Raw genomic sequence first — 144,179 nt, 5'->3', positions numbered from 1 at the left:
TATTAAAAGTCCTCATGTTCTTTCCTAATATCATTTCTGTGTCTCAGGATAGCACCCAGTTTACCATATTATATTTAGTTATTATGTACCTTTAGTTTCCTCTTGGTTGTGACAGTTTCCCAGTCTCCCCCTATTTCTGATGGCTTTGACCATTTTGAGGACTACTAGTCAGATATTTTGTAGACTGTCTCTCAGGTGGGGTTGATTTGACGGTTTTCTTATAATTAGATTGGGGTAATGTTTGGGGAGGTAAACTGCAGAAGTAGAGTATCATTCCCATCACAGCCCATCAAGGAACCTACCATCCACATGACTCATCAGTGTTGATATTATCCTTGATAACCTGGCTGAGGTCGTGTTTGTCAGATTTCTTCACTACAAAGTGATTCTTTTTCTTGCTTTCCATCCTATACTCACAAGCCTGCTCTTAAAGGTTAAGACTAATTAATGAAATTCCAGAGACTGGCCTTAAAAACAAAGTCTTTACAGTTAACAAAAGTGGTCTTAGAAAAGAGTGGGAGAGATGTGAACTTCCGACTCACGAAGGTGGCATGGAAAAATCTGATTGGGAAAAGCTTAAAATTGACAAGCCTCACAGGAATGTGGATTTTGTGTTCCTGTACAATACAGAGACATGCGAATATCTGTCACTTTCCAATTGGCCCTGCTTTTTGTGAATGTACATTTGTCCTTGAACATATAATGTGCAAATACTGTAACACATCACAGTGATAACATAAGAATCAAATGCAGAGATTAACAAAGGACTATGAAAATACTGGAGGAAAGAGCAATTTCAACCAGACAACTCGAGAACACCTTCATGGAGGGTATGACATGTGAGTATGGTTTTCAGAGACAGGGAAGCCTGAAGGAACATCATTTGCATGAACATGGAAAAGGAAAGGACAGGGCATAGGACATGGGGAGTTCTAATGGGTGAAGGCACAGGCTGGGGGGAACTTTTGCACAAGGCTAAAGAGTTTGAACTTCATTCTATGAGCATAGGTGTGGGGGACGTTGACTTTTTGGGGTAAGGAAAGTAATATGATAATGTGTGAGAAAAAAAACTGACAACTGTCTAGGGGAAATTGGAAGGATAAGAACTTAGAGGGAAAAGGAGTTACAAGACTTATGAAAGGGTATAAATGAGAGGAGGTGATGTTGTAAATAGAGAAGAGTGGGAAAATGTTAGGAGCAGTATAGATAGGATTTGGATCAATATCATAGCTAACAGTAGCAGAGACTGACAGGATACTTACTAAACCCACCTCCTCTTCCTTCCTGGGCTCATAGCTGGACCCCATTCCCCCACCTCTTTTAAATCAGCTGGTGTCATGTGCCTGAGTCCCAGATGAACAGAACGTTATAGATGAAAGTCATATATGGCACTTTCAGGCCTATCTCACTCTCTCTTCTCCCTTCCCCATCAGACTGGAATGGAGAGAATGCCCAAGTCCACCCTGAGAGCCATGCATTGAAGACAGTATAACCATAGGACAGATGGAGTTGTGCTTCCTGAATCACTGCTTTGAGAAGAATTAGCCAACCTGCTAGACCTTGAGACAAGTGAGAAGTAAACTGCCTTCCTGTTGAGCCATTGCATGCTTGGGTCTATTTGCAATCACAGCATAGCTTGGACTCCCCTAGCCAGATTAGAAGTTGGTACCCCCATAATAGAAAACTAAAGCCTGTGATACTGGCTGTGTGGGAAGAGATATTGGAGCCAGACAGGCTGAGGCGTATTGTTTTGCTATGGCAAAATATTTGATAAAATTATTGCCTGAGTCACTGTGCAGGGGATCGGGGTGGACCTGGGTGAACCTTCACAGTCTGAATGTACCAGTGGCTCCCAAAGCCTTGATTTAAGGGGCTAAAGTCCAGTCATTGTGTTGGAATGAGGCCTGAACAGCATGCGTATACTACTTTTACATCAGACGTTGAAAATGCCAATTGTCTTTCTCCAAGAATGGGAATTGGAAGGTGACAGAATTAGGAGGGCCTAAAGCTCCCCCCAAGAAAGCCCTCTTCTCCGCACAAAGCTAACCTCAAAAATGCCTCACCCGGACCTTGCCTTCAAGGGCAACTTGTCCATGAGCTGAGAGGAGGTAGATCTGGCTCTGAGGCCCAGGGCCTGGGGGTGCTGAAAGAGAAAAATAATCCTGCTTCTAACATTCCATAGGTTTGGGGGACCCAGAGATGCCTTTCATTCTAGATGTATGCACTGCTCTCTTTGTGGTCCTAGAAGAATTAAGTCAGAGGGATGGGTGGAGACATTGAGGCCTGGAGACACAAAGTAACCTATTTAAGGTCAGGGAGCTGCTTCTCCATTTTACTTTTTATTTATTTATTTATTTATTTATTTGTCTTTTTTTGCTATTTCTTGGGCCGCTCATGCGGCACATGGAGGTTCCCAGGCTAGGGGTCCAATCGGAGATGCAGCCACCGGCCTACACCAGAGCCACAGCAACGCGGGATCCAAGCCGCGTCTGCAACCTACACCACAGCTCACGGCAACGCTGGATCGTTAGCCCACTGAGCAAGGGCAGGGACTGAACCCGCAACCTCATGGTTCCTAGTCGGATTTGTTAACCACTGCGCCACGACGGGAACTCCTGCTTCTCCATTTTAAATGGGTTGCCAGCATGATGCAGCAAATTAGAAGCAGAGTCTAGACATACCTAGAGCTCATGAAATCTAAGAGGAGAGCTTAAATGGACATGATGGTACCTACACCATGGACAATCTGATCCAACTCTCACTTACATATGGGAACATGGAGATCCAAACAGAGAAAGAGAGCCCACTCTCCACAGTAGTTACCGTGTGCCTGACACCCTTCAGAAAGCTTTCCATGTATTAACTCCTTTCATCCCTACAACTGTACTACAAGGTAAGTATTATCATCTCCATTCTGCAGATGGACAACAACAGACACAGAGTGGACAAGTAACTTCAGAGAAGGCAAGCAACTTACCTAAAGGCACATGTCTTGACAAAGCCAGGATTCAAATCCATGCAGTCTGGCTGTGGAAGCCACGCTTGCAGCCACGGTGCTATATCCACTCTGAACTAGTGAGCATCTGCTGGTTCTGTACTTCCAGACGGCTCGCTGAAGCCTTCTTACTCACATGCACTATCTTCCTGCTGCCTGCTGGGCAGAGCTCCAGATCCACATGCACTGATCTGCACAGACAGCACGCCATGGTCAGGCCAGCCTCGTCTCTCCACCCCTCCCACACTGGATGCCTCAGCCCACCTCAACCCTGCCACCCCTGCCCTTTCCCCATCTGCGAGCAGCTCTGTGGAAGAGTGGGGAGCACGTCCTCAAGAGTCAGAGTTCTGGTTCTGCAATTTACTGTCTCCAGAATCACCTTAGGCAAGTATAAAATAGTATCTACCTACTAGGATGATCCTGAGGATTCAATGAAATAATGTAGATGAAATGTTTAACATAATGGCTGGCACCTAAGAAGCACTTTGACAGCAAGAAAACCTTATTGATGTGAAACTTGGGTTCCCAGCTTCAAACATCTCATAGATGACTATTCATACCCATAAGTGGCATGGCATTCTGATTTAGAGTATGGGAAAATAGTCAGTAAATAGCCACAGGCGCCAGCAATGGTCAGTAAACCCTTGCAGTGGAAGCTGCACTGAGTTCAGCCTTGAAGGTGGAATTGACTCATTCACACGGAAATGAGTGGGTAAAGTATGGACAAGTTAAAAGCAAGATGCACACAGTATTTTTTGGTGGTGACTTTTGTTTGGTTAATATAGGCACCACCCAGGGGGCTGGTGGGAGACAGCATTTGAAAAGGTAGCTTTGGGAAGGATTATAAGGGTGTTGAAATCCAGGTGAGGGAATATGTGATTTCTCCCTCTCTCCTTCCCTTTCTAACAACTAATGACAACGACAACAGCAAAGACAAAAACCTCTCAGAGGAAAACAGCCCAGGTACTAATCTGTGCTCTCAGATTAAAATTTAGAGCCTGAATCTCAGCATCCCACATGTTGATGAGGGAGGCTGTGGCCACACAGAAGGGTTCTGGCAAGCGTGTTCCTCTTAACAACAAAGATCCCTGGGGGCTGCATGCCCTCAGGATGAATCACAGCAATTTGCAGCTTTGCATTGTTGGAGACATTTCAGTTCCATTAGCTACTCAGTGCTCAAAGAGTTCTGCCCTCATCTGGTCCAAGATTAAGACAAAAGACTCACCGGGACTGAAAGAGGTGTAGGCTGGGTATGCACCAGCAAGAGCCTCAGAGGCCAGGACAAAGTGTGCATGAAGGCCAGCAGGTCCCCAAGTCTTGAGTCAGGCGAAGAGCCTTTTTCTAAGGTATTTTGATCTCTGTTGAACTGCCTTCTCTAAAATCTTCAGGTTACTTTCTGTGTGTAGCTTTTCTTCCCTGAGTTCAGCTTTATTCTTTGACTAGCAGTTATTCACCATAAATTTGTCATTTTGTTTCATCAGTGTCACTTATAAATTGTCACATCAACTATTACATTATTATAACTGACAGTGTAAACAAAGAATTCTCTAAGATTGGTCTGATCAGAGCATTGCTGAATTTGCAAAAGCTTATTGAAATGTACCTCACATAAAAAAAGAGTGTACAAATTATAAGCATACAATTTGATACAATCCATCATTATAAGCAACAGGACATTTTTAGCACCCCTGAAGCCAAGCCCAAACCTCAGGTCCCCTTCCCCAAACTACTGCCTCCCTATTTAATTATTACACAGACTCCTAAAGCTATAGTAAAATTTTGCTTGTTTTTGATCTTACATAAGTGGAATAATACAGCATATATTCTTTTGTGTTGGATTTCTGTGCTCAAAATATTTGTGAGGTTTGTTCGTGTTGTATTTTTCCATAGGTTTTTTCCATCATAATTGCCGAAGAGTATTTCACTGAGTGAGGATACCGCCACTTCTATTATGAATGGACCTTTGGGCTGCTTCCAGTTTGGCGATATTTCAAATAACGCTGCAATGAACTTTCTTGTAAAAGTCTTTGTACACATATGCTTGCACTTCTGTTGGGTATGTGCCTAGGAGTGGAGTTGCTGGTTACAAGATAGGTGTCTGTTTCAGTTTGTATTTCCTTGATTACTAACAAGGTTAAGCACCTTTTGTAGCTGTATCAGCCATTCGGATAGCCTCTTCTGTAAAGAAAATACAAGGAATTATCTATATTACTGACTGACTTGTACAGAGTTTTTCACGTATTTTGTCAATTGTGTGTGTTACAACTATCTTCTAATCTGTGGCTTACTTCTTCACTCCTGGAATTTGATACACAAAAGTTCTTAATTTAATGTAGTCCACTTTATCAATATTTCTTTATGCTATTTGTATCACTCAATATTTTTCTCTATCTTCACATCATGAAGATATTTTTTATCTTATAGAAACTTCACATTTAGAGCTACCATCAATTGAAAACTGACTTTTATGTATGTGTTCACATAATAATTAAGTTTCTTTTCTTTTTCCCATGCAGTTACCCAATAGACACACCATTGATTGAACTATCCTTTCACCACTGCTTTTCAAGATCAAGTTGTAAAAGCCAGTGTCCAAATATGTGGGTCTGTTTGAGGACTTTTTTCTTAGTCTACTTTTACACCAATATCACACTACCTTAATTACTATAACATTATAATAAATATTCATATCTAGTGTATAAGTTATTTGGCCTGATTGTTTCATAGTAGCAATTTTTATTTCCATATATTCCACATATATTTTAGAAGGCAGCTCATGAGTTTTATTTTAAAAAAACTACTGTACTTCTTATCAGGATTATAAATCATAGAGTTTGTTTTACAGGGTTTTTCAATCCATAAACATGGGTTGTTCCTCTACGTATAAAGGTCCTCATTAATTTCTCTCAATATTGTGTTATTTTCCGTGCAGAGTTCTTACATGGTTTTTTTTTTTTTTTGTCTCTGCTATTTCTTTGGGCCGATCCTGCGGCATATGGAGGTTCCCAGGCTAGGGGTCCAATCGGAGCTGTAGCCACCGGCCTACGCCAGAGCCACAGCAACGCGGCATCCAAGCCGCATCTGCGACCTACACCACAGCTCACGGCAACGCTGGATCGTTAACCCACTGAGCAAGGGCAGGGACTGAACCCGCAACCTCATGGTTCCTAGTCGGATTCGTTAACCACTGCGCCACAATGGGAACTCCCTCTTACACGTATTTCATAAGATTTATTCATAGACGTTTGGTATTTTGTTGCTATATAAACGGTATCTGCTTAAAATTTTTCTTTTTAAATTGTTACTGCTGCAATTGATTTTGTATCTTGACCTTGTATCCAGAAACTTTGTCGAACATTATTTCTGATAATTTAATTGTAAATTATTAATTTTTTCTGCATGTAACACTATTTGTAAGCAATAAAAATATTAGTTTTTACTTTACATTCATTATGTCTTTTGTTTATTTTCTGTTCTTGTTGCACTTGCTAGAATTTTCCATAAAATGCTACACAAAAGAGGTGATACTGGCCCTATTTGTACTATCCCTAGCCTCAGATAGAAAGCTTTCAACATCTTACCTTTCAGTATGCTGTTGATTTTTTAGCTAGCCCTTACAAAACTAAGGAAATTCTTCTCTATTTCTAGTTTTAAGAAGTGTTTTTCCTTATGAAAAGATACTGAATTAAATCTTTTTTCATCTAGTGAGAGGTTCAAAAAATTTATAACTTAGTGTCAATACAGTGATTACACTGCATATTTTTTCCAATGCTGAGCTAGTTTTGCTTTCCTAGAAAATTTCCAACTTGATTTTGATGAATTGCACTTTTTATATAGTGCTGGATTGAGGTTGTCAAAATTTTCTTTAGGGTATTTACACCTATGTTCATGAGTAACATTGGCCTATGATTTTTGATAACAAGTTTATGGTATCAAGTTGATTGGCAAGAATCGTTTATCTTACCTTCTTGTTAATTTTGTAGTATCTGTTGAGTTTAAGCAAACGGCCCTTCTAGTACACAGCACAATGTCTATCAGCTGGTAGCATTCAAAAAATTACTTGAGGAATGAATGAATACATTGGAGAGAAGCAGAAACACAGGAAGTCACATCGACCAGATGCTACTCACTGTCCTGTTAAGCTCGAAAGCACAAAGTTTAAGACGATCTTCAGACATGCCAGGAGCCTGTATCTCTGAGGACTTAGCCAGTGGTTTTCAAGCCTATCAAACTCAGTACCATCATGTAAAATATATATTTGCGGAGTTCCCACTAGTTAACAAATCCGACTAGGAACCCTGAGGTTGTGGGATCAATCCCTGGCCTTGCCCAGGGAGTTAAGGATCCGGCACTGCCGTGAGCTGTGGTGTAAGTTGCAGATGCAGCTCCGATCTGGCGTAGCTGTGGCTCTGGCATAGGCCAGAGGCTTCGGCTCTGATTAGACCCCTAGCCTGGGAACCTCCATATGCCGCAGATGCGGCCCTAGAAAAAGACAAAAAATAAATAAATAAAATATATATTTGCAACTTCCCCTTTGGTATTTTGAAAAGAAACTCACAGATAGTCTAAATTTTTAGAAAATCATACAATATCCTCTTGAATAGAAAATCAATAATGAAAAGTAATTTATAATAAAAGAAATGTTTCAGGCATGACTAGAGACATGAAGAAAGTGGCAGGTGCTTGCTCCTAGTTATAATGAGTAAACGTGGATGTATGAGAAGTAAGACAATACTCAAATAATATTTACTGTTGACACTTTCCCTTTATTCTGAATATTTTGAGATAAAGCCTAAATGGGCATGTTCATGTATCTGTATAAGCAGAACTAATATGAATGTGATAGCTACAAATACAATCTGATACAGGTGTGTTGTGTTGTTGTCTCAGATACCAGAAACACTGTTGTTGACGATGAAATATTTCAAAGTGGTGAACAATTCTTGGTAAAGTTCTGAAACAAACAAAGTGCAATCTTCTCTTGATTTACACCAGAGTTGCATTCCTGGAAAATTTAGTACATGTTACAAAACCATACAAAACATCCTTTTAAATATATGTGAAATGGAGTTAGGTGCTAGGCTCTGGTGACCACAGAGATTTTTACCTACATTTAGTTCCAATGGGGCATCTGTAACTTGTGTGGGACTGTCTCCCTCATTGTAGGAAGATTTGTGGGCTTAGAGGATTTGTTCCTTACCCAGTATATCCTAAGGGCACCACCCCCAGTTACTCCAATAATCAATTCCCCTACCACCAACAAATTTTTCGACAACCCTCCTCCCCCTAGGAAGCATCCGCATCCTTGGTGAGAACCTGTACCTTGTTCCTCTTAAGTAGAGCTGCCTCCTTTACCCCCACTCTCTCCCAAACTCTGTGAAAGCACCACACAGACACTGGAGGGTACAGCAAGCCCCTTAGAAGAATTCCAAACTTGCACCATGAAAACCTCTTTATATTTATTATTATTATTGAAACTTCTTAGCATCTTTCCAAAAGGATGTTTTGGTGAATGGCAAAGAGGGGTGAAAAAATCTGGTAGGGTGAAGAGTGATAGGAAATCAGGCAGGCAGAAGGAAATTGGGGGTCAACCTAGTACCCAAAACACCCCCCGCCCGCCCCGCCGAGGGCTTATGTATTTGCTTAAAGGGAGAGGTAACCTGATCGATCCCACAATTCCACTGTCTATGAGATAAAAACAAGGTAAGAACTTGGACTCTGGAGCTGGATTACTTAAATTCAACTTGGCTCCACTCTTTCTAGCTTTGGGACCGTAAGTATCACCTTGTGCTTGCCTACAAACAGGATAATAATAATGGCACCTAGGAGAGCTACCACGTGGTCCACTGGGAAGATGAGATAAGCCAATGTTCATAAAGTACTTAAAACAATACATGGTAGCTAGTTGTACATGTTCTATAAGCATTTGCCAAGCAAACAAGCAGAAACAGTTGCTCAGAGAAAACACAGCTGCTTCTAGCAGTTTCTCTCACTGAATGACATGGCATTGAATTACCTAGTTTGGATGCTCAAGGGAAATGCAACATTCATCAGTCTCAACAGGAAACTGTAGCCAGCAAGTGGAAATCTGGTGGCTGAACTCATGCAGCTAAGTTCCTGGAGGATCTGGGTCCCTAGCTCTGCCTGCTGCTGTTTCCAATAGTTCACTGCAGAGCTGGCCTAGGGAGGGCAGGCAGAGAGTGGGCCTATGACCTCTGCACCCAGTGTATCCGTAGGTTCCAAACTCCGCCTTCCCCAACTATCCTCTTACTCTCCACACTCCTGTTTCTCCCTAACTACAGATAGCAAAGAATGAAACACATCAAGAGTGAGTGATCCATAAACTCTAACACTCAAGGAACATACAAATTCAAAGTGAATTTCCTCTGAATTGATTTCTAACTTTGGGTAGAAGGAGGATTGATAGGTAGAGGGTAAAGCTTTTGACAAGAATTTAAAATGGGGTTTCTCTTGTGGCTCAGTGGTTAAGGATCTGGTGCTGTCACTGCAGCAGCTTGCTCAATCCCTGGCCTGGGAACGTCTACATGCTTTGAGCATGGCTAAAAACAAAACCAACCAACCAAACAAACAAAAATAACAAGAACAACCAAAAAAAACTTTTTTTTCTAATGAATCTGTCCAAACTGGCAAAGTTCCACCACTTTCTAGCAAGACTGCACGGAAAGTTACTAAAGAGTCTCCAAGCCTTCTTTTCCTTCTCTGTAGCATGAGGATGAAAGTCACTGCTCATGGGGTGGCCATGAAGATTAAATGAAACAAAGTGCCTAGCACCATGCCTGGCACAGAGTCAGGAGCAAATTAATATTATCAGGCATTAGCAACCTACCATTAAGAGAGAGGTTTTTCCTTCACTCTCCAAAGGAAGGAGGCCACATGTTATTCCACCCCAGAAAGATACTATTTTTAGTGTCTTCTTCTTCTTCCATGAACACAGTTATCTAGTGGAGGGGAAGGGGGGGAATCTAGAAAGAAAGAACCTAAAAGCCCAGATGCTCTTGGACCATAAGGAACAGTGCAAGGCACCATGGAGGTGGCGGTGAACCCAACTCAACCACTCCACTCACTGTAGCAAAGTCCTGACTATATTTCCTTCCCTCTCTGACCCTCAGATAGATATTCGCTCATTGCCCAGAATATATACACACCAGGGCTTGCCATCATAAAGTGCCAGTTACAAAATGAGGAACTTGAAAAACTGTACAAGAAATCTAGAAAGGCAGGGAGTCAGGGGTGACTTTCCTGCTGGTGACAGTTGAGAGAGAGACAGCCAGCAGGGCTTTGCAAAACAGATGCTTATAAACACATCCACTTCCTCTTACAAGGAACATTATAAAAGTCTACAGTTTAGTCATAATGAGAAATATTGGAAAACTTAAAAAAAAAGTTTAACAAGTTCAATAACTCAATAGGTCTGCTCTTCTCAAACCTGTCATTGGACTGAAATGACATGCCATATTGTAGATTTTAATTTTCAAAGGGACTTTGACCTGTTTGCATGTGGGTGGAGAAAATGCCTTCTTTGACAGCTGCTGGGAGTTGCAGGCTCTCTGCACACTCAAAGGTGTGGGTGGCCAGACGTCTGTTCCCCGGGAAGCAAGGGGCATCCCCCATGTGCCAGCTATGAGTATTTCATGCAACACCCTCTCCTGTGTTAGGAAACTCTTTTCCCCTTCTGGATTCTTGCCACAAAACAGGAATCTCTGCCCCCTTTGGGGCGGTTAGAGTTAACTCTCCCCCATCCTGCTCCCTCTCCTTCACTTTTTCCCAGGGGAGGGAAAGACCTTTTTGGTGAGGCTGGAGAAGGTTCCTGAAGCATGGACTCACTTTGTTAGGCTGACTTCGTGCTGGTTGGAAAAAATTTTTGCTGCTTCTGCTTTCCTGTGGGAAGAACAGTTGGATCCCAGCCCCTGGCCTCAGGGGACGTGCCTCTCTTTCTCCAGAATCCATGGGTGTAAGCGAGACTGCCCACTCTCGAGTGTCTGTGTTGTAGCCCCAGTTCTGCCCACATGCAGGTCCAGACTCGGTCAAGGTTGTTCCACTTTGAAGGTCATTTGGTCACAGGTCCAGTTTAAGTGCTCCAACATGACCACCAATAAAGCTACTATTTTCATCTCTGACTGTATGTATGATTATTTTTTAAATTGTTCCAGAACCAGGTAAGTCCTACTACCCAGAAAACCTGGAAGGGGCCTTGAAAGTGATATGGCTCATGCCTCTTATTATGCAGGTAAAAAGCCAAGAACTGAATGCTCTCCTGCCAGTTTACCCTCCCAGACCCTATTTAGGCTGGCAGCATAATGCAGTGTGTTGCCCAAGACTGCTGGGTCCCCCGGCCCAGCCCTGCTGCTTTCAGCATGGCCTGAGCGCTACGGAGCTGGAAGAGCCTCCCCTGCATCGGATCTCACTATGTCTCTACTTTGTTTAAGCAGACCCCTTGCCTCAAATTGTTCTGTGCTTGTTTTTTTTCACTCACTCAGAAGCCCCTTCAGTCTTCCTTCTCCTGGCCCCACTCTCACACCTTTGCTTCACTGGGGCATTATCACCAGGACCTCGGGATGTGTCCCTGCTCTGGATCTGACCCCCTGTGGACCGAAACCTACATGTAGGTCTCCTGCCACCCCCTGCGGGGCACACTTTCTGCCCACCCCAGGTGGGTACTCACTGTGAATTATATAGTTGGACTTCTCTTAATAGCGGACTCTATTAAGTAGCACAATAGTTTTATCTCATCGTGTGATTCAAAAGATGGTTGCTAGGGAAACCACAGGAATATGCTTAATTTGTAAATCCTATAATTGCCCTAAATTAGAGTAATTCATGCTCTTGCTTCAGATGCATTTGGACTGAGCTGGCTGGGATGCAGGTGAGGAGGAGAGAATGATCACATGTTGGCATCCGTGGCACTCTCTTTGCACTCCTGGTAGTGTTTTTTCCATCACTTTGCCAAAAAAGCTACAGGGGTTAGAGAGGAAGCCAGAGGGAACACCATGGTGTCCTTCTAGTGGACACAGAAAGCTAGAAAGCCAAATAGGGCAGTCCTCTCTCCTTATGAGTTCAGGTGGTCATGGAAGAGGGAGCAGGGGGCAACACCAGTTGTGATGAGAGAGAGAAAAGAATTAAAATGCATTCAGAACCCTAACATTGTGGGGAGGGTTGGTTTTGTCTGTTTGTTGGGTTTTGGGGGGGGTTTGCTTTTGAGGGCTGCACCTGAGGCATATGGAGGTTCCCTGGCTATGGGTTTAATCAGAGCTACAGCTGCCAGCCTACACCACAGCCACAGCCACACGGGATCCAAGCCGCATCTGTGACCTGCACACGACGCCAGATCCTTAACTCACTGAGCAGGGTCAGGGATTGAACCCACATCCTTATGGATGCTAGTTGGGTTTGTTACTACTGAGTCACAACTGGAACTCGAGAACCCTAACACTGTAATTCATGGAGGGCAGCTAACTCTGATCGAGGAGAATTAAGCTACTTGGAACGTTCATAATCAGCAAAGAACGAGGGTTGTCTAGATGTGAGAGTATGGTGTCTGATTCGGAAATGGGCCTGCATCATCTCTGTCAAACCTTTTCTTGGTCCACACCCGTATTCAGAGGGTCACCCACACATTGCTCTTGCACATTTCCAATGATGAGGAACTCACTCCTCCCCAAGGCAGCTCATTTTGTTTTTAAACAGCCCTGACTGTTAGGACATCTGCCTTAATATTAAATCAAAAATGGGGTGCAGGAGGGTGGCACGTTCCCTGATTGATTCAGTCGACTGGCGACATTCCCAGAGGCTTGTTCATAAGCTGAGACGCATCCTTCCCTGTCATCTACACTCATCACCAGTAAGACACACTGGCTCTGGAGCCCCACGCTACCACACACTTGGGAACTCCTACCTTCAGAGGGAGAGGAGCAGTGGTAGGGAAAAAACAGAATGTTCCTTGATGCAGAGCTTGATTAAGAACAAAGAAAACAGCCTCTGTCTCTCAGGGCCCGGCGATGTTTACCTCATTGCAATGAAAAACCAAAATTAAAGCCCAGACCCTGCTACCCAGTGTAAATGTCATCTGAAACTCTTCTTTACACAATATCAGGAGCAGTATAGGATGACTCAGTGTTTCAGATGCTGCTAAGTCCAGGGGGAATCATTGTGCCCTCTTTTGGAAACACCATAGTTCCGAGAATGTGGCTGAACGTCCCATTAGTTCGTGGCAGCCGTGTCCCAGTGGTGACTCGTGCTGGCGTCTACAATCAGTGAGAGACCCCAAGCTGCTTCTCCTTTGTTGGCATCACATCACCTGGCCCCACCCCAGCTCAACTGAGACCTCGGCTGTCCAGAGCTCCTTCTAACTCCTTGTCTGCCTCTGCTCCTGCTCTCCAGTTTCTGAGTTCACCTTCAGCATTTTAAAATTCAGGATCGCAGGGGTTGCAGCCTCCTGTCTCTGGCCCTTTGGCACCTCTCCTGGTCTTTAAGTTCCCAGGAGGTCACTGCCTGTGGATAACTGATCTCATTGGCATGGTCCTGTTCTCCTCAGCTCAAATTTATCCTGGCCATGTGCTTAATGAAGTTAAATGTCTAATCTGCTCTTATCAAAGTCAGATCTCTCTTTCCAATTCCTTCACAGAAAAGTTGGAGGAAAGGCAGCAGCTGAGGGGTATGGCTCTTTCTCTGATCTGCTGACGCATCATGATTAGTTTATCTGATAAGAGATTACCCATGTGAGAAGTAACAGTTTAGGATTTGGGAAAGGATTTCCAACCTGAGTGCTTAGATTTTGCATAGCCCCTTCTCATTGTTTAGCACTGCTTGTTTTTGTGCTGCTTAATTGTTTTAACAAAGAGTTACCAGATCAATAGAAATGGACATATTTGTTAAATTCCCATTCAGTTTGGCCACTCTTATGGAAGATCTAGTTTTCTGTGTCACAAAGCCATAACCAAGGACTGCCTCACTGGAGAGAAAGAATCCAGGAAGAAATAAATGGTCATGAGTGGCAGCTTTGCAAATTTCAAACTATGAAACGATGGCAGACATCACTGCCAAAGGGGACCTGTGCTCTCCAGGAATCCCAAAGCCCAGACAAGAAAGGATCCTAGTTTTCCCTCTGAATTACGCTCAAGAATTACTAGGAAATTGGCTCCTGTGTAAAACGGGAAAATGCAGAAAGGACATACTTATTAGAATGTGGGGGAGTTCCCTCTGTGGTGCAACTAGTTAAACATCTGGCATTGTCTGGAGAGGCTCGGGTCACTGCTGAGGCTTGGCCTTCAATCCCAGGCCCAGGAACTTCCATACTCGTAGCTCTGTGGTAACCAAACCAATATCCATGAGGACTCAGATTCAATCCCTGGCCTTGCTCAGTGGGTTGAGGATCTGGCATTGCCTTGAGGTGGTGTAGTAGGTAGCAGACGCGGCTCGGATCCTGCGTTGCTGTGGTATAGGCAAGAGCTACAGCTCTGATTCGACCCTTACCTTGGGAACTTACATATGCTGTGGGTGTGGCCCTAAAAAGGAAAAAAAAAAGGAGAATGTGGGGGTTGTTCCTTAGGGCAAGGAGTTGGAATATGCCTGACTTAGGAAACAGGGATGGGAAGGCAGGACTGGGTTCTGAGGCCACATCTACACACCTTAAGTCAGCCAGATGAGCAAAGATATTCAGGAGGAAAGAGGGGAACATGTCCTTATATAAATAGTGTATGTTAGTATGTGTTTACAAAGGGGTCTTAAACGGAGATAATAGTGCTTTTTATGTCCCAGGATTGTCTTGAGGACCAAATGAGGTCATGGAGAATAAGAGAAATGCCCACCACTGTCTCCCTTCCTCCTCTAAAGCAGTGTATGCACCTCTCCCACCCTGCCCTTGGTGGTCTATGGTCTACACAACCCCTCCCCCCCCAACTCCCTTCTCTCCTGTGGTTGATCAGAATAAGGTGAGTAATTACATCAAAGAGAAGTGAATTGGCCTCAAAGAAATGCATCATCATGCCAGACTGAGTCACGTGGAACATCTTCCTCTTTTGAGATTTTTTTCCTGGGAACTGAATTTTTAAGTTCATTTAATTTTGATTAAATTGAAATAGCCACAAGGAATGTGTGGCAACCATATTGAACAATAGAGGTTTATAGATTTTTTTTCTCTGGAGAGGGTAAGACAGAAATCAAAGAGCTGAAAAAACTGAGTTTTTTTTTTATTGTGGGAGAAATTCACATACCAAAGATGCCGTGGATTCAGAGAGAGGGCAAAGAAACATAAAGAAATGTTATGGCCTGAAGGTATTCCAACACAGACTGGGAGGTAGAGATGATTCTGAAGTCCAGATAATGTCTGTCCTAACCGTCTACACCAAAATCCCCTGTGAGCAGAATCCGGTAGTCAAGTGTCTGTTACAAAGCACTTCTGGCACTACGAAGAGCTAGATGCTATGGAGTCCCACTCCTATAAAAGGAATACAACCTGATAAAACAGACCTTTTATTTTATTCCCAGGCTTGCGAGAAGTGATATATGACTCTTCCATGCCCACACTCACCCTTTTCCAAAGATCTGAACTCACAGTGATAAGTATGGGTGAAAGGCAGGGCTGTCCGGCCTGCAAATGCCAATATGAAAGCAAAATCAAAGCTAAGTAACCAGATGAAGAGATTAAGTCTGCGGTTCTAGTGGTGGGGAGGTGTAAAGTTTTCCTAAGTGGGTAATACCCTCTGGCTCTCAGCAAATGCAAATGCAATTCTGCTCTGGAGAAAAGCTTCTTCAGAGTTTCTAGGATTTCCACAGATTAAGATCAACAAAATATAAGCTCTTAATAAAGTTGAACCAAAAACATAAGAATGCAAAACACTTTGAGCCAGAGGCAGAACAAAAAATGTATGTCAGATGTAGATCTTCAAGGACTTTAACTATTAGAATAACCATATATAAATGTGAAATAACTATGTATGGAATCCTTAAAGGAGTAGAATATGAAGTCACAGAAATAGAATGCAATGGGAAGACCATCAAAAAAGAAACGGTAGATTTGAAAAAAATTCAATATAATATTTAGAACAAAAGATATTATTATCAAATAAAACCCAGGGGATAGGTTAAAAAGAAGAAGAGAGAATTAGTGGAGTGGAAGATAGAGTTGGATAAATAAAACAGAATACATCCCAGGGAGATTATAAATGAGAAAGAAGGATTAATAAATAATGATTATAGGTTTCAGGCCAATATAGCAAATTGAGCACGTTATCTAATTTTACTCCCTTCTCAAAACCTATTATTTTAAAAAGGTTATATGGGCCCACAAGAATGTGCAGAGTATATTTTAAAAAAATTAAAGCAACAAACTTTTGGAAAAAGGAAGGCAGGTGAAGAAGTGACACATGACTTATTAGAACTTAGAAAGCTAAATCCTAAGTGGGTGGTGAGGAAATCACTGAAATTAACCCAATCTTAATGGTAAAACAAACACAGGGAAAATAGAAGGGAGGACATAAGACAGAAAAGAGCATATCATAGGTAACAGATACAATAGAGAGGAACTGCCAAACCAAAAGTTCTTTGAAAAGACTATTAAAAATGGATTAATCTCTGGTAAGATTGAGAAGAAAAAAACAGACAATACGAATACATATAAATGAAGGGACATATCTACACATAGGCAAAATTTTAAAAGTGGTAATAGAATACTATATGCCTATACATTAAAAGAAATGAAAAAATTCTTAAAATATATTGCTTCTGAAAGTAATTGAAGAAGAAATGGAAAATCTAAATAGCATGATTCAATAAACTGCAAGAGTAGTCCGAACTCTTTCTGCAGAGAAAAGGCTCAGATGGTTTTATTAGCAAATGATTATCTCATTATATGGAAGAGCAAATGTTCAAGAAGAGCCAAGACATTTTGAAGACAAATAGGATGAAGGAATTTGTTTTATTGGATTGCGAGGCTTACTCAAAGGCTGAAGTAATTGAAACAGTATGGTTTTGAGGTCAGGAAAGTCAAACAGATGAATGGAGCAGACTAGGGAAATAGGTCTACATACATCCTATGTGAAGTTGCTAAAGACAGTGACATTGTGGTGAATCACTCCATAAATGGTGTTGAGGTCACTGGTACCTACACAAGACCATTTGAAAAATGATTCCAATTGTCAGACACAAAAATTAATTCTTGATGGATTAATATTTTAAATGTGGGAAACAAAGCTTTGAAACTTTTAAAAGAAAATTTGAATATCTTTATAATCTTGGGATTTATTAAAAGGATTTCTTTAAAAAGATGCAAACACTACCAACCAAAAAAGAAAATATTCATAAAACAACTACATTCATATTCTCAAAAGACACCGTAAAGAAAAGGAAAATACCAAGACAATTGTAAGAAAGACAGCTGATAAAGAATTAATATTTGGATTCTATGTTTTTAATTCTACAAATCAGGACAACCTCAAAATAGGAACAGGATACAAAAAAGCATTTTGTAGAAGAGGAAGCACAAATAAACATGAAATTATGTTTAATCTCATTAGTAAGCAGGGTAATGAAAACTAAAACCAATGAGATACCATTTTACACACACTAGATTGAGGAATTAAGATAATAGCAAGTGTTTATGAGAATGTGGTTTAATGGGAACTTTTACATACTGCTAGTAGCAGTGAAATTTGTATAATCACTTTGCAAAACAATTTGGTACTATATAGTGAAGAAGGAAATATGCTAACTATGACCCCTCGATTCCATTCTAAATGTACACCTGGAGAGACTCTTGCACTTATGCACGTGTGCACCAGGAGGCGTGTGTGAGAACTCAAAACTGAATGAACTACAGACTCTTGCACATGTGCACTGGAAGAAGGGTACAAGAATGTGAAAACGAATGAACTACAGCTATATGTATGAACTCAAATGAATCTCACAAACACAAGCTTTAAATTTTAAAAATAATGTAGCTCACCTAGGGCGGGATCTTTTCCTAATATTCCAAAACAAGCAAGATGAAACAATATATTCTTTAAACATCACAAGAATGTGGTAAAATATGAAAAGAAGGCAAAAGAACAGTAAACAACCAAATTCAGACATGTAAAGACCTGCAGTAAATACTGTGTTGTGGGGAAGGAGTTCAGGGAAGATCAAAACCTACTGATAAGAGTTGAATTTTCAAGTTATTGGGGTTTTATTATTTCAGATTCTATATTACATATACATTTTTGTATATGTAAAATACTTGTATGAAAAATGATTCTAATTCTTAGATACAAAAATTAATTCTTGATGGATTAATATTTTAAATGTGGGAAACAAAGTTTTGAAACTTTTAAAAGAAAATTTGAATATCTTTATAATCTTGGGATTTATTAAAAGGATTTCTTAAAAAAGATGCAAACACTACCAACCGAAAAAGAAAACATTCATAAAACAACTACATTCATATTCTCAAAAGACACTATAAAGAAAAGGAAAATACCAAGACAACTGTAAGAAAGATAACTGAGAAGGAATTAATATTCAGATTTCATGTTTTTGTATATGTCATATTTGTATGATCAAGCATGACACAAAGAATTTAAAGCTTCTAGAAGAACAGTAAAAGTTAAAACAATAAAATTTATTTATTGGCTGTTCTCTATTGTCAGCGACTAATGCAAGGGGCCCAGGAATTTGAGTTCTGTTTCTAGAGATCACAGTGCCTGCCTTTGAAGCTCACATCTGGTTGGGAGCCATGGAGCCTCCCAGCATCACATCATAGAGGCAAAGGTCCCAGCTGCAGTCCCCAGCCTCGATCAAAGGCTGCTGAGCAGGAAACCCCTGTGCTTCTCCCCTGGGTCCTCTGTCTAGTTTCCTCCAAGAATGAGTTTAGTCTACTCGCTGTAGCATGGCCACCCAGCAAGGAGAGGCCAAGGTTCATCTGGTAATTGTCAAGTAGGTGAACCCAGTGGTGAGTCACCACTTAGCATGAGAAGGTCGTGTGTGGATGTGGGTCCAGACTAGGGCAGCGTGAAGCCACAGTGGGACCACCAAGGGGGCCTTGGAAGTCAGGGCCAGCCAGAAGCCCACGCCTCTGTGCTCAGGAGTGCCCAGCCCAGAGGCCAGACAGAGGGGTTACAGACCAAAGCCAGGGACCTCACATCCTTCTCTTTCACTTAAGCTGGAATGAGCTTTTGGAGACCAGATATGAAATCCCATCACTTGGCTCATGACCTCCTCAATTCAGAAACCTAGAGAATGATAAAGCCTGGGGGAGAAGGACCACTTGTGTGAGTGGGAGAAACTGAGAAAGTGGTGAGGAGTGGGCAACCTGCCAGCTAACTCTTGCTGTGCCTCTCCCCAGCCACATGTCCCTGGACAAGTTGCTGTGCCCAGTATTCTATAAAGAGAGGGGCTTAGTTCTCATCTGGGGGTGATTCAACCTTCCTAAGGGGGCCTATGAAACACACAGGAGAAAGTTCCTGTTTGTCACAGTGGCTGGAGAAGCAAAAGGCCAGTGGGGACCATGGGGACACACACAGGCTCCACAATCCTGAAACCCTCTCCATCTTTCTGTATTTCCAACATAGGTGACATTCGCTCCTGCCGAGCTAGAAACTGTGGGACTCCGTGAACCAAGTCTCTGCCTAGTTTCCTCAGGACAGAGGCAGCTGGTCCTAACTTCAGGATCTTCAGGGCTGCAGATGCTCTGTCTTCACTCCTTTCCTACTGGGGAGCTGAGTGGTCCTCGCAGTAAGATTTGGTTGAATTTGGTTGAAGTGGACAGTTACAGACCACTTGCTGGCTGGTCTGTCAGCCCAGGAGTAGAAAATCGGTTTGCTCCAGTTCTAGCTGCATTCTGCTGCACAGGGCTCTGTGGTCCTGTGCAAAGCTGAGCAGCGCCCTCCCTGGGCACACTGAGAATGTGCATGACTGGCTGCTCTGAGAAAACACCTTGCCCTGAGGAGAAACCACCCTACAGCTGGCGCTTAAGGGGATCAGACCACAGCCAGCTCCTGCAGGTGCTTTTGTGAACACTGGCTGGAGAAGGTGGACCCATGCCAGGATGCATAGCTTGATAAAGAGTGAGAACTGGGTTTCAGTGCTCACCTCCTTCCCTGGCCAGGTACTCTTGTGCAGTGCACAACCCTGCAACTGTACCTAGTGGCCCAAACTCTCTTGTTCCCTATCAATCTGGTGAACCATCCTTGGCTTCACTCAAAAGAAGCCTATCTTCCTATGACTGCCTCATGGCTGCCTGAATCAGATTCTAGTTCTAAAGAGATGGGTTCTGGTGTCCACCATCCACGGCCTGACATTTCTATACTCTGCTTCTAAATTGCTTTTCTATCCACTACATATCAGATTTTCTTTTAGGAAGGCTACTCTAATCATTGTCTCCCAAATAATGCTTGTGAAATTTCATCTTCATACACTTTTCCTTTATCCTGCTCTGTTATCCAGCTACTTGAAGACTCAGCATATGCTCCCTTCTCTGAGAAACTATCATAGACGACCTTAGCTCAGGAATCACTGAAAAGCACCCACTCTGCTTCCCACTGGCCACTGGCGACACAGCTCATGTATGGAGAGCCCAGCTCCCTAAGAAATTCATAAGTTTCTTGAAGGTAGGAACCTATTGAGGAGACCTGGCCCCCTGCTCCTCTACTTAAGAACCTTGCTGGAAGGTATTATGCTTAGTGAAATAAGTCAAACCGAAAAAGACAAATATTATATGTTTTCACTTATATGTGGACTCTAAAAACATGAAACAAATATAACAAAAGAGAAGCTGACTCACAGATATAGACTAAACTAGTGGTTACCAGTGGGAAGAGGGATGGAAGGAGGGGTGAGTTGGGAGTAGGAGATTAAGAGGCACACACACCACTATGTATAAAGTAAGCTACAAGGATGACTAGTATAGCACAGGGAATATAGCCAATATTTTATAATAACAAAATAGAGGATAATCTATAAAAATACTGAATCATTCTGTCATACACCCGAAACTGTAATATTGCGAGTCAACTATACTTCAATAAAAAATAAATTGAATAAGCAAATAAATAAGAATCTCGCTGAGCAGTTGCCATGGTAACAAATAGCTTCTCCTATTCTCTAGGATCAAAACAAACAAACAAACAAACCACTGAAAAGCAAGGAATTTGGCTCCCTGCCCGGATTGGTAATGAGAACCTCAGGTCAAGATTGAAGCCGCATCAGTGAACCTGGTTTACTAAGTTGCCCATGAGCTTGGCCTGAACTACTCTGGTCCCATCTCCAAAACACTGTTTCCCTTTGGAGATTCTGGTCTGCCTGTAGCCCACACCCCTGAGCACAGAGCAGGAAGCACCCTCTGCATGGTGCTCAGAGACCACGTGGGCTGAAGCAAGCTCCCGTAACAAGAAAAGCAGCCGTGCCTCGTAGGTGGAGCCCTCACCTATGTGCTGGCTGAGTAAGATTTATGAGTTTAAGGAAAGGATGCTTTGAATGGTTTTCAAAATCTTTGGTGAGCTGGCAGCAATCTCAGACCAGTGGAAAACTCAAACCCACCACCCTGGCACAGCAAATGTTTCAGAAAATGCCTGGAAAGGGGCATCTTGGCTGCCTTTCCCTAGGAAGGTCATCATCTACAACGTGGGACTAAGCCCCTCTGCGATCCAGGTGCAGTTCTAGGTTCTGGACACACAGCCATGAGCGAAAGAGATGGAATTCTCTGCCCTCAGGAGCTCCCATCCCAGTTCGGGAGCCCCGCCTCCTTTGCACATGACACAAGCCCTTCAGCAGGTGTTAAGGCTGTGACAGGGAGGTGTCAGGAGCCCTTGGGGTAGGAACACAGCACACACCTCACCTCTCGGGAATAGCACCTCACACCCCACTGCTCAGAGTGTGGTCTGTGGACCAACAGCATCAGCACCATCTGGGAGACTGAGGGATATGCAAGACTCTCAGGCTCTGCCTGAGACGGTCTGTGTCAGAATCTGCACCTTCCTAAGCTCCCAGTGAACCATGAAGGTTTGGGAAGCACTGTGGCAGAAAACCCCGTCCCACATGGAAAAGAGTAGATTGTCCAAGTGGTTTGAGAAAGAGCCTACCTGTTCCTCCCTCGCAGACCCAGAAAGCCGGTGCACGAACGATGCCGAAGTCCTCAGAAAAGAAACGTGCTTAAAATGCCACTGCTCCTCAAACTTACTTGACAGCCCAATGACTCGGCACCTGTAAATATTGGATGGAACTACTGTCCTGCGAAACACACCATAGGAAAAACGGCACTGGCTCCCTGGCAGTCACAGATTCAACTTACTTAGTTTAAACAGTTACAGATGGAAGGAGCCCACAGTGCAAGACCCAACAGCTTTGCTGAGGCACAAATCTGAATCATGCCCACTGCCCGGCTGAGGCTCTGGGCAGAGGTCTCAGCTCTGAGGGAGTGTTTGGTGGGAGCTGGGGTTTAGGATTCAGGGGACTGCTCTTGCGTGTGGCTAGGCTGGTCTCTGCTTATGGCTGAGTCTGTGGCAAAGCTCATGGGGAAATAAAACACTGCATCTCAATGAACACCGACCACCACTCAAGAGATAAAACTTTGAGATAATTTAAATGGCTGGTTAATGTGCCATGTGAGATTACACCCAGGAAACACTGCCTTCTGGGTGGAACATGTCATTTGGAGGAACCCAGGAACCAATATATGCATTCCTTATTTGTCATGAAGGGAACTGGAAAAGGTCCTGGGCTACATATACTTCACAAGAGTCAAGAATCCATGGTGATGAAGATGCTAACAGCTGACGTTTATGGCGTTTGACATGCCAAGCACAGTCCAAACTCACATTTCCTTAAAACAATGCACTGAAATAAGCCGTGTGAATCCCTTTACACACGAGGAAACTGAGGCTCAGAGCCAGCTCCTCCCTTCGATCTCTTTTATGCTGAATGTGACTTCTGAGATCTAAGTGACAGGACCAAACTGACCAGAGGATGAAGTGGTCCCTGGGCACTTCCATCCCCCCCGCCACCTTCCCCCAAGAGTTGAGCGCCTTGCCCAGAGCACCAGCTCAGCACCAGGCGTGACTCACTTTGTGCTTCAGCAAAACTAGTTATCACTCGATGGCCTCATATCACGCTTTGGTCTCTTTCCTATTGGAATAGTGTAAACCAAGAAAGGAGTGTCTCCTTTGGGAGAAAGCCTCTCCTGTCCCAAATTTGGGGATGCTCCTTCAGGTGTGCAGCAGCCCTAAGTGAGAGGGTGCAGATGGGAGTGGGCTCAGTGATGGGCTGGGGCTGGCAGGGGATGCCTGATCTGCCTGAGATCCTACCTTTTGAACATGCCTGGGGAAGTGTTGATGCTGCTGGGCTGCTCCAGAAGGCAGGGCACTGTGCTGGACTGCAGGTTGGTCTAAACTGGCTTTTGGAAGGTCTGGACTCTGTCTGTTCTGGCGCCCCTGCTGCTGTGTGGCCCCTGGCAGGTCTCCTCCCCCAGCCCCTTAGTCCCTTCTCCTTAGAGTTCAGGATAATGACATGTCTCCAGCCCCACAAAAAGCTGCTGAGTTTCTCACCGAGTGTGACAGTCCTTGCACCTCCAGGGTCAACTCACTAACTGCTTCTCACGAGGTCTTTTCCAGGGCTCCCTCTGGTGTGTGGCTGCTCCAGGCTGGCAGATCTGAATCACGTGAAAGCTGGCCCAATCACCCCTCTCTCGGAGATGGAGACATGCAGATCTGCTGCTTGCAATCACAGGACAGACCCCAAAGATGAGGATAAAACCCCTCTTTGTGTTCAGACAAAACCCAGGGATAAATCATCCTTGCTTCTCGGGGTGACGCTTAGAAGTCCCTGGAAACTGGAGGTCAGTCTCCCCAGGTTTTCCTCACTTAGGGATATAGTATAGGGTGGTGGTGCTGGAGTCATCCAAGCACAGTCTTGAGAGTTGGCTGTGTGACCCAGGACAAATGACTTGACCTCTCTGAGCTCCAGCTTGCTCATCTGCAAGTGGTGTGGCATGAATAAAGTACCTCTGTCATGGGGCTGCTGTGAGGTGCTGGCATGCCATCTGTGCCTCCTAAGGAGTAGCTCTGGAGTTCTCGTTGTGGCTCAGTGGTTAAGGAATCCAACTAGGAACCATGAGGTTGCAGGTTCCATCCCTGCCCTTGCTCAGTGGGTTAACGATCCGGCGTTGCCGTGAGCTGTGGTGTAGGTCGCAGACACAGCTCAGATCCCGCATTGCTGTGGCTCTGGCGTAGGCCGGAGGCTACAGCTCCGATTGGACCCCTAGCCTGGGAACCTCCATATGCCGCAGGAGTGGCCCAAGAAATGGCAAAAAGACAAAAAATAAAAATAAAAAAAAGAGTAGCTCTCATTAATGTTATTTAGACACTGGCTACAAGAGTAGATTCTGGATAGGCAATAACGGAATACTTTTTAAATCTGCCTTTTAAAAACATCAACATTTCTTTTTTTCTTTTTCTTTTTTTTTTTTTTTTTTGCTATTTCTTGGGCCGCTCCCGCAGCATATGGAGGTTCCCAGGCTAGGGGTCCAATCGGAGCTGTAGCCACCGGCCTACGCCAGAGCCACAGCAATGTGGGATCCGAGCTGTGTCTGCGACCTACACCACAGCTCACGGCAATGCCGGATCCTTAACCACTGAGCAAGGGCAGGGATCAAACCCGCAACCTCATGGTTCCTAGTCAGATTTGTTAACCACTGCACCACGATGGGAACTCCAAAAAACATCAACACATTTCTAAAGACATTTTTTAAAAAATTAAAAAATATGTTCTCACCCTATAAAGTTGACATTTTATATGAAGTTGGGTATACATGATAAAGAATAATAATAACAAGTAGAAATCTAGGGCTTATAAAATCTGAGGACTCCCTCACTCCCTGTGCCCCACTGCTCTCCACCCTCCCCCTCCCAGCAGCCGTGGCTGGCATTTTAGCAGCCCTCCCTGGAGACCTTTCTTCAGTAGATGTCAGCTCTCCCTGGAGCTGACCTGAAGCCCTATTGCTCTATGCTGTCCCTTTGCCCCAGAGATCTAACCTGAGCAAGGAAGAAGTTTCCATTTCGTCGTTAGCTCCCAGGTTGCCTGGAGAAGCAGAACTCACTGGGACCTCAAGCAAAAGCCTAGAATAGCAGGTCAGAGATTCCACCCCTCCAGGGGGCTTCCTTGACCCTCCCATCTGAGGGTCAGCGTGGGGGAGGGGGAGAACAGGGACAACACATCAGGACCCTACTGTGAGCACGCACACACCACGTATTCATCTTCCCACAACTGTATGGAGTGAGGGACTGCCTCAAGGCCACACAGAAGATGGGTGAGTGGCTCAGCCAAACCAGCAGGTTGGTATTTGCCTTTCCAGCTAAGAGTGCCAATGTCTACACAGTATTTAGGACAGGGAGAAAAGCATATCTGCTAGAAATGCCAGTAAAGGCAAGTATGGAGTGGTTAAGAACAGACTCTAGAGCCAAAATGAGTTAAATTTAGCTCAGGTATTTCCCAGCGGTGTGACTTCAAGAAAAATCATTTAACCTCCCTGTGCATGAGTTTCTTCAGTTTTAAAATGATGGAAATAATCATACTTACCTCTTAGGGATGATTTGAGGATTAAAATGAGTTCATCAATATCAAGCAATTAAAATGCTACCTACCTACATAGCAGGGACTCTATAAATGTTAGACATTATAAATGTTGTTGAATTAAATCCCATGAAGGTATGAATACATATATGTTTTGGTTACTTGTCTGTTTTAGAACAGTGCCTGGTACTTAAAAGGTGCTCCATACATATCTTGGGAGTAAATAAATACTATTAGAATCAGGTAAAACTTTTTGTAATGCAGACATTACTTATTGTGACCAGCAGAGGGCAGCAAATAGCTATGAGTGACATTAATTCTGGGCAGAATTAAATGTTAATTCTGAAGGCTAACAGGACTGTCCCCTCCTGAGCCAGCCGATGGGTGGAAAAGTTGCTATTGCACCTGTATGAATGGTCCCTACCCCTCCCACTTACCTTTGTGCAGGTTAGGATGATTGGTAGAAATTCCAACTCTCGACAAACCTTGGTTTGATTATTTTTTTCTCACTGGGCCAATTTTCAATTTCTTTGCTCCCTTCCTTCCTCCTTCTTTCTCTCCCTCCATTCCTCTTTCAATCCTTTCTTTCTTTCTCTCCTTTTTCTATAATTAGCTCTCTCTCACACACACACACTCCCGTGCATCAAGCTAGTATACTGTACACATTCTCAAATTTTATCTGTACAACTGTATCTTGCATTCCAAACCATGAAGTCTCCAATCAATTAACTCTGCAAAATATGGCATAATTAAAAAAAATCTGATTTGATAAACTAGACCTGGGGAAGTACTGTAATTTGGCCAAGGACACACTGCAATTGGTTGCATAGCTGGAGCTCTGTCCATCCCACCAGGTCCTCACTCACCTCCCCTTCCACCCAAAAGGGGCTCCCCTTTTTCGATCCAATCAATGCGGCCAGCAGCTTCCAGCCAGAGCTGCTGTTCCCCTAGGCTTTGGCACAGAGGAGCTATTTCCCAGGGCATCCCCCTGGGAGGTCCAGGTACAGGGGACAGTCAACAACCACTGCCTACGTGTTCCTCAGCAAACTCAGCCCCTCCCCACAGCTCTCACGCTTCCTCTATGATACAGTGTAAGTCCATCCTCCCCAGATGACAGGGTCCACACTGGCAAAGTCGACGGTGAGCCCTGGGAGTGTGCTCTTTCTCAACGGCAGCTTCTGGTGGGCCTGGAACGGTTCCCACACATCAGCCTCATGTGCACACTCTCGCCAGGGTCTCAGCTCAGGGATGGCTCAGGGATGGCTCATGGCCATGGCCTCCTCAGTTTGCTTCAGAGTGTCTTTCCCAATTATTATTATTTTTTTACAAAAAAACTTATTTGGAAAAAAGCAACTAGATTCCTACTGAAAAACAACTTCCATGTGAATTGATGAATTAAAGAAAAAAAACTTAAAAGGAAAATTTAGAAAACTAGGAAAAAATATGGTTGACCTCTTCTATTATCTTAAATTAAATTACAGTAAAGGTAGAACATATGAAGGAAAAGATTTACAAGTGGCCAAGCAACATCAAAAACAAAATTAAAAGCAAGTAACAGCCAGTTTCCTCAAGCTGACCCTGGTTCCAGGTAGCTGACAGCTCAGGGGTGACCCATGTAGCAACTGAGGGCAGGTGCTGGCCAAGCGCCCTCCTGGCTCAGAGGCTGCCCCTCACTCTTCTTCACCATAGTGGGAGGCAGAGAAGCCTACAGTGGTTACCTTGCTGAGCTTTTCCTCTTCTCATCTCAGTTCCTTGCCTCCTCTCAGTGTCTCCTGACGGCCTTCTGAACCTGTGCACAAATCCTTGTCTCAGAAGCTGCCATTAGGGGCACTCCATTAAGACACAGAAACACGATTTAAAACTCCTACCCATTTTTAGAAACAACTCCTTTGGTGAAGCATTTCACAAACAAAGTCTTTTTTATTTTTTAGGGCCACCCCCTTGGCATATGGAAGTTCTCTGGCTAGGGGTCCCCTGGGAGCTGCAGCTGCTGGCCACAGCCACGACCACAGCAGATCCCAGCCTCATCTGGGACCTACACCACAGCACATGGGATCCTTAAGCTGCTGAGCGAGGCTAGAGATCAAGCTCGCGTCCTCAAGGACGCTAGTGGGATTCATTACCGCTAAGCCACGACAGGAACGCCCAAGCGAAGCAAGTCTTTCAAGCAGATTCTCAGTTCCTTTGCCTCTTGAATGTGCTGCCCATGCAGTTTCCATCCGGTCAGCGCGGGAGGAGTGCTGGCCCAGCACTTGCAGTAGGAAGCTCCCCAGTGTTGGCCACTCCTCGCTGCGTCCCTGGACTGTTAAGAGTTCATCATGGGAGTGAAGACCATGCCGACCGTGGCTCATCCAGATGGAAAGAACTGTTTGCTATAGAGACACCTGAGGGAGCACAGAGCCTTGTAGGAACTCCGAAGAACAAGAGAAGGATCGCAGGGGCTTCGGCATCAATCAATGCACGGGGTCTATTTACGCTAGCACCGCCCAGGGTTCCATGCCAGCACATCTGCCCACAGCGCATCTGCATCAAGTGCCTTGCATTGCTATAAGATGTCCTTAACACATAGCCTCCTTCATGGCTCTTAGAATGAGGGCTGGTGAGGTCTTCAGAGATCACCTAGTTCAAGGGGGAGGGGTGCATACAGCTTCCCTGAGGGTCCCAGAGCAAAGTTATATTCAGAGCAATGGCAAGAACTCACTAAAAAGCAAAATTATCAAGGAGCAACCACAAATCCCCCCATTTCAAGGTCTGACTTTGTCCTAAGAATTTCTCAGTGATGGTTGTCATCCTTCTTTTGGCCAGAAGAGGGCAGACATTTGCCATCGATGGAAGTGGAGAGCAGGCAGGTATTTTTTTTAGGCTGGAAAACATCTCCCAAGAAGGTCATTCTGCTCTAATGAGAGCTGCAGCTCAAAACAAAATTCTTGACTCTTCTGCTACAAATGGGCTACTGAAAAGACAGTGAGGTTTGGAGACTGAAGATCTTAGTTTCAACTTTGTCATTTCACCTGTGAACCTCACTCTTTATTACATAGACACTATGTGACCATGAAGAGGTGATATTAAAGGAAAAATATGTAAATTATTAAGCTCCATTGTACAAAGCACACACACATGAAAAAAGTTTAACACTGGTGAGCATGTGTATGTGTCTGTGTGTGTGTCTGTAGATAAAGCCAGACAAAGGAGAGGTCCAGGCCAAAGAAGGAAATTCTCCAGCTGTTGAAACCAACCCATTTTTGCACTTAGAAAGGACTTCCTTTTTTTTTTTTTAAATTTCGAACTGTGCTTATTTTAAAAGTTAAAGATGTGATTTACCTACTGAATCTGTGTTTGGGAAAAGTGAAATTCACAGGAACACTTGTAAGTATTTCAACAACTTAGTTGAAAAATACTGCTGAATACAAACAAAGGTATTAGTGATACAGGCATATCTTGGAGATACCGCGGGTTTGGTTCCAGACCACTGTGCTGAGGTGAAGACCACAATAAAGAAGTCACATGAATTTTTTTGGTTTTCCAATGCATATAAAAGTTATGTTTACACTCTACTATAGTCTATTCAGTATGCAATAGAATCATGCATAAAAAAAAAGCAATGGGAGTTCCCGTCGTGGCTCAGTGGTTAAGGAATCCAACTAGGAACCATGAGGTTGCAGGTTCCATCCCTGGCCTTGCTCAGTGGGTTAAGGATCCGGCGTTGCCGTGAGCTGTGGTGTAGGTTGCAGACGTGGCTCAGATCCCGCATTGCTGTGGCTCTGGTGTAGGCCAGCGGCTACAGCTCCGATTGGACCCCTAGCCTGGGAACCTCCATATGCCGCAGGAGCGGCCCAAGAAATGGCAAAAAAGACAAAAAATAAAATAAAATCAAATAAAAGCAATGTACATATCTTAACGTAAAAATACTTTAGCCCTAAAAAATGCTAACTATCTGACAACAGAGGCTTGCCACAAACCTTCAATTTGTAAAAAATGCACTGTCTGCAAAGTGCAATAAAACTATGTATGCCTGTATTGATTTTTTAAAACTCTATAAGTATTTTAGTGGTTACAATGTTCATAAGAAGTAAAAAAGTCAGAAGTGGATAAATTTTCAAATCTAGTGCCATTTTCTCAGTAGGTCAAGCCCTAGTAGAAGAAATACTATTTTCACACTAATCGTGCCAGCTGGAGCAGTGCCACAATCTGGGGACCATATTCTGGAACAATGAGGACCCAGAATGCAGTTAACAGGCAAGCAGGTATGAGGCAAGGGTCTGAAAACCACGTCTGGAGCAGGGCCTGAGGAACCAAGACACAAACCTGGAGGAGAGCAGTCCTGGATGGGACAGGACCTGTGGAAGGACGTGCAGCAGAACAAAAAAGGCCAAATTGAAAAACAGGTCTGGTCTCAATACCGAAGGGTCTTCTCAACAACTGAAGCTAAGTGCATGGTCACGGAGTCAGAAAGTTCTGGAGACTGGAGACCGGGGCACCCTTCTGATGTCAGGAGAAAAGAAAGGTGTTGTTGAAGCAATTTCAGAAACCAAGTCATCCCTAAGGACAACAAAGAGGGATGGACGAGTGCAAGCATATCGAGGAGAACGGTTCCCGTAGCACCAAAGGATACAGGGAGTAAGGCACAGGCTCGTGACAGACAGTCACGTTGCACCCACATGGTGAGCCTCATCAGCTCCACTAAATATCCTGATGCTGAATGGCAGTGAGAGGAGCAATGTCTGATTGAAATCAAGGGAAGAATGTCTGTTTCCATCCCAGTCGGAGAGCCTGGGTTCAGCTGAGGTGTATTCATCCGCTCACTCACCCACCCTCCGCAGCTGAACTCCCACGCCATGCTAAACACTCATGAGGGAGCCATGTACATTTTCTTTGGAGGTACACTGATGATCCCTCAGGCTTCTTCAGGGTTGAGATATTATTTCCTTCAAGGGATCCCTTGTCCAATATAAAACTGTCTGCTTCCTCTTTCAGTCACCATGGTTAGACAACAATAGCAAGGGAGGCCATGCCTGGAGTGAAGAAGACACAAGACGTGGTACACGTTTCGTTGTAAGCGATTGCAAGGGGATACTGTCATCCACTGAGGCTCCCCAGTGTGACCCCTCAGCCTCTCAGAGCTTGATTAACTTGAAAGAGTTGACAATACAGAGTTTCTAGAACTGCCAAGATGAGGATGAGAGACCCAAGACCAACCTCCCTTCTGACATTTCTTATAGACCTTCTCAAAGTACCTGCTGGGACTCCAGGGGAGTGACTTCCAAAGGCTTCACCAGCTCACAGGAATCAGAAGTGAAGCATTATCTCCGTTCTGAGAAAGGATCAGAACTCCCTAGAGGTCATGAGAGAAACCACTTATTTCATTGTTATGGATATATTCTTCCCCTAAGGGGAGAATGTAGGAATAATACATAGTGATTTACCAATGGGTTAATCAATATAAAACTAGTTTTTTTTTTTTTATTAGAACTAGCAATTGTATTTTACCTGTTTGTTGAATAAAATGTAAATTTATTGTTTAAAAAGCAGATTGTTGGGAATTTTATACTTCTCTTCTATAATATTTTTTCAAAGCTACTTGAAAAAATATTTTAAGATAATTGGTAAACTGGTATACATGACCAATAATTAATTTTCTCTAGGTTGATGGTCCTTAATAAAGGCTGTTTCTCACCTCTTGAAGGGTTTCTTGAACTTTCCAACACACTGAAAATGGTTGTGTTCAACCTGCATTGTTGAAAGTGGAAATTTCTTCAGCAGAACTCCAAACTCATTTTGTGTTCATGGAGAAGACAGAATACACAGAGGAGCAGGTGGCAACTGAGCTCCTTTGGGCCTCAAGTTTCTCCTCCAACATCCACCAGTAATTTCTTTCCTGTCTCTGGATGAAAGTGACCTCTCACTCTTTGCAAACAAACTCATCAGCTTGTGACGTTGATCCCAAGTCTCTGACCTTCCTTGGTGCTTCTGTAACCTCATCGTTTTCTTGACTTCATGGCTGGCTCTCACTCCTCACGTTTACAGACTCAATCCATTTCTCTCCCCAGACTGAAAACACAAGTCTTCTCTCTACTGGTTCCTCCTGGAGCCACCATCCTACCTGCTTCCCTTCCAGCATGACTACTCACTGCCTGTGTTCTAACCTCTAATTTCTGCCTTTGCCCTGAGGTCCCACATTTCCAAAGCATGAAACCCAACAGGCTATATTCAGTCTTTAAATGCTGTTAATTCCCTCAGGTTATCTAACTTTTTTCTCCATGAGTCTGCTTCCTTCTTTGGCTTCTTTGACACCTCACATCCTGTGGGTCATCACCTAATTTTCTTCCTCTCACATCTCGAATGTGGCCATGCTTGGTTCACTACTCACAGTTATCTTCCTTGACACTTTGATGCTCTGCTGAGCTGAACTTCTCATTCTTTTTTTTTGTCTTTTTGCTATTTCTTGGACCGCTCCCGCGGCATATGGAGGTTCCCAGGCTAGGGGTCTAATCGGAGCTGTAGCTACCAGCCTACGCCAGAGCCACAGCAACGCGGGATCCGAGCCTCGTCTGTGACCTACACCACAGCTCACGGCAACGCTGGATCGTTAACCCACTGAGCAAGGGCAGGGACTGAACCCGCAACCTCATGGTTCCTAGTCGGATTCGTTAACCACTGCGCCACGACGGCAACTCCTGAACTTCTCATTCTTAATGATGATGGCTGCAAAGCCTCCTGCTATGACTGGTCTGCTTCTCCTCTTGTTTCTAGTTGTTAGCTTGTCAACTCCCCCAGAAGATGGCTTTTAAAACCCAGCCCAGGCAAATCCCAACTCCTCATTTTGCCCAGTATAGTTCCTCTTCTCTGATTGTGTGCCTAGCTCAAAATGGATTCTCCATTTCTTTAGAAACTGACCCTGATCCACAGAGTAAGCCACTAGCAGCCATTTGACTTGGCTTCTTGATCACAGTTGATTGACACAGGACAGCCACTTGTGTGAGACTGAGCCACTCAAGCACCTTCTCTCGGTTTTGAAGAAAGAGAGAAACAAAGACTAGTCAATGGTACTGTTCTAGGGGAAAGGTCCATGAACTCCCTGTGCTGGGTGCACTCAGAAAATTCTAGTCAAGTCCCTCTTTGAGCTAAGCTTGCTAGACTTGGCTTCTAGCACTTAGAGTCCTTTAGGTAATAAACTCACTGACATGTCCCCTCCAGGAACCCCTAATTCTGTTAAGGGCCCTATCTATTCCCTCATCTAGGAGGGCTTGAAATTTGACTCTGCTCTTGCTTTTCAAGAGATGCACATTCATAATGCTCAAACTTTTCCAGTTTTATCTCCAGAATAAATTCCCTCTTCTCCATGTTCTCTACCACTTCCCTGGTCCCAGCCTTTGTGATGTCTTTGCTGGGTTTGTTCAGGCTTTCTGTTGCTCCAGCAATAATTATGGTCACCTTACTTCTCTGCCTAAAACCCTAGGCTAAGTCTGATAGCTCTTCCCATAGCATTATGGACCTTTCTCATTCTGGCTCACAGATGCATGGAGCTCATCGTCTGCTAGTTCCACTCCTTCTGTGTGCCAGTAAGGCCTGATGACCAGCCTTACACAAACATTCTCCAGTCTTCATTTCTTCTGTGGTTTCTCTACTGCTGTTCTTTTGTCCTTTGTCCTTGGCAAAATCTTACTTCCTTAAGGCCTATCTCAGGCCCTTTCCCCATCTCCTTAGGAGAAAGTCTCCCTGCATCCTCTGGGGCAGGAGATCACTTGTCGTGTTCTAGGTTCATCTTCCCTTTCAGATGGTGAGGCATGGGCTACATTTAATTCCCAACACCATAGTGGTCCATCTGAAGTGCACTGGATCATATGCCATCAAATGTTTATGAAGGCAGGTAAAGGCCTGAGAAAACAGTCAAAGCCAAAGTATTTCCTCCCATCACTGTTTACCATGGTTTTAGCCAAAATCAGGGAAAAGGAAGTTTGGAGAAGGGGTGCTGAGTAGGCGAATTAAACGGACTATGTCCCAAACCTCTAGGCATCAATGTCTGAAAAACAGGACACTCACAAAATTGGTTTTAGACTCCAGAAAGAACACATTTACATAGTTTTAGAGTTTAAAATGCATTTCCATATACATTAACTGATTTAATTTGCACTGCCACCCCGTGAAGCAGTTAAAGTTTACGAAGGCCAGTTTGTAGGTTAAGGACCAGCCAAGTCAGGTGCCTCAACAAGGTCATGCTACATAATGAAAGTCAGAACCCTGCTAGGAAACCCCGCCTTCCAACCTCAGATTCGGTATCCTTTTTGCTATACCCTGTTGCCTCTCAAATGGCTGAGTTAAAATACAATGAAACAGGCTATTTGGGAATAGATGGGGGGTGTTTGTCATCTACTTCTAAATGATGTATCACTCCCTCCCACTTCCCGCCGAGCATGCCAGCCTAAGGAGGTTGACCACCCAATGCAGAAAATGCTACCCTATTTCCAGAAATAGATACCACCCCCAAACACTTTGACTTGATGCAAAATACTTTAATTTTTCATAAAGCTATTTCCTTTCCACCCCAAAGATGCAACATGGAGAAGAATCTGCATTCACGTGTCCTGGTTGAGCAGGAGGACGACGTGTGCGTATACATATAGGCATATACATACAGGTTTATTTAAATGATCGCATCTACACTTTCAGAGGCTGTTTGAAGCATCTGATGGAAAGAAAACACATTTTAAGCAAGGGGTTAAAAAAGCTTTTCAGACCCAAAGGCCATTTAATACAATAAATCCTACTTGGGTAGTTTAGCAAACATTTTTTAAAAACCCACATCCAACAGACTGGTTAGTATTGGATATACAGATTTGGTTTCAAAGCTGAAATGCCCCTGGTGTAACAGAACCTTCTCATGAAATTCAATTACTTTATATTATGTCATAAAAATAGGGATACAACTTAAATATTAACTCAATAGGCTACTTGGTGATATAAATAGGGAAAAAAAAAAAAGTGGTCATGTCATGGACTAGGAGTGAGAAGACTATGACACCAGCCCATCTTGGACTGCAGAGGATGTTACATTCTATGCTAGAATCTAAAATAGGAAAAAGAAATTGTCAAATATTCCACTCCATATAGACCCCATCTGGCCCAAACCATCCCCCAAGGAGCGCACCCCCAACACATGAGGTTTACTAACCACCTGCTACAGATGTTACTATGTCACTAATTAACAATGATCACCAAAAAATGTGTCATACCAGAGGTTTTGTTATCATACACATTAGTGGCTATAGGGCTCTTCCTCCGAGAGCGACCGTCAGAAGGCAAGCTGACAAACGTCCATGCCGCTGGTCCAAGAAACCACAGCTCAGAGACGGAGCATTTGTTTGCACATGGAGCTCTCTGGCACGCTCCCCACTCTAGTGAGAGGGGCCAGGGCATGGGGGACAGTCCCAGCCGGGTGCTGCAGCCTTCTACTCCTGGGCCTCCTTGCGGGTCAACTTGTAGATCTCGGTGGGTCCGTCCACGTGGGTGATGGTGGTGGTGAGCTGGAGTTCCTCCCCACTGTGGACACCCAGATCGCCTGAAACAGGGTTTTTGGTGTTAGATGTGATCCAGGAGGAAGTGGAAAGCTGGGGTTCATTTCAGCAACGATACCAGCCCTCTTTCACATTCTGAGCTTAAGGAAAAAACCAGGACACACACACCTACAACTAGGACTGACTCCCACCCTTTGCACTTGGACTTGGCAATCATTTCTTATCATTTTGGTCTCCCAGAGAAGAGATTTTAATGATAGATGAGTGAAGATACTGCTTATTTTATTCATAGTAATTATTAACATTTAATGAGAGCTTACTTTGTGCCTGATGCTAGTCTCGATGCTTAATGCAGGATCATTGAAATTTGTCAAATGCTTCCTCTGCATCTACTGAGATGGTCCTGTCGTTTTTGCTGTATTTAATCCTCACAAGAGCCCTCTGAGGCAGGCACTCTCGTCACACCAGCTTTATGGGTGAGGAAGCTGGGAGGGAGGTCAGGAAGGGGAGCAGACACACGATAAAGCCTGGAACTTGGCCAAGGAAGGAAGGTCTGACTCCAAGGCCGTGTATACACTTGCTGTTAATAATTTACAAAGCAGCTATACCATGTGAAGGCAAATAAGATCTATCTATATTTACCAACAGATTTGGATAGCGTACTTCATGGAAGGCCGTTAGGAGCAACTAGGGGTTTTCTCCTCCAGGAAAAAAGTAACAGAAATGTGCTCTGAATTTCCTGCAGCCCCAGGATTCCACACAACACCAGTGTTTTGGGGTCATGCCGGGTAGACAAAGGCATCCCTCTGCTGAAAGAGAATAACGTGTCCTCTTCTAAGCTAGCGGGAGAAAATAAGTTTCTGTATTAAACCCTTAAAGTCTGCTGCCTGGCATAAGGCATTTAAGTGAGTATATAACTGGCAAAGGGAAAATGAAAAACACCAGGACCCAATGGTGTTCAGTCAGACTGTGTGTGGGGTGCACGTGTAGAGACATATCTGCAGAGAGGATAGATATGCTGGAGCTGGAGAACAAAAGGTTAAGGTTATAACTGGGACTGTTATATTGTGCACATATGAATTCATAGTTTCTGGCGCTGAAATGTTCCCTAGTTCAAAGCATGGAATTGAATACACAAGCACTGTTTTCAGTTGGGAATCCAGACCATGACTTAGAAGAAAGCACTGGTCCTACCCTTAGGACCAATATCTTGTCACAAGTTTAGGAACTGCTGGGCATCAATGACTCTGATGGCTTAAGGACCCTAGGGGTCACCCCACTCTCTGGCCCTGCAGGCTCCTTGGCCGGTGCCCTTCATGTGTGCCATGTGGTAGTAGTTTTTCACTGTAGATCCTCGGCAGCTGTGTGACTGAGTTGGTCTTATGAAATGCTGGAATTGTGGCTCTCCACCCAGGAGGATCCTTAGCCCTAGTAGGGCCATTAGCTGTTACAGAGACCACTAATGGCAATTTGCAACTGTCCAAGCAAGCGTCCAATCTACAGGACAAGGAGCAGAGCAGGTAAAAAAGGGGTATCAGCCCAGCCTCCAATACTTTCAGCCCTTGGGCCAGGGCATAGCCAATAAGGTGGAAAGGCTGTTGAAAGAGGTCACTGGGGTAGAGTTGCCTGGGCCATGCAGAACCAGTACTACACAATGAGCAAGTTTTCCCAGGTCACTAACTTGAATACCTCCCGCTGCAACTCCTGGCCCACTTCTCAGTCAACAACAGGCATAAGCCTCCAATGTCTTTTTTTCCTTTGGTCTTTTTAGGGCTGCACCTGTGGTATATGGAAGTTTCCAGGCTAGGGGTCAAATAGGAGCTGCAGCTGCAGACCTACACCACAGCCACAGCAAGGCAGGATCCAAGCCACATCTGTGACTCACGGCAACCCTAGATCCTTAATCCCTCGAGCAAGGCCCGAGATGGAACCCTTGTCCTCATGGATACTAGTTGGGTTTGTTACCACTGAGCCACATTGGGAACTCTAGGCCCCCAATGCCTTGCTCAAAGCTAGTTCTGGAATGGCATGTTTGAGTGAGCCACAAAACTTCAATGCCCATTTCATGATCTGCATATCTGAGAGTCATCAAAATTTCAAAGAGAGTCCTGGTCACCCCAGTGGAACCACTAGCACCTCCAAGTGTTTAACCTAAGGCATCCCTTTTATCAAAGACTTCTTAGAAAGAGAGACTAGGTTGTAATTCTTCCCAGGCTTTGAACCAAAGATGCTAATTATTTATACTGAAAATGTGATTCCAATTACCAGGTCCTGGAAAATCTGTATGTCCCTACAGATCACATCATAAGAGAAAGAGACACAATTACTTGGGCTTTTTTATTTTAATAAGTGCCTAAATTATAGTGCTTATCAGATGTCTGACTCCATTCTAAACACTTTACAAATATTACTGTATTTAATTCTCATTACCTGCCCTTTGATAGAGGCACTATTTCATCATTCCCTTCCTTTGAAGAAGACACTGAGGCACAGAGAGGTCAAGTAACTTTCCCAGGACCCAAGCTGATAAATAGTGATGTGACAGTGAACTCAGAGCCATGAGGCTCCAGAATCTAGGCTCCTCAGCCTTAGGCTATGCTGACTCTGTATATATTCAAATTTCCAACAGCCATTGAGAACACCAGTGAAGTATAAGTTCCCATGCAACATATTATTATAAACATATGCATACAATAATTTGTATAAATGGTCAGCACATTAATTTTGCTTTTGTATCTGATGAAAGGGAATTTACAGAACACAACATCAGTGTACTGATAGTAAGGAGAGCTATTATTTATCAGTATTTACCACACGCACTCTTAGGGGCTTAGCATGCCCTGTATTTCCTAATAAGATGTAAAGACAGCAAGGCTCAAAGAGGCAATGAATTTCTCGAACGTGGCCAGACTTGCTCTCAGCAGAGCTGGAATGAAGACTCAGATCAATGGGACTCTGGCTAGCAAAAATCTGTGATTCATGTGTGGTTTTAGTGTACCACGAAGGCCAACATTTTCCCTTAGGGAACGGATGGGAATATGGCAGTGACACACAGGAGTGGGGATCCCGCCATTTGTCTCCAAACTCCACAGCCTCCCTCCCCTGCCAAGGTCTCACTCCATCTGTTACTCTCCCTCTCTCAGCTCCTGCTGCTCAGTGCAAACATGCTCAAAGTCTCTTCCCATCCAAGACCAAAAAAAAAAAAAAAAAAACCCTTCTGAAAATGTGATGTATTTCTTATTGGGGGAGGGGAAGAATAAATGGAAAAGAATAAATTATGAAAGGAAAAGAAGGGAATTCTTCACTTTGCATTAAGTCTCTTTCCCTGGTTATGATGTCGCTACATCTCAGCTCATCAACAATAAGATGAAGGCTTGTTTCTAACCATTGCGAAATGAGACCAATCTCTGGCATTGGATTTCATCTCGAAGTACTATCAATGAACCCATATCTATGGTATTGCATCCACACATAAGTAGCTGCTGCTTGATTTGAACTGCCTGGAATGAATGCTGGGGACCCAGAAAGCTACATAAACTACACTACAATGATAGAAGGATAAGCACAGCTTCCTAAGACTGGCAGCATTTTCATGACAATTGTTTGTGTATCTGTGGTTACTTTGGTAAAAAGAAGGGAAACTTCTAATTTAATTTCAAGGTGGTTTCGCAGAATTTAAGAGAGACCCATGGTCTTCTAATATCAATAAGGACTACCTAATTCTGTCCTCACAGCCACTAAGGCAAATTAACACCTCATTACCCAGATGTGAAGCCAGAACGCTCTCCCACCATGAGCTCATATTTACGTCTTGCGGTCATACACAGTATATACGGAGCCAGGATTCCAAACCATCTGTGTCTACCTCCAAAGCATACGTTCTTTCTAGAGCACTCCTGACTTTTCTGTGGGACTTTTTTTTCCAATCCCACAACAAACTTATTCCTATTTACCTTCAAAGCTCAGCTCAAATGATAACTCTCTGGAAGGATGTCCCTGGTTCATGGCAAAATGAGAAAATCCAGGAGAGTGTAGGGTTTGTAAAGCTAAATTATTCCCATGCCAAGGACTCTTGTTTACTACAAGATCATATATATATATATATATATATATATACACATAACATAGATATAATCATATCTAGATAATATCTCTATATATTATATAGATATTATGTAGATAATATCTATATATATTATATAAATATATCCTTTCTATATTACGGGTGTTAAATAGTGAATGGCAGGTTTTGAAAATCTCAAAAAAAATTTTTTAAAGAATGTGAATCACTAGCATAGTATCTGGTAGGTAGTAAATGCTCATTAAAATAGCTAACAAGACTTCCTGGTATGGGCCTATCCAGCTTCTCCCTGCTCTGCTCTGCATGGCTCTGTCTAGTCCAGTATGCCAGCACTGGTGTTCCCCACAGGGGTTTAGGAACAAACACCCAGCTAGAAAGTAGGTGTGCTTTGGGATTCCTTCTCGGGGATAAGGCAGAGGGGCCTTGGTGGGACAGGGTTCAGGAATCCTGGGTCCGGCTATCTCTCAATCCCTTTCAAATATCAAGGTGGTTTATCCCAGGCTTGAAGTGACCCATTTCCCATCTACCTCCAAAGTACCTCTGGACACTCTATGCCAGGCATCCCTAAGGCGGGAACACAATAAAGCCTAGACACTCTGTGTGAAATCTTAAGTGTCACGGCCTGAATTGTACCCCCTCCCCAATTCATCCACTGAAATCCTAATTCCCAATACCTCAGAATGTGACTGTACTTGGACACAGAGTCTTTAAAGAGCTGACAAAGTTCAAGTGACGTCATCAGGATGAACCCTCAACCCACAGGACCAGGATCCTTAAGAGACAAGGAGATTAGGATACAGACACACACAGAGGGAAGACCATGTGAAGACGCAGGCTGTAAGACCCACGACAGCATCTGAGTCCAGCCCTGCGGGTAAGACCGACTCCATCCCTGTTCACAGACATGAAGGGGAGGCCAGGTTAGCCATGGGTGGGTGCATGTCACCAAGCACACACGCAGGGAAAAATGGCAATTAAAGGCTGCTACTGCCAAGGCCTGGGGCCTCAAACCAAACACTGACTGAGGCAACAAAAGCCAAAGCCACCCTTCCTGGGAAACAAGCAGCAGGAGACACAGAAACCTCTAGAAGCAAAACCGAACCAAGCTACCAGGACTCAGGGTTGCTGCTGTGGCTTCTAGCAGAAGAGGTGTGTGCCAGACGGAAGACAAATAGAAATAGAAAAGAGCCTGTTGGCAATTAGAGTGTCTCCTGTCGCCATTGTCACAGTCATCCAGTCAGGAATTCCATGTCTCACTTTTTTTCTAAAACCTTCTGACAAGAATTTTACAGATGAAATAACACAAAAATGAAAGCTAGTGTCAGGAATTGTCCGATTTCCAAAGCAGCTCCAACATTTTTCCCCCCGTGAACTGGTGACCGAGGGGGTCGGGATGGTGGGTCATGTGTGCAGGGCGTCAGTGATGCTGTGCCCCTGGGAGATGAAACCTCCGCTCTGTGCTGCTGTTCATTTCTGCCTGGGAAGACACTCAGAATGATTCACAGACTGGCTATGGAAACAGGTAAAGAGTACAGCTTTAATGAGAAGGCAGCAGGAGGAGGACAGAAAACGCAAATGGTGCTTGAAAGAGAGTCTAAAGTATCTTTGCTAAATTAAAAAAAAAAAGGCATACGTATGTCACATATATGTATACATGTGTGTACATGTGTGAACATACATATAAAATGTATCTAAACATGCACAGACATACATTTTTATATATACACACATTGATAGTCTCATACATACCTAGTCACTGATTTGAATGTGATTTGCACTAACACTGCAGCTTTGGTGGATTAACCAACAGTTAGGAACCCAGAGTGCCACACCCCTGGGATACCATCAGGTGCTGACAAGCTGAAAACATTCTGGCTTAGACCTTCTAGCTGGAGCCATCCTGCCACGTCCCACGTTTCAGGAGGCAGAGGAGGCTGCTGTGTTTCCCGGACCAGGTTTCTAGCTCTGGGAGAGCAAGGGCTGTGTGTGTGTCACTCCATCCTCTCAAACCCAGCACAGGCCTAAGCACTGAGGCACTCACCAACTCATTTCTAAGGGTCATTTTCCGAGCCCCAGAATACAAGACAAAGAGAAACACGTGAGAGAAGATGCTCTTTGGAAACTGACCCTCTCTTGGACATGCTGCCCCCTTTGTTCCCCTTCTGTCCATTCCTTAGGAGAAGCAAAAGGGAGAAGCAAAAGACTACTCTCTCTGCTCTCATCTCCTTCCTCCTCACCCCCTCAATGCCTCTTGGCATTTCCTTCCACCTCCCAAAGCAACGCTCCTCAATGGTGCTTTCTCTTTCCTTAGCCCCTTGGTCTCTGTTGCATCAGAAACTGCTTGCCAAGTTCCTGGAAATGAGCTTTTTCCAGAGGTTCATCCAGGATCCCGCTCATGAAGGCAAGAAGCACCGCACACCTGGGATTCATTCTCCATAGCAAGAGATCCAAATTCTTGGCTCTGGACCCTAAAGGCTAGAGGGAGGAGGGAGTCCAAGCCCTTTAACAATAAAAACTCTCCACACACACACACAAAAGGAAAAGGACCATGGGAAGCCTGGGGGAGGAGGAGAAATGCCATCCAGAGACTCGAAAGAATGTAAAAATACAATGTATGTCTATGAGAAGTTCATTTTCTAGGTTCCCATGTAATATTCCAAATTAGCTCTTTCCAAGGAGCTTCCAAATCTTGGCAAACGCTCCATAATTCCTAGGATACACTGTGTGGTCTGGCAGTGGGTGAAGAGATGGAAGAGAGCAGAAAAGGAAAATGATCAGAGAACCCAACTCAGAAGAGCCCCTTCCAGATGCACCAGGATGCAGCACCACCCAGGGAAGTGAAGGGCACGACATGCTGCCAGGAGCTCTCGGGCTGCCGCAAAGTCACAGCAGGTCATGTCACCACCACAGGACTGCTAAATTGCCTGACTGTCGTGTTTATGATCAGAACAGGGTCCCCAAAGTATCTGCCTGCTAAACTGCTTGACAAATGTTTTCCAACAGGGGCCCTAATGGCCTTTGGAGCAGGATAGTTCATTACTACGAGGGACTGTTTTGCTCATTGCAGGACATTTAGCATCCTTAGGATCTGGCCCTAGAGGCCAGTGGCACATCCCATTCAGCAATGACAATCCAGAACAACCACGGACATGTCCAAACACCTCTTGGCAAGGGATTTGGGGGATATGACCTCCTGTTGAGAACAGCTTTTATGCTTTCTGTGAAATTACAGATGAAGCTGTCTTTGACAACAACAAAATCTGATAGGGAACAAATCAAGTGCTGTTCTCAATTGCAAGGTCTGAAGCCTAGGAGGATGGCTGTTGGCCTGGGTGAGAAGTCCTAATGGGAGCTGCCTGACACCTGGCTTGCAGCTCAAGCATCCAGCCCCACAGGGTGGCGGACAGTCATCCTGCTTCTGCAGGCGTGGCCACAGCTCTGAAAGGGCTAGGCTTGGGCAAATTCTCACCAGTGTTTGGAAACCCCTTGCGTGAGACAGAATCACCCCCTGGGCTGCCAACTTTATGACGGGAGGTACACTTCCACCCCTTCCTTGCCAATAGGAATAAAGAGAACCAGAGAATTTCACAGTCCCAAAAGACTTTAAGAGATTACTTACAGGTGGGAGAAGTGGTACAGGGAGAGGTGAAGTAGTTTGCCAACAGTCACCCAACAAAAACAAGCAGAACAGTTTAGGTACATAAAATGTTGTAGCGCACAGTCAGTACTCAGTAACCATTACCCACTGGGGTTATCATTCCAACATGGCAGGAGTCCAGTATTTGCTTTAGTTCCTGGAAGGCAGGAACTCCACCTCCTAAGTTCGGGCTTAATACTCCCAAGGCAAGGACAGATCCATATGGTTTCTGTCAAAGTCCAACTGGATGGACATGAAATGAAATCAAGATTCTTGTTCACAAGCCCAGAATCCCTTCCTGCTGGCATTACAGAGGGCCACTGTTTGAAAGACCACATGCTCCCATTTCCATGCATATGGTAAAACAAGGAGTGCTAGCAGTAGAAGGGGAGGTTACCTAGCTCACAAGCTTTCTAGAAGGGACATCAATCAAACCAAGAGTTGGGCAGGTGGGTAGGTAAGCCAGTCTTTATTCTTGCCCAGAACCCACAGCCAGAGATGGACCTAATACTGAGTGTGACAGGGAGGAAGAGAGGCCTAGTATCTAGGACACTTTTGTGCAGAAGAAGCAGGTGTAGTGTTGGGGTCAGATGGAAGCTGAAACTATTCTGCTACCCTTGACCCTCAGCACAGATGCCCTCCTCTCCCTGCCCCATCTCTCATGTCATCATGCCTCTCTTTTTATCCCGGACTCAAGATCACTGGCCCATGTGTGAAGTATGAAAGCTAATTTAGAACTCTTATTTCTAAAGCATTAATCCAGTCAACATTTTCAGAGCACCTTTAAGAATCAATCCTTGCCCTGAAGGATTTTGAGATCCAGCAGGAGAGAGAAGACACAAGCAAACTCATCTACTACACCTACACAGAGAGCATCACATGAAAAGTGGAATCATGTTCCCGCAGGCTGTTCTTTAGAACAGGTTCCAAAAGATACCCTGCCTGGAAAAAGGGTTCCAGGGCCAAATGCTCTAATAATTTTGAAGTGCTGTTAATCCACCCACCCATCTTAAAAGACATGCAGTACAAATTAATGTGCTAAAGGCATTACGATATTTTGTAATGAAAACATATTACTCCTGATTAAAACCCCAATGATTCTCAAACTTATTTGATTATTAAAACCTACCCATGACGACAATATTCTACTGAATGTAAGTTGCCAGACTCTGATTGGGGTGATCAGGAAGGGGTCTGAAGAAGGAGGAAACATTGTTTATGGGCCCCAAATTTGAGCAGAGTTTTATCAGGCCCTGATGGAGGCAGGATATGAATGCATACACTCAGCACACATTTGCTGAGCACTTCATATGAGCAAGGCTAACCCTTGGTGCCATGCAGACATGCAGGCCTTAAAGACCTGGTTTCTGCTCCAAAGCAGACAGAAGAGCACTGGCTCTGATTTGACAGAGAACATCTTATGTTTAAGGAACATCGGGCACACGGCTAGGGCAAAGCAGGTGTGAAAAAGAGTAGAAAGAGTAAGGGTGGAGCCAAACATTGTAGGACTAATTATGCACAGGAAAAGGCGTTATCAGTTGAGCTGTGTACCAGGCAACCTCTTCCATGTCACCAGCACTGGTCCAGGCTTATGTTCATTTTCCCCTGCCATGACTGGTAGAGAAACGCCAGCCAAGTCCCTCCCTTCTCCGGGCCTGTTTCCTCATCTATAAAATGACTGGACTGGCTAAGTTCTCCAAGGTTCCTTGCGGCATCAGCACCAAAAACAGCACATACTGGCACTTAAGAGAAGAAGGCTATGGGCACCGGAAAATAGCTACTGGCTGGATGTGTCAGCAGGCTTGCAGGAAAATGAGCAGGGGAAACATGAAGTTAGCTCCACCTTAACTCTCAGGGCCCAGCCCTCATCCCCCAATATCTCAGACTGTGCTTCTCAATAATGAGAAGAATAAATGTGGCGCCCTTTCCAAGAGTCAATCTTGTTCAACAAGTTGAGGAAAGCAAATTTAATTTTTGTACTAAGGCTGGGACATGTCATGGACTGGAATGCAATATTCCCAATTATTTTAAAGATTAAAAGAAAAAAAGGCATTCTCATCGTGGCTCAGTGGAAACAAATCTGACTAGTATCCATGAGGACGCAGGTTTGATCCCTGATCTCGCTCAGTGGGTTAAGGATCTGGTGTTGCCATGAGCTGTGGTGTAGGTTGCAGATGCAACTCGGATCCCCCATTGCTGTGGCATAGGCCCATGGCTACAGCTCCGATTTGACCCCTAGCCTGGGAACCTCTGTATGTCTCTGGTGCATCCCTAAAAAGACAAAAAAGAAAAAAGAAAATGAGGGCTTCCAGAAGTATCTGCCCCATGCTGGCTTTTTGTCTTATAGCTCCAGAGTCCCTGGGGTTGCTCGTTCACACTTGGAGAGACTGTCTGACTGGGGAACCCAGAACCTTTCCTATCTAAGTCTTGCGGAGACAGAAGCCTACTTATGCTGAGTACAACTATGCCAAAGAGACTGGAACTCACCGTTGGACTGGTCCTCCCCATAGTTCTTGTGGGATGGTGCATACAAGAACATCAGAGCAAACACATACAGGTTCCACATCCCATAGATGCCTGTGAAAAAGGCACTGTTCACTTGGACCGTAACACCGCCCCACTTCCAATGGCCTTCAGTCACCTACGGAAAAAGGAATGACATTCAGTTGGAACCCAGAAGAAACACAATTCCCAGCCTCGGAACCAACTAACACAAATACCAAGTCTCTTCTATACATGGGAAAGTGAAGGGCCAGGTAAGACTTCATTTTTTTAATCTGAATCATATACCATGAATTCAGGTTAACAGAGGGCTTACTACATGTCAGGCTCAAAGACAGCTGTTCTCATCTTGGCTGCACATCAGCAATATCTGGGGAGCACCTCCTCCTAAAACAGCCACACGTCATTATCCCTAGCATAATGAAACTGCATTTGAGTCTAGCACTTATACACAATGACAGTTCTCCTCTGCTATCTGTCTCCCCAGCTACACGCAAATTCCCTGCAGGCAGAGACCAGTTCTGGTTTGTTTACTGCCATATCTTCAGCACCCAGTGCACTGAAGGGTTAATTAAATAAACTTCTGCATTCTTGGAGGGAGTGGTTTTCCTGGGTTGGGCAGTGTGGAGAGGCAGAGAGAGACAGGCTTGAGGTCAGAGACCCAGATTCCAATCCAGGCTCCACCACTCATTTTCTGTTTAACATAAGAGATGTAAGATTGGAGTTCCCATCGTGGCGCAGTGGTTAACGAATCCGACTAGGAACCATGAGGTTGCGGGTTCGATCCCTGCCCTTGCTCAGTGGGTTAAGGATCCGGCGTTGCCGTGAGCTGCGGTGTGGGTTGCAGGCACGGCTCGGATCCCTCATTGCTGTGGCTCTGGGGTAGGCCGGTGGCTATAGCTCCGATAAACCCTTAGCCTGGGAACCTCCATATGCTGCAGGAGTGGCTCAAGAAAAGGCAAAAAGACAAAAAAAAAAAAAGAGAGATGTAAGATTAAGATTTGAAACTTCAGTTTGTTTAAGTGCAAAACAAAAACTTGCAGGGTTACTGAGCTGAAGGAGGTGAAAATGTTCTAGAAATATCCTGGCATACAGCAAACACTCAATAAATCTTATTTTATGTCACTCTATGTACGTCACTCACAGTAATTATGAAGGTTTCATAGGCTTTACAATTCAGCAAGATGTTCTGAGGCTGCCTTTGTCTATGTTAATGACTTGGTCATAGTTTTAAGGGCGGTCTGAGGACATATGGATTACACTAAGGACTGTCGAAAGAAATGTAGAGCAGAGGGACTAATAATCTGTGCCAGCTCTGAGATCAATGAAATGATTTTGACCACTTCTGCTTGCTGCAGGAAATCTTAAATGGGAATAAAAGAAAGTATTGGACAGAGGTTCCTGTTACAGCTTAATGAGGATGGGTTACACGAACCATCTCCAGGAACCCCTCCTGCTAGGAGCTAAAGTATCTCTAAATGTTAATGATTTTAACAAGCAAGTTGACTTCACCCCCTGCTTAAGAGGCAGTACGTCTACATTCATTTCTATATAACCTATGACCCCCAGGGACCCCAGGCAGAATAAAGCTATAAGCATAGGTATTTCCTTCTATGAGACCTACAGTGTCAGTTAACCAGGTTATTTATTTTGGAAAATAATTCAATTTATAGGACATGCTCAGGATTGGGGTTTTTTTTGGGGGGTGGGGGTGGGAAAGGGTTTCATAACTATTAATGATTTTAGAACAATGTACCAGCATTCAACTATTAATGATTTTACAACAACGTACCAGCATTCATCCTACTAGTTAGGATTTAGTAGTTAGAAATGTCTCCAAATGTCACTCTTGTTTTAAGTACAGAAGGTCCCAACTTTATAAAAATTACAATATTCAGAGCACACTTAAGATGATTTTTAACGCACATAATGGAAGGGGAAAAAAAGCCTCAGGATAGTCTCTGGAGACACATGTACCTGCTGTCATAACAAAGAGACCTCTACTTCATGTGATCAAGGAGAGGAGGCTAGGCTAGAGGACCTAAAGGTCATGTGAAGTAGGGCGGTTCTTCCTTTCTCTGCTCTATTAAGGCCGTGGGCCCCTCAGCTAGGGGAAGGGCCTGAAAGAGTCTCCTTCCTGTGATATTAGCTGGAGATACGCAGTATTTAACAACTTTGCTGAAATTGATTCTTGCTGGGATTGGCATGACTGATCCATCCAAGGCAACAGCCCCCTGCACTCCTGGTACACAATGGCACTCTACAGAGGGATGTTTATTGAATCAACATGAGCAAAGGACAGGGATGTGCTGGAATGCCCGTACCAATACATGGATGTAGACGGGGGGGATAGAAAAAGTCACTTTTAGGAAATACCTGACTGAGAAGTAAAAAGGAGATATTGTAGTCCAGAGTAAACCATACTAATTACGCTTGAAAGTAAGAGGAACAGTCAATGGGTAATAAGCATAATTTCATTTAAATAGTGCTCTCTACTGTCTTCCACACTGACACTCCAATCGGTCACACGGATATTAACAGAGCTAAGATTTTTAGAAATGATAGCAAGGATGAGAGTTAACATTTATTCAATACTAATGATGTGTCAGGCACTAGACTAAGAATTTTGCACGGCGGATATTATTTAGTCTTAATAACAACTCTATGAAGTAGGCAGATAATATCTCCACTGTACTCATGGGTAAACTCTGACACAGAGTATCCTGCCCAAGACTGCTCAGCCAGGAAGCTGTGGCTCTGACTCCAAAAGGAGGTATTCCTTATCATCATGCAACACAAGAGTAGGTCTATTATCTTAAACAGGATGCCCTCTCAAGTTAGCATATAAGGCAACTAGTAGGTTAAATTTCCTTTGAAATCCACTTAATTGACCAGAATCGCATTACTTATACAGTATAAATTATACACACACACACAGGTTTGTACATTCAAATCTGTATAGCAATATATATGCACTATACTATCCCAGACATAGAGGTATTTGGTACCTAGTAAACTGGCTCTACATGCAAAATATAATTTTACAGTAGAACCGCTGAAACGAGATGCTTATTCTATGAGGGACATACTGGAGCAGGACTGGCTGAGGAAAGGGGAGATTCATGCCCCTATCTCATGTCTGCTGTGAGACACATGTGCTTATTTAGAATGGAGTTGCAGAATTACCCACACTATTTAATCTGAAATCTCTCAATGCATTATTTCCTGCTGAGGGCAGAGTTGCATTTGCATCCACGGACTGTATACATAATGTCACTCTGCTGTCTGGAGACCCCATTGTGCTTTCCCCTCTCCTCTCAATTATTCATGCCTGAGACACCCTGAGCGCTGAGTACATTCTCACCAATATGTACCACAATGAGCAGTCTCAACAGAACAGGCCTTGTAAATCCAAAAGCTTATTAACGACAAGGCAAAGAGGTGACAGTCACCCCCTTCTAACTTTCAGAAAGAAAAATCAGGTAGCCCCAACAAAAAAAAAAAGAAAGAAAGAAAAGAAAATCATCTCCCCTCAGCCTAAAGTTTTATTTCTAAAAGTCTCTGTTTTTCCTGATTTCACATTTGAACAATATACTTTTGTGTGAAACCACCCAATTATGCCCCTGTAGCCAAGTGAAGGTCAAATCCCTTTACACCCAGTAGTCTTGACAACCAACATTCCACTTCACAACAAGATTTCCAAATCCCAGACACAGGCTCTCTTACTGGAAACATTTCCTCTGTAAGTAACAGAAGGAAGTGATCACACATTTAAAAAAGGGGGGGGGGCGCTGGGGACAGGCTCTCTGGGAGTTTGCTGCATGTGGCTTGACCTAAATGTCAGGCACCTGGAGTCCCCTTAGCGAAGGTCAATGACCTTCTCTCCTGTGTTGCACTTCTGTTCCCTACTGCCTGCCACCTCTAAATGGAATGCCTCTTTCTCTTCCAGAGGGAAGGGGCTAAAATACCAGGCTGTGATGTGCCATCGCTCCGTTGCTATGACTGAGGCCATCAAAATGGCAGGCATTAAAAGACTGCACCTCAGTACCCAGCTACAAAGCCTCAAGGTCACTGCATTCCACAGCTTCCGCCGGCCTTTCATTCCTGGCCTCAGAGCTTCAATATCCCGGCGAGATCCCCTCGCATTATATTTCATGGGGCTTAAATGCAAGCTCTCCCAGCAAGCCTGCGAGTATAATGGGAGTTTTAATACATTCCTTTTACCTAAGGCTGGGATCTATTTCAAAAAGTTACCCAATAGGTTTTCTTTCAGATGAGCTCATTGCTGAGACATTCCAAAATGACATTAAAAAAAAAATAAATCCTCTGATGACTGTATTAATACAGTACCTGGGACACCGAGAGTTATGCCTGAAAACGTCTTAGATATCTATAAATAAACCTTGAAAAAAAAAATAACCCAGCAGGAGGAATGTAAGGAGCTAATGGAATCCAAAAGACCTCATTGCTACCCCCTTAGAGTTGAAATCCACTCTGGGCTGACTGTCGCAGCAGATATAAAAAGCCAGCCACAAGCTGGAGCCGTGTTAGAAAATATTGGGGCAGTGGAATATTGATCTTTTTCTCCAAAGAAAAGCCACAAACTCGGAGACTTGGAACACTGGGCTCCTTTGCTTCAAAACGATGCACTAATTAAACATATACAAGATTAAATTCGGGCAACATGTAGCCACCTTACAGATCAATCAAAAGTCCCTTTTGACTTCTGGGTCAGACACAAGAGAGTAAGTGGGGTGGGGCTGCAGGGAACAGCTTCAGCTTTCCCGAGTGACAGAAATATGCATTAGGAGCAAAGGTGCCCCTTCTTTGTGCCTCCCTGAGAACTGCCTTTTATTCCTCAGCCCATCTTCCTTGAGGTACCATCCTCCAAGGATTGTGTCCTGTTCTCTCAGCCTCTCAGACCTGGCTGTGTGAAGTGTCACAGTGCGTTACTGAGGGGCTGGAAGACTGGGAAGCATGTTGGTCACATGAGGAAATCAGCCAAGGGACAAGTCTGGTCTCAGGCCCCCTTGTAGAGCCTCAGCTGGTTGAATAAAAAACTCATTCAGAATTTGAAATATTTTTACTGCCCTTGGAGTGGAAGGTGAAGCTTCCAAGGTTTTATAAACAAACAGTCTGAGTCAAACACAGCACTGTTGTAGGCCAGAGCAGGGCGGTGAGCAGAACTGAGATATGTATGTATGTTTATTTTATTTTTTCTACTCACTTCAGCTTTCAGCAGCAGCAGCATTAACCCTGCCCAGTGGATGTAGACAACAGGGCTCTAGGGGTAAGAGGCACCCTTGGGTGTCCTTGGATAGAATTCAAGGAGGCTATGAACCAGAGTAGGAAAAAAATATCCCTTTATTTTCACCAACCTCTAACTAAAAGTTACCATTTCTCTCAATAATGAATACAGAAAACCTATCTCCATAATATTAGTACTACCTGTCATTTTGTCACCAATATAAACCATATTTTCATATCAATTATATTTATATATCTGAAATCTCTACAGTATGTGTAATTGTAAAAGATATATGAATTTATCAATGTATCTATATGATTGCCTTAGAAATCAGAAGTATTTGGAGTTCCTATCATGGCTCTGCAGAAACAAATCTGACTAGCACCCTTGAGGATACAGGTTTGATCCCTGGCCTCGCTCAGTGGGTTAAGGATCTGCTGTTGCCATAAGTTGTGGTATAGGTCGTGGACACGGCTCAGATCTGATGTTGCTGTGGCTGTGGCGTAGGACAGCAGCTATAGCTCCAATCTGACCCCTAGCCCCTAGCCTGGGAACCTCCATGTCCTGCACCCTAAAAAAGAAAAAAGAAAGAAAGAAAGAACGAAAGAAATCAGAAGTATTTTGTTTTGCTCATTTAAAAACATTCAAAGAAGAGCCTCACGGCCATCACCTAAGGTTGCCTAAGGGGTCCAGGACACAAAAAAGCTTAGGAACCCTTCTCCTAAAAAGAAGCTTGCTCTCAGAACAGGGTAAGTCTGATCCTAAGGCTCTATCTGCACTACTAATATTCTCAATTTTAACAAAGTATAGGGATGAAAGAGCAGTTGGCAAAAAAAATCAAAAGGACTGGATTCTGGTCCCTAACCTACCGGATGTCTTTGGCACAACATTCACCCTTGATGCTATTCATAAAAGCACAGCTATTCATGCTCACAGCATGCCCAGGCACTCTGCAAATCACTTTGCAAGCATTACTTCATATGATCTTTACAGCCACTTCTTCAGGTGGTTCTATTATTATATCCATTTCACAGATAAGAAAATTAAACCTTCGAACTGTTACGTAATCCATCCACAGTCCCACCCAGCTGGAAACAGCATAAATGGGAAATGTCTCTAAGGCCCTAAGATTTCATATTCTAGCAATGCAATTCTAGGATAACAATTCCTATCCTACTTATCCATATGATTTTTGTGAAGTTCAAACAAATGATAAATATATAATACATGTGATTTAAACAGGACTTCCATTTTGTAAAACAAGTTACCAATATTTAAAAATTATTATCATTACTATTACTATTACTGAGATTTTCAGGTATTGCACAGCTGTGAGTTTTGGAAATAACCAGCAGAAAGGTACAGCTCTATCAAGAGGACTTCTGAATTACGTTTCCTGTTTAAGTGGTACTGTATTATTACAAAGAATGGCTGATGGATTGTAAAATGATCCATTTTATATAAGGATCAAATCAAATTAATACTTGCTTGTTGGTGTTCTGCTACCGGGCTTAAAAAGTTTATTCTCTGAAGAAAACGAAACAAGTTCCCTTCAATCTAGCTGCAGACTTTTAATTTATTTAGCTACTTTTTCCTCCCATGAGTCTGTACTGAAAGGAAAATTCAGTCTGATAACAAATACCAGATTAAAGAAGCCTTAAAAAAAAAAAAAAAACCCAAAAAACAAAAGGCCCGATTCACTGCCCAGCAAAATAGCCTCTCTGCTCCTTTCTCAGTAGCTCTATAGAATTTTCTGTGCAAAGTGGAGGCAACTTTTCAGGGACATTCTCATCCTGACCTCTCAGGGTCCACTTACCTGACTAACAATGAAGAAGATGACAGTCATGGCAGCACAGGCCAAGGTGATAAGCATGAGAAACTTGAACCTGAAAATTAGCCCCTATCAGGAAAGAGAGAAAGACCAGTTTAACATTTTACCAGCGACCACCGATCCTTTTCTCAATATAAACATCTATAAAAAGCTAATTTTAAGGAAATCTGTAAAGCCAAATCCCTAGGAGTGATGGGAAAATAATTTCACGGAGTAACATTTCTCCTGCAGAGGTGACTGTGGCTGAAAAATTTATTGGACCAAATAGTTCCTGGGTTCTTATCTTTCTTGAAACAGTGATACCAGAGCCTGGGAAATTATATTCACAGCACGTCTTGAGGCTGCTAATTTCCCTGCTAAGCTGGTTATGCTTCTCTGCAAGAGTTCAAAGTTACCAAATCCAAGTTTTCTGCGGCTGTAATAAAATTCTGCTCCAGTGAACAAAAAGAAATGTGCATATTAATCAACATGAAGTGGATTTGGTTGGGTTTTTTCACGTGTCACTCCAGCTCTAAACACAGGCAAAGCTTCTGCAAGTGCCCACTGTTTCCTGAGAGAAGGATTTGAGGAACCTGTTTTTCAGGGAAGGGTGTCTCTTATTCAGGTGCTTTTATTTCCACTGCATATAAAAATCCTGTGGTTCTGCAGTTTCCGTTTCTCTTTGCACAGAGGAATCAGGCCCATGTCTCCAAGATAGTCACTTAGGCATGAGCCCAAGAGAGCCTTGAAAAATTAAGAAGGTGTTGTCCGATTTAGGGATTTGAGGCTGTCAGGCATTCCTCTTGAATATGGACACGATCTACAAACACAGATTACTGGACTGTGTGTGAGCACCTGCTGCATGTCGTAGGGGAAATGTGGCCTGTTGAAGTCTAGAAGTCAGGTCACCTGGGCTGAACCCCAATCTTAAGGCTGATTCTCAGCAAGGGAACCCTGGGAGCAAGCCAAATTCCAAAGCTACCAGAGTCAGATCTCCCATCTAGTATGGACCCACATTCCACAAAGCTGAAGAACTTGCTGAACAAGTTTACTCCTTACTGGGCATAGAAAGATATTTGTTATCACAGAAAACTCCAAGATCTAGATAAGCCAAAAAGCTAGATGCCACTCTGGGTAGGATTTAGCTTCTTATTTTGCCCAGAGATCCTACATCACATGAGAATCTCTCATTGTGTGATTGAAATAAAGGCTTCCAATCTCCAGGCGTGTGTATGCCTGTCTTCACGTTAAGCAGGAGACTGTGAATACCGGTTCCTGAATGAGCCAAGAGATGTGCTTACCTCATAGTGCAGTCGCCGGACTTTGCTCATGGCTGGCAGGCTGGACTGCTTCCCGCTGATGTTCCGAAACACCTGAAAGACCATGAAGCACAGAAACAGGAAGTAGAGGCAGAGGCAGATCCCAGCCACGATGATGAAGGCCATCTGATGGTGTTCAGTCAAGGAAATGGCAGGCTAGCCAAAAACTCAAGCACTGCTCCCCAGGTCTGTGGCCAATACGCTTTGTCTCCAAATACGTAAGGAATTTTCAGGGGGATAAAATGTTAAAACCTGGCATTCTAATATCAACAATAGAGGTTTTCTGACACAGAGGTAGCAGTGAGGAATGTTCCAAATTGCTTTTAAGCCAAGTAAGAAGAAGAATGAGGTCTTGCTTGTTAGAAATGCAGACTCTAGGGTCTGAGGTAGACCTACTAAATCAGAATCTGCCTTTTAACAAGGTCCCAAGGAAAGTAATGTGCACAGGAAAATTGAAAAGCACTAAAAGCTTGGATATTGGTTCTAAGTACTGATCAGATGGAAAGCTGCATTAAAATCACCTCAAGAGTTAAAAAAGACAGGTGCCCATGTCTCACCACAGATACATAGAAACAGGTTTTCCAAGGGCTAGGAAACCAAGTATAATCATATTTGGGAACCACTGGGCTAATCCTTGGGTTTTTATAAGGAGATTGAGATTCCGTGGAATCTGGAGGGGATAGGGTGGGGGTTGGGTGCAGTACCAGCAGCAGCCACTGCTGCAAGGGATGCTGGGAATGAGACTGAAGGTCTTGAAGTACAAGCATGGATGAAGTTGAGTCTGCAGTCTTCTGTCACAGAAAAATCTTGTCTAATGGAATGGGGGGAGTACAGAAGGAAACATGGCCAAGGTGGGAGTTAAGGGTGGGGGCAATATGTTCTGAGGCTGATCTTTAAAGCTTAATCTGAGAACCATCAAGGCTTGGGGTAGAGTGAGCTGGTCTGGGAGGCAGGTGACCAGACTCCAACTCCTTTCTGCTCCAACGCTACCTCAAGTTGCATATTTTAAAAAAATTTACTGGAGTTCCCGTCGTGGCACAGTGGTTAACGAATCCGACTAGGAACCATGAGGTTGCGGGTTCGGTCCCTGCCCTTGCTCAGTGGGTTAATGATCCGGCGTTGCCGTGAGCTGTGGTGTAGGTTGCAGACGCGGCTCGGATCCCACGTTGCTGTGGCTCTGGTGTAGGCCAGTAGCTACAGCTCCGATTGGACCCCTAGCCTGGGAACCTCCATATGCCGCGGGAGCGGCCCAAGAAATAGCAAAAAGACAAAAAAAAAATTTACTAAGTGGGAACTCAGCATTTATACTACCTTCACTCATATAGTTAATGCAGTTTCTCCTTCTTTCCTAAGACCAAGAGTGACCTTGAGTGAAGGGAACAGAGTTATTTGCTGCAGGACTTGACATTAATTTGTCTCCTTGGACCTCCATTACATCCATAAAATGAAAGCTTGAAGTAGACCTAACAGTATAAATATTCCCTGTGTTGTGCAGTTAACATTTTTTGGTTGGGGGGCGGGGGATGGAGGAAATGGGGAACTCTCTCATCTTTAAAACAATGATACCATTGCTCTAGTTTGCTCACAAAGTTCTTGTGATACTAAGAAGCCAATATAAATATCACAGACGGACAAAGCATGTTTATCAGCATACGACCATATATTATCCATCAAGAAAGAGTAAAACTCAAGCCTTTTTCCCCTCTCCAGGGGATAGTCTTTTTCTCCTGAAGCACTTAACATATTATTGAGAAAGATAAAATATTTAAATCCAGCATCCTAAAAGGGATAAGCTAAGACTGTCACTTCTGCATCATGAAGATGACTCAGACAGTTTATGCCAACCAACCAGAAGCCTCAGCGACTCCTCTGGAACTAATCATCTTAGCCTTATCTCCACTCAGTCTTGGAAATGAATAGCAGCAGCCTGGAATGCCAGCACACCAAGGTCACTGTAAGAAGTCTGGCACATAGACGACTTCAGAAACAGGGTCTCCCACAAGGGCCCAGAGATGAACCTCTGTGGCTCCAGGCAAAAGCCAGGCATGCTTCAGTCTGCAGTAAACAAGTGTATAAACAGTTAATTTAGACAGGCAGCCGTAGGACTGTAGGACCAGCGACTCTGATCCCTCTGCATCGGGGGATGCTGCGACCTCCTCGTTTTGCCTGTTCTCACCCGGGCTTGAAAGCAAGCATTAATTCTTCCCATTATTTGATTTAATTGTACTGTTATCATTGTTTTGAAGATCAAAGCCCTGGCTGAGCACATATGGAGAGCATCAGCGGGACTTAGAAAATGATCTTGGGGACTAGGCGGCTATGGGAGAACTCTGAGTGCATCAAGGAAGGATACAGCCAGCTCTGTTCCAACATCTGTAGTCCAGATACTGTAGAAGGGATTGGTGAGTTGAACCCCTCTACAAAAAGAAACAAGATGGAAAGGCAAGACACAATTAATACAGAGGGAAAGGAGAACTCTCCTTTTAACGTACTCTCAGCTTTTCAGCCCCAGGAGTTGGGGCTGCATTTAGACTAAATCACAGAGGACTTAAAGAACATAAGGAATATGATCAGCTCAAATATTCTGCATCTAAAAAGAGTTCTGTCTTTGATTTAAGCCCACTCCTTATCTGAGGATGTGACCATGTCCAATGCTTTCATCCTACAGGCTCCTGACCACCCCTCTCCTTTTAAAATACTTTTTCTGTAAGAGCTAGGAATGGACACAAGTGACATGCATTTCAGCCCAGAGTCCCACAGTGCCCATGCTCACCTCTCACACATGTCAAATATGAAGAGGCAGAAAGAGCCAACAGCAATTGGTCCAACTTGCTTCCAATACCCTGCTATGTGATTCCGCTCATGTTGATCCTGAGCAAAAAACAAGTTGAGAAATGAGATAAAGATGCAATTCTATAGGTGGATTGGTCATTCAAAGAATCCTTGTTGACCACCTGCTGTGCTTCAAAGCATCACGCTAGACTCTAGCATACCAGAAAGTGAGATCACAACCTCTGTCCCTAAGAATCTCACTTTTGTTAGTCCATCCATAAGGGCTCTCATAGTCATAGGAACAGGACGCTCCAGGAACACAAAGAAAGGCCTTGTACCTGTTGGGGAAGAAGAAATTTTCCTCTACTCTTCTAGGTTCTTGCTGGTCTAAGAATTAAACTGACCTGAGACATTAACAGATAAAAATCACATAAAAGTCTAATAACGTGTATATATGAGAGAGACCCAGGAAAAATGTCACTTGCCCAAGTGGCCAAAACCCTCACCTTAAATACCATCTTCCCCTGAAGACAAAGAGGGTGTTGGGGTAGTGGTTTGGGACTTCAATTCACATGCAGATGGAAAAGCAAATGTTTGGTAAATAAATGTTTGCTGGGCCCTGCAGACACAATGGGACCTGAGAGTAAACAGACCTTTTAGGCCCTGCCTAGAGTCTTCCCCACCACGCCCAGCCCAGATGCTTTGCAGATTATCTCTGGCGGTAACTCTAGTCAGGGAACAGGCTATCAAAATTCTCTTCCAGCGGTTGGGGGAAGGTCAAAGTTTCTTTTGGACCTTGATGTTTTCAGCTAGAAATAATTCACATGCCGAAGAGATATTTTGGTGTTGAAAAGCAAATTTTGCTCCCCTACATACCTTACGTGGTGGAAGTTCTGTGGTCCATGAAAAAACACATTCAGAATTAAATTCCTATGTGACTTATCACTTGTGCTTGTTAAGGTGGGGTGGGGAGGTTCCCAGAGGACAAAATGAAGATTCAAAAGCATTAAAATATGTCAAATGTAAAAGGTCTCTTATGGTCAGGAAAAGATTTAAATTCTATCTTTATTAAAAACAAGAACAGTTCCTTTTTTTTTTTTTCCCCTCCTTTCTTTTTAGGGCTGCACCCGTGGCATATGGAAGTTCCCAGGCTAGGGGCAGAATCGGAGCTGCAGCTGCTGGCCTACACCAAAGCCACGGCAATGCCAGATTCTTAACCCACTGAAGGAGGCCAGGGATCAAACCTGCATCCTTGTAGATACTAGTCGGGGTTTTTTTTTGTTTTTTTTTTGTTTTTTTTTTTTTTTTGTCTTTCTGCCATTTCTTGGGCCACTCCCGTCGCATATGGAGGTTCCCAGGCTAGGGGTCTAATTGGAGCTGTAGCTGCTGGCCTACACCAGAGCTACAGCAACTCGGGATCCGAGCCACGTCTGCGACCTACACCACAGCTCACGGCAACGCCAGATCCTTAACCCACTGAGCAAGGCCAGGGATCGAACCTGCAACCTCATGGTTCCTAGTCAGATTCGTTAACCACTGTGCCACGACAGGAACTCCACTAGTCGGGTTTTTAACCTGCTGAGCCACAACAGGAAATCCAGTGGCTCTTGTTAGCTGTAAAAAGATGCTGAGACAGTAAATGAAGGAATGTAGAGTGAGAAAACAGGGAAAGGAAAAAGACATGCCGTCGTATCCAGCAGGCTGGACAACCCCCAGCCGCCACCCAGCTGGCTGTCCTGCTGCTGTCCCCAAATCCCCTCCACTCCCAGAGTCCCTGCTGCCAGGATCTCATTTTTAGTGCATCTGCAGGAGGACCCCTCATGCCCACCCCAGAAGCAAGGAAAAAGCCTCTCTCTCCTCTCACTGCTCTCCTGGAAGGGCTGCAAGGCTTCAGAAGCAATGATCAAACCACCATGGAATTTTAAAAGTAGTCCGCTCTCCTATGAAGCCCATGTGCCTGCCACAAGGACCAAGCTCCAGCTGGCATTTCATCTTAGCCACAACATGATGACTGCACCATTCTTATTTTTATCTATGGTATCTTCAATCCCTCGTGAAATATGATTTGGTGTCTGTGCAAACTGAGACCAGGGAAGTCAGCATGTCAGGGTAATAAGGGTTACTAGGCCACCTGGACAAACTGCCAGCTGGAAAGAGCCAGGCCCACATTCTCTGATGGTTACTTTGGTCCTGGAGACAAGCAGGGAGCCGAAGCCAAAGAGCAAGAAAGAGTGATGATCACTAACATTTGTGCATTTCCTTTCTGCTAAATACTTATCCATGTTATCTCATTTAAACCTCATGAGAAACCTATACATTAGACTTTAAAACCCATTTTACAAATGAGGAACCTGAGATTCAGAGCAGTTAAGTCACTTGCCAGCTAGTGTACAGTGGTGATGCAGGAATCTGAACCAAGAGTCTGATTCCAGGGCTCTTGAACTCACTCCTGCCACCACTAGTTCATTCTGCCTCACCCAGGGGGCTCTCACCATCATGTGCTCGCCACAGAAGATGATCCAGAAGGAGAGAAGCATCGCGTAGAAGATGCCCTGTCGGATGTCGCCGAACAACAGCATCCAGGTCCAGTCAAACCCAATGGAAAACCATTCCACCGGGATATTGATAAAAGTCATGGAGATCCCAAGGGCAAAGATGACTCTGATGGTGAGAAAATATCAGGAAAACAAGTTTATTCATCTGCGAGGCAGAACATTTCCGATTCAGAATCGAAAAACCCAGGTTGGGGAACTGAGATATTTTATACTGAGAATGAAGCCATATGATCAGTTTCTTTGCTCTCCTAATGAGTTTTTACACAGAAATGCAAAATGTCTTCTTTCACTGGCACCACTGCAGAGTAAAGGAGCGTTGCATTAATCTTTCTACACAGTAATTGGACCTAACCTATTGAATGCTCTTAACTTTATTTTGGTGCCACCTTAGATCAAAAGCTTCCTACAGGGTCTTCACTCTCCCTTGCCTTCGTAAACAGATCTCATTGAATATAATTACCCTCTCTTACCTATTCAGCTTATCATTAACCTGATCACTAGGAACGTTTATCATTATGATATCCTTAGCAACTATGAATTATATAAGCATATTTGGTTTCAATAATACATGACTCCAAATAATATGAAATACAAATTATTTTAGCTGCTTGTTTGGGTTTGCTTTTCCCCTGCGAATTGCCACATCTCTATCAAAATAGCATTCATGTCATAACTGATTTATGCATACTTTCATTCACACCCATGATCTATTTATTAAGCCACAAGTTATGTACCAGGTTTTTGGGGTTTTTTTTTGGGGGGGGGGGTTGTTTTGTCTTTTTAGGGCCACACCCACAGCATACAGAGGTTCCCAGGCTAGGGATCAAATCGGAGCTGTAGCCGCCAGCCGACACCAGAGCCACAGCAATTCAGGATCCAAACCGTGTCTGTGACCTATATACCACAGCTCACAGAAATGCCAGACCCTTAACCCACTGAGCGAGGTCAGGGATCGAACCTGCATCCTCATGAATGCTAGTTGGGTTCGTTAACTGCTGAGCCACGATGGGAACTCCTGTACAGGTATTTTGTTAGGGCCGCAAATACCTAAATGAATAGGACCAGTTCTTTCCTTAGTGGAGATATATGTAGTACCTGAGCCAGATAAAGTGTGATAAGTGATATGACAGAGCTATGTATGCACAGGCTGCTACCAGGACTTCTAACCTTGAGAGAGACAGAAATTGAGCTCAGTTGTGAGTCAGGGTTAGGAAGGTGGAAGGGCATTTCTAAGCCAAGGGAAGAGCCTGGAAGGAGGCACAGAAGCCTGGAACAGCCTGAAGCCTTTGGGGATCTGTGCGTGACAGGAAATGACAGGACATGACGTCAGAGAAATTTAAAAAAAAAAGGCTGAGTTGATGAAGAAGCTTGCCTAGATCAATAAAGAATTTGAAATTTATCTTGAAAGGACTGAGGATCTTGGAGTTCCTGTCATGGCACAGTGGAAAAGAATCCGATGAGGAACCTTGAGGTTGCAAGTTCGATCCCTGGCCTCGCTCAGCGGGTTGAGGATCCGGCGTTGCCGTGAGCTGTGGTGTAGGCTGCAGACATGGCTCGGATCTGGCGTTGCTATGTCTCTGGTGTAGGCCAGCAGCTACAGCTCCGATTCGACCCCTGGCCTGGGAACCTCCATATGCTGCTGGTGCAGTCCTAAAAGGACAAAAGACAAAAAAAAAAAAAGAAAAGAAAAGAAAAGAAAAAAGAAAGGACTGAGGATCTAATAAGAAAGTTAACAATGGAGTGCCATCATTCCTTCATTCAACTAGTTCATATTTATTGAGCTCCTGCGCTGTGCCAATTACTATTCTAGGTGCTGGGGATTCAGTAGTAAACAAAGTAAGTGAGGATCCTGCTCCAGGAATGCTTGCATTCAGATGGGTAGAGGAGAGGGGTATGGGAGGAATGATAATAAATAGAGAACAACTATTATGAAGAAGTGTAATAAAGCAAGGTAGGAGAATGGAGAGCAATGGGGTGCAATTTAAATAAGGTATGCTGGAAAAACCCTCTAGCACAGAAAATACATAAGACCCTGAAGGAAATGAGGCATTGAGCCACAAAGATACCCAGGAAGGAGCATTTCAGGTAAAGAGAAGAGTAAGTGCAACAGCCCTACAGTGAGCACATGCTGGGCATGTCTGAGTACCATCAAGGTGGATGGGGGGAGGGTGTGGAGAGAGTAAGAGATAAAATTAGAGGGGGGAGGATCCATATCCAAGGGTTTATAGGCCAGGTCAAGGGAAATAAAAGGCCAATAGAGAGCTCTGAGCAGAGGAGTGCCGTGATGTGATTTCTACTTAAAAGAGAAGAGTCGAGCTGCCGTGTGAACAGACTGTAGGGAGGAAAATGATGGAAGCAAGGAGAGCAGTTAAGAGGCTGCTTCAAACAATCCAAGTGAGAAATGAGAAATCATGATGAATTAGATTAGGGTGGCAGGAACAGAAATGGTGAGATCTCCTGGGTGTTGGAAGAGGGGTGTGAAAAAAAGAAAAGTAAAGGATGTCTCCTACATGTCTAGCCTGAGCGGCTGAAAGGACGGAGTTGCCATTTCCTAAGATGAGGATGCCCGGAAGAGGGGCAAGGTGAAAGTCAAGGAAAGAAGTGTTCTTCATATGTGTTACATTTTTGTGTAAGTGAAGAGGTTAAGTAAACAGGTGGAATATTTGGGTCTAGAGGTGGGAGAAGCTGAAGGTGACCATGTAAATGAAGAGTCATCAGACCATGGATGATTTTTAAGACCCCAAGCCCCAGATGAGATCACCTGGGAAAGAAGCATAGTTAATACAGAGAAAGGGTCCAAAGTTTATGAGGTTGGAAACAGCCATGGAGACTAAGTGATGATCAGCAAAGGAGGAGAATAACCATGAGGAGAGTGGAGGAAGCTCTATGAAGAAAAAGAGAGTGATCAATTATGCCAAATGCTAATGATGAATCAAGAAAAGAGAGGGTTGAGAAATGAGCATTGGCATTGCAAGGTGCAAGTCATTGGTGATCCTGTCAAGAGCTCTTTGTTGTTGTTGTTATTATAAAGAGGAGCAGAAAAATGGTATGGTGGCTTTAGGGGGAAGTATAAAGGGTTCTGACTACGAATGGGAGATGGTAGAGTGTATAATCCAGCAGAAAGGAAAACGTCAACAATGTGGAAGAGAAAGGGGATATGCCTACAAGAACACCATCCTTCTGGAGGTAAGCGGGGTTGGGATTGGTTGGAAGCAAGGCAGTTCATCCCTTGTAACAGAGAAAAATATACGATTCAGAGCATGAAACTAAAGGGCAAAGATAGAACAGAGAGCCGGAAATGTGAGAGCAGTGGAACCTTTAGGATTTCATAAGAATGTGCATGTGAAAGCTGAAGGGGAAAAAAAAAAGGAGTCCAGGATGATTCCTGGTCAAATCACCACCAGCTCAAGAAACACCCTGACCACTTGAATAGACTCAAAAGCAGGTGCATGGCAGGCAAGTCAGAGGACGCCAGCATTCTTAAGAGGGCTCCAAAATCAGCTCTTACTTTTCCAGAAGCACTGGGGGTCGAGACATCATGGTGATCCTCCTCCAGTACCACACCATAATGATGAAGATGCTGGGCGTAAGGAAGGTCTTCATGGCGAACCACACCTTGGTGAAGCCTCCATTCTGGTGAATTCCCTAGATAGAGACCAATCATCATTTTGAAGGACAATATATCTTAGTGGTATTTTCTACCAGCAGATGCATTCTGGGGAAGGCTAAGTGGAGACTCTTTTTTTTTTTGGGGGGGGGGGTGCACTTTCAAGATCAACATTCAGCATTCATAGCATGTAGTATTCTCATACTCCCCCAGACCCCTCCTCAGGCACGGTAGAAATATAAATTACAAGGCATAAAAATAGACTCACTTTATCCTAAGGGAATGATTAAGAAGATGATCAAAGATTTTTCCGTAAGGTTTTCATGGAAAAATTAGAGCGATATTAGATGCCCAAAATGTAGGCACTGGTAAAACGTGTTAAGGTAAATCCATGCTGCAGGATGCTAAGTTGTATTGCAAAGTATATTTATGCTATATTCACAACACACCATTAATTTTAAAAAGAAAGGAACAAAAGAGTCAGTTGAGTCTGAGCTCCTTTTCTCGGTAAGAGAAGGATTATACATGTATATACGTACAGAAAAAAATCTGGAAGAGGAGGCTGAAAACACCTTAAGGTGGTTACTTCTCTAGGTTATAGGCTATTACAGGTAACTTTTATGTTCTACTATGTGTTTACTTGTGCTTCTAATTTTCTATAATAAATATGTGGGTTTTTTAAGATTTGAAAAAACCTAAATGAGATTTTAAAAGCCAAAAAAAGAGACAAAATGGAAAGAACCTAAACCACCACTGCCTCCTTTCACATTTCTGCTTGCAAGGTGAAATATGTTTAAAAAAAAAAATTTACTTTCATCTTGGGAGTTATGCATTATACAATCATGATCATTATAATAAAATCTCAATGAACACAATAACTGCATTTCTTTCCATTTCTACAAATTTCTCACACAATTTATGCTTTTAGCCATCGTGGGTTTGTCTAACTTATTACAGATGAAAGGACTGAGACATGGAATGCCAGGAGTGAAACGGAGCTCCTTTGCAGCACACATGCTCACCACCAGTGTGCTCTCACATCACAGGCTACCTGGATCAATCAGAGTCACTCACCACCAACCGAATATCTTTTATCTCTCCAATCCCAACGTTGATTTTCTTCTTCTCATTCACAGGCAGTCGAATGTTTAGAAGGTAATACTTATGAGCCACAGACCCGATTTCCATGAAGGGAAGGACATCGCATTCATAGTAACGGCCTTCATGCTCTGGGGTCTGGAAGAAAAATGGTGAGTTTAAGGCAGGGTCACTACTTCCCATAGCCTCTGTCTGAATTGTCTTGCCTTTGCCTCATATCTCTAATTCTAAAAAGCTAATGCTTAAAGCTATACCTCAGAGGTACAGATAATAGGGTCCGCTGGAGGCATGGTATCTACCACCTGCTTCCCCCCACCCCCCCAAAAAAATCCCAGCCACATTTGAGGTAGAACCAGAAATTTTAAGTAATAAGTAGAAATGTCTTCTATTTCAACACCTTTCTCAGCTCTTCTCAGATCCTGGCTAGCGCAGTGCATCAGACTAACCTGGTCTACGGGGGATACAAGGACTTTATTTGCAGCATATCACTGGAGACCTTTAAGGCTCTGTTTCCTCCTTAAACATTCAAGAGGAAGCCCTTGCTGAAGGTCATCACATTCTTGGATGATGGCTAATTATTTGCATGGTTTTGGCCTGCAAGAGAAGCTACAAGAATCTGGAAATATCTTCCAGAAGAAAAGAAGAAGAAGAAGAAGAAACCCAAGGAGCCCTCAGAACTTGGGAAAGACACAAAGGGATGAAGGGGAGTATTAGTTTGCTAGAGATGACTACTTGGAATTTCCTGCCTCTAAATCTTTCTAACTGCCCAAGAGCCAAGACAGAAGAAGGGAAAATAAATTAAATAGATAAAAATTTAGCCCCGTCTCTAGGAAAGCCTCTTGGACTTCCTGCCAAGCAATTTAAGGGATACTGGCCAGCACATGGCAGTGGGAGATTGGCGAGTTGGGGCACAGCTTGCTTTGAAAACCAAATTCTGCTCTGTCTCCCCAGGATGCATGGCTCTGTGTCCCGATCAAGGGGTGGAGTAGGCAGGTAAGTCTGGGCAAATAGAGGACCCAGATTTAGAAGCTGGGGACACCTTCCTGGTAAAACAGGCGAATGTTTGCCTTCACTGCAGCGTTTGTACCCAAGCTTCGATTTTGCTTGGTACTGCCTGATGAAGTGATGGGGTAACCGAAGTTGGCATTTCTAAGCCTGAATTCTCGGGGCCTCTGTAATTTTTTGTAAATCTTCAGAGTAAAAAGTCCTGTGGGGAAATAAGAAGGAGGATAACAAGAAGTATGCTTCTTCTGTGATTCTGGGGGGCTCTTTATTGGACAGTCAGAACTTACGGTGCAATAAACAGAACTTTGTATGGGAAAATCACTAATCAATCATGATAATTTTTCACCCTCTAAGGTCTAGAGGGTGCTTATCAAAACTACCAGCTGATTAGACATAGCATGTGAGATTTTTTAAATTCCTCTGTAGAAAGAATCTTTCTTTTCCAAAGCTCAGCTGCAGGCTGGATAAGTTTTCCTGTATATGTCTGCCTGTCTCTCCTCTCTGCTCCTTTCCCTTATACTTACAAATCAAGGCTAGTATTAGGACACTGCAGGAAGCACTGAAAATATAGCACAGGCTCTAATTCAGTCCTCAGCTGAAGCTGCACTGAGGAGGCTGGTTACCCTCTGTGGTAACAGCAAGACAGGGGTTTTCTGATGTGTTTCCAGTCAGGGTCTTTATTTATAGAGATTGAGAGTGTGAAGGAAACAAAACTGATTTAGTCTAATGCTACTGAGTGATTCCGTGTCTCACCCAAGATCTCAAAAGTCGTGGCAGGACTGGGTTGAGGACATGGGCCTTCTCAGAGCCCAGCCTCCAGCTCTGATGGGGAAGAGGACACAGGACAGCAGCAGGAAGAAAGGAACGCTGTTGCCTCAGACGTGCCTGAAGGCAGGCATTGTGCTGTGATAAAGAAGGCACTGAACTTCAAGACAGGAGGCTCAAATTGCAGCCCCGACCCTACCCCTTGGGTATGTTGGGAAGGTTGTCTACCTGGTTTGGCCTCACTTTCTTCCTAAGTAAAGCAAGAAAGTTTAATTATATGCTCGCTGAGGTTCCTTCTAATGCCCTGTCCACTCCCTTGTCCCTGTGCGGAGGGTAATTTAGACAAATTTACCTAAGTCCAACAAATTAGAGATCCTGGCCCAGCCTACCTGTCTCAGAGACAAATTCACTGTATCCTGTTGGGGACTTCTTCTTAAGCACTGAGGTTCTGACTCAGCTAGTATTTAGGGTACTTAGGAAGAAAGATTTCCTCCCCCTCCACCCCTTCTCACTCTTCCTCCCTCCCTTTCCCCCATCACCCTCAGCCCTCCCCCAATTCCAGCACGAGACTGGGTAATTAGGACAAATTACAGCAGGTGGCAACTTGACTTTTTTTTTTAAACTTCACATTCCACCAGGGACTAAAAAGCTTTAAAGCAATTTCTCATTTAATCTTCAGACTCAAGTCTAAATTTCACTGCAATCAAAAAGCATAGATTTGATGATTCATTTCCTTCACACTTTTCAAGGTTTAATATCTTTCTTGAAAGGGATCAACACATCCTAAAGATAATTAAGCAACTGTCATTAAGAAGCAGTCTCAGGCTTCTTAATGACCCCCCCCCCAACTCTGCTTCTCAGTGCCCTCTAAATGAAAAAGTAGGGTAAGAAATAACTTTCCCCCTTTCTGAAGATGAAATTCCATGTCCCAAAGCTTCATACCCTTTAGCTTAGCTATACAACCAGTCTTACCTCTAAAATACGCAATCAACTTGCAGCAACAGCTAGAAATGTTTTAATTAATTTTCTCTGCTGCATACAAAGATCTGGAAATATTAGATATGCCTCTCTTCTGCTGCCTCCGGTTTCTCTCCACCATTAATTTTTACCTAAAGATAGCGCCTAAGAGCCCTCTGAAAACAGTTCCTGAAGGCTTTTGGAATGGGTGGGGGCACCCTATATTTGACCATACAGTAAAGGCTTTACTAAAGTGACTCTCAAGAGAAGGATTTGAAATCCTGTTAAAAGAGATTCCTTGGTCCTAGACTCTGAGATACTGATTCATAGGTTCTGCATTTCCTATAAGCTACCAGGTGATGCTGATGCTGTTATCCTTAGGCCACACTTTCTGCAGCTCTGGCCTAGGGAACCCCAGGAGGAAGACTCAAACACCAGGTGCCCCAGAAGGCACTTATGTGTAGGGTGTATGGTTTGCCCATGGGAATTTCGGTGTATACCTTATATCCTAGTGCCCATCTGGTAAAACATGTCCTAGACTAGATTTTAAGTGATAAGGTCACCCTACTCATGTTTATTTTCTCATCTAGCCCTTATAAAGATTCTCAAGGCAGATGTTATTACTCCAGTTTGCACAGAAGAAGCTGAAGGTTAGACAGATAAAAAGCAAGCATGCCTGAGGTCATGCAGTCAATAAGCGGTACAGCCTAGAACTGAAGCCAAGCATGTTTTGCTCCAAATCCAGGACTTTGTAACTAATGTTAATGAGTCTGCTGGCCCCATTTCACTCCTCTTCAGGGCAGGATGAACAGGTCGGGTGCATGATACTAAGAGGCATAAATCTGCCATTCTTACCATTTCACAGGGAGCCCTAACTTTGTAGTTATGGACAAAAGTGAAGTTAGGAAAGGCCAACAGTAGGAGGGGAGAGGAACTAAATCAATATACAGAGTAGGTACTACAAAGTAGCCCAAATCCTTCAGAAGCATCTGATCTGAAGATGTCAAGTGACACATGACATAATCAAGAATGTGCCTCAGGAGTTCCTGTCGTGGCTTAGTGGTTAATGAATCTGACTAGCATCCATGAGGACACAGGTTCAATCCCTGGCCTTGCTCAGTGGGTTAAGGATCTGGCGTTGCCATGAGCTGTGGTGTCGGCTACAGACATGGCTTGGATCCTGAGTTGCTGTGGCTCTGGCATAGGCTGGTGGCTAGGAACCTCCACATGCTGCAAATACGACTCTAAAAAGCAAACAAACAAACAAACAAACAAACAAACAAACAAACCAAAAAAAAGAATGTGCCTCAGTGTAGTTTGGTCTCCATGTAAAGAAAACAAGACAACAGAAGGGACATCAGAGATGACCTAGTTGATGGCGCTCCTATCAACATCCTTGAGGAATGTAACCATGAGTAACAGTAACCATGGCTCCATCTCACCTTCGCAGACACTTTCAAGGGATGGGGAGCAAAATCCTGGGGAGGCATTGTGAGGACAGCACTTGGCATTTGAAAGGGGCCCTCCACTAATTCTGATTTGGTCCATGTACCATCAAATACTACTATCCTCCAAGGGTCACTGCGACCATCTCTACATTTTAATTTCTGAAGAGTCTAAGGCTCTTGTCCAAGAGAAACTATCTCCCTACTCTCAATGCTGGAGTGACTATCCTCCCATCAGTGGTTGAATGAGTCCTCCTGGAAGGACCAGAGAAGAGAGAGTCCTAAATATATGTAAGAGGACTGAGTGGTTGCAAAGGAAACTGGATTTCTTCCTCGGGTCCTCTTTTTGCCTGTGGTGTTTATTACCTGGGATTGTTGATCTTCACACCTGCATATTGACTTTGGCAACAGAGATGCCAAAGAAACAGAGAAGCAGACACATGCAATGATCCAATATGAACACATGTGCAACCTCAAATTCACTTAGCAACATTCTCCAAACACTTTTAGCAGATAATCAAAGAATCAAGGGTTTATTTTTATGGAGGTATTTCAGAGAAACAACTACATCACTTCAAACAGAAGTGAGGTAGCTCTTCCCTTCCTTCTTCTGTTCTTCCCTTCTTTGAAGGGACATGAAATATCTACAATGCCCTCCTCTAGGACAAAGAACAATGACTACTAACCTTTGTGTATCTTACATACTAAGAAGCAAGGGATGTGTCTGCAACTTGTAAAGCAAATCTTCCCACCTATCTGGAAACCAAATAAAAGCCTCTCAACTTAGTCATCAAGGTACTTTACCTTGGGGGAGGTGAAGGTACATTTGAGTTTCCGGGGCACTCTCTCATGGGCCATTTCAGTCCATTCAGCAACCATATCATCACGGTAAGCCAGGGAAACATCCATGGAAACTTCTGCATTTTCTCCTGCAAAAGAAAGGATGTACAATTCAGAAGTGGCTTCTGGGAGGATGCTTTGGAAACAGTTCAAAAATTCTTATAAGCTCTGCCATGGAAAGCAGCAAGACAAAAGAGATGTATCCTATCAAACTCCAAACCTGAAGACTTAAAAGTCATAGAATGAATGTCTATGTTGGATGCTAGACCCTTTCTCATAACCAACTACTCTGCCAAGAAGTCAAAGAGCTTCCGCTTAAACTCCTCTGGAGACGCGGGTCAAACGGTCTGATACTGACTCACAGTCAGCACTCATCCCGTAACGTGCATCACTGGCCCTATATCTGCCTGTAGGAGTCACATGGCAGATGAGGTCCTTTCCTTTTCCACAAAGCGCCTTACATACTTCAAACCTACATTTCATCTGCCTGTGTTTCCTCTCCTCTCTGATAAAAATGAGCAAGTTCTTTAGCCACCCTTCAGGACACACTCTAGTCTGAAAGCATCCTTTTTAAAATTACCCCCTAAGAAGTTCTCAAACACAGGCTCTGCTGCTTCTCTAAAACTCAAAACCCCTTCTTCATAGTGTGGACAAAGTTAATAAGAGGTGAAAGGCTTTTCTCACCTAAAGACTAATACACAGGCAGGAATATAATAAGTACATAGCTGAGCAATGAATATCACATAGACTTCCACACTGATGAGGACCATGAGTAGAACCCATTAAGGAGATTAGATTAATAAAAATTGCACCTATCCATTTAGTCTGTCTTATACTCTTTGAGCAAGTTCAAGAACAGAAGCGCCTTCATGGAGGGAGAAAAGATCAACTACATTTCCAAAATAACCATGATGAGCCAGTGCCCACAGGGGTTGTGAGACTAGGTTCAGTTCTAAGCTCTGGAACCTGAACACTAGGTCACGAGGGAAAACAGATAAGAATAACTGCTGTATGGAAAATTAGGGCTTTTCTACCCACTGGCCCAGTGTGGCTTGGAGACAATTTGATGGTGTGTTGAATCCCTGGTTCTCTGAGGAAGCTAGTAAGAGAAGGAGAGAAGAAATTTGAAGCCATTCTGATACAGACGAAACCCTCAGGGAACATCAGTGCCTGCTCTTTTATTAATGCTATTTAAATTCTAAGTCACTAATAATGAACCATCAGAAAAAGAATGTAAGGAGCTCCTGCTATGGTGCAGCAGGTTAAGGATCCAGCATTGCCACAGCTGTGGCACAGGTAACAGATGCAGCTTGGATTAGATCCCTGGCCCAGGAACTTCCATATGCAGGTGTACCTAAAAGCAGAGAGTGAGAGGAGAGAAGAGAGAGAGAGAGGGAGAGGAAGTTAAAAAAAGAAAAGAAAAAGGAGTTCCCATCGTGGCTCAGTGGTTAACAAATGTGACTAGGAACAATGAGGTTGCAGGTTTGATCCCTGGCATCGCTCAGTGGGTTGAGGATCCAGCGTTGCCGTGAGCTGTGGTGTAGGTTGCAGACACGGCTTGGATCCCATGTTGCTGTGGCTCTGGTGAAGGCTGGAGGCTGCAGCTCCGATTGGACCCCTAGCCTGGGAACCTCCATTTGCCACGGGAGTGGCCCTAGAAAAGGCAACAAGACCTCCCCCCCCAAAAAAAAAGAAAAGAAAAAAAGAAAGAAAGAAAGAAAGAAAGAAAAGAAAAGAAAAAGAAAAAACCCACTTAAAATCAAAAAGAATAAAATACCTAGGAATAAACTTAACCACAAAGATGAAAGGCCTATACTCTGCACACTGTAAAACACTGATGAAATTCCAGGATTTCCCACTGTGGCTCAGCAGTAACAAACCCAACTAGTATCCATGGGGATTTGGGTTTGATTTGGGTTTGGGGTACAGCCCTGAAAAAGACAAAAGACAAAAAGAAGAAGAAGAAGAAGAAGAAAAAGAATTCAGCATTGCCACTGCTGTGGCTCAGGTGTGATCCCAGGACTGGGAACTTTTGCATGCCATGGGCGCAGCCAAAAAAAAATTATTTTTAATTCAAGCATTGATGAAGGAAACTGAAGATGATACAAAGAAATGGAAATATCTACTGTGCTCTCAGATTGGAAGAATTAATATTGTTAAAATACTACCCAAAGCAATTTACGTATTTAATGCAATCCCTATCAAAATACCCATGAATTCTAAAATTTTTATGGAACTACAAAAGACCCCACCAAACTCTCAAAACGATCTTGAGAAAAAAGAATAAAGCTGGAGGTTTCAACCCTCCCAGACTTCAAACCATACTACAGAGCTACAGTAATCAAAGCAGCATGGTATTGGCACAAAAACAGACACATGGATCAATGGAACAGAATGGAACAGACACATAGATCAACAGAACACACCTGTGATTAACTAATATACAACAAAGGAGGTAAGAATATACAGTGGAAAAAAAAATAGTCTCTTCATTAAATGGTTCTAGGAAAACTGGACAGCCACATGTAAAACGAGATTACAACATTTCCTCGTACCATATACAAAAATAAATTCAAAATGGATTTAAAGAACAAAATGTAGGACATGACAACATAAAGAAGACAATAAAGGCCGAAAACTCTTTGATATAAATCATAGCAATACTTCTTTGGATCTAATTTCTAAGATGAAAGAAATAAAAGCAAAAATAAGCAATTAAGATGTAGTTAAACTTAAAAGCTTTTACATAGCAAAAGAAACCAACAACAAAACAAAAAGACAACCTCCAGAACAGAAGAAATATTGCAAATGATGCAACTGACCTGGGATTAATATCCAAAATACACAAACAGCTCATACTACCCAATTATCTTTCTTTTTATTTATTTATTTATTTATTTTCTTTTCTAGGGCCGCACCCGTGGCACATGGAGGTTCCCAGGCTAGGGGTATAATCAGAGCTACAGCTGCCGGCCTATGCCAGAGCCTCAGCAACATGGGATCCAAGCCAAGTCTGCAACCTACACCACAGCTCACAGCAACACCAGATCCTTAACCCACTGAGTGAGGCCAGGGATCAAACCTGCAACCTCATGGTCTTAGTCGGATTCGTTAACCACTGAGCCATGATGGGAACAACTCCACATACTACTCAATATCAACAAAACAAACAATCCAATCAAAAAATAGGCAGAACACCTGAATAGACATCTTTCCAAAGAAGACATACAATAGTCACATGAAAAGATGCTCGATATATGTCATTATTAGAGAAATGCAAGTTAAATCACAATGAGATATTACCTCACATCTGTCAGGATGGCTATCATCAAAAAGTCTGCAAGTAACAAACATTGGCAAGGACGTACAGAAAAAAGAAGCCTTGCACACTGCTGGTGAGAAGGTAAATTGATGTAGTCATTATGGAAAACAGTATGGAGGTTCCTTGAAAAACTAAAAATAGAACTACCATACGATCCAGCAGTATGAGTCCTAAATATATATACAAAAAAATGAAAGCATAATTTGAAAAGCTATGCGGACTGCAATGCTCAGAGCAGCACTATTTTCAATAGCCAAGATATGCAAGCAACCCATGTCCATCAATAGAGAAATGGATAAAGATGTGGTTTAAATACACACACACACACACACACACACACACACAGGAATATTACTCAGCCATAAGAAGAGTGAAATTCTACCACTTGCAGCAATGTGAATGGACCTAGAAATTATTATGCTTAGTGAAATAAGTCAGAGAAAGACAAATATTGTATAATATCACTTATATGCGGAATCTAAAAAATAATATGAAGGTATATAATAAAACAAAAACAGGCTCATAGATATAGAAAACAAACTAGTGGTTACCTGTGTTAAGAGGGAAGCAGAAAGGGGCATGTGAGGGATATAAGATTAAGAGATACAAACTACTACGTATAAAATAGCAAGGATATATTATAGCACACACAAGATTATAGCCATTATCTTATAATAACTGTTAATGAGTATAATCTGTAAAATAAACCTTGAATCTCTATGTTATTCATCTGAAAATATTATAGTATTATGTATCAACTATATACTTCAATGAAAAAATAACTAAATATAATAAATCCTCAAACATGGTGAAATACCCACTTGTGTTTTTCTGGTGTCACAAAACTACACACATACACAAACACACATAAGATAAAATAAAATAAAATAAAATGAAATAAAATAAAGGAGTTCCCATTGTGGTTTTTGGGTTAAGGACCCAACAGTATCCATGACAATGAGGGTTTGATCCCTGGCCTCGCTCAGTGGGTTAAGGATCTGGTGTTGCTGCAAGCTTCGGCATAGGTTGCAAATGTGTCTTGGATCCAGTACTGATGTGGCTGTGCCATAAGCCTGAAGTGATTCAAACCCTAGCCCAGGAACTTCCATATGCCTCAGGTGTGGCCATTAAAAAAAAAGAAAACGTACGGGAAAAAATGGTAGCGATGTGAGCAAACCACACATTGCAACAGTTTTTTAAAGATGAAAAAATAGATGAAGTAGATTTCCTGAAAGCCATGAAATGGGCACAGCCTCAACTCCACAGAAGGAATATTCTGGAAAGATAAGCCATGTCCAATAGACCCCTCCAGGCCACTCAGAACTGGAAAGTACCAGGTGTTACATAAGACAGGAGAGGCAAGATTCTGACAGAAGGATAGCAAGGTCAAAGTCTGTACACAATCACTGGACCCCCAGTTCTCATCCATCTTCCCGACACACACAGTCCAAGAGGAGACCCCGGACTTGAGGACACCAGCCTGTGCAGAGACCCTGGGCTGAGAGTGGGGAATAGTAGAATGTGTACAAGAAACTGGGATTCCTGGCTTGGGATTCTCTGTCCTCTTGGTTAGGAGCCAGAATGGCTACAACTGCTCTCTACTTGGAAGCCTCAGAGGTCCAAAGAAAGAAATGGCCAGAGCTCCCATCTATGAGCTGAATATTAGGCATCAAGGCACCTCCTTTTCATTTCTAACACTGGGATTTAAGAATCAGGACTTTCAACTCTGTCAAAAGGTCATTTTCAGAACCACAGAACTCAAGAGCACAAATTCAAACGATGTAAAGGAAGTTATCAGTTCACACAGTGCACTCCTGGGAGGGCAGGGTTCAGAGCAGCCCTGGCCTTAGACAGAGCAGGAGCGGCCCTGAATCTGGCCCCACACTTTTAGAGGGTCACTCTCTGTCTGGTCCTTCTGCAGCTGTTCTCATCCTCTCCGGACAACAAGACCCTGAAGTGAAGGGGGCATGCCCACCGCGAACTTAACCCCTCCCCCAATTTCTAGAACGTGACCCAGAAACTCAAGACCCCAAGTACATACCCAGGCAACTCGGAGCCTACTTCCACACCCTGGGGTGGACACCCTCCCAAGATCTGGCCTCTCAAAGGAAACCACGCAACCACTTATGCACCCTTGGGCTCAGGAGTGGTCAAAAGTCTGCTCCTACAGGAGGCTACAGAGATTGAGCTTGGAGGTTGGGGTGTCAACACATAAACACACTCTTTCCATGGGATGGAACCAGGGATGGGAAGAAAAGGCATCTAGAAGCCCACATTCCCTGATCAGTCATATTTGGGGCACAGAATGCCAAGGAGTCCAAGAATCCTACATTCAAACCATTCAAACCTAGATTTCCAGTTCATTAGGAAGGTAAATTGCAACTGGATGGTAGAACTTGTTGGGCTTAACAACTTTTGGCCTGATTTATCACTTTAAAATATGTAGATATCTGGCAGCCTTCATAGGTACTCTGTCCTGGGCTCCACAAATGTTCAGTGTGGGCCCAGCACAGAACAGGTGCCTCAGGGAGAGAGAGGCCAGACAGACTCCCTTTCTGGTCTGCTCCCGGCTTTAAGAGTTATTGCCACCTGTTGGGAATCCCCAAACTGTTTTAAACTATGCTATTAAAAACAAACACAAATTTTAAACACCGTTTTCATGTACAATTACTCTGTATTAGGCCCTTGTGACTTCTGTGCTTCCATTTAAATGACCTCATTAAACAACTCTATAAAGTGGGCACAGACGTTTCCTTTTGATTAGTGAGTCAACTGAGGTCTTCAGATATGAAGTGACTTGCCTGAAATCATACGGTTGTTGATAACATGAGAGAGAGAGAGACGTTTTTTAAAAACTGCCTTAAAAGACAATCTTTTTGTGTGTGTGTGCTGCTTAAAGAAAACTGGCTAGTTTTGATAAAAGAAGCCCCTCACACTAGTCACAAAATATGAATAGGTACGTTTCAATTTGGAGGTTTTTTGTTGTTGTTTTTTTGGTTTGGGGTGGGTGTTTTTCTTCTTTGCTTTTTCGGGATGCACCTGTGGCATAGAGACATTCCCAAGCCAGGGGTCGAATCAGAGCTGTAGCTGCCAGCCACAGCCACTTGAACAGGTACATTTTTAATAAAATAGAGGCTCCTTGTGAATAGTGTCCCCATCCTATGAAAAAGGGGTGAGGTATATATTAGTTATATAAGGTACACAAGAATACACAGTGAATAAATGGCAGAGCTGGGACTTAAACTTGAGTCTGGATCAGCCCAGACCCCATCATCTTCTACTACCTTTGTTGTTAGAAACAATTAGAAAGAAAAGCAACAGTTGAAGCAAGCACACTGCATGCAGGGGCCACTCGATTCTGACCAAACACAACTTTCTGCAGGAGAGAAACATGAAATGTTTCTGGGAGGCCACAAGCATGGCTCACAATACATCTGCAATTCTCCAACTCCAGCTTTAAGGGAAAAAAGTGCTGAAACCTACATAGCACCCTTCCAGAAAACTGGAGAAGTGTGATGGCTGGAAGCATGGGGCTGGAAGACTGGGACGCCTAGGTTCATGCCATGTTTCTGCCCCTTACTAGGTGTGTGGGCAGGGACAGGGAGCGAGCCTCCGTTACTGGGGGTAGCTGCCTTCAGCTCCAGCCATCATGAGGCAGTACAGGTTGTCTTACCAGACCTGCTGCTTTTTCAGGAGAAGCCATAAATTCAGATGCTTATATAATAACTCTCAATTTTTAAACATCAAAAACCAATTCCCTAAAAACAAAGGGAAACAAAAATCTCTGAGCAGGTCAGCTAATAAAATATCAGGCAAGCTGCATTACTTCGGGGGGGAGGGGAAGGGGCACTTTTCATACTGTCCCCACACCATCATCCTCTTCTTTCCATTCTACCATCAGGCAAAGTTCTGTCTAAACCTTTCTATTATTGTTTGAGACCTTTATCACAGGTTCTGCCTAATCCTCACACATCACCTCCTTACTTCCTATGCCATCTGGAGCAGGTGTTATCATTCCTGTTTGTGAGGTGGAGAAGCCAAGACTCAGATAGCTTCATGGCCAGAAACATCAGACTCAAGCTTAGAACCTCATGGCCTTTAGTCTGAGAGAAACCACAGGAGAATGGCCAGGTCAAGTGGTCCTCTAGCCTTCTCTCACTGGACTCTGATCTCACTCCCAACCCTACCTTCTGCCCTGATGGACACTCAGGCTCCTTACCCTGTTGAAACAGGACTTGCCTCCTGGGACTTTGTGATCATTAAATTAGTTACTACCCCAAAAATTCTTAGAACCGTGCAGAACGCATGAAGGGCTAGCTGTCGTTTTTATCATTTTATTCGGGAAGTGAAAGTAGGTCTTACACCTACTTTTAATTCAAAATAATTATCAGGAGTTCTGTTGTGATAATTCTGTGACTCAGCGGTTAAGGAACCCGACTAGCATCCATGAGGACGAGGGTTCAATCCCTGGCCTCACTCAGTGGGTTAAGGATCCAGCATTGCCGTGAGCTGTGGCACAGGCTGGCGGCTACAGTTCCGATTCAACCCTCGCCTGGGAATTTCCACATGCTATGGGTGTGGCCCTAAAAAGAAAAAATAATAATAATTATCACGTTTCAGGGACATGGAACCTCCCACTATGATCCTATATTCAAACCTAGAGCACAACATTCAGAAAAAGGAAAAGTATGAAGCAGAGGAACCTAGCAAAGCTGTGACACTGGCCTCCAGAATCACTTTCTCTTCTGCTGCCAATGGACTCAGAAACATAGTTCAGCTTTAATGACGAGGTTGCATGTAATAAAACACCGGTCTCATGACTCCTGGGATACTGTGTGGGCAATACTCCCCTCCCCACCCCCTCCCACAGAGATAATGAAACTGAAGCATCCAATTTGAACCCTTTGGGAGAATGGCAGGAAGGCCAAGGCTACCTCTGGCACCTAAAGAACCTTCCCTATAAAAAAAAAAAAAAAAAAAAAGGACGCTGGTTATTCCAGTTCCATGGGATAAACTTGTAAGGTATCTGCATAGGGCATTTATAGGTTTGAAATGCATGATTTTCCACACCTAAACCAGACCAGCAGCTTTGCTCTCCTTTGGGCTGTCCAAGCCTCACATTTCTCAAGTGGCTCTGGAGACACATTTTGGTTGTGTGGAAAATCTATTCAGAATACTGGGAAGGGAGAGGAGGAAAGGCACTGTGGTACGTTACACTTAATATTTCCATCCTGTTACGGGGGTGGTACTCTGACAAGGGAAACCTGAGCTCCAGGGTTCTGCAGGAGCAAACCCAGACTGCAGAGGATCCTTATAGGTGGAAAGATCTGCACCTTTCCATATTGGGAAGCATCAGCCAATCAAACCCCTAAGAAGCATCTGAGTTAAACTGCCTTGCCCGTCATGAGAAAAGTGCCAATCAGTTTTCCAAAGGCAAGTGGAAAACCAGAGGGGTGAGCAAGTACTTTGCATAAGCCAAAACAGGTGAGGGCGGGGGGGAGGGAGGGCAACAAATAGCTACAAAACAGTCTGAGAACTCCAAGAAATCTAGGGTAGAGTGGCCCCTGGAGGGAGGCGGTGGAGTGATGAGAGATGGGGCTCCCTTGAGGACATCATCAGAATGCGTCTCACTTACACTTTTGGAAACAGGTATTTGCCTGCCAGGAGAGTACAGAGACCTGGGGCCCAACATATCTGCTTTCAAATTCTCCCTTTATATCTTCCTAGTTAAATGACCTTGAGTCTCAGTTTCCACCTCTGTAAGACAGAAACAGTGGGATTTACTTCCCAAGACTGCTGACAGGACCACTTGCCATATAGGCATTTAAAAATACCCTTTCCCTTTCCATCTAAGTCCCAAGATGGCTAGGTTATATCATTGATCAATTAACTGGTAACAAAGGAGGGCGAGTTACCTTAAGAGGAAATAAAGAATCATTTTATGGTTGTCAAAAGCTTTTCAGTTCCCAGAGAAATCTTAAGATCCCTGAGCTCTTGCTCTGGGAAAAAATTAAAGAGATTTCAAAATGCTCATATGTATACCCACATTACATAGAGGAGCTGCCAGTCACCAGGTTTGTTTGGGTAACCTCAGAAGGAGGCCGCACAGACCAGCCTCCTCCCAGCCTCCTGCAGACATATAATCTGGGGTTATTTATGCCAGCGTGCCTTCCTCGATTAAAAACTCCCTGACCTGGCTTGTATTTTCTTGACGCTTTCAATTAAGGAAATAACAAAACCAACCCTGTCCTATACCCATGTTTAGGTCTGGCAAAAAATGGACTCAGCTAATTATAAATTTGGTCCTGGCTGTTTTCTTAAGAATGCCCTACAGGCCTGGGGTAAGCAGTTGTAAAATGAATGAGTACAATTATTTCCACAAACCATCCCAACAGTTTGGTTCACATCACCTCTCTCATTTTTCCCTCATCACGTTGAGCACTTGCATTGCAGAGAAATACTTTCCAGGTGTCAGAAGTCATTTTTCAAAGCATCATCAGGATGGACCCTCACTATATTCTGAAGCAGTATCTCCTAATTAAAGTGAGCTATCTATGAGACAACATTAGAACATGGGGAAACTTATCTCACATCAGGCCCTTTGCAAAATGATCTCTTCTCAGTTAGAAAACATCCACTTACCCTACAGCATCCTATTGAACTACATCAAGGCTACATATCTGGAAGAGTAGCTAGGGCATCAAATATTTTGTAAACAAATGAATCTTTAGGACCACAGAATGCAGAAAAAATATATCCTAGTATTTACTCAGTTGGAGAGTAGCTCTTTCCCCTTCTAACACATCTGCTCATGGGACACCAGCCACCTTCTCAAGTTCAGATTTCCTTCCCAAGTTTCAAATCTGTATGCCTACTTCCCACTGGATGGCTCTATTTCCATGGTTCAGAAAAGAAAGCCAAACTGCCATAATTGGTCAATTCTCATAGCTCATCAAGTCTTGCAAATTCACGCTCTACCCCCCCTTCCTCACCACCACTCTCCTTGCTCAAGGCCATCATCACCTCAGGTCTAGACAATTTGAACACATGCCCCATGCTTGTTTCCCATCCTGTAGCCAGAAGATGGTTTCTGAAATACTTTCAATGTCTTTACATCATCCTAGTGCTGAAACTCCTTAAATAGCATAAAAGACTAAGATCTGGCTCCTGGTTAGCAACCTGGGTCTCACCTCAAGAACTCTTCCTGACTCCTGGTCACCTTAACTGGTCACCCTGAATGTAGCCCACCATCCCACCTCCAGCCTTGGAGATGGGTAAGAGTTCAGGTTCTGGAGAGAGACAGCCTGGGATCACGGCCACCTTGGCCACTTGGTGCCTGTGCAATGGTAGGCAAGCCACTGAACTTCTCTGTATATGAAAGGGGGAGAGCAGAATGACCATCTCCTATGGTTATGAGAATTAAATGAGGTAACGTGAATTACTGAGCACAGCCCTGGCATACAACAAGCACTCAGTAAGTAAATGTTGGCTGCTTTTTGAAGGCTACTACTCAAAGCTACCTTACGACATTCAGGGTCCCTGCTAGCACACCAATTTCCCATCCATGCCCCCTTTGAAGGGTGGAATTCACAAAAGGGCTTCTTTTCCTTGAGGCTATAGACAATACTCTGCAGATAGATCTTGGCACCCCTACTTGTATCAGGATAATGTCTGCTCATCTTCTAGATTCATTCCTACCTTCCCTCACCCACTAGAACTGATGAAGTGTCCCTTCTCTTGCTCCCAGAGTACCCTGTGTGTCCAGCACTATAACACTTAACCTCCTGCAGTTCAACTACCTGACTACTTACTTGTATCTTTCTCTACCCCGCAACCCCACACCCCTTAGTCTGAGAAGTTCCTGAAAGCCAGGGACTGCCTTAGTTTTGTTCACAGCTGTATCATCTATAGCTTCACAAAATATTCATTAAATACTTGCCAAATTAATGAATGAACACCATTCTTCTTTCTCCAAATATTCTGACAATCCAAAATTCCCTGTGCCTCTCTATCACCTCTATACCACATATGTGTGGTCTACAGTTTACTCTATGTTAGTGGCATTCACTTTATTTTCCCCACTGCCTGCTTTCCTTCTCCTACCCCCACACATCTCAAAAAAAAAAAAAAAAAAAAAGATGTTCCTCAAAGTTGGCCCAAACATCTCAAGGAACAACATGCCTGTTCCCCAGGACTGGGTGGAAGGGAAGTGAATTGGAAGGGAGCACTGACTCCTTCCTCCTTCTCCATCTGAACTATAATATTGGGTTGCACTAGCATTCTACTTGAGCGGGCTAGTAGGGAGAAGGGAGATAGGATGTAACCACAAGGGCTAGAAACCAAATTGTTCTCTGACCTGTTCTAGAGTTTAAGGTTTAAGTAAAGCCATTAAAAAAGTGGGCCTTTGAGGTCTCTATCATGCCTGTCCAAGTCTATAGGAATAAGAGAATAGATGGAACCAATGGCAAGAGATTCCAGAGAAGAAAAACTGTGCAGCACTCATTTGCATAGAACACATGAGGTCTCTGGTAATCTACTCAAGCATACTTTTCCAGAATGGAAGAGAAGCCCATTAGGAACTGATAAGTCATAGCAGCTGGTGCCATCACCAAGGCAGAATAATATACGTCAGAAAACCTGTAAAGCTAGATGGACCATCCAATCCATTCTTTTCCTCTACCAAATATTTTTAAGTATCTACTAGTTTCTACACACAATGGTGGGGATAAAAAAAGACATACAAGGCAAAATCATTGCCGTCAATGGCTCACAGCAAGGTGGAGAAGTAAAACATATGCACACCTAAGTATAATCCAATGTGGGTAGTACTGTATTAGAAATAAAGTACATATACATTCAGTCCTCTGTACCCATGGATGCAGAACCTGCAGATATGGAGGGCTGATTGTACTAAACCATTTTATACATAGGACTTGGGCCTCTGTGAATTTTTATATTGACATGGGTCCCGGAACCAATCCCCCAGGGATCTGGAAGGACAAGTGTAGTTAGTACAAAGATGTCAAGAGTGCTAGGTAGGGGGACAAGAAATGCAATATAGAGTACGTGATCTTCTGGATTACCTCATCTAGGAGAGATGATGTTAAACTGTGAACCACCAGATGAGTAAGCGGTCACTAGGCAAGGAGGTAGGAGAAGGAATTACAGGACGAGGGAGCTGCATGCTTAAAGAGTCATGGAAGCACAAAATAGCATAGTACAGTAATCTACTAATTCAGTGGCAGGGAATGGGAGGTAGAGTGGAAAAAAAAGTCAAGGCTGGAGAGGAGGAAGGATCTGATGACAAGAGAAGAAACATGCTCTGAATGAATGCTGCAGCGTTTTAGGATGTTTAAGCAAAGAGATCCGGCAGCTGTATGAAAGGCAGACTGGGATGTTATGGGGAGTAGAGAGAACAGAAGAAACTGAGGCCCACTACATTTAATACAGTTCTCACCATGTCTAAGATTATTTTAATCACATAGGAAGTATCACCAGAAGGACCTTCCCTGTTTTCCAAGGAATTTGAACTCAACAATGAACCAATCTTTTCTTAACAAGGCTAGAGAAATCAGAAGCATCCAAGCTGGCAAGTGTTAAAACACTGGAAAACAGATGTGGCAACAGCTCTTTCCTATTTGACCATAATCAACATATACGCAGAGTGAAAACAAACTTGACAGCCAAGGGAGGGAAACACACAGTGGGCTTCTTTGCTTTCTCCCCAGGATTCCATCCTTGCAAAGAGCATTTAGAATAGCTGATGTGATGGTTACAAAAATCTACCTGCCTCTCTCTGAATGCAATTAGAGAAGAGAGCTTCCTTCACACTGGCTCCAAAAATAGACGATGGCGGAGTTCACAAACTGACAGCTGCATTCTCATACAGTAACCAGGAGAGAGGAGGGATGGCTAATTTAACTTAACTTCCAAAACAAACAGTGCAGAAGAAGTACAAGATAAAGAGAAAACACAAAGGTCACGTCCTCAAAGGGCTGGAAGAGGAATGGGGTCACTCTGTGGCAGTTTATTAGTCCTCCTCAAATCCTGATGAAACCGGTGAAATATTTTGCCCAGATCTGCCCACAGTCCTTCAGACAAAAGCTCTGGCAGATGAAGCTGCGGAAGGAATCCCAGCAAGATTGGCAAGAGAGCCAGGATTTGTTCTCTTAACTCCTTCCTCTATAACCTGGATTCCTAAAGGCTAAGAAAGTCACTACATTTTCTAGATAAGAGAAATGAGCTCTTCCCTACCCCCACCCCACCCCCTTCACCATGATTAAATTACACTATGACCAGCCTGGGGCAGGGGAAAGAAAAAAAAAAAAAAAGTTATCCAGGAAACAAATATGGGTCATTAAGGGGGAGAAACCAGGTGTCTGAAAGGAGTAAAGCATTTCGGTTTTCCTCTCCTCAGTCCTAAGACCTTTTCGTTTTCTTCCATAGTCTTCCCAGCCCAAGGCTTCCAAGGGAAAAAGGGAAGCAGATTCTCTCTGAGGCTCCCCACCCCCCAGACCTGCACTGGCTCTCAGGGCGGCTGCCAGCCAGCTAAATGTCAGATCACTGCACCCCGCATTCCCATGCCACACTACCTCCATCGCCCCGGTGACTAAGCTGTTTCAACAGCTGTGTTATTGCTGGAGTCAGGCCAGTGTTATTCACACGGAGTATTTGTTTCGTGCGGCTTCTGTGGGGAATTCTTACACTCAGGATTTGGGGTTCTATTTGCAGACCAGGTCCGCCCCTCGATCAATCGGTGAGGATATTCCCTGAGCTCTGCTGCAGTGCAATGGTGTTGGGCTACCGATCACTCAGGCTTCCGGGAGATGGACAGCCAGACTCCTAACACCACAGAGGGGGTGGAGAAGGCGTGTATGTCTCTGACACAGAGAGAAGGAAGCATAATAGAAAACCAGAATCCTTGACGGGCCCTGGAAGACCTCTACTGCCCCTCCCTCAAGAGAAGCCACCAGGACTAGCTTTCTGCTCGTCCTCTCCAGCCATTTCCCTCCATTTTTCCTTGAAAGACTCTCCCCTTTCAGGTAATGCTTGCACCCCTCTGCCTCTGTTGGTCTCTCCACAAACTTGCCTCTGATCAACACTAAGCCTGGGCAGCGCTCGCCTGTGCTCCTCCCTCAGGCCCTGGCCTTCCCTTCTCTCATCACCTTGCTTGCCATCATCTCTGCTCATCACTCCTGAACAGGTCCAAGCGGGACCTGTTTAATCCTCTCCCACCCCCGACACCTCAGCACGGCAGACACTTCTGTACCAACTAATCACAAATGCAATGAGGGCAAAGCATTGCATTTGTGGCCTTTGATACCTGTGGACCAATTTCCACTCTTAGTCCATTCTAGGCTGCTCCACCCAAGGGCCTTCGTAGCCTGCTCTCCCTCCTAGGTTCTCACCCACAGCAATTGGGCTATGTTTTCTGATATTAAAGAGATCATAGAAATGAGTTTTCTTATAAAGAAGGTCTTGCAGTTTAAAAAGAAATAAAACAAGGATTCTCAACAGCTCACATGTTTGAGTACATGCAGACATTTTCAGTTGCATGTAGGTGCCGGCCAAGTATAAATGATCTTCTCAAGCTCAAAATGAGGAAACAGAGGCACGTGGTCTAAGTGTTAGTGTGGGAGGGAGGTGAACTATGCATCGGGTTTGCCTGGCTCCACCATTCCAGTCCTTCCCTATTATGGCAGGAGTTGGGAGACAAGACCTGTTTCTTGCTCTAGGAAAGCCACTAATTAGCTGTACAATTGGAGTAAGTCACTTTACACACTGTATTCTTTCATTAAATACTAAAGTTGAACATAGAATGACTAAGGTCCTTCAAGTGCTAACATCTCATGAAGGTACAGAACTGAAACACCACCAGTTGCTTAACTGCCTTCTACCTTTGAGGCACTGTGGTTAAAAAACAAACAGTAAAATAATTCCTGCCCTCAGGGCACTTTTAATGGCGTTTGAGTGATCGCGGATTAAAAACTTGAGTTTGACTAACCTAAGAATTAAACAGAAACAAATACAAAAATACAGAGTACGTGACAGTCCTCCAGAAAAAAACATACCGTAACTATAAAAGGACAAAAGTGGATTTCAACAATGGTGTCTCTCCCTCTCCCCACCCCCCACCCCCCAAAAAAATCATCTTTGTGCTGCTGGCAGGAAAAGCCAGCTACCAGAAGGGATCCCGTCTGTTTCATGGGAAAGCTTTGTTTCCAACAAGTTTCGTAAAGGAAAAAGTAGGCTAGAACAAGCTTTTTATTTCCAACCCACCTTTTCTTCATTCCCATGAATGAGGAGGGGATAAGAATGACAGCAGGCAGCCAGGGAAAAAAATAATATGGCTGGTGGGTCTTGACCTCTTGGATTCCTGCCGACAGAGACGCCCGAGAGGCAACATTTAATTGTGAAAAAACCAGCCTTGCTCGCCTCTTATCTTTTTCCTCTGTGACTTAAAACCCACAATTACTGGCAACCCCTAGATTCCGAGTCACTCAGCTGGAGGTGGCAGCAATGGCTGTGTCTGTAACTGAAAAGCAAAAGGGGAGTTAGATTTTACCTGCCTCGGCAGCGAGCCTTGTACGAACACAGCCCTAACCCAGCTTCTCCCATTAAAAAGTTCACAGATGCCCTCCTGTCGGGAAGACCACCATGCGAGAAGTCCAGATGGAAAGAAAAGAAATTTGATTTCCAGCTGCTGTATAATTCAAAGGACAAGCTATGAGTCTCAAATCCTGAATTCCACATTTCATTTCAGCACTAAATATGTGATTTTCAATTCTGTTTCTTAAGGATCAAACTCCAAATTTCTTAGCCTGGTCCTCAAGGCAACTCACCCACAGGCCCCTCTATCTTTCAGGGGCTTATCCTCTCTCTCCAGTGTGGAATTCTTCCAGCAAATGAGATTACTGTCCTTTGCATACAACAAACTGTTATTTCACAGTATTTCATGGCGGGAAAACATGGGTCTTAGTCCTGCCTTTCTCAGCTGTAAACCAGATGACCTTGGGGAAGTCACTTAACTTCTACAATCTCAGTTCGCAGAACTCCAAGAAAGCTATCTCTCATGTGCCTCTGCTCCCATCTGGAATTACTACTCTACTGACCAACATTTTAGTTTACATGTTAATATGTTTACAGTCATATACGATTAAATCATGTCTGTGGACATGTTCTCGTAAAGATGCTGAGAATTTCCTACGTCGTCTATTTTAGGGTGTTCTCCAGGGGCCTACGTGGTGATCAACATGCAATTTGTCACTCAGGGGGTCTAATTATACCATGAAGTCGGAACTCTTACCTTGAGATTCATAAACCTCTGAATTCCACAGATTCCTAACTGCAAGTCTTCAGGTGACATATGTACACAAAATATCTGAATGGAGCCTATGCACATCTTCCCCCCAAGGTCAGGGTCCTTGATCCAAAGTTAAGGACCACTGTCCCGAAGTAATGAGCAACCTGTGGTTGTTTTGCACACTTGGCCCTGCTGTCTCCCTTTCTAGACTACTACATTCTCTCCAGAACTCACATGTCTTCTCTCTGCTTAAGTCCAAGAATAATAACTCGCTTTTCTTGTGTATTTACTATGTACACTTACTGTACAAAAGCCTCAGATGTATTATTCTAGTTTCATCCTTAAAACAATTCTATAAGAGTGCTATGCTATTATTTCTATTTTACAGACTAAAAAACTGAAGCACAAGGAAGTTCAGAAACTTACGAAAGGTGTCATATAATTTATAAGTGACAGGTCGGGGAAGCAGCCCAAACACTCCAGCTTCCCAGAACAAAATAAGACTGCTCTTGGATTGTTTCTTTGCCACCAGATAGTAGTAGACAGTCACAAATTCCAGTATCTCCTTTAAGACTCCATCCTTCAAGACTCAATCAAAAATCCATTTTCGCAGTGAGTTAATCATTTCTCTATCTATGTTCATGGAATACTCTGAACACTTAGCACTGAACACATTGGTGTAATTTTTTTGTTTCTTTTCCCTCTGAAGTAGCTGATGAGCTCCTAACTAATTCTTCTGAGTACATCTCAAGTATGTACCGTGTCTGGGGCTGTACTAAGTAGGAGGACACAAAGATGAACAAGATACAGTCTCTGCTCTCAAAATTTAGCCTTGCAGGAGAGAAGTAAACAAAGAAAGCACATGAGGGTTTTTTTTTTTTTATCTTTATGAAAGATAAGGACTTATCTAATCTTTGTACCTTAACTCCTGAGTAAAATATTCCAGCACATGGTAGAAGTCCAATAAATGACCACTGACTGAATGCAGTCCTCAGAATCCGCACTGTTAAATTAAAAGATCTGGGAACCCTCCTGCACTGTTGGTGGAATGTCAAGTGGTACAGCCACTATGGAGAACAGTTTGGAGATACCTTAGAAATCTATACATAGAACTTCCATATGACCCCGCAATCCCACTCTTGGGCATCTATCCGGACAAAACTCTCCTTAAAAGAGACACGTGCACCCGCATGTTCACTGCAGCACTATTCACAATAGCCAAGACATGGAAACAACCCAAATGTCCATCGACAGATGATTGGATTCGGAAGAGGTGGTATATATACACTATGGAATACTACTCAGCCATAAAAAAGAATGACATAATGCCATTTGCAGCAACATGGATGGAGCTAGAGAATCTCATACTGAGTGAAATGAGCCAGAAAGATAAAGACAAATACCATATGATATCACTTATAACTGGAATCTAATATCCAGCACAAATGAATATCTCCTTAGAAAAGAAAATCATGGACTTGGAGAAGAGACTTGTGGCTGCCTGATGGGAGGGGGAGGGAGTGGGAGGGATCGGGAGCTTGGGCTTATCAGACACAACTTAGAATAGATTTACAAGGAGATCCTGCTGAATAGCATTGAGAACTTTGTCTAGATACTCATGTTGCAACAGAAGAAAGGCTGGGGGAAAAATGTAATTGTAATGTATACATGTAAGGATAACCTGACCCCCTTGCTGTACAGTGGGAAAATAAAAATAAAAAATTAAAAATTTAAAAAAAAAAACTGTTAAAACACTAAAAAAAAAAAAAAAAAAGATCTACCATCCCTTTATGAAAAGTCTTTGAGGCTATTCAGATACTGACTCACCTAAAAACTGCTTCCTGTGTTGGTGTCTATGATACATTTTTTAATGTCAGACTAAAAATACACTTCCAGTACACCAACTCTGTCTGCCTACCCAAGAATGAGAAATGAACACAAGGTAACACACAGCAAAATAAAAGACAAGAAAACTCACTCCTTTCAACACTAAGTTCACCCACTAACAAGGGAGCACCCATCCCCACTGAATAGCATCTTCTAAAATGGTTCACACTTTGAAGTTACTGATTCACAAAGCCAAAGGGATACTCATGAGATTTTTATAGAGCCAAAGAACCTTGAGTGAGTCATGGACTCTCAGCAGAAGAGATGTAGAATAGGTGGGACCTTAGGGCCATCTCGTATAACTTCCACTCAGATGAGAAGCTACTCCAGAGCACTACGGTCAGACTCACGCCATTGACTCAATGGGATCAATGCACTGGAGCCTCAAGATCACTTCCTTTTTTTTTTTTTTTTGTCTTTTTGCCATTTCTTGGGCCGTTCCTGCGGCATATGGAGGTTCCCAGGCTAGGGGTCGAATCAGAGCTGTAGCCACCCGCCTACGCCAGAGCCACAGCAATGCGGGATCCGAGCCGCGTCTGCGACCTACACCACAGCTCACAGCAACACCGGATCCTTAACCCACTGAGCAAGGCCAGGGATAGAACCCGCAACCTCATGGTTCCTGGTCGGATTTGTTAGCCACTGCGCCATGACAGGAACTCCAAGATCACTTTCATTTATAAACCCCTCTATTCTGCAGCTAGGAGACTTTGAACCAACCATTTAATTTCTCTTATCCTCAGTTTCTTCTTGTTGATAAGGGAGAATTGTTGAAATGATTGGATGAAATAAAAATAAAGCTGACTTAATCAGAGATGATTTGGTTGCAAGTAACAGGTCTTTACCCACACTAGCTTAAGCAGAAATTAGCTGGAAGGATACAAGGGTATCTCAAGAAACTCAGCAGGGTGGTGTGGTGAAGGCCCACACTCTGAGGGAGGGGAGATCGACAAATTCTACAAGAAAGTATGAGGCCAAAGCAAATGGCTAGCAACACAGATAATCACCAGCATCTTTAGTACAAAACTACGTAAAGAAATCACCACCCAATTCAAGTTACCGCTGTGGTTAAAGTTACGATTTCCCATCAGCCAGCTTCTGCTTGATTACTACCAGTGACAGGCTGCTCACTACTTGAAGAGACAGCCTTTTCATTGCTAAACAACTCCAAGTATTAAAACTCTTTTCTATGTGACAGCAATTTTTTTAAAGATTGTAATTCCAATCTTACTCTAACCCTTACCTTTAAAGAACACAGAATCTTGCTTGTTAAGTCAGGGCTGGGCTTTCTTTCCTTTGTGGTCATAATATGAACAACCAATAAGGCAGGAAAGAGATTCACTGGACAATTACTTTAGGAAACAACCTAAACCAGAACAATTAAAAAACCAGAATCTCTTCTTCCTTTAAAGAATTACTACTACCCGTCTTATGAACATCATTAGCACTAACTTACTAGAGCAAAAAAGGAACTGGAACCATTTCTAACGTCAGCGTGTAGATGTTGAGGGAAGTGGTTTTTTCCACTGTAAAATCCCTGGCACTTTTGCAAGTAGGATTCTGCTTTCCTTAACAGAAGATTTTCCTTCCCCCATCTAACTTTCTTTTGCTTTGAAAAGCATCATCCAGAAAATAATTTCACCTCATATTTTCTTAGATTACCCAAAATAAAGGTATGATTCCCCATAAAACAACCTCACATTAGCTATGTGATGACTGACTGGCGTTTAAATACTGACAAAAATACCCAAAGTTAGAAGAGGAGGTAAAAGCACACAAACACCTTATGTATACTGTGGGGCACCATCACGGAATCTGCTGCTGCTGGTGGCTTTGCTGTTCACATTTTTCATTGATGTCACGAGGCTTTTATTTTAGTAACCAGGATATACTTGTTATGGATGCAAAGAGAATCTCCTCATTTATATTCTAAACTCAGAGCAGGAAATGAGACACGTGGGTGATCTGCAGCTGTGGCACTATAAACAGGACCAGCCTACCTCCTAGTCTAGATTCTAGACTGCACTACATTTCCTGAACTTGGGAGATTTAAAAAAAAAAAAGAAAGAAAGAAAGAAAGAAAGAAAAGAAAATACACTGTTTTAGAAAGACCAATGCAACTTCTGTCCAAGAATCTTAAAGGCCACTGGTAGAAGGCTCACTGACCTGTACACAGTAGATACTTGTTGCTAAGTACCATCTACCGGCCTACATGGTTGATATACAACCAGGAGATCCTGTTCTGTCTCCAGCCAGCTGTGCTACAGTGGGCAGGTAGTGGAAGGTTTCTTCATCTGGTAAATCAAAGGACTAGTCCTTCAATATTTTGGGGCCAAGCATCCATTTGAAAACCTGACAAAAGCCACAAACACTCTTTCTTCCAAAATGCATATAAATATGAGTAAAATTTCACACATTATCAGGGGTTCACGTGGCCCTTGACCTCTATCCACAGACTTCTGGTTGAAGATTATTAGACCAGCGGCACTCGAACCTTTTTTCCAGTGTTCAAAGTGTGCAATCACACAGTTGATGTTTACTAACAATTACTGAAAATGATTCAACCCCATAGATGAGTGTTTTGCTAAGACTAGATCCAACATGATCTGCTTCCCAGTGTTAAATTCATTGGGAATGACTGGAAGGAAGTGGGAGAGACTGGTTATAGCAAATGATAAACATTAATAAAAAATCTTGGGAAGGTTTTGAAAGAACCCAACTCTGTTTCTCAACTGGGGTTTTTTCACTTGGAAATACATAACACAAAACCACCCAGTCAGATACAGGATCCAGACACTTTTACAGCGATGCTGTCCAAGTCACAGGCTTATACCCATCACACCCAAATAAAACAAAGCCCGAGGTTCCCACACTTCTGCCAATATAAACATGTTCACAATGCTTAATTCCAAAGCTGTGCCTGAAGATTCCCTCAAAAAGGAAAGATAATCCATGAATGAGAATAAACAAATACTATGTCCCTAATCGTCACTATCCTGAGTTAATCAACGAAATATACTCTTCTCCCATGATTTTAGTTTCTTTCTAGTTCAAGTCAGTAGGTAAGGCTGAATCATACTGGTAAATTCTAGGTTCTAGGCTTGGTTTGAAGGGGAAACATGACTCCATGAGAGAAGACTGGCCATGGAAATCCATCTCAAACACTGACAATCTCCCTACCTTTGCCCCCCATCCTCAAATCCCATTCCATTTAAGTCTCATGGATCTTTTTGGTGTGCTTTGAGCTTTTATAACTTATCTTTTTTGAGGGGGGAGAGGAAAAATTTGAACTTATAATTATTTCTGCTCACACTAACTCTGAAGTGGGTAAAGAAATTTGAAATTAAATTTTAATTGTAGATTAATGTCACCAAATTTTTTAAGGTTACCTTTCAAATTTCTTTACCTGCCTCAGAGTCAATGTACAACGGAGCATGACAATGGGAGAACAAAGTATGTATACATGTATGTGTAACTGCGTCTCCGTACTGTACAGTGGGAAAAAAAATTGTGTTGGGGAAATAACAATTTAAAAAAAGAAATATTTGTTATAAATAGAGACTCTAACATGGTCATGAATTAAAGAAGGTCTTTTTTAGGGGAGGTGGGAAATGGGGTTGGAAGGTAAAATTAGATTTCTTCTCAGGTACTTGCTTCAATAGATTTTGATAAAAAGGATTATCTGATGAAACATAGAATTCCAGTTATGTGAATACCACACCACCAAAGGTCTGTTCCATCACAGCAGTTGTAATTTTTTGGTGCATAGAATCCTCTGCCCCCTTAAACTTTCTTTGTGGACTCTTCCCAACAGGTATCTGAAAATACAGAATAAGAACCCCAACAATAAGATCATAGAAGGATTTTCTTTCTCCCTTCTATAAACTCGCCCTTAATCATTTTAGATAATGTGACAGTTTAATTTTTACAGTCAATAGACCATTCCTTTATTCTAATTGTGGTCTTGTGCTATCTACCTAATATTCTATAATAGATACACAAATGAAAGAGCACAATCATTTCATAAAAACTAGGCAATTTTCTCCCAGGACACTCAGCCATCTAACTTGAAAGCTGACTGGGTAATAATATCCTGCTAATTATTTTTTTGACTACAAATGTTTTCTGTTTGAAAGGAAAAAAATCACTTGTCAGTTCTAGAAAAAATTCCATCATGTCATGTAGTCATTTGCAAAAATGAAACAAGTAAGATTTAATGCTCAATTGAAGGGCAAGGACTCAAGGCAAAACATAATGACTTTATTACCTAAGAACAGAATAAATACCCTGGCTTTCCCCACCTCACAGCATTTATCAGTTATTTCTTCAGCCTAAGGGTTTCTTGGATCTCTGGAAATCCTAGATATACTGCTCAAGACAGATCAATCCATATTGAGGCTTTCTGACAATGAATCTCAGTGCTTCTATTTCAACGGCCTGTAGATTTGAAAGCTGTGTAGAAACATGTCAAAAAAAAAAACCCTTCTTTGATCTCTGCTCCCAAGTTCCTCAAAAGCAGCCCCATGGAGTCTGAGGTTATGCTAAGTATGTGACTTGCAGTTGTAATCAGCAGAGTGACATTCCATTACAAGTGGGTACCAGTTTAGCCAATCCAAATCTGTGTTTTACAAATACATATGTAAATCGAGTGATTGATAAAGCATTTTTAAAACAATGATGCACATCCACTCTAGAGGATTTTTTCAAATAACAGAATTTGCTTGTTATAGAACAATCTAAGCCCAACGCATGGTAAGTATCCCAGTGATTAATCATCTAGACACCAGCCATTTAGGGTGACTTTTTTCTGATATTTTTTAGTCTACTCAAACTCCCTCCATTTTCTAAGACTTTAGAGCAAAAACTGAAATCCTCTGTTCCCTTCAGCTCTATAGAAGTACCACATTTGTGCCCTCACAAACATGTTAATTCCATGCCTCTGAAATGTTTGGGTAAAAGTCAGCACTGACCCAAACAGACTTCAAAAGACAGAATTTTATACAGTCACCCCCCATTACCCACAGTGAATGGATTCCAGGATAACCCCCAACCCTCAACCCCTGGCAGATACCTACATCTATGGATGCTCAAGTTGTTTATACAAAACACCATAGTACAGTAGGCCCTCAGCATCCGGGGATGAGACATGGAGAGCCACCTGGAATTGGTATTTACTGACAGATCAGGTTTCCAAGCATCTAGATGCTATAGATTCTATAGATTCTCTTCAACTGGCTTCCCCTCCCCAGATCTTCCAGAATATTTTTTTTAAACTATCACCATTTACAAGTTGAACTGGCTCCTGCTTTTTATACTTATCACTGAATGATAATTTTAAGTTTTAAAAAATGTTCATTCTTAAAAAGTAAAAAGTAAGGATTCTGTTTAAAATTGTTTTTTCAAGTGTGGATTTACTTTTTTTGCATAATAAACATGGGAATGTCTTCTTTCCTTCAACAATCAAATAAAATATACACATTCTCTAAACACTTTCATTACTATTAGTTACCCATTCCCTCCCACTCCCTGAAAGGCATCAGTCTAATGAAATCTTGGATTTGATGAAACAATGACCAGTTTATAGTTTCTGAGGGAGTATCAAGATCTCAAGTTCTAGTGATATCATCTTAAATCAAAAGTTTAAAAGGAATAAACATTTGGTACCAAATGACTAAATGCCATTTAAAATATACAGTCCTTAGATTATTTTATCTGCTCAAATACCCTTCAAAGATATGTGAAAACTCTGAACATATACATATTGAAAATCCTAACTTTACATCATAATCCAAATGTGAAATCTCTTATTATTTGAAATCTGAAACTCATTTCAATAGACTGTCCATGAAAAACAGGACTACTCGACTTTTCCATTTGCAGTAATATTGCTAGAGCCATAAACAGAGTCATCCACATGTAATAGGTTCTTGCTCACCACACTCCCAACCTTTTTTCTTCTGCCCATATATTTCTATCATAAACAATGATAAAATATAAAAAGTGGAAGGCAGTTGCACATACTTTTAATACAAGGATCAAAGGAAAACCTAGACTTACTGTGTCTTATAAATATTATTATAATTATGTATGTATGTATGCATGTATGTCTATATCAAAGATATACCATCCCTCTTTAATCAGTGCCTTTTTTAGTGTCCAAAAGCAAAGGTAAAGAGAAAAAAAACTTAAGGAAAAGTTTTCTCATAAACCCAACATGTAACATTTTCATATTACTGTCCCAGCCCCTACCTAGTGGTACTTCACACACAAAAAAATATTTTCATCTGGCTTTTCTTGATGGCGCTATGGTTTCAGTTATCTTATATATTTATTGAAGGAACTCTTAGTTGTCTATCTTGCTAATTTTTCAGTGCACCCCTATTAAGTGCAGATCCTCGCCTCACAAGAAATTAAAGGAGGTTTAAGATAAGAATATTTAGTCCACTCTTTTTCTAGTTGAAGGTAAAATATATTTTGGAAACTGAAGATGTACTTGGGAAAAAAGAACATAAAACAAAGCCACATTTCATTTACGTATGGAGATGTTTTGGTTAAAGTCTCACTAACATAGGCATGTTTGATGTTTAAAATTAATATTTGCTAGGAAGTAATTCATCTGTGAGGTTATTACAATATGGAATAGGTTCTGATCACTAATTAAGATAGGAAGGTGTGGAATTCCCCACACATCCAATAATTCTGATGCCAGCAGGGTGTCGTATAATTCAACTCAATTCTGACACTATCTACCCAGAGATAGCATCAGAGTCCACAGGTTAAAAGCTCAGTCCCTCAAAACTGCCCTCCACTTTCAGCTGTCATTCACAAGCCCAGATTGTTTTCCTGCACTCCTGACCCACCAGCTACAAATTGGGCATTCACAGGATTCCCTCCTTAGACTTTAGATGCCAGCCACCAAGTCCAGGTTGCTACCTGTACTTCCAACCTAGTAGCTCTAAATCAGAGGGTCCCATGATCCCCTCCTCAGGTTTGATTAATTGGCTAAAATAGCTCACAGAACTCGAAACATTTATTTACTCATTAGATTATAGGTTTATTACAAAAGATATTAGAGTAGATACAAACCAACAGCCAGACACACAGGGCAAGGCCCCTAATAAATAAGCTTCTGCCCTCATGGAATATGGGGTCCAGCATGGTGCCATGTAGAAGTATTCTGATCCCCCAACCTGGAAGTTCTGCTTTAGGGTTCTTGTGGAGGCTTCATTATATAGGCTTAATTGATCAAGTCATTGGCCACTGGTGATTGATTCAATCTTTAGCCCCTCTCCCCTCCCCTCCATTCATGGTTGGTTCCCCTGACAACCCATCCCCAACCTTAAGTGCTTTCTAAAAGTCACTTCATTAACACCAACCCAGTTGTGGTAGAAAGGGGCTTGTTATGAATAATAAGACACCCTTTTCACCTCTATGGCTTTGAAGTTTTCAGGAATTAAGGACAAGAGACTAATATTAAAAGATGCTCAGAGTTCCCTAGCAGCCTAGCAGTTAAGGATCCAGCCTGGGAACTTGGGCATGCCAAGGGCACAGCAAAACAAAACAAAACAAACAAACAAAACAAACCAAAAACCAGAAATGCTGCTATTGCTCTTATCTATCAGGAGAGTCCAAGGATGTTGGATGCTGTAGATGGGGAACAAATAAGTACGAGAAATATATATTTGGTCATCTCAATGACCAAATATATATTTCTTGTAGACCTCAGTCAAGTTATTTCTTAATTTCTGTTTTGGAAAACTCAAGACTTGAGTTTAAAATAATTTATTTGGGAGTTCCCGTCATGCCCCAGTGGCTAACGAATCCGACTAGGAACCATGAGGTTGCGGTTTTGATCCCTGGGTCTGCTCAGTGGGTTAAGGCTCTGGCGTTACCGTGAGCTGTGGTGTAGGTTGCAGACGAGGCTCGGATCCTGCATTGCTGTGGCTCTGGTGTAGGCCGGCGGCTACAGCTCTGATTCAACCCCTAGCCTGGGAACCTCCGTATGTCGCAGGAGCGGCCCAAGAAATGGCAAAAAGACAAAAAAATAATAATAATAATTTTATTTACAGTAGTGAAACTAAAAAGTGAATATTGAATGTTCAAATGGATTTCAAATTAGTTTGAAGAATTCTAAAATAGTCAATCCATTTATAATGAACCAGTAAAAACCAAAGTAGCAAATGAATTTGAGTTTCTTCACATTACTAGGACATTTTCTCTAAAAACTTTCAATCATAACAACATTCACTAAATAAACTTAAGAATCTTTTTTCTAAGATTTTTGTAGTACAATTTAATTTTAGAAAATTATCATTAGCTTCTAAAATTTCACATGAACTCAATTGAGGTTCTAAATTATTTTACTAAATGATTCTGACACCAAGTTCCAAAACTACATTACAAGGCCAACAACCTTCAGCAATGCAAAAGGCAGAAAGGCAAGATAAGTCAACACTTTCCTTACAACTTGAAAAGAGAGCACCACTTCGAATAATTACCCAAGTGTTCGACGATACTCTAAACGACAGCCCATCACAATACCATCGGATGCTTGAAAATAGAGACTTAGTACTCTTAGTCAATTCTAAAATCTGAATCTCCATTTAATCAAGGAAGATACTATTAATAATAATAATAATATTATATAATAATAAAAATAAAGATAATAAGATATGAGCAACTAGGACAAAGATGAGTTTGAATGTCAGTGTTACTGATCATTGAAATGTAATTTTAATAACAAAAATCTTATTTTGGAGTTGGGGGAAGCACCTCAATCCACTGCTTTATGTTCCTTTTTTGGTAGAAGAATGACACAATCCAAGAAACAGTTTCATCCACAGCTTCCTACAGGCAAAGGTGTAGGTTACACACATATGAGCACAATGCACAACCTGCACACTGACTGCTCACAATCTAGAAAGACGTCACAGTAACGATTCAACCGTGCAGACTGCAGGGCTGGTCATATAGCCCTTACCAGGCCAGTAACAAACAACAGTCATTCAAGGAAGGATCAATTACCTTCCATGGGAAAAGGGGGTGGGAAATAATATGGAAAATAGCTGGGAAGGATCCAGGGGCATGTGACAAGTGGGATATCTTGAAGGGTGAATAGGTTTTCAAAGAGAAGTCTTTTGTGCTTTTGTAGGAAGGAGGTCATCAGGAAAGGAAGTGGTAAGTAGGTTCAATATAAGCAAAGGTGCACAGGGAGAATTACTCCTGTTTGAGGATGCAGAGAATATGTGCAGGTTAGCAATGAAAGATAAGAATGGAGAGGACTCGGAGTTCCCATCTTGGCACAGCGGAAATGAATACGACTAGGAACCATGAGGTTGCAGGTTCAACCCCTGGCCTCGCTCAGAGGGTTAAGGATTTGGCGTGGCCATGGGCTGTGGTGTAGGTTGCAGGTGTGGCTCAGATTGGGCGTTGCTGTGGCTCTGGCATAGGCCAGTGGCAACAGTTCCATTAGACCCTAGCCGGGGAACCTCCATATGCCACGGATGCAGCCCTCAAAAGACAAAAAGACAAAAAGAAAGAATGAAGAGGACTCTAACACCCAGCCTTATTTGTTAGTCATTAAAGGTATTCTGAGTAGGAGAATGAGAAGATTAAAGCTGTGCTTTTTAATGTAAAGACCAATCAATCCCACTAATCTAGGTATTGAAGAATTGAAAAGAAGGGCTAAATTTCAGAAATGAAGTTGAAAGGATAATTATAATAGTTACTCTTTAGTTTTGAATTTTTTTTAGCAGCACTTATTACGTTCTAATGGCATTACATAGACTAATTTATTCCTTAAAGTAATTAGGAAATTATTTTTCATATTTTACATTGAGGAAACCATGGCTCAGAGAGATTCTATAAGACCTACCTCTAGGAACTGGTAGAAAGATAAAATGGGTTAATTTAGATGGAGCACTCAGAAAGTGCCCAGTAAGTAGAAAACAGTCAGTAATTGGCACTAGTCATACTACTATTTTACTGCTATGACAACTGTCTTGGAAGAGCCTAAAGAGAGGAATTTCCCAAGTTAAGAGCGGGATGGGGAGAGTGCACTTACTGATTTGGTTGTTCAGCTTGAATGCAATGTCCAGCTGCAGGATAAACAGCATGAACTGGAACCAGGGACTCATCTCCATGGCGGGGAGGGGAATGTGGACGGAAAACACAATGTCATTGGCTTCGATTTCTCTTGGAATCGCTTCCTCGATGTCTCGGATCTTGTCACACTGGTTGGGTCCCCAAGGCATTAGCCATTTGGTCTTGTGGTGGTTTTTACGGACATCCACACATTTCACTGACATGTAGGACACTGCCGTTGTGGGTCCTGGAGCTGAAAAAAGAACAGCTTTGTTTTAGAAGAATCATCCACTCAAGTTCCTATTTCTGGCTAACATCCTTCCCACTACTGTCTTCTCTCCATTTTTCACACTGCCTTCTGTAACAGGATCAGTGATACCAAGAGATCTCCTAAATCAGGGTGAGGATCCTTCAGTGACCTTCAGAGGTGTCCTAAACCATCCCTAAGAGCCTTCCCATTGTTTTCAACCACTGTTGCTTGTTGAAAGAATACATTCGTAGGCAGTTTTTTTCAGTTAATGCCTAACTCCAAAAAATGTCACAAAAATCAACTATGCTTCAGTTTCCACCTGCCTAGGGCTTCATACAACACAGTGCCTGAAGTTAGAAGACCTGGGTCTGAAGGCTGGTTGAACAACTTACTCTCAGTTAATTTGGGGCAAATTGGTTACATCTACAGTAGCTTCAGGACGTTCATCTGGGAAATAAGAGTGCTGGCTTTTAATACTCAACCAAGATGGCTGGTTTCTATGATTCATATTTTTTAAAATTTACTTTACTTTAAACATCTTTACTGCAGTATAGTTGATTTACAGTGTTGTGTTAGTGTCAGGTGTACAGCAAAGTCATTCAGAATTTATATATATATATATATATATAAAGTCTTTTCCAGATTATTTCTCCTTATACATTATATAATATTGAGTGTAGTTCCCTGTGCTATACAGTAGGTCCTTGTTGGTTATCTATTCTAAAATTCTTAATTCTGAAATTTTACAAAACCGCTTTTGATTGAAATAGTTTTTTAATTTTATTGGCATATAGTTGACTTACAATGTTGTATTAGTTTGTTTTACAGCAAAGTGAATCAGATAGATAGATAGATAGCCACCCTTTTTTTCCTATGTAGGTTATTACAAACTATTGGATAGATTTCCCTGTGCCATATAGTACGTTCCTGCTAACTACCTATTTTATACAGTAATGTGTTTATGTTATTCCCAGCCTCCTAATTCCTCCCTCCCCACCATGGTTTCCACTATGGTAACCATAAGATTGGTTTTGAAATCTGTAAATTTGTTTCTGTTTTATAAATAAGTTCAGAAAGAATTATTCTGACTTTGGACTCCCACTTAATCTACCTATTGAGAGTGGGAACCCAGAAATTGACTAACACTTCAAAGGAATACTAAAATATGGTCCATGCATTTCAAGAGGGATCATCACACTTGAAATATATATACCACTAACAACACAATTTTGTGATTATATAAAATGGTCACATAATTATAATAGAAAATTTGTGAAATACAGAAACACTAAACTTCAAAACAATGTGGTTTTTTTTTTGTTTTGTTTTGTTTTTTCATTTTAGTTTCCAGGCTAGGGGTCCAACTGGAGCTGTAGCTGCCAGCCTACACCACAGCCACAGCAACGTGGGATCCAAGCTGTGTCCGTGACCTACACCACAGCTCACAGCAACACTGGATCCTTAACCTACTGAGTAAGGCCAGGGATCAAACCCGCATCGTCAAAGATAATACTCGGGTTCATTACCACTGAGCCACAATGGGAACGCCAGTTCAAACAGCATTTACCCAAAATCTCACTGGAGGGAAGTAACCATTATTAGAAAATTATCAAAACATTATCTGACTTTTCCATGAGTGTGTAACTAGATAAAAATTTATAGAGGAATTAATTTATATAACTTAAAAATACATACTAATATTAACACATATTTTTACAAAATAGGATCATACCATAGTTTTGTAGCTTTTTCTTTTCATCCACTTAGTGAAGCAGAGTAGCACAAAGGAAGTAACACAAGCTGTGGAGCCAACCTACCTGGTGTCAAATCCAGGCTCTTTCTTATGTGGTTGTGACACCATTAATCCAAGCTAGGAAAGTTTCTGGGGAATTACTAAACCTGTCTGTGCATTAGTTTTATCATCTATTAAATGGCAACAATAATAGTACCTACCTGTCTGAGTCATTGTATAATTAAAGTTAACATATGGAAAGTATTCAGAACAGTGCTTGAAAGTATGTGAAAAAACATAAAGTTAATATTATCTATTATGTATTATAAATATTTTCTACACAATTAAAATTTTTCAAATTGCAGAATGATATATTAGTTTACCTATACCTCCCTTGCTTTGTAAAAGTCGTCTATAAATAAGAATAATTCTTTGCCTAATATGTTTTGTTAGTAATTTACCTCAACTTTTCCATCTGCTGTCTCAATTTATTTATGGCATATTTTAATACAGAGAAGCTCCAGGTTTCATATCCAATCTCTCTTTTCCTTTATGATTTTCCAATGTTTTCAATGTGTATAAAGAGAACTTCTTATCTCCAAATTGAATAAACAGCCACCTTTACTACCTTCTAGTTATTTTTAACAATTTCATTTTTTTTAATATTTAAATAGTTGATCCCCCTGAAATTAGTTTTAATATAAGGGATGAGGTGAGAATCTAGTTTTATTTTTCTAATATTTATATTATTTTTCTAATATTTATATTATTTTCCTAATATATTTATATTATATTTTAATATATATTATATTATAATATATTATAATAAATATATATTATATTTTCCTTTCCTTTATATATTATATTATATTATAATAAATATATATTATATTTTCCTTTCTTACTGATTTATGACATCACCTCTACGTTATGTATACCAATAGATTTTTCTACAATCTATTCTATTCCATGTATTGGACTGTCAGTTCACGAGCCAATACAATATGGTTTTAAATCACCTAAATTGATGGTTTCTATCAATATCTGATAGAGTAAAACCCATCCCGCACTCCATTTTATATTTATATATTCTGTTGGGATTTGATTGAAATTACATTAAATCTACAAATTAATGCAGACAGAGTCAGCATCCTTTTCCAACATTTAGTTTTTCCACCCAAGAACAGAGATTATTTCTCTACTAAGTGGAGTCCATTTTAATATCTCTTCGAAAATTTTCAGTTTTCTTCATAGATCCTTCTACTACAATATATTTTAAAAATCTATTTATAAAATTTTCTCTGGAGTTCCCCTCATGGCGCAGGGGAAACGAACCTGACTAGGAACCATGAGGTTGCGAGGCTCAGATCCTGCGTTGCTATGGCTGTGGCGTAGGCCAGCAGCTGTAGCTCCGATGAGACCCCTAGCCTGGGAACCTCCATATGCCACAGGTACAGATCTAAAAAAAGCCAAAAAGCCAAAAAAAAAAAAAATTTTTTTCTCTGAAAGTTAGTAATAAAAGGAAAACATTAGACATGATGATTGGAGTTCCCATCATTGCTCAGCAGAAACAAAATCTGACCAGCATCCCTGAAGGATGCAGGTTCGATCCCTGGCCTCACTCAGTGAGTTAGGATCTGGCATTGCCATGAGCTGTGGTGTAGGTCGCAGACACGGCTTGGATCTGGCGTTACCGTGGCTATGTACGTGTAGGCCAGTGGCAACAGCTCGGATTTGACCCCTAGCCTGGGAACTTCCATGTGCCACAGGTGTGACCCTAAAAAGACAAAAAAAAAAAAGAAAGAAAGAAAGAAAAAAAGAAACAATGGTTTATGTGCATGGTTTAAACATGTTTAACTTTGTGCATATGACCCATTATAAACACAAAATCATCTGTAACAGAGACCAGACAGCAACTAGAGGGATATGTGAAGCAAGGGGAAAAGTCATTTTTGACCCAAGAGTGTGTTCTATTAATACTTTGCCTTACTTCAAATGCTCAAATACATATTTTTCTATCCCTAAATATCAATTCTAATAGTAAATTTTGAGTAGTAAATGTTATGTTCACAGAAAGTTGTGATAATGCCTACTAAAACTTACTGGAAAACACAGCACTGCTAAACTCTAGCTGAAAGCCCTTCAATGTAATATCCTAAATACTGCAGCACAGAAGTCACCACTAATCCATGCCAGGGATGTTTTTCTTCAAAACTCAAAATTGTATCATGAAGACATTTTACACATAATCCATCTAAAATCAGACATCTCACTTATTATTTATATGAATCAATCAAACTTTGGTTATCCTGACTCAGCTAAATAGCCCACTGACATTACAAAGGCCAAATGGCACATTTAACGAAACTCTTTTTAATGTGGTTGGAGGTATAAACAGGGAGACAAAAGTCATGAATTCTATTTTTGCCTAACATACTCAAACTGACTATTTGCTGCAGAAAATAGTTACTACATTTTAAAACTTCTATTCTTCCAAAATGAACCTAACCTTTTTTCATTTATTTTTTTTCCTTTTGAAAAACACGTCTCTCCCCTTCTTAGACCAAAATGAAAAACAACTATCTGAGTTCCTCAGTTAAGCTCTAAAACCACATTCCAAACTTAATAACAGAGAAGCTGAACACTTTACGGGCACAAAGGCTGCATTTTTAATGGACACAGTGAACGCCTGCCTTTGTAGCAGCCTGAATTATTTTCATTCTTTCATTAGTCTAGCATTTCTTGCATAAAGAAAAAAATCCCAGGAATACTAATATTTTCATAAAGATCATGGCAATGAACTTGGAGAAACCTCAAGTGCATCCAACTTACACTATGAGAATCACAAATTTTTTTTTCACTTGAATAAATTAGTCTTCTAGTCTCAAAAATCTTTTGCATGCCTTTAAAAAACTGAAGATATGGAATTGTTTTCACTTTTCTTCTAACAGTGCTCAAAAGGCAAAACACTTGTATTGAGAAAGAAAACAGATATTCTAATATTCAAAGATGGACAGTTAATGTTCCCCCAATAATACATTTACATACAGTTCAGGACAACTCCCCCCCCCCCCCCCCAGCTAAACGTGAATTCCCAGGTATTTTTTATGTAGAATGAATATAAAAGTAAACTAAAAACAAAGCATATATAAATATAAACTAAAAACAAAGAAGGTGTTTTCATCAGCTACAGCCAAAACTGTGACTATCAGGATCACAAAACAGTGTCTAAAATCAAAAGAACTTTAATTTTGGTCTTTAAACTTTTTAAAAGTATGAGGGATTTTATTGTAAGAAAATGAAATGGAAGAAGCTGAAATTATCTGTAACCTTTGAACAAGCCACAATCGACTAACCAACAGTTATATGTAAGGAAGGTCTTAGTTAGTCACCAGCGTGGTTCTAGGGACTAATAGTTTGTGTACTTAAGAAGGAGCTGGATGGATTCAGGTCAACAAACTGAGTCATGTTTGCTCAGGTGAAAGCTAAAAATAGCCACTCCTCAGTATTCCTAGGATAGTAATGTAATATCACCCAGCTGCCCTGGCACACGTTATAAATGCCCCTCTACCCACCCAGAGCATTTAGTGGAAAACAAGTGGGCCCAAAGCTACTTCTGCATCAATACAATTTAGTAGACAGAGCAATCAGGCCCAAAATGAATATGCCCAGGCACTGTGGATTGCTTAATTTATGGTAGGTTAATACAACATTGAAAGTAGGCGCAGAAGTTATAAAATGACAAGTTACTTTTTTAAAACACCACCCCATTTTGGGGCGAGTTCTCTTTATCATGTCAAACTAAGCCATTTTCTCTTTTTTTAAAATCTGCATTTCAACACAGTATTTTGGGCCTCCATCTCTTTCACTATAGTGGAAAACTGTGAAATCTGACCCTCTACAACATTTAATTTTAAAGTGATATGAAGTCAATACAACCTCTAATTCAAGGTTGTGAAAAACTGCACAGACACTACCTGAAGCCTGTTTGAAAATTCAGTGACCCTTCAATGACATACATTACTAAGGCTCATACTGCATTCACCAAATATGTCTTGTGTACCTACTATGCACTAAAGCACTGTTAGGTGCTTAAGTGAAACTAATAGACACCAACTATGAGGGATTTTATTGTAAGAAAATGAAATGGAACCAACTATGTGGAATAAACAAATAATGGGGAAAACAACAATCTGTAAATAATTATAGGAAAAAATAATTATAGTTGTAGTGACACTATATTTACCCTGACACTACCTGAGAGAGCACAATAGTCAGATACTTGGAAGGTTGGAGAAATGCATTCACTAGAGAGGCAAAAATTCCAGTCACCATCACAATGTAACCTTGAATAAAAATGTAAGCGACCAATGACTAAACCTGTACTTCTTTTGGAAAAATATTCATTGACTCCAGTCAGCTTCCTATTATGGCATCTCAAATGGCTGTCCAGCTTACAAATTACTCTCCGGCCAACCACTACCACTACCATTCTCAAAGTTGAGTCAACAGCAAATCATTAGCCCCTACTCCTGCCAGAACCTATAATTAAAGAGTTGGACAGAGATACAAGCCTTGCTTGTCTCCTAGAAAAGTTAAAATAAAATTAAAACAATGTGCTGACATGACACATGGCCTCCACTGAAACCAAGACAGACTATTTATTTCTTTGCTTTACTACAAGTAAAGAAGATTTCTTTAGCAATTACCTAGGAGTATTACTATTATGCGGGCACTCTGCTATCCAAAGATAGCAACAAATGACAGTCCCAGACCCCAAGTTGCTCACAGTTGAGTGTGGGAGGGTGAGAAGTTGGCAGAGAAGTACATCCTGATTGAAACCGTGGTCTTACAGAGGACTGCACAGGATGTTATCATTTGTAAGGAGGGCTGGGAGGGCTGCTTGCCAGAGGCCTAGACTTAGATTTCGAAGAAAGCAGGTGTTAGTTAGCCAGGTGGGAAAGGGGCAGGGGTGGGGAGGGCACTGAAGAAAAGCATGTGCCAGGTCAGAGGCTCTCTAGAGAACCACAATACAGTCATCCCTATGGGTCTGCAGAGGATTGCTTCCATGACCCGTTAAGGATTCCAAAAAATCTGAGGATGCTAAAGTCCCTCCTCTAAAATGTCTCAGGACAGTCAGCCCTCCGTCAGCAGACCAATCCACAGCTGGTTAGTCAGACGATACCAAAGGCCAACTGTACGGTCTGTGTTTGAGCATTAAATTTATGTATTTATTTGCTTTTTAGGGCCACATCCATGGCATATGGAGGTTCCAAGGCTAGGGGTCGAATCAGAGCTACAACTGCCAGCCTACGCCACAGCCACACCAGATCTGAGCCTTAGTTCAAAATCTGCCATCATGATCTCTGCACCTGCAAAAACATGAATAACTGGTTTATTCATCTATTTTTATAACTTATTCCCTACTTCATTCCCTACAAGATTTTGGGTTACTGGGAAGTGAAAATTAGACTTTTTTTTTTTTTTTTAAAGACTTAAGGCCCACTTAGAAGGATAGAATTAATGTCTGGGGCACTAAGAATTACTTGGCCTGTGTCTATAAAAGTAGAGAATAAAAGCAATAGCCGGATAATGTAAGCCCCAATGACTGTCACCTGAACTACAAAGCTAAATGGCTTAATATCCATTTCACTTTGTAATGTAAAGAAAATTTCCACTGCCTGGCTCTGAATGGTAACTACAAGTTCATAAAATATTATAAACTCAAACTGGTCTTAAACTTTGTGTATCTGAATATCTGTGCTTACCTAAATGAGAATTTGTATGAAATGCACTGAGCACTGAAGGCCCTTGGACAATGCCAAGGTTTGCTTAGGATTTTCCCATTCCTTCCCAAGCAAGGGCTCAAAAAGAAGAGGGGAAGAGGAACATAGGTGGCAGAAACCACAGAGACCAGATGAATATTGTTACACAACCACAATTTGTATGCAAAGCACCCCCCCCACCAAAGCACACATTTAACACAAAAGAATCTTCAGCTAAATTTAGAAATGAGCTTTTAAGTATATTAAACTGAGTTCCCTCAGAGATTGTGCCTGCCTTTCTCAAACTCAAAAACCTCCTCCTTTAATTCTAGCTAAAAGGAAACATGTAGGATATACTACATAACCGAAGCAGCCAGATCATATTATCTGGTACAGTTATCAGGTTTTAGACAACTAGCCATTCCTAAGCAAGTTCAGCTTACTGGTCCCTCCAGGTCAGTCGCTAAGAAGATTTCTTCATTATCTACCACAATATGCACCAAAGTTTTAGAATGTCTCATAATAATGACCACACCAAAATTTCTAGCTAAAGAAAGTGTGAATACTTGCGTTAAACTGACTTGGTACTTTGGAATTAACTGGCTCACTCTGCTAATTTCTTCACTGAAATTGCTCTGAAGTTATAATGTCAAACATGCACTCTACCTCCGCGACTGACTTTGAAGATAAAATTCTCCTACACTTTCACCATACCAATTAAATCTTACTAGATTACTAAGTAAAATATTATTTCACAATTCAATCTCAATTACTGGAGAACTGAAAGTGGGCATGCAGGGCCAAGATCTTGGAGAAGTAATTTTCGGAATTATCCTAGCCCTAGTATGTGTAATGGGGTACACTAAGTGACATATAAGTCATCCTTGCCAGCAATTTTCAGTAAGTAGTAGTTAATTATGCTAACATCTGTTCTAGGAAAGCTAAATTTTTAAACACAGCAGAACATTCCTCTACGCTAACCAACCACCATCAAAACACAAAAATACACACACACACACACACACACACCCCCCACATAACAGAGTTAAATGCAAAGTAATTTGTACTATACACACACAAGTCAAGCACATATTTAAAAATAGTTTCCTACAACATACAGTTCCCTACAACATAAACTTATGAATAAATGACAGACATTTTGACAGCAAAGTATCGGAACCTGCAGCAAACACTTGAGTAATTCATTCTGACTTAAAAAATATTGAAAAAATAGTATATTGTTTACATCTTCGGCTGATGAGGATTAAATGCTTAAGCCTGCAACCTCAATTGTTCTGGAGCCAAAGATGTAACAGTTTGAAGAATAGAAGAATTACTCTATATTTGTCAGAATCTACACAGCAAACATGCAGCACCACTTGGCTTCCATTACTTGCCTGGCTTGGATCCCATGGAATTGAGGAGAGTTGGAATCAAGAGGGAAAAAATCAGAGAGCTTTGGGACACTCAGCCAAATTCTTACATAGTATTTGAAATGCTGTGGTAAACATGAAGTTACTTTAGGTTCATGATTAATGCCAGTTTTTTTCCCCTCTCTTTTTGAAAAAATAATAAAAATGCACATAAAGGGCCCTGCCAGAGATTTAGCACATAAAATCTTCCAACTATTAGACGTGCTAATTAGGGGAGCAACCCTGAATCCTGGATTCAGATTAAAAACTGACCCTCAACATTGGTGTCTTGTAACAAAGAGGCTAAATTAAGCTCAACAAGTACATCAAATCACTAATTCTAACCTCTAGCTCTGACAAATACCTACAATGACTGTTTCTCCATCACTCTAGAAATACTCGAAACAGTAAAAACTAAATACACATGAAGTGAACACAAAAGACCTTCACAGAAAAACCAAATGGCTCATCTGTTGATGCTATTGCTCATTGCTCGGCAAACCAGTCATCTGGGCTGAATTTTTGACTTTGTGCCAGTGTGTCAAAATCAACCACCATTCAGCCAAAAGGATGTGGAATGCTGCCAAGACCACCTATGGAAAGTGAATTATAGCATCTTATAATTTACTACCTTGGCTATGATCTCATAAACCCAGCATGGAGGGCGAACCAACTCTTGTGTGGGAATCTCTCAGAGCCCCTGCAGAGGCCCCCAAAGCTGCTCTGGCAGAGTTCAGGGGACAGAGGTGACACAAAGGTAGCCAAATGGCTCTACAAGCAGGCGAGCTCACCTCTGGCACTCCTTTGGAGTGAAACTTTGTTTAGAAAACCCCCAAATCAGGAGTTCCCATAGTGGCTCAATGGTAATGAATCTGAGTAGTATCCATAAGGACATGGGTTTGATCCCTGGCCTCACTCAGTGGGTTAAGGATTCAGCTCCAGCATTGCCATGAGCTGTAGTGTAGGTCTCAAACTCGGCTCGGACCTGGCATTGCATGGCTGTGGTGTAGGCCAGCAGCTCTGATTCAACCCCTAGACTGGGAACTTCCATACACCACAGGTGTGGCCCTAAAAACACCAAAAAAAAAAAAAAAGAAAGAAAGAAATAGAAAACCCCCAAACTAAATCTTCTAGGTGAAACAGCTGCTTTGTTCTGAAATACCTCCTGTTACACTTTTATAATAATTTCACACATTTATCATCTAGAATTTACTATTATCAGACAGGCATTATTGGTAAATAACATATATTCCAGTTTTATCAATATTATCAATGATAATCATAAACGTGACCACTACCTAATATGTGAATTGTACATTGCATTTTACAAAGTACTTTAGGACACTTGGATTCTCCTAGTAAACAAGTAGAGTTGTTATTGTTAAGTCCCCATTGCATATATTGTTAGGTCCCCATTGTATATGTAGAAGATTATTGGTTTTGTCCTGCCAGTAAGTAGAAGAGATGGGACCAGCATTCTGAATCACTTTACAACTGGTGTTCCTTCCAACACACCCCATTGCCTCAACTGCCCTCCCCATTCATAAGCTCTCTTATCTCAAATTACCTGAGAGGTAATGTGCATAGCAGAAAGATGGCTAAGGAAGATTGAACAGGGCCATAAGGAGCTCCTTAGACAAGGTCTACCTAGCACTGGGCTGAGCGGGGCACCCCACAAAAGGAACTAGTGTGGTATCTTATCTGGAAAGACTACAGTCAGCAGCAGAGTTCCGTAAAAGGATGGGAGAATAACAACAGGCTTCCTAAAATGCACTGAACTCACTTGAAACTAATGGCTACTCTCCCACACTTTATTGGTGTTCGGTTGTAATTTCTAATTCTGGGCCAGCAGTCTGGGATATTATCCCAGAGAAGATCCAACTCAGGAACACATGACAGAGCTACCATGGAAGAGTCTGTGACAGACCGTGCGCAGAACAAGGGCCAAGGAAACAAATTAAAGGTAGGCTGACTTCAGAGCAACCTAAGGAGGAATTCACTGACAACTCGTAGGCAACCAACAGCACAATTTGACTCTGGAAAGGGTGAGCTCCCCATCCATGGAAACATTCAGGAAGTATCTGAATAGATAAGAGCCTGAACTTAAATAAGTTTTTCTCGGTGACAACAAAATGGTCAAGTCTCCTATTCACACTTGCAGGATCCTAGGGGATGGAGACCTTAAGGCCCAATAAAGAGCTTCACATAGGGAGTTCCCATCGTGGCGCAGTGGTTAACGAATCCAACTAGGAACCATGAGGTTGCGGGTTTGATCCCTGGCCTTGCTCAGTGGGTTAAGGATCCGGCATTGCCGTGAGCTGTGGTGTAGGTCGCAGACGCGGCTCGGATCCAGCGTTGCTCTGGCTCTGGCGTAGGCTGGCAGCTACAGCTCCGATTAGACCCCTAGCCTGGGAACCTCCCATATGCCACGGGAGCAGCCCAAGAAATGGCAAAAAGACAAAAAAAAAAAAAAAAAAGCTTCATATAGTTGATTTATTTTTCTCCATTTTCTTACCTATTTTAGAAAGACATAAGCAATTAAACGAACGAAAGAACTGGGCATTATGAAGGGTCAAAAATCCAGATTTAGCGCAAGCTGAGACTAAGGTCAAGCACAGTTTGTTAATGACTTTATCTGGAATTTCACAAATGCCAAGAATAATCATTTTCCCTTCCCTGATTATTCAAAAAAGTTGAACTTTAAACTTTGTGAATTCCTTAGAACTGGAGATAGAGGTACATGCTAAGGGTTAACTGCAATTTTACCAGGCATATTCTTAGTAATCGGGGTTTTTTTAAAACATTGAAATAACAAAATTAAGTAAAACCACTAAATACTTATTAAGCATTTTAATATTTTCATCAGCTCTAGGTGCTAGCTCAGTGTCACTTCATTCAATTTGTTAAAGGCCTGTAATGTGCCAGCATCCGAGGCCTCCACCAGTTTCCCTTCAGTAACAAATGATCCTTACTTTCTCTGATGCCCATATCACATGGTCTGTCTTTATTACGGCCTTTTACTTTATTTGTAAACATAGCTTCTGAACCCTACAAAATAATAAGCTCCACTGGGGAGGGACCATGTCTTATTCCTCCTTATGGAACATAGCAAGCATAGAGATTTGATAAGGCCTCCAAGCATAGAGATTTGATAAGGCCTCCAAGTCCAAAATGAACTATTTACCTTAACCTGTCTTTATGTCATAATAAATACATTAAATTATGCTTGATATACCTAACAAGCTTTTATCAAATACCTCTTAGATGTCATTTAAAAAATGCCCTAGTGAAACAACCTAAATGTCTATTGGCAGATGAACTGATTAAGAAGATGTGGTACATGTATACAAAGGAATAACACTCAGCCACAAAAAAGACAAAATAAAGCCATTTGCAGCAACATGGATGGGACCAGAGATTCTCATACTAAGTGAAGTAAGCCAGAAAGAGAAAGACAAATACCATATGATATCACTTATTTGTGGAATCTAAAATATGATACGGATGATCCTTGTTACAAAACAGAAACAGATCATGTCCAAGGAGAGCAGGCTTGTGGTTCCCAGGAGGGAAGGGAAAGGGAGTGGGATGGATGGGGAGTTTGGGGGTTTTTTATTTGCAAACTGTTACATTTGGAATGGATGGGCAAGGGGGCTCCTACTGTACAGCACAGGGAACTGTGTGTGGTTCCCTGTGCTGTGCAACAGAAACTGAAGAAACACTGTAAATCAACTATCATTTTTTGTTTGTTTGTTTATCGAGGGTTTTTAAGAGTAACAGCATTAATCGCAAGCCCCTTAGAGAGGATTCTAGCATGTGGCTTCTCCCAAATGTTTGTGAGAAAAGAAGGCTTTGTTTTTGTAACTTGTTGCAGGACCAGATGTTCCAAGAAGTACACTTCAGGAAATGCTCACCTAGCTTGAAGATCATACCCATCAGTATCAACTATACTTTAATTTTTTTAAAAAAATGCCCTAATGTATGCGATCCAGGGGCTGTCTATATCAAAGTACAATTAGGACTATCATCCTGAGAATCTGAGAAGCAGCCATGCTGTCTTCCATGATGCCAGCCTCCCACTGGTATACGTGTGCTTATTTCCACTTATGGAATGTGCACATATGAAATAAATACTGAATTCTGAGGATCGAAATGAATTTGTCCTACACCGAAATATTCTCACCCCAATCCACAGGGAGAAAAGGAAATGTGCACAGCAAAAGAACATGTATGAGACAGACCACAGGCAAGCAAAAACACAGTAACTTTCAAAAATTTTCTACCAAAGAGTTGGTAGACAATATTAAAATTGTGGGAACATGTTTAGATACCACTCTTCAGCTTATTTTCTGGAAACTGAGGTTCTGAACAGTAGGACTTACAGTTATTTACCCTATGCCAGCACTGCCCTGAAGGGATCAAAGCCTATATGATGGAAAGAAAATGGGAGCCAAAGTGAGATAAAATATTCACATCTTAGCCTTAAACTATGTAATTAATAGCTGCATATCTGAAGATTTTTATAACAAAATTTATCTTCTTAAGATCGTAGGTAGGGAAATTTTTGGCCATTTCATTAACCTCCTCCAAACAAGTCACTCCCTTTTAAAGGCATCAAATCTACAAAACAGCTCAGACAACAACCTGGGCAGGAGAATCTTCTGCTGCATGTATGATATATCTACTTAGCTCTGAGTTCTTCTCTCTGGTCCAATGAATTACATTATGCAAGTTATACAAAAAGTAGCAAAGAAAATCAATAGAAGACTTCTGCTGTTAAAGGAACTGTGGAACACAGGATTGGTATTCGAAGTTTTGAAGTGACACACAGAGCTTCTGAATGGTGACAGGTAGAAGCATTTATGACTGGAGGGAAGAGCTAGTTAGGAGGAAGATTTTTTTGCAGACCCTGCGGATTAACACGGGATGTGAGTGAGAGAGAGAGAACTCAAGAATGCCCAAGTTTCCTGCATGGGCAGCAGATAGATGGCAAGGCCATTTTCTAGGAGAAGAGTCAAAGGAAGATGACTGATATGCCATATGACAGGCAGAATATATAGAAGCAGGGGGTATGGCACTTGTTAATATGAAGAGCTCAATTTGTATGGGGTGGGGGTGTCACAGATAAAAGATCAAATACATGAATGACTAAGATTTGGAAGAGGAATTCCATTTATTCTAGGTGGTTCCAATGTTGCAAGTTCTAAGGAAGGAAATCTGAGAGCAATAAAATCAGACCGTCCAAAGTTCACCTGACTAGTTGAAGACAATAAGAATAGAAGTGCTCCTGCTGGAAACACTTGGTAAGTGCAAAGAGTACAGGGTCATTGGAGCACTGGAAGGGGATGGAAAGGTGGCTTTCAGGGCCTTGTCATTACATTCTATTAAGCACTCTTCATACATTTAGAGCCTCAATTCTGGGCCACAAATTGGTCTGCTATTCCTGAACTACTACAAGTTTGAGGATAAGAATCTTGGCAGAACGTGGAGTTCCCGTAGTGGCTCAGCAGTCAATGAATGCGACTAACATCCAAGAGGACACGGGTTCGATCCCTGGCCTTGCTTAGTGGGTTAAGGATCTGTCGTTGCCACGAGCTGTGTGGTAGGTCGCCGGTCCCGTGTTGCTGTGGATCTGGCATAGACCGGCAGCTACGGCTCCGATTAGACCCCCAGCCTGGGAACATCCATATGCTGCAGGAGCGGCCCTAGAAAGACAAAAAAAAAAAAAAAAGAATCTTGGGAGAATGAATTATCCTAGGAACTAGGATTGGATATGCCACTAAGCAGGCAAACCATTCAACCAGTCTTGGGCCCCAGTTGTCTCAACTGAAAAAGGCAGTATTTTTGAGTTCCTGTCATGGCTCAGTGGTTAACGAATCTGACTAGGAAACATGAGTACACGGGTTCGATCCCTGGTCTTGCTCAGTGGGTTAAAGATCCTGAGTTGTGGTGAACTGTGGTATGGGTCGTAGACACGGCTCAGATCTGGCGTTGCTGTGGCTCTGGCGTAGGCCGGCGGCTACAGCTCCGATTAAACCCCTAGCCTGGGAACTTCCATATGCTGCGGGAGCGGCCCTAGAAAAGGCAAAAAGACAAAAAATAAAAAATAAAAGGCAGTATTTTGACTGCTAGATACTCCAAACTTAGAAACTCTTTGACCCTAAAGGGAATTTTTATATTCTATGTTAGGGCAAAGGCATTCTTTCAAGGTTAAAAAATACCCTTTTAAATTAGGATCAATGCTTTTCCCCCATTTTCCTTGTATTTTCATGTCTATTAGAGGAAACAATCTCCTACTCTTTCTGTCACTCACTGAGGCCAAAATGGCATTGCATAAGATGTGGCCCTGGGTTTTCTCTCTCTTCCGACAACTGATGAGATCAGCAAACTATTCCAGAAAGCAAGGGCAAGCTACAGCCAAGCATATACGTAACAATTCATTCTGATATATTCAGGATAATGAAATGTACCCCCGTAATATATGATATAGGAAGGTGGTCCAACCTAATCATGATGAAAATATTTAGGGGAAAAAAACCAAAGCTCCATTCCAGCTTCCAGCCAATGGCCCATACACTGACAGTGTAACACAACACAAAGACATTCCAATAAAATGAAATAATCTGGAGCATGTCCAACCTCTATTTTTCAGGATGATAGAAATAAGCTCAACAGAGCTGAGTCTATTATTCAGAAGAAATAGAAGTCGTGGCAAACACTGCCCTAAGCCAAAAGATCATTGACAAAATATGCTAACGAGATATCAATTTGTAACATTCCTTCAGATTTTCATTTAAATTGCTGGGTTCTTATACATTTCCAAATTTACCTAGTTTACTCTCTATGAAAAAACATTTCATAAGAGAAAGTGAGAATTACAGAGCAGCAAGGGAAATGCTTTTCACTGGAAGGGTTCTTTAGGTGGCTGTAGGCATCTACAAAAACAGAATTAATAAAAATTGGTATTCCTGTTGTGGCCCAGCGGTAATGAACCCAAATAGTATCCATGAGAATGCGGGTTCGATCCCTTGGCCTCGCTCAGTGGATTAAGGATCTGGTGTTGCTGTGAGATGCGGCTCAGATCCCAAGTTGCTGTGGGTGTGGTGTAGACCAGCTGCTGCAGCTCCGATTTGACCCCTAGCCTGGGAACCCCCATCCTCCATGTGCCGCAGAGTGGCCCTAAAAAAAGCAAGGGCTCTGGACTCAGAAAAACCTGGGTTCAAATCGCAGCTTTGTTACTTAGCAATTTAATTAAGCAATTTACATAGTTTTACAAAGTGCCAGTTTCCCCTTTGTAAAACTTTACGAAGAGCACCCACCTCACACGTTTGTGATAGAAATAAAATAATGAATAAAAAGAGCCTATCACAGTATTCTTGCACCTAGTGAGGCCTTAATGAGTGTTAAGGGGTGATAATAACAATATCTCCAGCAGATGAGGAGAAGAATTGGGTGGGAGATGACAATATTACTCCTTGGTCTCTAGCCTGTCTTTTCCCCCGGGGGATGTGTTAATCAACTTTCAAGGAACTAGAAGCTCTGAATCTTGGATCATTAGAAACGGAGGTTCTGGGGGGAGGATGAGGGAGGGGGATAGACTGGGAATGCAGTCAACAGATGCCAACTCTAGCCTTTGGAATGGATAAGCAACAAGATCCTGCTGTATAGCACTGGGAACGGTATCTAGTCACTTATGATGGAGCATGATAATGTGAGAAAAAAGAATGTGTACATGTATGTGTATGACTGGGTCACCTTGCTGTACAGTAGAAAATTGACAGAACACTGTAAACCAGCTATAATGGAAAAAAATAAAAATCATTAAAAAAGCAATAAATAAATAAATAAATAAATAAATAAATAAATAAATAAAAGAAACGGAGGTTCTCCCTGCAGTGAAGAGCCCCAACAATCAGAGGAGATTCTATCAGAATTTTAACTGGAACATCAAAGATGTCTTTCCCTAAGAAATATCCCAGGGAGGTCTAAGCACACTGTTGACTGAACACAGAATTAGATCTCAGGTTTCTCTTCAGTGAAATGAGACTACAATATCTTTTGTCACAGTTCTTTCCATAAATGACTAGAAAATAATGACAGCCAAAAGTATTAATGTGGGTTTTTCCTACTCCTTCTCCCCCTTGCAGAGAAAGAGAATGCTGGTTTTGCTTGCTCTGCTGCATGCCCCACAACGAGAGTTCAACTATTGCTAAATGGATGCTTGAGGTTTTCATGACACACAATCAAGAGCAAGGGAAAAAGTAGAAGAGATGGGCTTGGGTTGGGGGGAATTTTACCACAGGAGGCTTTAGGGGTATTTTGGAAGAGAAAAGTTAGAAGCATCAAAGTGGTTGGGAAAGAAAAGGGGGATTTCCAGAAGTAGTGCAACAGATGATGCATCTTCTTTACTATGTTTTGCAGTACGAATAGAGAATTGAAGTTATGGTATTATTTTAAATTCACTTTTGGTGGATTGCCCATTTCTTTGATAGAATCACTACTTCAAGATGAGTCTATTGGGTCAGCCATGTCTTTAAATAGGGGCAACATAAAAAAAAATAAACAAAAAGAGGTGCAAAAACTTCATACAAACCTTAGGCAGAATTTATTAAATCAGTACATGACATTGGGAAGATGGAAAGGATTGACATTTTAGAAAGGTAAGTTAGGATTATGAAGGTGACACATGACATTAGAGCTACAGCTACACTAGATCATTATTTTATTTCAATATTCTGCTCAAAGTCTGGGTTCCCTCTGAATAGTCCTGGCCCTACCCCTCTACCCCAGGATTTCTCAGCCTCAACACTATTAATATCTTGGGCTGGATAAACATTGTGGGCACTGCTCTGTGCACTGTTGGGGTATCTGGAACTAACCCTGGCTTCTGTCTACTATTTGCCAGTAGCATCTTTCCTCCTCTCCCCAAAAGGCGTGAAATAAAAAATGTCTCTAGACACTGCCGGTGGAGCAAAATTACCTCTGGATGAAAACCCCTGCTTTATCCCAACCACCCAGGATTAGAAGAAAAATTCATACCCCACTAAACCACTCTGAGACACTCCCTTTTCAGAGTTGGCAACTATGGGGATTCCAAGCTCTCAACACTCCATAGCCATCACAGTTGTCTATATGCTGGACTGGCTGTGTCATGCATCAAGGTGTCATCTACAAATCATAAACAATTGTAACAGCTACCAATCACTATCTATTTCATGGGTGGTGCCAGACAGTGGGCTAGGGGATTTAACTTGAGTGATTTTCATTCCTATATGGCAGTAAGTGGTAGATATCATCATTTCCATTTAGAGATGAATAAAATGAGGCTCTGAAAATATAAATAACTCAAACAAGGTCACAGCTAATAAATGATTAAGCTGGGGTTTGAACCTAAATCCATCTGAGTTCAGAGTCTCTCTGTCTTAAGTCACACTATTTCTCCTAAGGAAAAAAATGAATGCAGACATGTATGGGAAGTACATTTGGCATAAGTTACATGAGTTAAAATGAGGAGGCCAGGGCGTAGATTGTTGTAGAACTCAGTGTTCTCTGAATTAAGCTCACCGCCAATAATAGAGATGTTTGTTCTAAGGACGTGAACAAAGGAATTCCCGTTGTGGCTCAGAGGTTAACCAACCATCCGAGAGGGCTCAGATTTGATCCTTGGCCCAGCTCAGTGGGCTAAGGATCTGGGTGTTGCTGTGGCTGTGGCATAGGCTGGCAGCTACAGCTATGACTGGATACCTAGCCTAGGAACTTCCATATGCCAAGGTGCAGCCCTAATAAGAAAAAAAAAGAAAAAAAAGGACATGAACAAGTTAATTTTTGAATTATAGATTTTCTACTGAAAACAGGAAAATGGTGATTTCCTCTAAATAGAAACAACAAGCAATAGCTCGTTGCCATGGTAGCAGAGGTAAACTTAATCTCAGCTAGGAATACAATCACCTGACAGTAACAGCAAGTATGGTAAAGAATCTCACCAGACAAGGTTGTATTCACCTGGAAAAGAGAAAATCAAAGGAGAAAAACAATAGTCATCTTCAATTATTTGAAAGTCCACCAACTAACAAAAGGGAAGCAGCACATGCTCTATCTAGATTATTCCAAAAGGAAAATCTAGGATTCATGAGTGGAAACTACAATGTGGTAAGAGAAGCCAGTTTTTCCACTGAATTATAAGAAAGAATGTTTTTAACCATCACAGTGCTTCAACCAGACTGAAACATTAATTTTCAATGTCGCTTAAAGAGCTGTCGCTAAAATGGAAAAGTGCCAGCAGGGAGGGGTCATCTCTGCTAGGGAGACTCCAATGTGGGTAAGGTTAGACTGCACAAATTCCCAGAGCCCTTACAAAACAAGGATCTGCTTCTTTAAAGGATTGGGAAATTGTGGATTCCTGGTGAAAACAGACAAATAGAAGGTGGGCAATGTGGGGGTCGCCACTGGGCAAAGAGCAGTAGCTGGTGGCCAGAATATAAGAGGCAAAGTCCAATCTTGCCTGGAAGAAAATATCATTTAGGTGAAACCAGATCAAGAGAGGACACTTTGTGGGAATTTTTTTTTTTTTCCTGTTTTCTGTTTTGAATAGATGACCAAGGGATAGGGTAGTCGGGGTTTTGTTGTTTGTTTGTTTGTTTTATAAAAAAGGGGGGGGGGACCAAGAATCAAGCAGTTCTTTCGTGTTCCAACCCTAAAACATTTTGATGTCTTCTTTCTTGGAATGTAAAGCCACTTATCACTGCCTGGCTTCAAAAATCGATTCAGGAGTTCCCATCATGGCTCAGCGTAAACAAATCCGACTAGGAACCGTGAAGTTGCGAGTTTGATCCCTGGCCTTGCTCAGTGGGTTAAGGATCTATTGCTTTGGCTCTGGTGTAGGCCAGTGGCTACAACTCCGATTCAACCCCTAGCCTGGGAACTTCCATATGCCATGGGTGTGGCCCTAAAAGGACAGAAAAGACCAAAAAAAAAAAAAATCCATTCAATTTTTAAAGGAAGCAGACAAATATCCAGGTAGAGGATAGCTCAAATAATTAGCTTTCTTCTAAATGCTAATATTGCCTTTGGTTTCACAATCCTTGATTTGCCCTCAACCAACAATTCTTACAAAACAACTTAACCCTAGATTCAGGGAATGGATAGAATAGAGCTAACTTCAAACATTCCTCTTGGAAAATCAACCTGGTTGTAAATTTCCTTGACCTTGCTTGGAAAATAAAATTGTTACAAAGCCAACTTCAACTAAGGCACACGACCTCCCTTGTAAAAGAGAGGAGGTGATAAAATAATAATAGGTTTTCAAAAAAAAAAAAAACTATACTGATTCATCTTACCATATTAAATATAATACATTAAGAAAATTTTCCCTATCTCTTCATCTCCAGGACAAAGTATTTATAGTCTCACTATTTGGCATCCTTTAGGTGGCTACCAAAGATTTGATTTCTAAGAAAGCAAGTATTAAAAGATGAAACAAGTTGTCCAAGTTGCTCAGTAATGGAGATGCTTGGAGTTGTCCATTCAGTGCTTGTTTTAGGGACTAGGTACTACAGAGTGAGTGAATTTCAACTCACCAAAATCCCCAAGTCTTGCCTATCTCTGCTCCATGTCTCACACACACATGAAATTTTCATCAACTAAGCACAAAAATGCCACCCTGTAGACAAGGGTCTACATGGACAAGGGTATCCTACCAGAATGGCACCACGTCCGCAAGAAGCCTGTCACCACACTTGACTTGATTTTCCAGCCAGAATCGACCCACTACTTTATCAAGCCAAGTTGATTCTGCCTGGCCATGTCTGGGAAATTTTTAACCCCTCGATTAGCTATTAACAATTGGTTTCACTCAGACGAGACAGAGGACAAAATAATAGTGGTTTAAAAAAATGCTTCCACCATTCTGATTACAAAGGAGACATGATTAACGAAGTTCCCTTTGTGTCCAAGCTCCATTCTAAGAGCCAGAGAAAGAGCTTTCCACCCCCCTTTTCTGACTGCTGAGTCTTTTCCTACTTGTCTCATCACCCACACAATCTGTTCATAGCCCAAAGAGACAATCCAGCCAGTCTGTGGAGAGTTCCTAAAACATTTATGTCATGAAAGCAGACAGGATGAACAGGACCTCATCTCACAAAGGATGATGGGACATTCAGCAAAAGAGCTCACAAAGGGACATACAGACCCAAGGCCTTAGGCTGAACGGATTTGCCCACAATGTAGAACACAATGCCTGTCCTGATGGGTATTTTGTAAAACCTTCTGGTCAATTCACAGCCCAACCCCAGGTTTTTTTCTGCCAAAACTCCGCTGCTTTTGGAACATATGTTTTTTAAAGAAAATGCAATTAATAAGTTAAAGAAACCCAAACCAGTGCTTTAAGGATCCTTCAGTCTCTCCAGACCTTTAAACATGAAAACCGCAAGTGAGACAAAGATTTAAGTTCCAGTTCAACCATGTTAGTGGGCCAAGATACTGTATATAAAACACTTAGCACATTGCTTAACACAGAATAAATACTCAATTCATATTACCTAATTTTTTAAACCACATCCTGTTTTATTAATGATACTTTTATATATGTCCTGTCTGTCTACTCAGCTAAAGCAGTGCCATCTTACTGTTTTTGGTACATTACAAAAGATAAGTGCCTTCATACGCATCTTCTTATTTACAGATTTGCAGCTCCAGGTTGGGGTAAAGACAAGATACAAAAAGCAAATCTAGTCCCATAGCTGGTGAGTAGGAGGTCCTCTGAGATCTCAACTGGTTAACTTCACATCCAGTGCTTTCTTTCCATAACACGACAGATGAGCAGATTATCATATTCTGTGCCTCAGTTCCCCAGAATTTGGCAAAGTGCTGAGATATACCTTAATCACCATCTAAACAAATTTCCAGTCTGCAGGTAACCTAAAGACTCTGAGGATTTACTTTAGCACCTTTAACAAAAAGAAATGGGTGGAAAAGGCCAATGTATTTAGCTTTGAGAAAGATACGCCTCTGTTTTTATCTGCCAATAGAAAGCATTACCAGGTCCACTGAGCAAATAATCAAAAGCAAGAAGAAACAAGAGGGATTGAGTAATATGTCTAAGGAGGCAAATGAGTCTGGAACCAGATCTCTTGATACTTTGCTCATAGTTTTTCTATTAAGCTTCTTCTTAATTCTGTTCCCTGAGTGATGTGAATCTTGTCTTAAATTATGTATATCAAACTGTGCTTCCAATGACCACTCGCACCTCAAAGGCCCTAATTCTTAAAAAAAAAAAAAATCTTTTTATCTGATCTAAAAAATGCTTAGAACACTTAGTCTACTTCATCCAAATGTGGACTTAACAACAAACCGTCTTATTTTACCAAATTATATTTCCGATCAAATCTAAGTTGCCCAAAGGCAAGAGCCCTGTGTGCATTCCTTCTGTAGCCCATGGCCAACCCAGTTCAGGGACTGTAGTGACATGTGCCAGCTCATTCTTTGTTCTGCCTCACAGATTCCTGAGTGCTCCAAAGAAACCTCCAGTCATCAGAATGCCTACTCAAGTTTCCCACCTGTCCCCCCAAGTATCAGTCTGCTTGGGCAATCGTTAAAGCTCCTCCTGTGCTTCAAGAACTTTGTATTAGCTGCTGGGACATCCTGTTGCCATCCACTTCACACAGACATCCAGCTCAGCAGGAGTGCATGTTGCAATGAGCTTTGCTTCAAAGCCAACAGCCTGGCAAAGTTCCAAAAATTGTCACTAATGATCTCCACCAACCAGTTGGTGCTCCAACAGTGGTACAAAACACACACACACACACACACACACACACTCATCTCAACTACTGTTCTAGTTGGAAGAGCTCGGTTGGTTCTATACCTGATTTTATTTTTTAAATAAAAATCATGTTACCAAAGACCTATTCCACCAAACATAAGCAAACTCTCCATATATATCTTCTACAACATAGTAGTGGTCTCCATCAACCTATCTTTAAACCAAAGGCATGGTAAGTACATCCTTATGGAGTCTTTTGGTTGAAAAAGAAAGGAACCCTGCTCAAAGCTGCTTGAGCAAAAATTAATCAATTCATAATGAAGATGAAAAATGTCCAAAGACAGTGTGGTCTGTAGATAGTGGTTATTTTGAGAACAAATTATATCAACAGATCTCATTTTTTTACAGTCACTGAATTCTACCTTATAGTTTACTAGCTTCATTTTCGGGCTTCATTGGAAGGGCTCCAGCAGTTGCAGGCTGATATTATCTAGCTTTGAGTTCAGTAATAAAAAAAAGAGGACATCTCTTCCTGGTAGCTTCCACAGTCTCAGAGTTCATTCTGATTCGACTAAATTGAGCCATGTGTCCCCTGTGGCTTGGTTACACACCCATCCCTGGAGTCAGAGGTGATGATGCTCTTAAACTGCTTGGGCTGAGAGTAGAGGGGGTTCCACAGAGGAAATGCAAGGTCTTACTATCAACAGAACTAGGCTGAACCATCCTCCCAGGTCAGTCTTCCCTTTTTCCCTAACCTCTAAGACACTGTACTACAAGGATGATCAACTTTGAAAATAGCAGACCGAAGGAAACAACCAGGCAAGTCATAAAAGAGTGCAAATAGCTAATAAGCATACGAAAATAGGTTCACTCTCACTAGGAATCAGAGAAATGTAAATTAAAAAAAAAAAGAAACTCTTACCATTTTGGCAACACTTTTTAAAATAAAAATAATGGAGTTCCCGTTGTGGCTCAATGGTTACCGAACCTGACCAGCATCCATGAGGCCATGGGTTTGATCCCTGGTCTCACTCAGTAGGTTAAGGATCCAGTGTTGCCATGAGCTATGGTATAGGTCACAGACGCAGCTTAGATTCCACGTTGCTGTGGCTGTGGCATAGGCTGGTGGCTACAGCTCCAATTGGACCCCTAACCTGGGAACCTCCACATGCCATGGGTGTGGCCCTAAAAGGCAAAAAAAGACCAAATAAATAAATAATGCCCAGTACTGGCCAAGATGCAGGGATATGGACACTCCCAGGCTTGGCCTATGAGGTATATATATGGGTGGTTATCATTGATCTCGAAATGGTGAGCTGGCAATTATTATCAAAGCCTTTAAAAACAAGCATGATTTTTACCTAAGATAAATTTACAGAGGCAAAATTGTTAAGAAAATAATTAAGGGTATGAATAAACATTTAACTACAAGGGAGTTTTTCCCAGTATTGCCATTATTTAGCCCCCAACCTGGAACTAACATCAAAGGTCAACAAGAGATTAGGTAATTTAATTATGGTCATCCATTCCATGGGCTAACATACCAACACCAAAAATGGCCTTTTACTGCATATTCGCTGGCATGACTTACACAAGGGAGAAAGGCACACCATGGAAGTGTCACTGCAGTGGGTGACCATACCACAGCATCACCTACTAGCTAAGACTAGGTCTCCTGGGTGCGCCCTCGCTCCTTCCTTAAGATTTACCACGGGGCTCTAAAGATGCAGATTCTGCCCAGGGAAAGATCAAAACATCCGGACACCCTCAAACAGGCTTAAATTTTTTGTTCCTTCAAAGAAACATTTTTAAATTTTTATTTATTTATTTATTTTGTCTTTCCGTCTTTTCTAGGGCTGAACCCACGACATGTGGATGTTCCCAGGCTAGGGGTCCAGTTGGAGCTACAGCTGCCAGCCTAGACCAGAGCCACAGCAACAAAGGATCTGAGCCACATCTGCGACCTACACAACAGCTCACAGCAATGCCGATCCTTAATCCACTGAGCGAGACCAGGGATCGAACCCGCGACCTCATGGTTCCTAGTCGGATTCATTAACCACTGAGCCATGACGGGAACTCCCAAAGAAATATTTTTAAACCTATTTGTTTAACAATTCTTTAAGGGAGCCGCTGAGTGTTATGTGGAGAAATTACAGACGATGGATCACAGACAGCATGTACTTGTCCTAGAAGATGGTGCAAAAAGTAATGTTTGGTTAATATACAATGACTTCTACAAGAAACAATTCTCTATATTAAAAAAAAAAAAACTAAGCTTTTTTCTTGTTGTTCAGCCAATCATCTTGCATCAACAAATCGTCAAATTCTCAGTGTAATTCTACCACAAATGAATCTCACCAAATCAACCCTTCTCAAACAAAACTAACCACAAACACAGCTCTTCTCCATTTCAGTTTCCATAACTTTAAAATGTGAATATTCCCGGTGGACCGACCTGCCTTAGAGTATTGTTGGTAAAATCAAATGAGATAATTTCTATGAAAATGCTCTGAAAAAGGATAAATGCACCATACAAATATGAGGTATTAGGAGTATGATTTCATTACCTAGGTATAACAAATACTCCTCAAAGCATCTCTGAGTCTCTGTCTAGTTTTTGGCTCTACCATAGTCTTCAACTTCTTTTTGCATTGTCACTTCTAAAAACCAGATGTTGGCCTACAAAATTTCCTTGCAATGAAAGGACAAGGGCCCTCTCTACTTTCAAATTGCAAGAATGCTTTTAAAAGTGTGGTGTTTCTAGCTGTTGAAAGTTAGGTGATTAAATAACAGGGAGAAACCTCAAGGATAATCCAAAAAGCAGGCAGACATGACTGGTTAAGACTGGAGGCTGAAACGGAAAAAGGCAGTGGCATAAATGAATATAGAGGTTAAGGGTTTTCATATTATCTCACTCAAGCCACAGCAATTAAAAACCCTAAAAGACATAAACTTTTGAGAGTGAGAATTCTTTGAGAATTAGTACCCAGTCCTACCATTAGCAATATTTTACAGCGCTCCAAATATTTTCCCAAAGGAAAACACTGTTTAAAAAAAAAAGTTGTTTCTTAGTAGGGCTCTGTCTCTCTACTGTGGACTTATATAGAGTTTTTCTACACTCTCTTTCCCATTTTGAAGAATGCTAAAAGTTAAATGAAACATGGATGGGTCAATAATAAGTACACTGAAGTTCTTAAGTGCCCTTCTTTTTAAACCTCCACCCCAATTACATCCCTCCCTTGAGGATATTTACAATCCTCTATGACACATGCTCTGTACCTTCTTGGTTCAAGGAAAACACACCTACAGCATTTCAAATTAACTACTGACCCTTATGCTCACACTATAAACAAACCCTTTTCAAAATCTCAATTGCATTGTGTCCACATTGATTAAAGCTTGAAGCTTGGTGACCTCATGTGGTGTTAACTTCTCCCATGCACCAACAGCATTCTGCCTTTCTACTCAATTACCCCCTTTGGTGCCAGAGGATCGCTACCCAATGAACACACACAATGGACTTCTGCTTCATTACACTAACCAACAGCAGGATAGAAATAAGCAGAAGAGGAATAAACAAGCTAATTTATCATGAGGACAGAGCAAGCTTTCACCAGTCTCGCCATGGAAAACTTCACTGGTTAACAGGAATATCAATAGTCTGGGGGTGATGTTTATGATCTTACAGATTCTAACAGAGCCAAACAGAACCTCAGTGTGATTAAAGAATTTTGCAGATTAGCAGGTGTGAACACATGCACACAAAAACTATGCCTTAAAACTCTGGGGTCCTACATAAAACCTGCTGAATAATTATTTGGGGAAGCACAACCCAGGGCTTTGGATAATGTGAACTGACACCTTGGTAATTTGCCCCAAGTGTTCGACCTAACTGTGGGGCCCCTCTTATTCATCTTTGAAGAGGTGGTCAGGAGGGACCCAGCCTCTTTGTGAGAGGGGTCTGGATGTTCCCCCCTTCGTTAGGCATGGCAAGGGCACAGCGGCTGATTGAATTAACAACTTTGGAGGGCTTCGGTCCCAGTTCCCAGACATTAGCACCATCATCCAGAACAAATTAAAAGTCTCACAGCAATTAAGCTGATTTTGAAAATGAATTTCCCATGGTTCAACGGTTCAACAAGCAATCTTGAGTTAAGTATTAGACAAGAGTTTTAGAAGGAGAAGCGGAGGAACTGACTGCGAAATTTGCAAAGTAAACGTATATTTGGTAGAGGCATAAACAATAAAGCCTCTGCTAACCAGGCTTTTACATTTCTTTTATATGAAATTAGAAATAGTCACAGAAGGGTGAAAGAATAAAAAGTTAACACAGAATTATATTAAAATGGTGGGTTTTTGGAGGATTCTTTTCCCTTTGTTTTTGATTGCTTTAACATCATTGCATTCCTGTTTAAAAACAAATAAAATTGGGGGGGGGGGGCAAAAACGCATGTTTCTAGTCACTAGATTTTAATTTCACACAAACAACCTAAACCCAACTCTAGAACCATCTATATCTCTCTGAACCAGTGTATTCAGGTTCAGAGCAGGCATAAAGCCTTTTATGTCAGTTTTCCAAAGGACGCTAAGGGATTTAACACTGGGAACTCATTCTTGGGTTAAAAGAATAAGACCAATAATAAAAAGGCACATACCACATCCTATGTGTTCACTATTTGCAAGTTACTCTACACAGAGTTATCATTTCACAGATTATTTCATTTAATTATCACAGCAATGTCACAAGACAAGCACTACACATCCCCTTTTACCCAAGAGATAGATGAGAAAATTGTGGCTCTGAGGTTAAATAATTTGTTTGTTCAAGGCCACATAGTCAACAAGGTGTACAGTCAGGATTTCCATCCAGTCCTGAGCCCAATGCTCTTGCTTACATTGAAAATAGCAAACTCCCATTTCCACTGTGGTTCTACCTAGCCTTTAGAGCAGTGAATGGGTTTATAGCACACACACACACAAACATTATTATTTTAGAGGAAAGCCTACATGATGACGTGATGACCCAGATGAGGAACTCCCGTCGCCCTTTCAAGTCTGTTTTCTCTCCATCACCACCACTCCCTCTCTCCTGACCCTTAAGGTGGGGCTCTATGCCCCTTCCCCAATACACCCACCTCTAGCCGGAAGGTCTGGATAAGAGAAGTCCACATCCAGCTTTTGGGTGGTTTCTGCTTGGTTTCTCCTTGGATTCTGTTTCCTTCCCTTTCAGCTTATATCTGCTTCTTAAATCTCTGTTCCCACATCTCCACCTGGCTCCACTGAAAATCAACAGGCCCAGGTTCCTCTTTGCCTGTAGGCACATATTCAGCACAGCACGTTTCAGTTCTGTGCAGGAACCTGGAAGAATAAGTGGATGAATTCATTCCCACCCACCAGATCTACAAGCTGAACACAATGGAATGCAGAGGTGGTTATTTGAATGTCTTATGCTTTCTTGTCAAGGGCAGTTATAAAAGCTGACATCATAAGTTCATTACAGATCTCTAAGAAGAAACCATAAACACATCTGCAAAATTCTTAGAAGGGAAATTTTGGAAGATGAATTTCCATCTTTAAAAGTTTATAGAAAATTAGCACATTATGTGGTTTCTTAAAGAAGTCCCTAAAAAACACCCTCATGGAGCAGAATAAACGCACTTACTTCTTAAAGAGAATAAATCACAAAATTCCATTACGGTTCAACATTCCCATCCGAAGATTCAACATTTATTTTTCTTTTTTTTTCTTTCTTTTTGCCTTTTCTAGGGCCACTCTCGTGGCATATGGAGGTTCCCAGGCTAGGGGTTGAATCAAAGCTATAGCCACCGGCCTATGCCAGAGCCACAGCAACGCCAGATCCGAGCCGTGTCTGCAACCTACACCACAGCTCACGGCAACACTAGATCCTTAACCCACTGAGCAAGGCCAGGGATCAAACCCACAACCTCATGGTTCCTAGTCAGATTCGTTAACCACTGAGCCACAACGGGAACTTGAAGATTCAACATTTTGATGCTTGCGCCTGTTCTCTTTTTCCCATCAACCTTTATCAGCCAGTACAGATAACCAGTGACAATCAATTCTCTGCCTTTATGGTCAAATAAAGACCAAACACAGAGATCAGACTTAGCAGTAATCAGTGTATAACAGTAGGCACAGGTAATGAAACACTCATTCCCTGGGTGGGCAGGAAACTTGGTTCAAATCTTATTCTCTCATTATGACTTCTCTGGGCCTTAGTGTCTACAATACAACAAGAAAAGGTCTGAGCATATAAACCATGAAGGTGACATAATCCTTTAAGTTCAAGTGAATAACAAAAAACCTCCACTAATTTAAATGATAAAAGAATAGCCCAAATGAGTGTTAAGAATTTTAGGGCAGACCTTAAAGTTGAAGCATTTCAGCTACTTCTGCAATAGGTCCAACAAAATGCAAGGCACTTATCTATTTCTTCAAAAAGTATTACTGACCACCTATACTGCACTACCCCATCCTTGCTCTTATGTAGTTAATAGTCTTAGAGGGATTATATTTTTCTTTATGATTCCTTATAATACAGCATGATAATTCTAGCTAAAGCTTCAGAATTAGTTAATATTTTATAAGAAAAAGATCGCTTTTTTCCTGGAAGCTTGACTTTCAAAGGTCTTTGTCATTTATGTTATGTCTGGAAGCAAAACTTTTCCCAATGGATGATGATTTTAATTTTATAATGTAAAACAGAAGGACAACTGGGATTTGCTATGCAGCTAGTATGGATAGAATCTCTCTCTTCCATGTATTAAGTGATATTCATTTAAAAGTCATGCTGCCTTAGCTCATCTATGCTTTTTATGAGCTGTGACGACTGACAAGCATTTTAAAAGGCAAAAAATTTAAGATTCAAATTAAACCTTGGTGAAAACTATCACTAACTGGGTCAAAAAGTGAGTTAATTGCTCTAATTCACCTAATGTGTGGACGACATGCTTCATGAATGACTGGCTTGTGTGGTTTAAACTTAATGGGAAGGCTATCAAGCAGGGTTGCTAAGTTTTGAATTTTATGTAATCCATTAAGAGGCAGAAATAAGCCACCATGAGCCTAACTAGACATGGGATGACTCAAAAAAACAAAATCCTTAAAAAGTTAATTAGCGATGACTTCTAAATCAGGGGAATGGCTATCACACAGATTGATTTAACACATATGCACAGGTAGCTTAGGTTCTCTCATTTAAACTTACGACCTCTAGTGAGATTTTTAGATGAGGAAACTGAGTCTCATAGAATGAAAATGATTTGCCCAAGTTTGATAACAAACCAGATCAGACCTAAACCACAGGCCATTGGTTAGAAATCTACGCCTTTTTTTTTTTTTTTGTCTTTTTAGAGCTGCACCTGCAGCATAGGGAGGTTCCCAGGCTCAGGGTCCCATTGGAACTGTAGCTGCCAGCCTACGCCACAGCCACAGCACTGGGGGATCTGAGCTGAGTCTGACACCTACACCACAGCTCAAGGCAACACCAGATCCTTAACCCACTGAGAAGGCCAGAGATCCAACCAGCGTCCTCATGGATACTAGTCAGGTTCCTTATGGTTGAGCCAGGATGGCAACTTCCAAGAAATGTGATCATTTTGAATGGAATGATCAGTAAGTTTATCATTGAACAGAAACATGGAAAACCTTAAGCCAACACCATGTTGTTTTGTCTTATGACCCTTTCTAGGAATCTTATAAGAAGCCCAAGTCATTAAAGGGAACTTTCTAAATTTCTGTAGCAGTGAGTGCTGCTTGGCTGGGAGAGTTACTTGAAAGCGAGATACAGCTTTCCTGGACAAATTTATGTCAGTCCTGACCTAGCAATGCGATCCTTTCAAATATATACTAGTGCTGACTTTGTTCAAATCCCAAGCCTACTTCTCATCCCTCTCCCAAGCCATATGTTCTCTCTCTCTCTTAACAGGTGAGTAGGGGAGAGGGGCATGGAAGAATTCTGACAGCTATTAAAGATAAAAAAAAAAACTAATTGAAAGGTGACCTTAGTCTACGTTAGTTTAAAAATCTGGGGTGTCTACAAATTATCCTGTTTCTTTCTCTTTCATCAAACTGTTACCCAGAAATTCTATGTTCTCATAGAGCAAAACTCTGTGCTGTTGGGACATGTTCAAAGAATGGTACCTGCCAAGAATTTAACACCGACGCACTCGTGAACCTGCAAATGCTGTAAAATAAGGAGCAAGGATGACTGAAAGGATATCTAAGGCCCTGGGATTGCCTGTCACAGACAAGCCCCTCCCCACCCTACCTAACCCTACCTCATAATTCTAAAGAAGCTGGTCCCTTTCAAGTGCACGTTATGTTCTTTAAATGACAGCAAAACCCTGGCACGATCTTTCCAAAACCTCAGTAAAAATCTTATCTACAACTTGCCTCAGCCCAGGCACGCAGGGGCTAAAGTCAGAGCCCGTTGCACACAAGCCAGAACTAGCTTAACAGAGCAGAGCAAAGAATGTGGGGATAAGTATTTTCTACATTTCAGGCATTCCGTTCTCAGGTGAGTTACAACCTAAATGACAGCAGAGAAAATATATAAAAACCCAGGGTAAAAGAAACAGAAAAAAGACCTTGATCTGCCTTGAGAGAGGGCTGGGTTTCAAAAATATGGAACCCAACCCTTTGGCTGTGATCACATAAAATCAAACATGTTAAACAGAGAATTTTAAAAATATATATTCGTTACAGCTAAAGCAGAGGATGCAGAAAAACAGTGCTTTGTGACTCTTAGTTTCAACAAAAAAAAAAAGAGGAAGAATTTACTTGCACCTCTAAAATCGTAAAAATATGCTCATCAGTAACAATGGCACAAGGCCTTCAACATTTTAAGCCCTATTTTAGTGAATTTTCTACTTGCAATTAGCTTCAGAGTGAAGAAATGACAGAGACAAAGGATGACCAATTTTGTCGTTTCTTTTGCATACAAAATAGATGCCCCCCAAAAAATACTGAGCATGTCGCTTCCCTTAAACTCAACATAACTTCAGAATTATGCCTGCCACAAACATCCCCTGAAAGCACAAAAGTTAGTCACAATTTTAAACAAAGAATCATCAGACTGATGAAGTCTTTAAACATGAGGATGGCGCTTCAACTGGATTAGTAAGGATGTCTCATAATGCATGAGTTTGGGGTTTTTTTAAATTTTAAATTACGTTTTCTCAAGTAAGCAAGGAAGAAATTTAGTTTTTTGCTTTTTTAAAATTATATGATGTTCTTTAAAATCCACATAGAACAGCTTAACATTCTATATAACCCTATTGCTTTATGAAAATTAGCTAAGAACATTAAGTTCACAAAGGCAAGCAGGAGACAGCCAAGTTGTTGCTATTTTATTTTAGAATAACAGAAAAGTCAAGAGAGCTACAAGAACCTCAAGTTGGGAATTTCTGCAGATTAACTCTATGGCCTCAGACAGAAATTGGATGGTCTTCGTGCTGAAATTCAAGAGGCATTAGAACCTGAGCTGAAACCAAGGTTCTGCCTCTTATTGTATAAACAAAGCCCCTTCTCTTTCTTAGGACTCTGATTCCTCTTCAACGGAGGTAGGACAAGATGGTCTTTCATCTTTACAATTTAATAGCAACAAGCGCCATAGCTTCCATTCAGGCCAACCACCGCCAAAGCAGACAGACAGAGGAGACCCAGAAAGCTGCACATCTGGCAAATGATAAGATCACACCGCTCTAGAGTAGAATCAATTAACATACCCCAGCTTATAATGTAGTGATGTGACTGCGGTGGGGAGGAGGGGGGGTGCTACCAGGTGTGTGATGATTTGCCTATATCCAGAAACCCCCAGAATCCTGGGCATGCTCCCTTTCTCTTCCTGTGTCCTCATGTTACCTACCACATGCCTACACCTCTCTGATGCCAGGGAGTTTCTGTGGCAAACCATTCCAACTGTTGCAGACTTAGAAAATGGCATAACCCAACTCTATTAAAATTGTCTACAGAGAAAAAGTAATAGTCCTGGAGTAAAATTGTGCATGCTTGAGGACAATGATTTAGACTCATGTTCTTATTTGCTAGTTATCTGCAGCAATATTCATATCTACCATTTGGGGAAGGTTCATTATGAGACATTTGATTATAATGGGAATTCATGATAGAAAGTAGGCTGACCTCGGTGCATGTAAAAACCCAAAATGAGTAACACGCTGGGTCTTTTCCCTTCCCTCTCCGAAATAGATCCATGCATCTGGAGGTGTTTGACAAAATGGTAGTGACTCAAAGAAGAAAAAGAATAGAAAATAAACAACATCAAGGCTAAGTTCCTCCAGATCTAAGAGCAGTGAGGTACAGGGAAGGAAAATTAGGACACAGATATAGGGTTAAGTGGATGGTTTCAATAAAAAGTCCTTTGGGAATCACATCTCTGGTGGGCCTGGTCCAATAGGAAACCCAAAGGGTACCTTATCCTCACAACAGTGGATTTCTCACCACAATCGTCTGTGAAACAGGAGGCCTCTGTCCCACATCATGGATGAGGGCAGGAGCCAAGGAGCTTTGGCTGATTAGAGGTCATGGAGACCACAGATCATTTGTAGAGTTACAGCCAAGTTCCTCTGCACTACATGATGCTGCCTTGAGACCAGACCCTCTCTCTTTCTCCCCGCTCCCCCCTTCTATGGAAGGGGTCATCCCCAAACTAAAAGCATCAGTTAACTGGCTCCCAACCAGCACTCCTGAGCTTAACATTATTAATCTGGAGCTTGAAGAAGGAAAAAAAAAAAAAAACAATCATTTACTGACCTTCTTCATAATGAAAAATCATAATGCCTTGCCAAAAACAAATGTGGTAAGTTGGCCTCTTCTCTCAATTACCTCTGCTTTCTTGGAAACATGTATTTGTGGATAAAGCCTCTGAATTCACCCAGGGAATTAACTAGAAGATTAAGAAGGTCCTTTAATTCCTGTGGGTCAGTGAAGAAAGAATGCCCTTCACCAGGGCATATTAAAAGAATGGAGCAGGAAGGAAAAAAAGGGAGCAGAAAATTGCATTTGAAGACCCAGAATTAAACAGGCATAGTAGATAGAAACACTAGCTCAGTTTGGGAAGAGTAGGTGGCATCAGAAGTAGATTTTGGACATCCAGGCACATCCCAAAGAGATGTTCTCATATGTTTACAAAGGCCTTAATTTTTCTTTCCTGAACCATATTCTATTCCCATCTCCCTTTTCCACACCCACATTCCCCTCTCTTGTATATACAATATTTAAAATAGCTATATTCGGGACCTATTGTGTATACTAAGTCTAGGCGGCATTCAGGAGGTGAGTTATTTCAACAAGTTTTCGATTTCAACTCTCAGTCACACTTTGCTGTGTGTAATTTCTTTTGGGGGGGAGCTAGGGTGTAATTTCCTCAGGTTCATCCCTCACCAACATGGTATGCAAGCATTGGCCAACATTTAGAATGGCTGGTAAAAGAGATATTAATATATATTAGGAATCTGGATCATTTGTATAGGAAGTAACTAGGTCAATGAATAGTACCCAGGCAGTCAAGGGAGTATGTGGTTTGGGAAAGGGGGTTTGGGAAAAGGGTTGAAGCAGAAAATTAGTGAGACTGACCTTTTACCTTCTATTGAATATATGTAGAATCAATTTCATCAAACTTGGCTCTTTGTTTCCCATAGAAATTGAAGGAACAATAGGAAGAGGGTGGCATTAGATTTAAGGGCATGGCTTGATTCAGTTCAGAATCATGGGCTTGAATGCCAGCCCTCTTACTTACTACTTCGGTTAACTCCAAAAAATTCCTTAAGTGAGCCTCACATTCATCTGAAAACTGGCAAAAATACCTGCTCCTCTAGGTCGTTATGTTCATTAAATGAATCAATACATGTAAAATGTTTTCCATAGTCACCCAATAAATCTTCAAAAAAAGCAACAAATTGTAATTATCCAAATCCCTCACTACTGGTCAGATGACACTCTGATTATTGCTTTTGCTCCTCTACAAAATTTAATTATGGGTGGAACATGGTCGGGGTGGGGATGGGGGGAGGGACAGGTAGTGCTTAAAGGCGAAGAACCTTTGGATTTTTGTATTCTAAAACATGAGTTGCTCTTTTCTATAATTTGTCGATCCTTTTAGACTAGCCTTATTATGAAAAGGTTAACTGCAAAGCATTTCATCATCAAGTTTGAGAACTTCAATGCCGCAAGCTGCTCCTCCCTACTCCCATCCCCAATCTCATCCAGGCACTTTCTCGGGGAACCATCCATATGTGGCACACCTATTTGGCTACCGTTACCACGTTTTTGGAGAAAATACAAGACCTAAATGAAACACACATGATCACTTAAGATCTTGATGCTATCTCTCATCATCTCTTAGTTTCTATAAAAACTGAGGGCAGTAAATTTTTCAAAAAAGAAAATTTGTCAACATTCTTTCCAGAAAACAAAATATACCTATTTGTGCCTCTGGTTTGAAATGCCCTCAGTATTATGCAGGCGTGTGTATATAAACAAAAAATATCCTTTGGGGAAACAGCATTTTCAACTTTCAGTAAGAGGCTCTTCTTTCAACTTCACTGCCAGTCCACATCTTCTAAAAACCTCTCCAACCTCAGCTGATTTCTTCTCTCCAGCTCTTCCTTTGAAAAGGTCCAGACTTATATAACCACATACCTATGTTAAAACCACTAACTAGAGAAAATAAAATTGAGTAATCCTCCTTAAGGGATCAGAACTCAAACATTTTATGGCTAATGAACTTGGCTGCTCAGCCGATTGGATGATTCATAGACTTGTGGGGGCTGGTTAGAACCTGTAAGAAATTGGTTGGAAGGGCATATATAGATTTCTCAAAAGCTGTCCTCTCTTGGCCTGGGCAAGGCACTGCTTTACTAAGCACAGCTGGACTCCATTTCACTTATCATATCTGATATTTTTCCTTTAATATATTACCCAATGATTTAAAATGAGAAATTAGTTCCATTTGTAGTATTACTTATCATGTCTTTCTACATTCAAACCATTTTTATTTAGCCCTACAGGTCAAGGCTTTGGGAAGTGGGGGCAGGAGCACCTAATGGTTGATAATTCTGGATTAACTGGAATCCAATCCCAGCTTTGACACTAACTAACTGGATAATCCTGAACAATCTGACTAGACTTTTCTGTACTTCATTTTACTTACATGTAAAATGGGTACAACAGTCTGATTTAGCAAGGCTTTGCATGGATCAGATTGAATAAAGTCTGGCACATAGGGTGCATTTAACACATGTTAAACATTATATTGTCTTATTAATATGTCAGGATGAAATATTAACATAACTATTTCATGACATTAACATAACTATTTCACGCGTTCTTAAATTTCCAGCGAGTGAGTGAGAACTATCGCGATGTCAGAAATGTAGGAAATCTTTTGCTAGTAAACTTGGATTAGAAGGGACTCATTAGAACCTCTGGTTCTCCTAGGTTACTTGGGCTTCAAGTCCCCTCTTTTTCCTAAGTCCCAGTCAGCACTGTAGCCCTATCCTGGGTGTACATTAGGCTCTAATCAATATTTTGCACATTAAGCATATAACATGCAAGAGTTCAAAGGTAAGGACTTTTGTACAGTTCAAATTCTAAATCTCCATAGAAACACCTTTGAGGTGTTTCACACCTTCTTCTGTGAGGTAAGACTCTCCACTGTCCACATGGCTTTAAAAGAAAATTTTAAGGCCACATTATTACAAAATGTCAACTAGCTAGGAAAGGCTTTGAGTCTAGATCTAGGTTCCAAGTAGGGGACTTGAAAACCTTACGAAAGCTACACTATTACCTCAAGGAAATGTTTCTCACTTTGAGAAGGAAGAAGGAAAGTTCCAATAGCCGGCTAGACAAGCTGTACTAAATGCTTAGATGAAAGCATGATTAGAGATTGCTAGCACTAGCATGTTTCTGTTGTAATAGCCACGTTGATGGTTTAGTTCTTTAAAAGTCAAATAATGTAATTTGAATTACAAAAAAAAAAATCCCACCTTTCACAAAAGAATTTCTGAGGTTGCACAGTACTTCCACAAACCACATTACTCTGCTAGTTAAGAAAGAAAGAAGACCTGGTATAGTCAGATATGAAACTTTACAATATAAAAAGCAGAATCAAATACAGAAAAATGTAGGCTAACATCAACCAAAAGCCAATTCATTTGTTCTTTTCTCAATAGATACCTAAAACTGCAGGATTACAAGTATTGCATTATTAATACATGCTAAAGTATAATAAATACCACAATAAGCGTAAAATCTAATGCATTGGAAAGCAAACCCTTATATACTCTGCATAACTGTAATTTTATTTAATTTCTTAAAATCCTATCACTTTCAAATAGATGATAGCAGCAGCAGCAAAAAAAAAAAAAAAAAAAAAAAAAACTCTTCACATGAATGCATCCCAATCAAAACCATCCACAGTACCCATTCAAACAATAATACCACAATTATATGGGCCGTATCTCAAAAAAGCAATAGATAATCCCACGTAAAAATTAATAAAACTGATTATATATGTCTGTACATGTATGTATATTATATATGTATACATATAATATCCCCAGCAATTAAAAAAAAAAAAAAAAGGCTGCTCACATAGTGAGCCTTTGAAAGAAAGCAATCTTTCCTAAAAAAATAACAATGGGCAATCTGTTGATATTTATTTAAGTTTGACACATTCTCATTTATAGCTATGCTTAAAATGCAATAATTTTCCATTCATCCAATCCTGATCTTTATACTCTTACCAGTTTTAGAACAGGTGGGAACAGTGACCTGCTTTTCCAACCATTATATCCCCCAGACATGACTAATTTGAAGCTGAGCAAATTGCACATAATGGGCCAGGGAATCAAGTTCACGATTTTTAGTCGGCTGCACTCTTGTTTCAGGGCACATGGTCTCTTCTTTCCCCTCCCCCTTCCACCACCCCTGCAGCTGCTTCTCCATGAACTAAATTCACCAAACGTGAAATCAAAGGAAAATTATTTTTTAAATTTTCTGCAGGCTTATTTTTAAGGAGGATAAAGATTAAGCTATATCTTTAAAAATATTTTCTTTTCCTTCAGGGATTCTTAAGTTTTTAAATGAGTTCTAAATATAAAATAAGTTAAGACACTTAGGAAACCTTCTCAACACATAAGCAAACAATAATCAGATGCATGATTTTATGATGGCTCAAAGTTTTTATAAAAGCATGGCATAATTCAGTCAAATCTTAAGTACCTCAAATTCTGCCATATAAGATATTGCTTTCCAGAGCCTTCTTGCAAAAATCCCATTAAAGGTTTAGCAGGATACAGACCCTGGCACAAAACAAACAAAATAAGCACAAAAACAAACAAACCCCCCAAAAATTTGGTTCTAAGAAGGAGTGGAGCAGTGGAGGATTTAAGCTGACTAAATCAAAATTCAATCCCTCTTACTTCCTTTTTTACTTAGTGTTTAAATTTTTCCCCATCAATTCTAGAAGGTTACAGCCAAATATCAGTCAATACCACAAAAAACTCTCCAAGGACTGAAAAATTCATACAATTTTATAACTGAGAGGGACCTTCAACTCATCAACCTACCAATGAGGAGACAAGCCTGTTGGTTAACTGAAAAAGTGCCTAGCCACTTTGGCTGCAGATTTGTCATTATTGTTTTGGGGTGGTGTTTGGTTGTTTTTGGTTTGTGAATATGTGTGTGGAGTACTTCAGGTGCTTCCAATCAGGATCTTGGCCATTCAGATCCTCCCCCCTTCCTAGGCTGTTGTGTTTCTTTTCATCTAGGACAACAGTGATCAAACAGGTACATTATATATACCAAGGCCAATTCAAAGTGAAGATTTCACTTTCTCACTTGGCCTCTGCAGATGAATTAGAAAGACACGGCACACTCCAGACTCCCGATTTCTTAGGGATCAATGGAGTTGAGCAGTGCAGGAGTTCACCACTCACTGGGAATGGTGGAGGAGGAGGTTTCTGGCCTTTGCTTGGACTTTCCAGCCTACGCATGGCTCTTTCAGCTACTGATTCCACTTGCCTCCTTTATTGAAATTCCATCAGTTGCTTAGTTTCACCTGCAATTCCAATTTAGGGAAGTTTGGTGAAAAAACATGACTTATCTTTTGTTTGTACTTATTTCCCATGTTTGGGTCTTGTAGCATACTTAAGTTCTTAGATTTATTTAACAAACAAACAAACAAAAATTACTCGAACTGGTTGAGATAAAGACTAAGCCACTATTCAAATGTTTAAGGTCTTTTCGGCCTTCCTGCCAGAACTGGGGCCATAGCCTTAGCAACTGAGAAAGAAGAGAAGGTAAAACAACAATTTGCCCCAAGAAGTGTGATACAGAAAATTTTGTCTTTTTCAAGGAAAGTTGGAACGAAAGCATTTCATTTACTGAGGGGACTCTAGACCTATCACTAACTTTTTGAGATTGTTATCAAGCATTATCACTAACAAAGTTCTCTGGGAAAAACAACCATTGGCACTACTAACTCCAAACAAACCCCATATGAACATATAACTGTTCTGACCCTATGGCAGCTCCAGTGTCCAGCAGCAGCCCCTCACCAGTACTCTTGCACCTTCTCCACAGTACCAAGATTCCAGAAACTATACTAGTTCTAAAAGTGCCCTAAGAAATCTACAACAGTGGATAATGGGCTAGATCAGCTTTAGAAAAAGAAAAAGAAACACACACCAACAAACATCAGGGAACTATGTGTAATGGTTCGCTGCTTGTGCAAAAACCTCAAAGAGGATGAAGGTCAGACAGGGATAATAGGCCAATTTAATTCTGAAAGCACAAGGTGCAAGAAATTTTAATTATGGTCTGCCACTGAAATCACACAAGATCCAATGGCATCTAACTGCAACTGCTCATCAAGGGAGACAAGAGGTGTAATTGTAACCGCTGCATAATCACTGTGAGGGCACAGGGAAGGCTGCCTTCAGCTCCCAGTAGAGAATGTATTAAGAGCCTCGAAAAATCCAATACAGGGAAACATGGAGATTGCACATAGCTAAATAGAAGCTCATAACAGAGAGTGAGAGAGAGAGAGAGAGAGTTTGGGGGGGGGGGGTGTCCAGAAATAAAAAGATTAAGCTGTTTGACCCAAATTGAGGATATGAGCTTGGAAAACTCTGAACCTCTTTCTGCTTTGTGGCTACATATAGAGAAAGGCAGAATCTCCTCTAGAATTTTCTCTCCTTGGTGAAGCTTCAGCCACTCTCCTTTGTTTAAACAATTAGCTTGGATGGTAAAGTGATTTACAGAACCAGACTCCCTTTCATTTGTTCCCATCAAACCCAAGTCTGAAACAAAACGCCAGAAACACGACTCAAGGTGCCCAAGCCTGTGCACCTCTCACGACCACAGCAATCACGACGACACCCGCGTCACGGGCTCTGGAAAAAGGACGCGCACAGAAAGCCCCTCCGTAGACTCTCCACTCCGCAAAGTTTTACAAATCCGCAAAATAAGGAAGCCAAGCCTCCCATCCGCGCCCGTGGTGAAGTTGGCTCTGAAGTTTGTGCCCGGACGTCCTAAATCTCGAGGGGGAGGGGAATGCAAGTGTGAGGGAGGATGGATGGAGATGGAGACACAGAGAGAGGTAGGGAGTTTTTCGAGTGGAAGGTCCGCGAAACCATCTTCTTTACCCGGAAAGCCTCTTTAGCTCCGAGAGGTCTCGGCGATGCACGCCAGGGGAGGTCTCTCCGGGAGAGCTGTCACCTGTGGGGGGCTGCGAGGGGGCCGCCCTCCTAGGCGCCAAGGCAGGACCCAAGGCTCCAGACAAACCGGCTCTCGGGGCTCTAAGAAGTGGGGGAGGGGAGATTCGAGAGAGGGCAGGAGGCCAAAAGCAACACCTTTCGGATACGCTTTTCCCCTCCGACCTCTCCAACTTCCCACAGTGCCCGACGAGGACTTTCTCCCACTGCACCCACCCTATCCAGGCTCCCGACCAAGGACAAGACCTGCTGGTGGCCACGGTGAGGGGTGAGGTGGAGGTGCCAAGATTCAGGGGGTTGCAAAGGTCAGGACCCAAAATGCAAGCTCTCAGCCCCCAGCTGAGACAGCCAAAAGCGTTTACAAATGCAAGGACCACAGCTCTGTAACAGGGCTCTGGGTTTGCGCCGGGCGCAGTTCTTCGACTCTACAGTTGTTCCTAATAAAGTCGATTACGTTGCCCTCCGGGAGCTGATTGGGAGAGAACCAAGAGGAAAAGGGGGGAACGCGGGAAAAAGCAGGGAAGAGCAGCAATCAACTTTGTAACCCAGCGCTTCCTCGCGCGATCCGTCGCCATGCTTAAGATTCCCACCCCCGCCACCCCCCTCCTTCCTTTCAAGTGGATACTGAAACTAGGCCAAAACTTTTTCCCCTCCTTTTCTCTTAGCCACTAGACTGGATTGTGCCCCACGGAGCCCCATGGAGCTCTGCTTTCTTAAGCACAATAGCCGGACTAATTAGATCATAGAAGCAAGGCAGTGATACTGTAACAAGTAGCCGGAGAGGCAAAGAGGGAAGGGGCCCGAAAAGAGAGAAAGGGGGAAAAGTTTGCAGTTCTCGCACTTACCAATCAAGCCTCCCACCAGAAAGGCGATGATTTGGAACACAAGCAGAATCCCACCAACAATGCACAGCTTCTTGGTACTCATGTTTTCTATAATTGCCCCAGCCATTTTTGCGCCCCCTTTTTTCTTTTCTCCTTGAAATAAATGTTTTAGGGTGTGTTTTTTGCTCCCTCTCCTTTCACGCTCCCTTCTCCCTCGCCTCCTTCCAGGGCGCTGCAAAAGTTCAGGGGTGCGGGAGCGCAAGGATGGGACCGGGACGGAAGGCGCCCGCACGGATTCCCCCGGCGCGGCCGGCTCGTGCTCCCCCAATGCCCGGAGCTGTGATTGTGGCCGCTCCGCTGCCTGTGGACGCTTAAAGGAGCAGGGAAGCGGATCACATGACGCCGCCTCCCTCCCTTTCTTCCTCCCTCCCTCTCGCGCTTCCTCCCTCCCTCCCTCCCTCCCTCTCTTCCACTCCCCCTTGCCCGCCAGTGCCGGGCTCTGAGCTCAGGCGGGTGCTGGTGTCCCGTTCCCGGGTCTGGAAGGCAGCCTGTCCCACCAGGGGCTGGTGTCCTTTGGGGGTTAATGTTGTTGTTAAGTGGGTTCCCCCTACACCGCTTCCCACACGTTTCCTCTCCTGATGCGAGATTTAAATCACCCGTGGGCAGCTTTGCAGACCTTTAACTTATGCGTCTACTTCAGGAAATGGTCCCCACCCTCAACTGCCAGAACTCTCTTTAGGAAAGAGGAAGAAAAAATTTTAAAGGGACCCAAAAGATGCTTAAGTCAAAGCACGGAGACTGAAGAATAAAGTCTAAGATCGGCTTCCTTCTGCCTGATGGCAGCCTCGTTGTTGGGCAAATATCCACCTAAATCTCCCCACTGCACCCCTTGAGGAACCCTGCTCTCCAGCCAAATCAGGCCACTGTTCATTACCACATTATCCCCTATTCCATAGTTTTCCAGAGCCTTGACCCTGGCTCTTGAAAAAAATATAGTTTACCCCCATCCGAGTTTCAAACATCATTTAAAAACCAACTCGTCTGAAAAAATACTTTCTTGTTTTCTAAACTACCCCCATGTAATATCTCCGGGAATTGAGCCCCTATAGTTCCTGTGTTTACATTCCTACCTCCTCTTGCAGGGACTTGTGTGTACACGTTTGTTTCCACCATTGAGCTGTAAAGTCCTGGGGGATAGGGACCAAGTGCTTTTCATCTGTGTACCCCCTCTGGTGCTTAACAAAATCCAAGCTCTAGTAGGTCCTCCAGTAAACTTTTGTGGAATGAATAAATAAGTGAATGTGAAAGCAAGCCCGCAGTGTGCATTTCAAAAGCTAAAAGGGACCTTATTTGACTTAGACAGGACACATATTAAGTTACAGTGTTTGTTATCTCTTTGCAAGGATATATTTATGTTTCTACTTAATGTCCAGGAGGAAAAGTAAGTGGGACTCTAGAAATTTCCTGCTCCATCAAGCCTGAATTCCTGGGCCTGGTTGTTCCATATTTCATAAACTGGCCACTTGGCCAGTACAACTCACATTGCCAAATAGACTCTTGGTATGGTAACATCCCGGTTCCACACATATATGGCTTCCACCACCCACAACTCCTTACACACCCGGTTCCTTGTCCCTCCCCTGCATCTACACCCCCTTCAAGCCACCAGAATATCCCAAGTCCTGTCTCCTCCTCTACACTATTCTTGATTTTTCATTACCCTGATAGAAGATGCCATGCAAGTTATTCCTAATAAAAGAGTTCATTTCTAGTCTCTAACTAGACTAGACACTTCCTAAGGACAGGTACCAAACTTTATATATGCATAATTCCATCTCCTTGGAGTCTTAACAGTTTTTAACTGTTCTGGGGATCTAATTGCTATTTCTTTCCTTCAACCCTTTAACCAATAGGAACATATTGTGCCCTTAACTTGTCCCAAGCTTTCTTTTCTAAGTACCTGAGGATAGATTCCAAGATGTGAAGACACATGAGTGCCCCTGTCCTGAAGGAGCCCCAGTCTAGCCTTTATTCACTGAAGTGATTATTGTTCTTTAAAGAACCCCAGAGCAAATGGGAAGAAGTAGACAGAAGTGTGGTCAACAGCAGTGGTCAACAGTTTAGTACCCAAACATAGACCAGTCTGAGTTATTTGCATTCCTTCTTTACCTTTTCAGAACTTCACATCATTTTTTTTTCTGTCAAGAGTAGGTTCCAGAGATCATAAAAAGAAGAATGTCCTTCTCACCTCTACTGCTAGTTAGCTCCATCCACATTGTGTTCTCTTCTCAGTAAGGTGCTAGCTTCTATACATTTACATAATAATGATGCCTTTGAGTTAGAATTCCTCTTTTAATAGCAAGGGGTATTCCTAAAGTAAGGTTGACAGGATTCATTTCAAAATTTACTCTACATCTGAGACTTCATTTCACTGTTGAAGAAGAAATGGTGTCCCATGCATCTGAAGTATGAATTGGATCTATAAATATTCTTGGCTAGTTGAATTGGTTTGTTTCAGATTAGCAACTTCTCAGCTCATTTTTCTATCAACTGCTGCAACACACCCCATCCCCTCAGCTCCCAAATGCATCTCTTCAGAGTAACTGGTCTGACTCCTTAAGTTACAGTGTCCACATCTGGAAAATAGAGGCTTAGAATAAAATGCTGGTTCCTTACAAAGGTGATCCCCTATTTTGAAACGGCGCTTATGTAACCATTTTAATTAAAAAGAGATACTGCTAACAGCAAGTCAAAGCTTCTAGCTTGCCTCAGATTGCCAAGATTGCCAAACTGAGTGTAGGGCAGACACATGCAATGTCCATCATCATGAACTGCTTTAAAAAATTCGCAATATCTCTTATGACTTTATGAACATTAAAAGTGACCATTGGATCCTTATTTCAGAAGGTAATAACATGTTTGTAGAAAAAAGGATGAGTGTTTGAGTCAGCTGAATCTGGAGTGGAGTCTAGATCCCAGCTCTGCCCCTTGCTATGTGTGATCACCTTAAGCCATTATAATGTCACTTACCCACTATGAGGCTCAGGTTTCTCATCTGTAAAATTGAAATAGTAATAGTACCTACCTTGTGGTATTCTTGCAAGATATATTGGTGATGATGATTGATAATGATGATGATAATGTTGATTATATTTAGGGGTCCTGAAGGGAAAACAAAAACATGTTAAAAGACTAATAAAACTGATCACTAGCTGATTCTTTCTTTGCTCTAAATTTTTACCATGTTATAATTATTTTTGGAAGCCTATTTCAGGAGCAGTCCGGGTGATTAATTCTATCTGATAAAGGTGATAAGACCAATGTCTAGTATTGAACTCTGAACAATACTCAGTGAACTTTAAACACAGAAACATTTCTATTCTAAAAAACTGCTCTGAGTTCCCACTATGGCACCAGGAGTTAAAAAGCTGACTGCAGCAGCCTGGGTTGCTGCATCCCTGGTGTGGTGCACTCGATTAAAGGATCCAGCTTAGATTCAATTCCTGGCCCTGGGAACTTCCATATGCTGAGGATGTGGCCACAAAAAAAAAAAAATTAAAAATAAAAAAAATAAAAATAACTTCTTCAGTCACCAGTAAAACACTTTTGGGGGGATCATTAGATAGACTGTCCAAAAAATAGGTAATCCAAGTGTCCAATCCAACTCTGCCAACTGAAATTAATCATTCCAACTCCATGTCACTAGACTTTAAGCTGGGGATCCTGATTTATATATTGATTTATTTGACGGGTTTGGCATATGGAAGGTCATAAAGATGTGCACTGAGTATTTATTGAATAGATGAATGAATGAATGAATGAATGAATGCATAAATTATGAATAAATGAATATCTAACTGGAGGTAGATTTATTGCAACTCCTCCCCTCTCCCCAAACCCCCCATTCCTATGTAGTATTTACTGACTAAATGCCTATCTGGCACATTTTCCTGGGCTAAAATTTGCACACACACACAGAGACACAGATATATATATACTGTATTGTCACCCCTGGCTTGCAAGCTCCTTATGAACAAGGAGAGTATGACCTGAGCCTTTGTGTCTCTTACAGCCTCAGCACAGCAGCTTGCACAGAGGAGGGCTCGGTTCCTTGGTTCCTGAGGTTGAGAAAAGCTCCCTTTGGAAGCCAGGGGCGGCATATCATTATTGTCATCACAGTAGATATAACATAGAAATCTGAAAGGATTGCGTCTACCTACTCAAACACCTAATTTACTTCTCAGAGGGACTTAAAAAGAGTACTAATCCCACTCTGAGACTTCTCATTCTCATAAATAGCTTTTATCCATAAATGGCATCCCTGTGGCTCCTTCATTGTTGGTATTTTCTCATAGTTAGGGCCTGTGAATATGAGCAGGCATTTGGGTTCACACTCTATTATTCAGTGTCACTTTTTTCTCTGTCTAACGTATATATTTTTTCACAGTTTCTTTTAAAATGCTTATTTTTTTCCACACAGAACCACCCTTCCCTTCTTTCTCTGAGAGTCCCATTGTCTTGTTTTGTGTATAGACATAACAGCTTTTCCAGTCCCTCCTTTCCTGCACTAACCTTGGGTAGAAACTATTTAGAACCCAGGGCTTAGAAGTCCATTATTTCAACATCATGATCTTTAGATGAATCTGTGTAATTAATAAATACCCCCACAACCCCCTCACTTTTTGCACATCAGCACCTGCCTTGCAGTTCTCCATTTCACCTTTTCTTTTATATTCCACATACAGTTGGGACATGAGGCTTATTCATGCCTTTAAGTCTTAATAATTTTGTAAATAAATGAGAAAATTACTTAATTTTCTGTGATTTATTTTTCTAAAAAAAGATGACAATATCAACCTCATAGATTGTGGTACACATTAAACAAAATAATGTTACTAAGTGCCTAGCACAGAGCCTGGCACAAAGTGAACACTCAACAAGTATTTTACATGTTATAAAGGAGAAGTTCTGTTCCCAGATAGAAAGCAAACAAACAAGCACACAAACACCCAAAGAACTATGAAACACCTCCTTATTGTCTCTTATGAAATTGTCTGTTTGAAATTGCAACACAGAAGAGCAGGTAAAAAATTTTACAGGTTTTTAGAGGCCTCTGTGGGAGGTCGCTGACAACTTAAAGTAGCCAGTCAGCCCCCTTATGTTTCCCAGTCTTGAAAGAAGCTTCAGCAGAGAGCAGACAAGCCTCCAGTGTTTAAACCTCTGAGGTCACGTGTACTGGGTTCCTGGAGTAGAGATGGGGAAAAGGCTTTTTCTCTGAGCCTGTCTTCACAGTATAAGCCAAAAGTGTCTGAGCTAACTAACTGCTCTCCCCACCCCTCATGATTGCTCTCCCTCCCTGTCTCACCTTGTACTTTGTC

At 42.1% G+C, this 144,179-nt stretch overlaps 1 protein-coding gene and 1 long non-coding RNA gene across 3 annotated transcripts; both read right to left on the bottom strand.

The window, feature by feature from the left end:
* Window positions 1-2,983: 2,983 nt before the first annotated feature.
* Window positions 2,984-29,183, bottom strand: LOC125131980 (uncharacterized). 2 transcript variants are annotated; one of them, XR_007136108.1, is made up of 4 exons: window positions 27,673-29,183; window positions 27,268-27,338; window positions 4,221-5,173; window positions 2,984-3,186 (listed from the first exon to the last, which is right to left on the bottom strand). It is a non-coding gene; the product is annotated as an uncharacterized LOC125131980 (long non-coding RNA). The 2 variants fall into 2 exon arrangements; XR_007136109.1 differs by lacking the exons at window positions 27,268-27,338; window positions 27,673-29,183 and adding an exon at window positions 6,960-7,277.
* Window positions 29,184-34,044: 4,861 nt separating this feature from the next.
* WLS (Wnt ligand secretion mediator) lies at window positions 34,045-139,202 on the bottom strand. The gene is made up of 12 exons (XM_047788690.1): window positions 138,823-139,202; window positions 97,278-97,550; window positions 68,667-68,791; window positions 63,667-63,828; window positions 62,494-62,630; window positions 58,923-59,091; window positions 56,432-56,529; window positions 56,012-56,075; window positions 53,641-53,784; window positions 52,346-52,429; window positions 45,267-45,420; window positions 34,045-35,105 (listed from the first exon to the last, which is right to left on the bottom strand). Exons 1-12 carry the CDS (start codon window positions 138,926-138,928, stop codon window positions 34,996-34,998), a joined length of 1,626 nt encoding a protein of 541 aa, XP_047644646.1. The 5' UTR covers window positions 138,929-139,202; the 3' UTR covers window positions 34,045-34,995.
* Window positions 139,203-144,179: the final 4,977 nt, after the last annotated feature.

Source organism: Phacochoerus africanus, chromosome 8 (assembly GCF_016906955.1).
Source record: "Phacochoerus africanus isolate WHEZ1 chromosome 8, ROS_Pafr_v1, whole genome shotgun sequence".
In the NCBI taxonomy this organism is placed as follows: domain Eukaryota; kingdom Metazoa; phylum Chordata; class Mammalia; order Artiodactyla; family Suidae; genus Phacochoerus; species Phacochoerus africanus.
This window is presented reverse-complemented; position numbering and strand designations above follow the sequence as displayed.

Bases quoted from the DNA above. Each gene is read 5' to 3' on its own strand.
- WLS (XM_047788690.1), bottom strand. From the start codon at position 138,928: ATGGCTGGGGCAATTATAGAAAACATGAGTACCAAGAAGCTGTGCATT. The intron at 62,631-63,666 runs GTGAGTGACTCT...GTCTCTATCTAG, and splicing joins TAAAAGATATTCGGTTGGTG to GGAATTCACCAGAATGGAGG. The intron at 35,106-45,266 runs GTGAGTTCCAGT...ACCCTGTTTCAG, and splicing joins TGGGGAGGACCAGTCCAACG to GCGATCTGGGTGTCCACAGT.